A 110032-nucleotide genomic window follows, 5' to 3' on the forward strand; every position below is an offset into this window, starting at 1 on the left:
GTAGCGCCTCCCTCTGACCGAATAACTCCTGCTCCCTCTGAACCAATAGCCCCCGTAACATGGTGGACTACTCTCCTAACCTGCAGATCCGCCCTTTAACAGCCTCATGCTGCCTCGTCGTCCACACCGTGTGCCCCCAAAAAAAATGTTCTTGGGGTTGCCTCTCGGGTCTCCGTTGTCGGCACTGTTGGCGCCGTTTCTCCTCTCCTACCTGGGCATCCTCCTTCATCGCCTTCCGATAACGGACGGCCTCCTCCTCCGTAATTCTCCCCCAACCGAGGAGGACATCTACTAATGTAACCTCCTGTTGAGTCCCAGGCGTTTGCTCCTTTTCGGCACGCTGCTTGGTCCTCGTTTGGTGGGATCTTCTGTCACGTTCGTTGAATGACGGGACAGACCAAGGTGCAGCGTGATATGCGTACATGTTTATTTTTCTATTAAACACAACGACAAAACAACCAACGAAACGAAACGTGAAGTCCAAGGTAGACGACACAACATACCTTAAACGGAACAAGATCCCACAACCCACTAGTGCCAATAGGCTGCCTAAGTATGGTCCCCAATCAGAGACAACGAACGACAGCTGCCTCTGATTGGGAACCACACCGGCCAACATAGAACCATACATACTAGATCGACAAACAATGACCAAACACAACAAGGAATATACACACCCTGACTCAACATATAAGCGTCCCCTGAGTCAGGGCGTGACAGCTGACCAACTGACAAGTGTCTTCACTGACATTTTCAACCTCTCCCTGTCTGAGTCTGTATTACCAACATGTTTCAAGCAGACCACCATTGTCCCTGTGCCCAAGAATACTAAGGTAACCTGCCTAAATGACTACCGACCCGTAGCACTCACGTCTGTAGCCATGAAGTGCTTTGAAAGGCTGGTCATGGCTCACATCAACACCATTATTCCAGAAACCCTAAACCCACTCCAATTTGCATATCGCCCCAATAGATCCACAGATGATGCAATCTCTATTGCGCTCCACACTGCCCTTTCACACCTGGACAAAAGGAACACCTACAGTGAGGGAAAGAAGTATTTGATCCCCTGCTGATTTTGTACGTTTGCCCACTGACAAAGACATGATCAGTCTATAATTTTAATGGTAGGTTTATTTGAACAGTGAGAGACAGAATAACAACAAAAAAATCCAGAAAAACGCATGTCAAAAATGTTATAAATTGATTTGCATTTTAATGAGGGAAATAAGTATTTGACCCCTCTGCAAAACATGACTTAGTACTTGGTGGCAAAACCCTTGTTGGCAATCACAGAGGTCAGACGTTTCTTGTAGTTGGCCACCAGGTTTGCACACATCTCAGGAGGGATTTTGTTCCACTCCTCTTTGCAGATCTTCTCCATGTCATTAAGGTTTTGAGGCTGACATTTGGCAACTCCAACCATTATCTCCCTCCGCAGATTTTCTATGGGATTAAGGTCTGGAGACTGGCTAGGCCACTCCAGGACCTTAATGTGCTTCTTCTTGAGCCACTCCTTTGTTGCCTTGGCCGTGTGTTTTGGGTCATTGTCATGCTGGAATACCCATCCACGACCCATTTTCAATGCCCTGGCTGAGGGAAGGAGGTTCTCACCCAAGATTTGATGGTACATGGCCCCGTCCATCGTCCCTTTGATGCGGTGAAGTTGTCCTGTCCCCTTAGCAGAAAAACACTCCAAAATTATAATGTTTCCACCTCCATATTTGACGGTGGGGATGGTGTTCTTGGGGTCATAGGCAGCTTTCCTCCTCCTCCAAACACGGCGAGTTGAGTTGATGCCAAAGAGCTCAATTTTGGTCTCATCTGACCACAACACTTTCACCCAGTTCTCCTCTGACTCATTCAGATGTTCATTGGCAAACTTCAGACGGCCCTGTATATGTGCTTTCTTTAGCAGGGGGACCTTGCGGGCGCTGCATGATTTCAGTCCTTCACGGCGTAGTGTGTTACCAATTGTTTTCTTCGTGACTATGGTCCCAGCTACCTTGAGATCATTGACAAGATCCTCCCGTGTAGTTCTGGGCTGATTCCTCACCGTTCTCATGATCATTGCAACTCCACGAGATGAGATCTTGCATGGAGCCCCAGGCCGAGGGAGATTGACAGTTATTTTGTGCTTCTTCCATTTGCGAATAATCGCACCAACTGTTGTCACCTTCTCACCAAGCTGCTTGGCGATGGTCTTGTAGCCCATTCCAGCCTTGTGTAGGTCTACAATCTTGACCCTGACATCCTTGGAGATCTCTTTGGTCTTGGCCATGGTGGAGAGTTTGGAATCTGATTGATTGATTGCTTCTGTGGACAGGTGTCTTTTATACAGGTAACAAGCTGAGATTAGGAGCACTCCCTTTAAGAGTGTGCTCCTAATCTCAGCTCGTTACCTGAATAAAAGACACCTGGGAGCCAGAAATCTTTCTGATTGAGAGGGGGTCAAATACTTATTTCCCTCATTAAAATGCAAATCAATTTATAACATTTTTGACATGCGTTTTTCTGGATTCTTTTGTTGTTATTCTGTCTCTCACTGTTCAAATAAACCTACCATTAAAATTATAGACTGATCATTTCTTTGTCAGTGGGCAAACGTACAAAATCAGCAGGGGATCAAATACTTTTTTCCCTCACTGTATGTGAGAATGCTATTCATTGACTACAGCTCAGCGTTCAACACCATAGTGCCCTCAAAGCTCATCACTAAGCTAAAGACCCTGTGACTAAACACCTCCCTCTACAACTGGATCATGGACTTCCTGATGGGCCACCCCCAGGTGGTATGGGTAGGTAACAACACATCCGCCACGCTGATCCTCAACACGGGGGCCCCTCAGGGGTGCATGCTCAGTACCCTCCTGTATTCCCTGTTCACTCATGATTGCATGGCCAGGCACGACTCTAACACCATCATTAAGTTTGCCGATGACAGTGGTAGGCCTGATCACCGACAACGACGAGACAGCCTATAGGGAGTAGGTCAGAGACCTGGCCGTGTGGTGCCAGGACAACAACCTCTCCCTCAACGTGATCAAGACAAAGGAGATGATTGTGGACTACAGGAAAAAGAAGAGGACCGAGCACGCCCCCATTCTCATCAACGGGGCTGTAGTGGAGCAGGTTGAGAGCTTCAAGTTCCTTGGTGTCCACATCACCAACAAACTAACATGGTCCAAGCACACCAAGACAGTCGTGAAGAGGGCACGACAAAACCTACTCCCCCTAAGGAGACTGAAAAGATTTGGCATGGGTCCTCTGATCCTCAAAAGGTTCTACAACTGCACCATCGAGAGCATCATGACTGGTTGCATCACTGCCTGGTATGGCAACTGCTCGGCCTCCGACCGCAAGGCACTACAGAGGGTAGCGCGTACAACCCAGTACATCACTGGGGCTAAGCTTCCTGCCATCCAGGACCTCTATACCAGGCGGTGTCAGAGGAAGGCCCTAAAAATTGTCAAAGACTCCAGCCACCCTAGTCATAGACTGTTCTCTCTGCAACGGCAAGCGGTACCGGAGCGCCAAGTCTAGGTCCAAGAGGCTTCTAAACAGCTTCTACCCCCAAGCCATAAGACTCCTGAACATCTAATCAAATGGCTACCCAGACTATTTGCACCCCTCTTTTATGCTGCTGCTACTCTCTGTTTATTATCTATGCATAGTCACTTTAATAACTCTACCTACATGTACATATTACCTCAATTACCTTGACTAACCGGTGCCCCCGCACATTGACTCGGTACTGGTACCCCCTGTATATAGCCTCACTATTGTTATTTTTACTGCTGCTCTTTAATTTAATATTTGTTACTTTTATTTTATATTATTTTTATAATTTTTTGATATTCTTTCTTAAAACTGCATTGTAGGTTAAGGGCTTGTAAGTAAGCATTTCATTAAGGTCTACACCTGTTGTATTCGGGACACATGTGACAAATACAATTTTATTTTATTTTATTTGATTCCAACATACAATTTTACTATCAACCTTGAAACAAGGTCAAATAACATACTGTATGTCTAATCAAATGTGAAATTCAACTCAACCACACAATATACAGTATATTGAATATAGGATTAAAAAGATTTTGAACCGTTCTACGTGGAATTTTCTACGCAATTTCAACGTATACATACATTACATGACCAAAAGTATGTGGACAACTGCTCATCGAACATCTCATTCCAAAATCATGGGCATTAATATGGAGTTGGTCCCCCCTTTGCTGCTATAACAGCCTCCACCGTTCCTCCGGACCGTACCCCTCCCACTCCACGAGATACTGCAGGCCCCCCACCCGACGCCTCAAATCCAAGATGGAACAGACCGAGTACGCCGGTGCCCCCTCGATGTCCAGTGGGGGCGGAGGAACCTCCCGTACCTCAGACTCCTGGAGTGGACCAGCTATTACCGGCCTGAGGAGAGACACATGGAACGAGGGGTTAATACGGTAATTAAGAGAAAGCTGTAACCTATAACAAACCTTGTTCAATCTCCTCAGGACTTTAAATGGCCCCACAAACCGCTGACCCAGCTTCCGGCAGGGCAGGCGAAGGGGCAGGTTTCGGGTCGAGAGCCAGACCCGGTCCCCCGGTGTATGCCTCAGTGCGGTGGCGATCGGCGCTCGCCTTTTGTCGCCTGATGGCCCGCTGCAGGTGTACATGAGCAGCGTTCCAGGTCTCTTCCGAGCGCCGAAACCACTCATCCACCGCAGGAGCCTCGATTTGGCTCTGATGCCAAGGTGCCAGGACCGGCTGATAACCTAACACACACTGGAAAGTAGTAAGGTTAGTAGAGGAGTGGCGGAGTGAGTTTTGGGCCATCTCTGCCCAGGGGATAAAACCCGACCACTCCCCCTGCCGGTCCTGGCAATAGGACCGCAGAAACCTACCCACATCCTGGTTAACTCTTTCCACCTGCCCATTACTCTCGGGGTGAAAACCTGAGGTAAGGCTAATCGAGACCCCCAGACGTTCCATGAACGCCCTCCTGACCCTTGAGGTGAACTGGGGACCCCGATCCGACACAATATCCTCAGGTACCCCGTAGTGCCGGAAGACGTGTGTAAACAGGGCCTCAGCAGTTTGTAGGGCTGTAGGGAGACCTGGCATAGGAATGAGACGGCAGGACTTGGAAAACCGATCCACAACGACCAGGATCGTGGTGTTCCCTTGTGAGGGGGGAAGGTCCGTCACAAAATCCACCGATAGGTGGGACCATGGCCGTTGTGGAACGGGTAGGGGTTGTAATTTCCCTCTGGGCAGGTGTCTAGGTGCCTTATACTGGGCGCACACCGAGCAGGAGGAAACATAAACCCTCACGTCCTTGGCTAAAGTGGGCCACCAGTACTTCCCACTAAGACAGTGCACTGTTCGACCGATGCCAGGATGACCAGAGGAGGGTGACGTGTGAACCCAATAGATCAATCGATCACGAACCTCGAGCGGCACGTACATCCGACCCTCTGGACACTGGGGGGGGAGTGGGCTCGGTACGTAACGCCCGCTCGATGTCCGCGTCAACCTCCCACACTACTGGTGCCACCAGACACGACGCCGGAAGTATGGGAGTGGGCTCAATGGACCTCTCCTCTGTGTCATATAGTCGGGACAGGGCGTCTGCCTTAGCGTTCTGGGAACCTGGTCTGTAAGTGAGAGTAAACACAAAACGAGTGAAGAACATGGCCCACCTTGCCTGGCGAAGGGTTCAACCTCCTCGCCGCCCGGATGTACTCCAGATTACGATGGTCAGTCAAAATGAGAAAAGGATGTTTAGCCCCCTCAAGCCAATGCCTCCACACTTTCAGAGCTTTAACCACAGCTAACAGCTCCCGGTCCCCCACATCATAGTTGCGCTCCACCGGACTGAGCTTCTTAGAAAAGAAAGCACAGGGGCGGAGTTTTGGTGGCGTACCCGAGCGCTGAGACAGTACAGCTCCAATCCCAGCCTCGGACGCGTCCACCTCAACCTGGAATGCCAAGGAAGGATCCGGATGAGCCAGCACCGGAGCCGAAGGAAACAGGTCCTTGAGATGGCCAAAAGCCCTGTCCGCCTCAGCTGACCACTGTAGACGCACCGTTCCTCCCTTTAGCAAGGAGGTAATGGGAGCCGCTACCTGACCAAAGCCCCGGATAAACCTCCGGTAGTAGTTGGCAAAACCCAAGAATCACTGCACCTCCTTCACCGTGGTTGGAGTCGGCCAATTACGCACGGCCAAAATGCGGTCAATCTCCATCTCCACACCTGACGCGGACAGGCGGTGTCCTAGGAAGGAGATGGACTCTCGGAAGAACAGACATTTCTCCGCCTTCACATACAGGTCATGCTCCAACAGTCGACCAAGCACCTGCCGCACCAGGGACACATGCTCGGCCCGGGTAGCGGAGTATATGAGAATGTCATCAATATACACCACTACACCCTGTCCGTGCAGGTCCCTGAAAATCTCATCAACAAAAGATTGGAAGACTGAAGGACATTCATCAAACCGTATGGCATGACGATGTACTCATAGTGCCCAGAGGTGGTACTAAATGCTGTCTTCCACTCATCTCCCTCCCGGATACGCACCAGGTTGTACGCGCTCCTGAGATCCAATTTTGTGAAGAAGCGCACCCCGTGCAATGACTCCGTCATACTCGCAATCAGAGGTAGTGGATAGCTGTATTTTACAGTGATCTGATTAAGACCATGGTAGTCAATGCACGGGCGTAAGCCACCATACTTCTTCTTCACAAAAAAGAAACCCACAGGGGAAGTGGACGGCCGAATGTATCCTTGTCTCAGAGATTCAGTGACATATGTTTCCATAGCCGCTGTCTCTTCCTGTGACAGAGGATACACGTGACTCCGGGGAAGCGCAGCTGTCATGGGCCTCTCACTCCACCGGGTTACCACCTTAATTTTCTTCCACTCTGCTCACCACTCTCTCTACTCAGCCTAACTAGCTCCACCTGTCCCTGCTCTGCTCTGCTCTAATTACTCTGCCAGCTGCGCTGCATTACCCACTACCTCTCCCAGTATTTAAGGCCCTGTCTTTCAGCTCTCCGGTGTCAGATCGTCTGCAAAGCTCACACCCGGAACCTGTTTGCTCGCGCTTCTGGCTCACCCTGGTTTTGTGACCCCGGACCTGCCTGTTTTTTGGATACTCTTCTGCCTCAGGAGATCCAGACCTGCTTCTGCCATTACGACTCCTGACTACTCTTCAATCCCGGTAACTCTGACCAGCCTTCTGCCTTGCTACTACGTATTTTGGATTTCCCTTGAACTGTACTGCTGCCTTGTTTTCATTCCGCCCTGTTGTGTCTGTGTCTCCCCCCCCCCAGGACTTCTGGACCACCCACCACCGGCTTCATAGGACGCATCGCTGCCACTGGGGGGGGCACAGACCCAGCACATTGGACGGGATCCCTGTTACCCCTGGAGCCTTCATTCACTCCCTACTTCCCTTTTCCCTTAAGTTTAATAAACTTTCTGGTGTGACGCAATTGTGGTCCTCTGGTCGTCTGTCTGAACCGTGACAGTACGATCTGACCATTATGGACTCAGCGCACACTTTCCCCGACATGGAAACCGATGAGCATGAGCAGCAGTTCCAGCAGCAGCAACAACAACTCGCCATGATCATTCAACTCCTCACCAACCTTACCCCAGCCAGTCTGCCCACCAGCCCTGCCCCCGAGTTACCTGCCCCGGTCATTGCAGCCGCTGCTCCGGAACCCAAGATTGGAAACCCCGAACGGTTCAACGGCGATTCAACCCAGGTCCGGCCATTCCTGACTAGCTGCCGACTTCAGTTCTCCTTGCAGCCAAGGACCTTCGCCACGGAGGGGGCTAAAGTTGGGTATGCCATCACTCACCTGACGGGCCGAGCTCGACTCTGGGGAACAGCAGAGTTCGAACGTCAAACCCCCGCATGTGCAACCTTCGACCTGTTTGCTGAGGAGATGCTGAAGGTGTTTGACCTGGATTCACCCACCGCAGAGGCGTCTCGTGAACTGTTCAGTATTCGACAAGGCAGACGTACAGTCGCAGACCATTCCATCGACTTCCGAACCCTGGCTAGACGAAGTTCTTGGAACACACCATCGTTGGTGGACGCGTTCTTCCATAGTTTGGCTGACTATATCAAGGACGAGTTGGTCTCCCATGAACTGCCTTCCACTCTTGATGAAGCCATCGCACTGACTGTCAGGATCGACAGAAGAATACAGACCCGTCGTCGTGAGAGGGGGCGCCAAGGTCCACCTACTACCGGCATTCGGAGAGATCCGACTGGGCTCCTGTCATCTACTGCCACTCACCCAGGTCAGCTTGATCAGTCTGAGCCTATGGAGATTGGGCGAGCCTCTCTCACTCCTGCAGAGCGCCAGCGCCGCTTCACCTCAAACCTCTGCCTCTATTGTGGAGGTGATGGACATCGTGTGGTAACCTGCCCTTTAAAGGGCCGAAGCTCACCGGGCATAGGGGGAGTCCGGTTGAGTTCAATGACCATCCAGTCCTCCGACCGCAAACCCCTGCTGCAAGTTCACCTCCGCCTCTCTGACTCAACTCACACCCTGGCTGCTCTGGTGGATTCTGGCGCCGAAGCCAACATAATGGACATCAAGCTGGCACGCCAACTGGGACTGGAGAACCTCCGTTTGACACCTCCTATTCCTGCCCGGGCACTGGACGGACACTTACTCGGATCGGTCACTCATGTCACGGCCCCGGTCTCGATGGGTCTGTCCGGAAACCATCAAGAAACTATCCAGTTTCACCTGCTCCCCTCTCCAGGCCAACCCCTCATCCTGGGTTACCCATGGCTCCGCCGGCACAACCCTCAGCTCGACTGGGTGACCGGGGTGATCAGGGAGTGGGGAGAGGACTGCCACCGAACCTGCCTGCTTGCTGCCGCACTACCCCCTCGGCCAGTACCTACTAACTCCGCTCCTGACCTCTCCAATGTCCCAGAATGCTACCATGGTCTCAGAGAGGTGTTTAACAAAGCAAGAGCCACATCTCTGCCCCCTCACCGACCGTACGACTGTGCCATCGACCTCCTCCCTGGAACAGCTCCTCCAAAGGGTCGTCTTTATTCGTTGTCTGCTCCTGAAAGAAAGTCCATGGAGGACTACATCAATGGCTCTCTGTCCGCAGGATTAATCCGTTCATCTTCATCTCCTGCTGGTGCTGGCTTCTTCTTTGTGGGGAAGAAGGACGGATCTCTTCGCCCCTGCATCGACTACAGGGGACTCAACGACATCACAGTGAAAAACCGTTACCCTCTGCCTCTGCTCACCTCTGCTTTTGAGTTGCTCCAGGGAGCCACTGTTTTTACCAAGTTGGATCTCAGAAACGCTTACCACCTAGTGCGGATCCGGGAGGGAGATGAATGGAAAACCGCATTCAATACACCAACAGGCCACTACGAGTATCTGGTTATGCCTTTTGGCCTCACCAATGCTCCTGCTGTGTTCCAGGCTCTAGTGAATGATGTACTGCGGGACATGTTAAACAAGTTTGTCTTCGTTTACCTGGATGACATCTTAATCTACTCCAGAAACCTGTCTGAACACACCCGCCATGTCCAGCAAGTCCTTCATCGTCTTCTGGAGAATTCCCTCTACGCCAAGGCAGAGAAATGTGAGTTTCACGTCAAGACAGTGGCCTTCCTGGGGTACATAGTGGCAGAGGGAAGTATCCAAATGGATCCTGCCAAAGTATCAGCAGTCACTTCATGGCCAGTTCCGGAGAACAGAAAGAAGCTGCAACAGTTTCTGGGGTTTGCTAACTTCTATAGGAAGTTTATCCGGAACTACAGTACCGTTGCTGCCCCTCTCACTGCTCTAACCAGCACCAAGCAACCCTTCACCTGGACCCCAGCAGCCGACAAAGCCTTCAGTACCCTCAAGGTGAGGTTCACCTCCGCTCCCATCCTCCAGATGCCTGATGTGGACCGGCAATTCATTGTGGAGGTGGACGCCTCGGATGTGGGAGTTGGTGCTGTGATTTCTCAGTGGGCTGCGGAGGATAGGAAGCTCCATCCCTGTGCCTTTTTCTCACGTCGGTTGTCCCCCTCTGAGTGCAATTACGACATAGGGAACCGTGAGCTGCTGGCTGTGAAGCTTGCCTTGGAGGAGTGGCGTCACTGGCTGGAGGGGTCCACCATTCCATTTCTCGTTTGGACCGATCATAAGAACTTGGAGTACATCCGCACGGCCAAACGGTTGAACTCCAGGCAGTCCCGCTGGGCCCTGTTCTTCACCAGGTTTAATTTCACTCTGTCATACCGGCCTGGATCACGCAACACCAAGCCAGACGCCCTCTCCCGTCAATTCCAGAAGGATGACACCCCCTCCAAGGACCCTGTGTCGATTCTGCCAAGTCCCTGCATCGTTGCAGCTCTGACCTGGGCTGTTGAGGAACAGGTGCTGGAGGCTCTCCGTAACCAGCCAGGTCCCAGCACTTGCCCAGCTGACCGCCTTTTTGTCCCCGAAGACCTGAGGTCCCAGGTCGTTCAGTGGGGACATGACTCCCGCCTAGCTTGTCACCCTGGCTCCACCCGCACTTACAACCTGCTCGCCCAGAGGTTCTGGTGGCCCTCTCTGAGGAAGGATGTACGGGAATTCGTCCAAGCCTGCCCCATCTGCAACCAACACAAGTCGTCCTGCCAGCCCCCAGCCGGATTGCTGCAGCCCCTGCCTGTGCCCAGACGTCCCTGGTCTCACATCGCCCTTGACTTTGTCACGGGGCTGCCCCCTTCAAGTGGCATGACCGTCATTCTCACCATCGTTGACCGTTTCAGCAAGATGGCACACTTCATTCCCCTCCCCAAGCTCCCAACCGCCAAGGAGACCGCCCAGGTGGTCCTGGAACACGTCTTCCGGATCCACGGACTGCCAAAGGATGTAGTTTCTGACCGTGGTCCACAATTCTCCTCCGCTTTTTGGAAGGAGTTCTGTCACCTGCTGGGAGCCACAGTCAGTCTGACTTCCGGATTCCATCCCCAATCCAATGGGCAGTCAGAGCGGGCTAATCAGGAGCTCGAGAAGGCACTGCGATGCATGACTTCACGCAACCCCCACTCCTGGTCGCAGCAATTGACATGGGTGGAGTACGCACACAATTCTCTGACCTGCTCTGCCATCGGTATGTCCCCTTTCCAATGTGTTTATGGATACCAGCCTCCTCTATTTGCCAGCCAGGAAGAGGAGGTTACTTGCCCATCTGCACTTGCTTTTGCCCGTCGATGTCGCCGCACCTGGTCACAAGCCCGAGCCACACTCCTCAGATCCGTTGCCAGCTACACTACCGGGGCCAACCGTCGGAGAATTCCTGCTCCCACCTACCATGTTGGTCAAAGGGTGTGGTTGTCATCGAAGAACCTGCCACTCAGGGTGGAGTCGCAGAAGCTGGCACCTCGGTTCATTGGCCCATTCCCTATCATAAGAGTGATTAGCCCAACTGCTGTCCGGCTCCAACTGCCTAATTCCCTGAGGGTGCACCCCACTTTCCATGTGTCTAAGATTAAGCCCATCCATGAGAGTCCGCTGGTCCCTGCTGCGCCTGGTCCTCCTCCTCCACGGCTCGTCGATGGTGGTCTGGTTTACACCGTCCGCCGCCTGCTTCGGTCCAGACGGAGGGGTAGGGGTCTCCAGTACCTCATTGACTGGGAGGGCTATGGACCTGAGGAAAGGACCTGGGTGCCAGCTAGTCGGATTGTGGATAGGACTCTCATCACCGCTTTCCACCAACGGCATCCTGATCAACCTGCAATCCGTAGGGGCCGCCCCAGAGGGGTCCCTAACCGTCCGGCCCGCTCGGCTTCCTGTCCTGTGCCTGATCCTGTCTCGGGACCTGTCCCATCTCCCGACCACGGCCCTCCGGCTTCCTCCGAGGATGAGGACGTTCACTCGGACCGTTCGGAGGAGTTCTAGCCCTCCTCCGGCTCCCCTCCTCCCGCCCGGCGTGGTGTTGCTCTTGGGACTTCTGGGGCCGTCCCTTGGGGGGGGGGTTCTGTCATGGGCCTCTCACTCCACCGGGTTACCACCTTAATTTTCTTCCACTCTGCTCACCACTCTCTCTACTCAGCCTAACTAGCTCCACCTGTCCCTGCTCTGCTCTGCTCTAATTACTCTGCCAGCTGCGCTGCATTACCCACTACCTCTCCCAGTATTTAAGGCCCTGTCTTTCAGCTCTCCGGTGTCAGATCGTCTGCAAAGCTCACACCCGGAACCTGTTTGCTCGCGCTTCTGGCTCACCCTGGTTTTGTGACCCCGGACCTGCCTGTTTTTTGGATACTCTTCTGCCTCAGGAGATCCAGACCTGCTTCTGCCATTACGACTCCTGACTACTCTTCAATCCCGGTAACTCTGACCAGCCTTCTGCCTTGCTACTACGTATTTTGGATTTCCCTTGAACTGTACTGCTGCCTTGTTTTCATTCCGCCCTGTTGTGTCTGTGTCTCCCCCCCCCAGGACTTCTGGACCACCCACCACCGGCTTCATAGGACGCATCGCTGCCACTGGGGGGGGCACAGACCCAGCACATTGGACGGGATCCCTGTTACCCCTGGAGCCTTCATTCACTCCCTACTTCCCTTTTCCCTTAAGTTTAATAAACTTTCTGGTGTGACGCAATTGTGGTCCTCTGGTCGTCTGTCTGAACCGTGACAGCAGCGCCTACCTGGAGGTTTATCGCACAATCCCCCTGTCGATGGGGTGGTAATTGAGTCGCCTTCTTTTTACAGAAGGCGAGAGCCAAATCGGCATATTCAGGCTGAATGTGCATGGTGGGAACCTGGTTTGGACTTTCCACCGTAGTTGCCCCTATGGAAACACCTCCACACCTCCACAAGCACTGACTTGACCATCCCTTGAGACCCCTCTGTTGCCATGAAATAGTGGGGTCATGAGAAGTTAACCAGGGAAGCCCCAACACCACTGGAAACGCAGGAGAATCAGTCAGATATAGACTAATTGTTTCCTCATGCCCCTCCTGCGTCTTCATCCAGAGTGGCGCTGTGACCTCCCCAATCAGACCTGACCGTAAAGGGCGACTATCTAGGGCATGTATAGGGAAGGGCACAACAACTGGCACAATAGGAATCCCTAACCTACGGGTAAACTGACGATCAATAAAGTTCCCAGCTGCGCCTGAATCTACTAGTGCCTTATGCTGGGAATGAGAAGAAAACTTGGGAAATACAACATCTATACACATATGCGCAACAGGGAGCTCTGGGTGAGTTGGGTGCCTACTCACCTGAAACGGTCCACCAGTGCTCTGCCTACTGCCTCGACTCCTTGAAGGCCCTCCCCTCATAGCAGCACCTCTGAGCTCCATAGGGGTAGTGTCGGAGGTGTTGGGGGATGGAATGGACGGCCCCTGATCCGGACATCCGCGGGTGGCCAACAGGTTATCCAGTCGGATTGACATATCCACCAGTTGGTCCAGGTTTAGGTTGGTGTCCCTGCAGGCCAGTTCCCGACGAACGTCCTCCCTTAAGCTGCAACGGTAGTGGTCGATGAGGGCCCTCTCATTCCATCCTGCGCTGGCAGCCAGAGTCCGAAAGTCCAGTGCAAACTCCTGCGCGCTCCTCTTCCCCTGTCTGAGGTGGAATAGACGCTCACCCGCCGCTCTCCCCTCTGGTGGATGATCGAATACCGCCCTAAAGCGGCGGGTAAACTCAGCATAGCTTACAGCTGCGGCGTCTATACCCCCCCACTCGGCGTTGGCCCACTCCAGCGCTTTACCGGACAGACAGGAGATGAGAGCGGACACGCTCTCGTCTCCCGAGGGACCCGGGTGGATGGTTGCCAGGTAGAGCTCTACCTGGAGCAGAAAACCCTGACACCCGGCGGCTGTACCATCATATGCCCTCAGGAGCGAGAGCCGAATCCCACTGGACCCAGATGGTGAAGAGGTGGACAGCGGTGTTGGTGGTGGTGTAATTGGAGGAGGTATAGGGATACCTCCTCTCTCCCATCGCTCCATGGTATTAGTCACTCGTTCCATCGCGGTGTCCCGAGAGCCTGGATCATGGCCGCTTGTTGTTGGACGCGTTCCTCCATCGATCCGGCTGGCATTGCTGTACCTGCTGACTCCATGTTAAGGTGCGTGTTTCTGTCAAAGCGTCAGTGTAATGCGGTAGGCGAAGTCAGGCGCAGGACACAGAGCTAATCAAAAGGCGTACTTTACTCGTAGGTAAAATAATGAACAACAACCTCCACGCAGGGAGGGAACAAATCCGCACACTAACGACAACCAAAACATGAACAAACACGCACAACACACAGTGTGAGACAGAGGGTTGAATGGGGAAGACATAACTACATGATGGGAAACAGGTGTGACCAATTAAGACAAAACAAGTCGAACATAGATACATGGATCGGTAGTAGCTAGTACTCCGGTGACGACGAACGCCGAAGCCTTCCCGAGCAAGGAGGAGGGGCAGCCTCGGCTGAATCCGTGACATTGAAGTCAGGGTTCTGTGCAGGCAAGTCAAGTTCTTCCACACCGATCTCGACAAACCATTTCTGTATGGACCTCGCTTTGTGCACAGAGGCATTGTCATGCTGAAACAGGAGGGCCTGCCCCAAACTGTTGCCACAAAGTTGGAAGCACAGAATCGTCTAGAATGTCATTGTATGCTGTAGCGTTAAGATTTCCCTTCACTGGAACTAAGGGGCCTAGCCCGAACCATGAAAAACAACCCCAGACCATTATTCCTCCTCCACCAAACTTTACAGTTGGCACAATGCATTGGGGCAGGTAGCGTTCTCCTGGTATCTGCCAAACCCTGATTTGTTCTTCGGACTGCCAGATGGAGAAGCATGATTCACCACTCCAGAGAACGCATTTCCACTGCTCCAGAGTCCAATGGCAGCGAGCTTTACACCACTCAAGCTGATGCTTGGCATTGCGCATGATGATCTTAGGCTTGTGTCCGGCTGCTCAGCCATGGAAATCCATTTCATGAAGTTCCCGACAAACAGTTATTGTGCTGACCTTGCTTCCAGAGGCAGTTTGGAACTCGGTAGTGAGTGTTGCAACTGAGGACAGATTATTTTTATGCGCTACGCGCTTCAGCACTCGGCGGTCCCGTTCTGTGAGCTTGTGTGGCCTACCACTTCGTGGTTGAGCCGTTGTTGCTCCTAGACGTTTCCACTTCAAAATAACAGCACTTACAGTTGAGCGGGGCAGCTCTAGCAGGGCAGAAATTTGACAAACTTACTTGTTGATAAGGTGGCATCCTATGACGGTGCCACATTGAAAGTCACTGAGCTCTTCAGTAAGCCCATTCTACCACCAATATTTGTCTATGGAGATTGCATGGCCATGTGCTCGATTTTATACACCTGTCAGTAACGGGTGTGGCTGAAATAGCCAAATCCACTAATTTGAAGGGTGTCCACACACTTTTGTATATATAATGTAGTTCTGGGACCAGTTTTTCAAAAGTTTTCTATCTGGATTTTGCCTATCGAATACAATAGGTGGAGTATGCATTCTGTGTTTGGCCAAAGTCTTTTGTTGAGGTGGTAGCTTCCCGAGGAGGTCGATGATGGCATTCATGAATCGTTCATCCTCGTTGTCAGCAACATTCTCTCCCTGTTGATCCTCTCTGGCCTCCTCCCCTGGACTTATATGCTTCTTCCTTTTTGCAGGTCTATCTGCCTCAGGTCTCACAGGTTTTGTGGTGTTAGTAGTAGCTCAGGACAAAGGTGACAGAACAATTCAAAAATGGGAATCTGCTGTTTCATTTGGTGGTGTGGTTACTAAATTGGTTGACAATCAAGTAGCTCCATATAAGATAATGAGGATTGTACTTACATACAGATGGTGGAAAGGCTGCTGCAGGTGCTGGCTGGTGAGTGATGGGTTGCTTGTTGAGGTTGGGGTGATTGTCACAAGAGAACCAGGTTCGATCAGGTCGTTGTCTGTGACGATGTCATTATACAGGTCTTCTGTGGTGTCCATCTCCTCTGTCTGGAAATACAACCTTTAAGGTCCAATCATTTGAAAAAACGTAGCAGTATTTAGTAAGGTAACAGTGAGTAATCCACTGCCAATTTTTTGAAGGTGCATGTTCGAGCTGCGTGTCCACAGTAGGTATCCACTGATGACGATAGGGGGCGATGAAAAAACAGAAGCCATTAATTTTCCATGCAGGGAAGCGAAGTGGGCAGGGGACCGTTGGGCAATGTGAGCATGGGCGAGGGAACGTGAACAGGGCGGGATACTCTGCAATATGGTGGCGTGATTGACTAATCGAAGTTCACTATAGCTTCCAGCCCCTGCTGGATTCGGTGTTGATACCTAGCATGCTGTCGGTTTGCTAGCAACCACTTGGCTAGCAACCACATATTGAGCCACTCTGGGCAAAGCTAGCGTGGTTAGACAAATTATCGCTGAAAGTGGATCACATCTGTCAGCTAAGTCACAATGGGACACCGGACTATCACGTGTCTGTGGACTCTGAATTACGCTTATGCTGTGTTCAAGACAACTTGAATTTGCATACGTTTTTTTGCATAGAGCTTCCTATTGGTTGATTCTGATCATTTCCAAGTGGGAAACTCGGACCTCATCTCTCTACAACTAGTTTACTAGTCTCAAATTCCCGAATTCCAAGTTGTCTTGAACACGGTATTAATGTTGTTCCTCAAGTAATGTGTGGTTTACCCCGCAACTCTTATGCCACGTTCAAATGTAGGAGTTTCCGTGTTCCTAATGGTCTTGAACGTGGCATGAGAACGTTCATAGCCATTTTATCATTTGTTGTTTTTTGTTTACATATTTCTAAAATATCATATGAATAAATGCATCACACAATGATTTACTAGAAACTATTGATCTCTTTCCTTCTTGAGGACCGCTTGTTTAATATATTTCCTTTAAACGATTTTTAAAAAATGACCTCTGCTTGTTCCTTTGATTATTATTAGCTAGTCGTGGCTAATGTTAGCTAAAGATTTTAGTAGATGTTCAAAGACAACCGAACCATTGATTATAGTTTTTCCCATAGACTACTTTCAGGGTGAGGAACCATTTAACATGAAGTTGTGAAACACTGAACTGTTTTACTGTATTCGAACATCTGGATGAAAAAAAAAATGTTTGGTTAGGCCTATTTAATTATATATTTTTTATAACTAGGTTATAAATCAAATCAACACATTTTATGTATTTGCTATGTAGGCTAGTCGAAAGCAAGTGTACATTCAAATTAATAAAAGGGGGATTTATTTATCTATATATGACCAATGATGTATCTATGGAAATAATGCATTTGGATTTGTTATTCATACGGTCAGTCAGTGCCACAGACACACAGCCTCTCTGCAGCCACGCCCGAAAACAGCCAATACATGACGACATCATTAAAAACTTTCGCTGTGGATGCTGGGAGATCAATATCCATGGAAGACATTTTGGATTTAAAATGAGCTCGGTCAGTGATTGAAGAAAATAAGCTCAGTTGGAAACACCATTTATCATTGCGGTCGCCCTGATATTTACTTAGAATGTACCGTCAAAGGGTTTGTTTGTCAGTCGTGCGCGATGAAATGGCGTCGTTGTAGTGAAAATTTCCACGCATTTATCCCAAACCATATTGTCGCGCTCATCTGGGAATTCTGTTGGGATAGGTTTGCTGCTGTTGCTGTCTCAGCTGTGTGTGTGTACATCGAGAAGGCTCCTATAGTTCCTGGCTGTCCTACGAGGAATTAACCAATTTAGGTATGTAACCACATACATATAGCAGCATCTGTGTTTTTGTCTCGGCTCACAGAATGTAACACTTTGCATAAGAACGAACACAGAGAGGCAGTGTGATTGTTATTGCTCTATTGAAAACAGTCCGTGTAAAAGCCTATTTTATTTAAACTGAACAAAAATATAAACACAACATGCAACAATTTCAACAATTGTACTGAGTTACAGTTCATATAAGGAAATCAGTAAATTGAAATAAATTGATTAGGCCCTAATCTATGGATTTCACATGACTGGGCAGAGGCGCAGCCATGGGTGGGCCTGGGAAGGAATAGGCCCACCCACTTGGGAGCCAGGCACACCCACTGGGGAGCCAGGCCCAGCCAATCTGAATTAGTTTTTCTCCACAAAAGGGCTTTATTACAGACATAAATACTCCTCAGTTTCATCAGCTGTCCGGGTGGCTGGTCTCAAACAATCCCGCAGGTGAAGAAGCCTGATGTGGAGGTCCTGGGCTGGCGTGGTTACATGTGGTCTGCGGTTGTGAGGCTTGTTAGACGTACTGCCAAATTCTCTAAAACAATGTTGGAGGTGACTTATGTAGAGAAATTAACATTACATTCTCTGGCAAAAGCTCTGGTGGACATTCCTGCAGTCAGCATGCCAATTGCACGCTCCCTCAACTTGAGACATCTGTGGCATTGTGTTGACAAAACTGCACATTTTAGTGGCCTTTTATTGACCCCAGCACAAGGTGCACCTGTGTAATGATCATGCTGTTTAATCAGCTTCTTGATATGCCACACCTGTCAGGTGGATGGATTATCTTGGCAAAGGAGAAATGCTCACTAACAGGGATGTAAACAAATTTGTGCTGAATTTGAGAGAGAGAAGCTTTTTTTGCGTATGGAAAATGTTGGGGATCTTTTATTTCAGCTCATGAAACATGGGACCAACACTTTACATGTTGCATTTTATATTTTTGTTCAGTATAATATTAAAAGGGGCATTGATTTGATGTTCTATATCTTGACAGACTTGTCTGTGTGTATTGTTTCTGTATTTAGTGTGTGTGTTAATGTGTTGTTACTGTATTTAGTGTGTGTAAGAGCAGCCCCCACAGGGCTCTAAAGTGCGACTAATTTGGTCGCATATGAGACAAAAGATTTAGCTGTGGGACCCAATAGTGTGTGATGACCCTCGTCGAGCATCCCATTTGGTTCTTGCACGAACCCTACCAAATGGGCAAAAGAAGCCTATGGCGATATCTGCACCTACTTGGTGGAATCTCCAGTTTAGCATATACTAGTGTCCTAGCTAACTAGCTACCATTGTCACTCCCGCCTCTTCTTCTTTGGGGTTTATCAGCGGTTGGCATCCAACGTAATGGTGCATTACCGCCACTTACTGTACGGGAGCGCCCCCCGCTTCCCGGTACACAGGTGCAGGAATGCCCGCAATTGCGGGCCGCAATTGCACCCTTCTCGTGCGACCAGGAGTTTTATTTTGGGAGCACTGTGCGACTATGAAAAAAAAATCTCCCAGATAATAATTACTGTAATGATAAGGCTTCGCTGTACCGTTGTTTCCAAGTGCCCTAGAGAAACAAACGAGTGCGTTACGGTTTCACCATTACTGCAGCGAAAACTGCTTGCTTGTAGCCCAACCAGGTCTACTTATAGCGTATCGACTGGACTGTATTTTACATTAATAAACCATGTCGTGTGCTGTTCTAAAACTACTCGCCCATCGACGTCAATAACCATTTGTTTACACTTTCTTCAGTCATGTTACCTCATTGGCTAACAACCTGGCAAATTTACCAGTATACCCAAACATTTGGGGGCACAGAAAGAAAGGAAAAGGGATAGCTTCTTCAGGAGATCGATGATCATCGCAATGAATGAATCACAATTATTTTTTCTTCTATGTAATGCATCTCAACAGGGAAATAGTGCTTTTACACAATGTAGAAACTTAATATTCCACAAATGAATTTTGTAATTTCAATGACAGGTATTCTTATCAAGCTTTCATAATAAACTAATGTATTTACAGAATTCCATATTAGTTTCTAGGGCACAACATGTGCTTCAAAAGTAGCTCGAATTTAAGTTGGGAGCACCCCCAGCCCGGTGTTTCCTAATGACAGTCATCAAACGATTTGAGCAGAGATGCTTGTCCAGTCCACTTTGCCTTTATTTACTGGAGTGGAGAAGGTAAATCGAGGCCAGTGAAGAAATTAAGTGACCTTTGGACTGCAGACCTCTCATAACAACAGCAGTCAGATATGTAACTGGATCTGAAAGAGAGTGAGATAAAAGGAAGAAATTGGTCCCCTAGTTACAGTTTTACCAGACAGGTGCTCAAATGCACACACCCAGAAGACATACAGTACTGTATGAAAGCTTTTGTTCCTCTGTAATTCTTTTCATAGTAGTTTGCAGTGAAGTTTCCTTTCAACGTGCTCTGTCAAATAAATGTATGCTCTGGTGGGGAAACCTCAAAGCAGGCTGACACAAAGAGTAATAGGCCTATAATTGACACCCGTGATGCTGTAAAATGTGACTTTTGAAATCACGTTGGGCCATTACCCCCTTGATGTCAGTCAAAAATGTACATACAAAGAGGCCTACAAAACAGACAAAATCTGAAACATTCATAGCTGCTACACTTTGAAGAGAACATCTCCATTGACTATTTCTTCAATTTCCAATGTATTCCTATCATTACCCGTTTCACGTAACAATTTTACCAGTGCAAGGAATTTAAGCATGAATAAGGTTTGCTTTTATCTCCAGTTGAATGGTTGGCAACACTCAGGGGAAATACTTTCCATTGTCTCTGAATGTCATCTAAAGGGTCAGACACACCGAGAAATCTGACTGCCGATAGGTACTTAGCACCTCTGCCCAGAGTGTCGGCAGTTAACCTTTTGTTGTTCACATAGCCCAATTTAACCACCGTAGATACTCCACACCACAAGGTGGCAGTAGATTGTTTGGGTTGTGCCTGCTGAATATTGCTAATGTTAGCTAGCTAACTAGCAAGCGGTGCTAATGTTGTTAGCTAGCTAGCAACATTTATAAATAAATCACAATGGATTCATTTTAGAATGAAGCAGCTGCCTGTAAGCTGCCGAGATTCAGTGGAGAAGCTAGCTATGCTGTGCTACTGACAAATGGCGATACTAACCGTTAAGCTAACATTAGCTAGCAAGGGAACTGGCACTGGCAGTATGGGATAATGGATAGTGAATTTAATTATTTCCTCATCTTGCTAGATAGCTCGCTTGGTAAATCATTTTGTGTTGTGTGCATTGTGCAGCACTTACCACCCCATTCGTTTCATATGAAGTGTGTGACAGCCTTGCTCAGTTGGCAAGCTAACATTAGCTAGCTAACTAATGAGCTGGTGCATATCAAACCTAACAAAAAAAATCCTTCAAGCACAAAATTCCTTAGCTAGATGTAAAGACTTGCTCTAGAAAAAAATATGTATTTTGCAGCTTTATTTTTTTAGAAAAGAGGATGGATTACACTGGAAAGTGTCCTGTTTCTTTCCTTTTTCTTCTCACTCCTGTCAGCTCCCCCACGTGGAGGTTCATGCTCTGATTGCCATTGCCGAGCATTGCGATTCTACAAGTAGAAACGGCAGGTTCGACAGTACCAGGTCTAGCAAGAGAAGGAACGGCCTCGTACTGTGCTGAGTATCTATCGTCCATCAGATTTCTCGTGTGTCTGACCTATTAGAGGAAGGAGAAAATTAATGAATCGGAGAGAAATGCTGTAAAATCATAAAACCTTCCCCATTTACTGCAATAGCCTATACATATAAGAAAAGGTACTAGCCTATGCTAACCTTGCACAAATAGGGAATCATTTACATTTTAGTCATTTAGCAGACGCTCTTATCCAGAGCGACTTACAGTTAGTGAGTGCATACATTTTCATACTGTAATATAATACATAATATTTTCATAATCATATTCCCCAGGATTGAATTTAGCTCTCATGTTGAATCAATACAGGTTCAGGGCCATATTGATTTGGAGTTCTTTTGCCTATTTGCTAATGTCTTAATGTAGCTAGATTGTGAATTGTACAGAGAAAAAAAAAGTGCATTGCAAAGCTCAAGCTTGTTTTTCCATAAAATACAGTGCATTCGGAAGGTATTCAGACCCCTTGACTTTTTCCACATTCTGTTACGTTACAGCCTTATTCTAAAATTGATAAAATCTACACACAATACCCCATAATTACAAAGCAAAAACAGGTTTTTAGAAATGTTTGCACATATATCAAAATGAAATATCACATTTACATAAGTATACAGACCCTTTACTGAGTACTTTGTTGAAGCACCTTTGGCAGCGATGAAGCTTGGTACACCTGTATTTGGGGAGTTTCTCCCATTTTTTAATTTTCTGCAGATCCTCTCAAGCTCTGTCAGGTTGGATGGGGAGCGTCGCTGCACAGCTATTTTCCAGTCTCTCCAGAGATGTTTGATCGGGTTCAAGTCCGTGCTCTGGCTGGGCCACTCAACGACATTCAGAGACTTGTACCAAAGCCACTCCTGCGTTGTCTTGGCTATGTGCTTAGGGTTGTTGTCCTGTTGGAAGGTGAACCTTCGCCCCAGTCTGAGGTCCTGAGCACTCTGGAACAGGTTTTCATCAAGGATCTCTCTGTACTTTGCTCTGTTAATCTTTCCCTCGATTCTGACTAGTCTCCCAGTCCCTGCCGCTGAAAAACATCCCCACAGCATGATGCTGCCACCACCATGCTTTACCGTAGGGATGGTGCCAGGTTTCCTCCAGACGTGACGCTTGGCATTCAGGCCAAAGAGTTCAATCTTGGTTTCATCAGACCAGTGAATCTTGTTTCTCATGGTCAGAGTCCTTTAGGTGCCTTTTGGCGGGCTGTCGTGCTTTTTACTGAGGATTGGCTTCCGTCTGGCCACTCTACCATAAAGGCCTGATTGGTGGAGTGCTGCATAGGTGGTTGTCCTTCTGGAAGGTTCTCCCATCTCCACAGAAGAACTCTGGAGCTCTGTCAGAGTGACCATCGGGTTTTTGGTCACCTCCCTGACCATGGCCCTTCTCCCACGATTGCTCAGTTTAGCCGGGCGGCCAGCTCTAGGAAGAGTCTTGGTGGTTCCAAACTTCTTTCATTTAAGAATTATGGAGGCCACTGTGGTCTTGGGGACCTACAATGCTGCAGACAGTTTTTTTTTTTTTTTTTTTTTTTCACCTTTCCCGAGATCTGTGCCTCGACACCAATCCTGTCTCGGAGTTCTACGGACAATACCTTCAGCCTCATGGCTTGGTTTTTGCTCTGACATGCACTGTCAACTGTGGGACTTTATATAGACAGGTGTGTGCCTTTCTAAATCATGTCCAATCAATTAAATTTACCACAGGTGGACTCCAATCCAGTTGTAGAAACATCTCAAGGATGATCAATGGAAACAGGATGCACCTGAGCTCAATTTCAAGTCTCATAGCAAAAATTTATAAATTTGCACAACATTTATAAAAATCTGTTTTCACTTTGTCATTATGGGGTATTGTGTGTAGATTGAGGAACATTTTTTATTTAATCAATTTTAGAATAAGGCTGTAATGTAACAACATGTAGAAAAATAGAAGCTGTCTGAATACTTTCCGAATGGACTGCACATCCTATTGATACCACTGTCTGATTTACTGCTCTCAAACCAGACAGGCTGGAATTTCCATTCCCTCTTCAGCAGACATTTGTGTAGCCCATCTATTTGTAATGCCAGACATAACAAGACATTCATTTTGCTGGCAAAGCTGCAAGTAAAGCCAAGAGACTGAAGAGACAATTATCTCTACTTGTGCTAGTTATTCGCTCTCCCTCTCTCTCTCTCTCGCACTCTCTCTCGCTCCTTCTGCCCCTGAAAGGGGTAACGTGGCATTTGGACCAGCATCAATGATTCATTGCCATGACTCACCATTGTCAGATTGGTTAGAAAATGTCAGCTTGAAGAGACATCAGACCAGCTGTTTATAAAAGCCGGTTTATAAAAGTATCTTTAGCCTTGGGGCGTCCCATCAAGGAGACAACCTCCCTCTCCCCTTTAACGACTCAGCAGGGCTTTTCATTCAATCTCTGTAACTGGTTGTTCAAAACAACATTTGTTTTGTGCTGGAATACACCGGAAGAACATTGCTTTTGACTTTTCTCGGAAACTTACTGGGTTTGATAGAATGGAGATCTAAGGGCCCTATCCTAACTTTAAATATGTGTGTGTAAATTGGACATGCATTGATTTCAAAAGGAGATTTCTGCGAAATGTGAAGTTATATGCGTGGATCTCAAGTCAGGATGCGTCCATTATCGTCTAAAGGCCTTCAGTCTCTCTAAGCAAGAAGAATTATGTGAGCATCAATGAATCCCATTTTTTAAAGCAATTCTGTGTTCTTCTGAATCTATAGGCCAGGGTTCTTCTATTCTGGTCCTGGAGGGCCGAAACACCTCTGTTTTTCATCCTCTCCTTCTAATCAGGGGCTAATTCAGACCTGGGACACCAGGTGAGTGCAATTAACTACCAGGTAGAAATAAAAAACAGAAGTGTTACGGCCCTCCAGGACCGGAATTGAAGAACCCTGCTATAGGCTTTCGCTGGATAGTCAACCTATTTTTAGAAGGCTTGCTGTGTGTTTTTAATATGAAAGGAATGTCATGCAAGCTAGTAGCCTACTGTACTACTCTGTTAGGCTGTGTGTGCGTGCTTGTTTGCATTCGCACAGTGTGCATCCAGGTGAAACGATACGTAGGCACAGTGCAGGACTATTTCTCATTTTATGATTGGCTCTTGGTGCTCTTTCTGTCAGTCTGTTACCATGGATCTAAACAGACCTTTTAATTTTACTTGGATATTTCAATTTAAATGCAAAAATCACCTCGGAGTTAGAGGTTATCTGCCTGTTTTATGTTTTGTAATAAGAATACCAATACGAGTGACTTAAGCTGAATTCTTCCACAATGGAAATGCACATTAAGCTGGCTACAACAGCTTACTCATAATTATCTACAAGCGCTTTGATGGTGAACTCAGGGCTAAATGCTCGGGGGTTAGCCTAATTTTCTGTTGGCTATGCCCACACCAAGCATAATCACGTGAACGTCTTGTGAAGGCAGTGTTTTATTCCTCTGGCTTTGTCGAGTCCAGGGAGTGTAGAGATTGCGGGCTAGATTGGACTCCTACCCTTTCATTTTGTATCCAAAGGCTTCCATTTTCTCGTACATCTCTATCCAGTTTAATTCAAAACATGTAGCGTGGATTGTAAACGGAGCAACCTCAATGAAGGTTTGCTTGAGCTGTGCTTTTTTACTGCTGATAATGGCAGTGGAAGTCTCAAGATGTTGGAATTTCATAGAACTACGCATAGCTACTACTTTGACTGTTCTATAGCCTATAGAAGATTTGTCATTTTATGTTTTGTAAATTATTAACAGGAGCATCACTCTTACTTGTCTTGGAGCATTACTAAACTTCCTGTTGACAATCTTTATGTGTAGCTCGTAACGAGACCAGACAATTTAGGTGTGAATTCCACTACTTGACCCTAAAGCAGTTTCCCAAATGGAGGGTAGTAGTGGCTAGTCCCTCCTGTGTCACTAAAAACCAGCGTGTGAAAATAAGTAGGCTATTGTTTTTGTTCTGATAGGTCCAAAGAAAATCCCCAAAAGTGAGGTCATGGCATTAAAAGGAACCACTGCCGTAAGCGTGACCTAACCTCCACCTTCCTTTTCTTCCACTTCCCTCCCTCCACCAGCCTCTAAGTGTATTAGGTCCACCAGGCAATGTCAATCATGGTGTGCCCCAGGGAGGACCGACTGGAGAAGCTGTCCCAGGAGGAGATCATCTCCAACACCAAGCTGGTGATCCAGGGCCTGGAGGCGCTGAAGAGCGAGCACAACTCCATCTTGCACAGCCTGCTGGAGACCATCCGCTGCCTGAAGAAGGACGAGGAGGCCAACCTGGTGCACGAGAAGTCCAGCCTGCTGCGCAAGTCGGTAGAGATGATCGAGCTGGGGCTGGGCGAGGCGCAGGTAAGACTTGCACCCGGGGATGGGTCAAGGGTTGAGGGTCCCTGGGCGATATGAAGAGAGTAAGCCATATGGGAGCGACTTGGGGTGGTTATAGCACTGTTTCGCAATCCATTCATGGGGGATCCCACCCAACGGGTGTTAATATTGCATGCGTCAGAGTTTCATGTTTGGAAATTAACTAATCTTTCTATGGCTTATGTAGCCTGCCTTTCTCTGGCCACAGGAATCCACAGCTGCCACACATGTTTACCTTCATTCTGAATCAATCAATCAATCAAATGTAGTTATAAACCACTTTTTACATCAGCAGATGTCACAAAGTGCTTATACAGAAACCCATCCTAAAATCTCAAAGGACAAGCAATGCAGATGTAGAAGCACGGTGGATACGAAAAACTTCCTTGAAAGGCAGGAACCTAAGAAGAAATCTAGAGAGGAACTAGACTCTGAGGGGTGGCCAGTCATCTTCTGGCTGTGCTGGGTGGAGATTATAAGAGTACATGGCCATTAAGGCCAGATCGTTCTTCGAGATGTTCAAACGTTCATAGATTACCAGCAGGGTCAAATCATAATCACAGTGGTTGTAGAGGGGCAACAGGTCAGCACATCAGGAGTAAGGGTCAGTTGGCTTTTCATAGCCGAGCATTGAGATGTCAAAACAGCAGGTGCGGTAGAAAGGGAGAGCGAGCGAGGGAGAGAGAGGAGGTCCGGGACAAGGTAGCACACCCGGTGAACAGGTCAGGGTTCCGTAGCCGCAGGCAGAACAGTTGAAACTGGAGCAGCAGCACGTCAGGTGAACAGGTCAGGGTTCCATAGCCACAGGCAGAACAGCAGAAACTGGATCAACAGCACGGCCAGGTGGACTGGGGATGGGGACAGCCAGGAGTCGTCAGGCCAGGTAGTCCTGAGGCATGGTCCTATGGCTGAATCACATACTTACTACTTCAATATACAGTATATCAATCAATCATTCATTCATTTGTACATGTCATCACACGGCATACAAGTCATCCATGTCTTTAAATACAGAACTAAAATGAAATAACAAAGGGAACCTTGAATAATTAAACAATTAATAAACCACAACATGTTGGCTAAAGCGATTTGAATTTACCAATGCATTTGACTGTTTTTAATATTAGCTGTACTAGAGACTTTAAAACCTTTTTTTGTTAGAACAGACTATATGGGATTGATTATCATTTGTTTGTAAATTATTATTGTATTTGTTGTGCTGTTTATACTGTTAGAAACTTAGCTTAGTTAAATTGATTAATATTATGGTGTTTCTATTACAAGAAAAACAAAAATGTATTTTACAGTAGCCTATGTAGGCCTCAGGGTTTCCGTGAGGAAAATATGGCGCTGTACAACATGACCGGTCGGGAGTAGGCCTAGGCTACTAAGTGACTGCGAGTGAAGAGCAAAATTATCCTAACATTTCCACACCCTAATTGTAGGCTAACCAATACCCAAACGGAGATTCAGTGAAAATTCTGATTGATTTATCAAGACCAGTCCCCATGCTTGTCTCAAAGCAGCGCGAAATGGTGCTGAAATAGTTGACCCCATGGGGGCTATTGCTTCAAATCCTATTATAACAATTAGATGACTTTTGGTGTTTCAGTAAGCAGCAATTTGATGCCTTCAATTGCATTAGCTTACTTTATTCCAATATTTTTGTCATTCAGTGATATTTATTCCCATAGTAATTTATTATGGATCCATCCAGATGTGGTTAGAAAACAGTGCATGTGGTGGGCTATGCGAAGAGATGGGTGAAGTGACATGCCTCGCAAACATCCATTAATACATTTAAAGTCCCTAAACTCGGCAAGAGTCTATTGTCCTGCTGATAGCCCATCAAGGGTGGATGGCTTCTCTTGTATTCCAATTTATTGGAAAGGGTGCTAAAACATTTTCACCTTGCCCACAGCGTTGTTGCGTACTTACAGTGCACTTTCACTCCAGTCTCTGCCTTACTCTCTACCAATGCCACCAGATTATTCTTTCTATTGTTGTTATCTATTCGTTAACATTCCACAAGTAAATGTAATAAATAAAACGCCTACATTAAATAACTCTTTAACATGCAGTCTCTCCTCTCGCTACAGCTAATTTCGTTTGAATTATGATGTGGAATATTAATAAATTTGTAGGGGTTGATGCAATTTTCGTTAGGGAAAAACTGGTCTGTGATATTGAGTTAGAAATGTAAAACTTTAGAATACTTAAGCATCGAATACATTGCAAGTTTGCAATTTTTTGGCCATTAGGCTACACTTTACAATAGGACTCAACTCTGACTGACCGCAGCATCTATCGGTATTCTAAACTGTGGCACAAATTGGGGGATTTTTCACACCTAGCCAAGCTATTAGACTATCCTTTTGTAAATTAGTTGGGGTGTGAATGTTTCAGTCGGTCTCTCTCCTATCGCCCTCGAGTCCTGCATCCGGCAAAAAAAATCAGCTGGCAGGTGGTCCCGGAGTTGAGAGAGAACTTGGGTAAATACAATGGCTCAATTACACTTGACAATCGAAAAATAGGATACTTGTGCCTTACAGCCCATTACATAAACGAAGAGTGGATGTTATCTACCACAGAATGGGACAGTGAAGCTCAAAACTGCAGATAACAACAAATGGCCAGCTATTGTGAAAGAATACTTGTGGATCTTGTTGATTTCCTCTATTGCTTCAAGAGGCCTACTGTCCACCTGGTAATTGTGTGGTTCCAAAGGATAAAGCAGCACCTACAGATGGATTTGTGGATTCAGAGAGAAGCCAGCTGCGAGCCTGCAACCAGGCACGGTGGATGACATCCTTTTCCTGCACAGCAATTTGAAGAAATCCAGTGATGAATGTACTGTTTTTGAAGTTATTGTTTTAGTATATTTATTTGTTGTCTAATATTAGAAGGCTCTTTAAAGCAATTTGAGTTGTCAAAAAAATATATACACTACCGTTCAAAAGTTTGGGGTCACTTAGAAATGTCCTTGTTTTCGAAAGAAAAGCATTTTTTTGTCCATTAAAATAGCATTAAATTGATCAGAAATACAGTGTAAACATTGTTAATGTTGTAAATGGCTATTGTAGCTGGAAACTGCAGATTTTTAATGGAATATCTACATAGGAGTACAGAGGCCCATTATCAGCAACCATCAGTCCTGTGTTCCAATGGCACATTGTGTTTGCTAATCCAAGTTGATCATTTTAAAAGGCTAATTGCTCATTAGAAAACCCTTTTGCAATTATGTTAGCACAGCTGAAAACTGTTGTGCTGATTTTAAAGAAGCAATAAAACTGGCCTTCTTGAGACCAGTTGAGTATCTGGAGCATTAGCAATTGTGGGTTTGATTACAGTCTCAAAATGGCCAGAAACAATGAACTTTCTTCTGAAACTCGTCAGTCTATTCTTGTTCTGAGAAATGAAGGCTATTCCATGCGAGACATTGCCCAGAAACTGAAGATCTCGTACAACGCTGTGTACTACTCCCTTCACAGAACAGCGCAAACTGGCTCTAACCAGAATAGAAAGAGGAGTGGGAGGCCCCGGTGCACAACTGAGCAAGAGGACAAATACATTAGTGTCTAGTTTGAGAAACAGATGCTGCACAGGTCCTCAACTGGCAGCTTCATTAAATGGTACCCGCAAAACACCTGTCTCAACGTCAACAGTGAAGAGGCGACTCCGGGATGCTGACCTTCTAGGCAGAGTTGCAAAGAAAAAGTCCAGTGTCTGTGTTCTTTTGCCCATCTTAATCTTTTATTTTTATTTGGCCAGTCTGAGATATGGCTTTTTCTTTGCAACTCTGCCTAGAAGGTTAGCATCCCGGAGTCGCCTCTTCACTGTTGACGTTGCGACTGGTGTTTTGAGGGTACTATTTAATGAAGCTGCCAGTTGAGGACCTGTGAGGCATCTGTTTCTCAAACTAGACACTAATGTATTTCTCCTCTTGCTCAGTTGTGCCTCCCACTCCTTTCTATTCTGGTTAGAGCCGGTTTGCGCTGTTCTGTGAAGGTAGTAGTACACAGCATTGTACGAGATCTTCAGTTTCTTGGCAATTTCTCGCATGGAATAGCCTTCATTTCTCAGAACAAGAATAGACTGACGAGTTTCAGAAGAAAGTTCTTTGTTTCTGGCTATTTCCAGCCTGTAGTCTCAAGAAGGCCAGTTTCATTGCTTCTTTAATCAGCACAACAGTTTTCAGCTGTGCTAACATAATTGTAAATGGGTTTTCTATTGATCAATTAGCCTTTTAAAATGATAAACTTGGATTAGCAAACACAATGTGCCATTGGAACACAGGGCTGATGGTTGCTGATAATGGGCCTCTATACGTCTATGTAGATATTCCATTAAATATCAGCCGTTTCCAGCTACAATAGCCATTTACAACATTTAACAATGTCTACACTGTATTTCTGATCAATTTGATGTTATTTTAATGAACAAAAAAATTTGCTTTTCTTTAGAAAACAAGGACATTTCGAAGTTACCCCAAACTTTTGAACGGTAGTGTATATTTTCTTAATGGCATGGTTTCTTTTTATGTTGAATAGACATGCAGACAAATTAATTAATGAAGGAAACCATTAGGCTAAATAAATTGATATTATTTTGTTGGGTAAAGGATCGGCTCTCGGAACACATTGAGGCGGCTTCTATCTTCAATATAATCTTCCCATAAGTCTTAGGCCTGCAGTAAATTCAATTAGATTAGCAGGTTCATTTTTCATCAGGTTTTAATAATCCATGCCTTCTGGGAATGTGATAAAGTCCAAAAGTTATGGGTGGAGTTAGAAATTTGGCTGTCAAGTATTACAATGGAAATCAACTTTTAATCCGTCTGTCTGCATATTTCAAGACATGGCATGTAAGGGTGCAGTGAGATACACAATAGGTTGGACGATACCTTTCTCGTCAATCATCTTGAAAAAAATGTATACTTCAACCAATGTCACCCTTTATATGCTTTATTATCCAAATGTTGAAAGTGCATGTGGGCAACGGAGAGAAACAAAATGGTGCAGTTTGAGGCCATGTGGCGGAGAGTGATGCTGGAGATGGGGGTGTGAGCAGGTGGGTCTAGGCAGGTGTGATGCAGTTGTTGTTTTATGTGTATGTTTTGTCTAAAAATATAAAATAAAATCGTACAAAAACAATTAATAAGGAAAAAGGACAAGCTTGCAAAATGCATCTGATTATTCATTATGAATAGGATTTATTTGATTTATTTCATTTACATTCTTCATTGTAACCACAATGTCACAAATAATTGAACACATACACAACATGAGCATATTAACTTGGTCAAAACATTTATTTATTAAAGACTATCAGAAAGAATGTTGGTACTTTATTTATTTTGATCCAAAGCCACGATTGAGTGAGTCAGTCGGCTTTAAGCTGACAAATATAGCTTTATGCTGTGAAATAACCTACTAAATAGGCCAAGCCTAAACACATATATTAAATTGCCTAAAGAAACTAGTACATTTCATAAATAAATGAAATAGCTCAGGTCTTGAAAATATGGGTATCCTTTTCCCCTCCCTGTCCTCGCTGGACTCTTTCATTCCGTTTCTTCTTCACATCAGCAAAGAAGGACTCCGTGTTTCAGAAATCACTTTATATAGAGGGGCTATCACTCTTTCCCACTGTGGTAAATTAAGCCAGTTTGTTATTTAGAATTATTTATGATTTAGTTTTTAGAGGGAGAGAAACCAAAAGCCCACGTGCCTATTTTTCGAAAATCGTCAGTCCACATGTCAAGTGTAATTGCGCCATTGTATTTACCAAAGTTCTTTCTCAACTCCAGGACCAGCCGCCAGCTATAATTATTTTTGCCTGATGCAGAACTCTAGTGCCAGAGAAGAGACTCTCGGACTGAAACATTCACACCTCCATTAATTTACGAAAAGATAGACAATTTGTGCCACAGTGTAGACTACTGATAGATCACCATTCTAACTCCCCCTTGTGATAGTGTGGTGCAATGACAGAATGACGCAATTTACCACAATCTACCACATAAGCTCAAAACATTTAATTGAGGAACCACTGTACAATGACACATCATTAATTGATCCCTCTGTATGTATGTATGCACCTTTCTCTATCAGGTGATGATGGCCCTGTCTGCCCACCTGAACGCTGTGGAGTCGGAGAAGCAGAAGCTGCGTGCCCAGGTACGTCGGCTGTGCCAGGAGAACCAGTGGCTGCGGGACGAGCTGGCCAACACCCAGCAGAAGCTGCAGAAGAGCGAGCAGAACGTGGCCCAGCTGGAGGAGGAGAAGAAGCACCTGGAGTTCATGAACCAGCTCAAGAAGTACGACGAGGATGTGTCCCCTATTGTGAGTTGTTATGCACTCCCATACACCCATACTTGAATGCACAACACGATTGCTTGCGCGCAAGCACAAAAGCAAGTAATCAGGCATTGCATAAGCCTCAGCTGATGAAGCCGCTGCTGGGGTTTGCAACTGTGACCTATCGATAATACTTGACCTCTTCTCTCCTGCCTGTAGTCTACATTCTCAACCAGGATTTGAATGTCTTTATGTGCAAGATATAATTTTGTGAGCGAATTGATGGCTATGGAATTCTCCCTACGAGATGAAACGAGTTGTCTTTTGTAAAGCGTAGCAGCCTATTAGTTAACTAGACAGACAAGCGCCATATTCTGTCATAAAAGCCATTTTGCTCCTCTTGTACTCTTCTTTATTCTTCCCTCTCTCTTTCTCCCTTTCCATGAGCAATGTAGGTTGCCAAGGTAAATGAATTGGTCTCACTCACTCTCTTTTTATAATACCTTATTCGCCCCAACCATTAAGAACTGGTTAAAGTTTATGGTGGGCGGAAGTCATCTGTCACTTGGCTGCTGGTAAGGCAATTAATTTAGTCATTAACATTTATACACTTTGAAGAGAGCTCGTTAATATGTACCAAATGTAGTCCAGACTGGAATTTAGCACTGTTCAAATGATGTCGGCTGTTGAATATTTATAATTGTAGTACGTGTTTGAGAATGCAAGGACAGGGGATATGAATGTGGTAGGTGGGGTGAGGTATTTCTAGTTCAGCCTGAAGGGAACCGTGATGAGTCTCCATGAGAGCCCTGGGGCATGGATGTTCATATGCTGTCTGTCAAACATTTACTCTCAATTCGATGGAAACTTCTTGTGGCCATCTGGGATTTAAAGGCACAAAATGTACTTTAATTTCTAGTCAAAAGCGCTGCCCCGGCTGTTTGTAAACTGTGGGGTGGATCTTGGCAAATGTAACTGCCACTGAGTGTAGAGTTAGAATTCCACTCCTTAAACCAAAGACACGTGCCTTTAATTTCCAAGATGGCCTGAAAAAAGGATTAAAGTGCCAATAAGCGACGGATTGTTTTTTGATCGTTTTTCTCCAGGAGGAGAAAGATGGAGAGCCTCCTAAAGATACACTGGATGACCTCTTCCCCAATGATGAGGAGGAAAACAGTCAAGGAAGTAAGCGGTCTGTCTACCTACAAGCATATCCTGTGTCGTCATACAGTATCGGCTTAGTATAGATTATTTCCTTTAATTTAATGTTCATTGCTTTGGTGCATAACGTCAGACAACAAAACCTGCTGCGTCATCTTATTTTTTTCTTTTTATTTAAGGTCCCATGTTTGAACTTGTGTTGCTCTAATATTGAGCTGAGGACCTTCAAATCTGATAATTTTATCAGCACAGAACTGGCATTTTACTGGTCTTCAACTCTTTATCTTCTTTGGATTGTATGCAAATGAGAGAATTCCAAATCCACATTATACGAACATAAAACTCTGCAGCAGCTGCCTAAACCTTCTACCTATGAACAAACAGCATATGTCCCTCCCCTGTCTCTCTCCTTCAGTGCCGCACCAGCATAACAGCGCAGCAGTGGCCGCAGCCCAGCAGGGTGGCTATGAGATCCCGGCCCGCCTGAGGACCCTCCACAACCTGGTGATCCAGTATGCCTCCCAGGGCCGCTACGAGGTGGCCGTGCCCCTCTGCAAACAGGCCCTGGAGGACCTGGAGAAGACATCCGGACACGACCACCCTGACGTGGCCACCATGCTCAACATCCTGGCCCTGGTCTACAGGTGTGTGTGTGTGTGTGTGGGGTGTGGTTGAGTGTGTGCTTTTGCGTTGGTCGTTGTTTTGTAGCCACCATATTAACCCTTCTCCTGCTGGAGCCGAGTTATCACACTATTGTGTGCTGCTATCCTTTACCCTTTATAATGTAACACCTCTATAACCACCCATTTTCACCACCAATGCCACTTATCTACGCACTGCTTCTCTCTTCTGTACCGAGTTTATTCAGGATATTTTTCTTTTAGACTTGTGTATGTATTTTCCTTATTTTTTTCAGGGACCAGAACAAATACAAGGAGGCAGCTCACCTGCTCAACGATGCACTGTCTATCCGGGAGAAAACCCTTGGGAAAGACCACCCTGCGGTGAGCTAGTATACCGGATGGAGCAATCTCTTCTCACTAGACGAAAGGGACTTTTCTGATTTTTTTTTGGTTCATCTTAAGTTGGATATTAGGATTTGCAAGGACATGGGTTTGAGCAGGTCAGGTTGAAACTGCCATCAACTGCTCCAAAGGCTGGCTAATCCTAAAGCATGTGGGCCATTAATACATTACAGGAATGTACTATTTAGCACGTTCCTAATGGCAAATCTAGTTGTCAGCACTTGGGCAGGCATCTAGCCAGAGAGAAGTTAGTTAATATGCATTTGTACGCATCCACATTACAGGCTCCTGGAAAGTACATGGGCATAATAGGAATGCAAAGGGTGCTTTCACACTCTAGTGTTAATGCTCCCAAAGGTGATATGTCAATATGACTATTGTCAATTAAATTAATGTCAATATGTAGTGGTGTTAGAGGTCTATAAGACGACACATTTGTAGTTGCACTTTTGGGAGCACAGAGCAGCTACATAACATAATGAAAGCTGCTCACTAATCCTTCTCTGTTTCTCAGGTGGCTGCGACGCTGAACAATCTGGCAGTGTTGTATGGCAAGAGGGGGAAGTACAAGGAAGCTGAGCCCCTTTGCAAGAGGGCTCTGGAGATCAGGGAGAAGGTAGGTCCAGTGCAGTACATGACCAGTGTAGACATACTTGGTACAATGATACAATGTCAGTTAATTTGTACTGTGCTACATTCAATTAGCAATATTACTAATGAATATACTTAACAATTGCAAATGTCGCAATCTGGAATTGAAAAGTAACTTTACATACAGTGGGGGAAAAAAGTATTTAGTCAGCCACCAATTGTGCACGTTCTCCCACTTAAAAAGATGAGAGAGGCCTGTAATTTTCATCATAGGTACACGTCAACTATGACAGACAAATTGAGAAAAGAAAATCCAGAAAATCACATTGTAGGATTTTTTATGAATTTATTTGCAAATTATGGTGGAAAATAAGTATTTGGTCACCTACAAACAAGCAAGATTTCTGGCTCTCACAGACCTGTAACTTCTTCTTTAAGAGGCTCCTCTGTCCTCCACTCGTTACCTGTATTAATGGCACCTGTTTGAACTTGTTATCAGTATAAAAGACACCTGTCCACAACCTCAAACAGTCACACTCCAAACTCCACTATGGCCAAGACCAAAGAGCTGTCAAAGGACACCAGAAACAAAATTGTAGACCTGCACCAGGCTGGGAAGACTGAATCTGCAATAGGTAAGCAGCTTGGTTTGAAGAAATCAACAGTGGGAGCAATTATTAGGAAATGGAAGACATACAAGACCACTGATAATCTCCCTCGATCTGGGGCTGATGATCACAAGAACGGTGAGCAAAAAACGGTGAGCAAAAATCCCAGAACCACACGGGGGGACCTAGTGAATGACCTGCAGAGAGCTGGGACCAAAGTAACAAAGCCTACCATCAGTAACACACTACGCCGCCAGGGACTCAAATCCTGCAGTGCCAGACGTGTCCCCCTGCTTAAGCCAGTACATGTCCAGGCCCGTCTGAAGTTTGCTAGAGTGCATTTGGATGATCCAGAAGAGGATTGGGAGAATGTCATATGGTCAGATGAAACCAAAATATAACTTTTTGGTAAAAACTCAACTCGTCGTGTTTGGAGGACAAAGAATGCTGAGTTGCATCCAAAGCTACCATACCTACTGTGAAGCATGGGGGTGGAAACATCATGCTTTGGGGCTGTTTTTCTGCAAAGGGACCAGGACGACTGATCCGTGTAAAGGAAAGAATGAATGGGGCCATGTATCGTGAGATTTTGAGTGAAAACCTCCTTCCATCAGCAAGGGCATTGAAGATGAAACGTGGCTGGGTCTTTCAGCATGACAATGATCCCGAACACACCGCCCGGGCAACAAAGGAGTGGCTTCGTAAGAAGCATTTCAAGGTCCTGGAGTGGCCTAGCCAGTCTCCAGATCTCAACCCCATAGAAAATCTTTGGAGGGAGTTGAAAGTCCGTGTTGCCCAGCGACAGCCCCAAAACATCACTGCTCTAGAGGAGATCTGCATGGAGGAATGGGCCAAAATACCAGCAACAGTGTGTGAAAACCTTGTGAAGACTTACAGAAAACGTTTGACCTGTGTCTCATTTTGTCTGTCATAGTTGACGTGTACCTATGATGAAAATTACAGGCCTCTCTCATCTTTTTAAGTGGGAGAACTTGCACAATTGGTGGCTGACTAAATACTTTTCCCCCCCACTGTAGGTGGTGCTTATAACCGAAGTTCATCACTGGTTCATCACCAGCTCATTATTATCATTTTTAACATGGCGAGACGTTGATATGAGGTCATATTACATGATAATGCATTTTTTGTAGCTTTGATGATAGTTGAGGTTCGTAAAAAATTATGCCATCACTGTCCCATAACAATTCTAATGGTTTCATGGCAGCCATAAAACATCAATGTTTTATCATAAATATAAATAAAAGTCTATCTTTCAAATGAGTTGCGCTGCCGTCTCCAGAAATGTTCCAATTATTATTTGGCTGCTCCACAACTCGTGTAGGTTGATGCTTCTGTCCTCTTGCCTCCTATATAGGTGCTGGGCAAGGACCATCCTGATGTGGCCAAGCAGCTGAACAACCTGGCCCTGCTGTGCCAGAATCAGGGCAAGTACGAGGAGGTGGAGTACTACTACTGCCGGGCCCTGGAGATCTACGAGCGCAGGCTGGGCCCTGACGACCCCAACGTGGCCAAGACCAAGAACAACCTGGTGAGGGGGCTGCCTGGCTTGACTGCCGTGCTTGACTCTACTGCTGCTCAGGGGTGAACAACTCTGTGTCTGCTGGTTTTCTCTTTCATCTGACACTAATTGTACACAAGTGCCCACACCTGGTTTCCCTGGTCTAAATCAGACGCCGGTTTCAAATTAAGAACAAAAACCAGCAGACACTAAGGCCCTACGACACAGGTGTCAAACTAATTCCACGGAGGGGCCAAGTGTCTGCGGGATTTCGCTCCTCTCTTGCGCTTGATTGATTAATTAACTCCCCACATCTGGTTGTCTAGGGCTTAATACAAATATTTTAAAAAGACACTAGGCCCTCCATGGAATGAGTTTGACATGGATGAGAATGAACTTGGTTTTCCTTTAAAGATCAATAACTTTGATGGTTGTTGCTTTGTATAGATAGCACCTGGTTCAGTGATTTGCTTTGTGCATACTTGTAGTTCAAAGGTGAAATGTCTGAACTGTACCTGAACTGTCTGAACCTTTTCTCTTGTCTCCCAGGCTTCGTGTTACTTGAAGCAGGGGAAATACAAGGAGGCGGAAATCCTTTACAAAGAGATCCTCACCCAAGCTCACGAGAAGGAATTTGGATCTGTGGATGGTGAGCAAACTAGTCCAAAACTCGAAAGGGCCACAACAAACACTTGGGGATAGGAGTCACTTTGCATCCTTATTTGCTAACTTTTTCAAAACGTTCTAGTGTTGCTTTCACATGAAATGGCTGTTCAGTCAATCGAGATCAATGTGAGTCATTTACATAAACCCTTATGTGAATTCAAAGTCTTACATTTCTAGAAGGAACAATAGAGCACTTGACTGTACTGACCATAGACATACAATAAGTCTGTGGTTCTGACATTGTAAAACACCGTTATTTCACACATAGCTAGTTTGCCAGCAGAAAATGCTAACTGTGATTTGTCAAATTTTGCCATCAATTGTTAGGATGGGTTATTATGACACACAGTTAATGACAACATAGATGACAAGTCAACTTGAAGTGTAGGGGTTCATTGCTAATGAGAACATAATCAATATTCGACTTGAAGTGTATGGTTCAACCACCTCTTACAGAATAGTGCAGGCTAGAGCAGACTGATTTAAGAGCTGTTAAAGAAATACTTCAAAATCATTTTTGACTTTCTAGATTATAAAGGGTAGTTTAGTCTTGTTTTTGTTTTTTTTGATGTAAAGATGTTGAATATTATTTAAGGGCTAGCTGGCTAACTAACCAATTCTGTTTTGTTAAATTCCCCCATTGGAAGAAGTATTTTGATACCAAGAAGAAGAAAAAATTTGACTTCTTCCCATATTGAATGTATTGGGATCTTGGCCATTTTCCTATTTTCTAGCATTTGCAAGCTGTTTTTGATGTGCAATGAATGAGAGTTTTAATTTGAGGTGTTATGGATGATCAAAGTGCCATAAAAGGTCTTCTTGAACTTTCACTCTAAATGCCATGTCACATTGTAGGATAATCACTGGGCTTGTGCATATGATACACAGCAATGAAGGTGAGTGGAAACATTGATGGGTTTTTCCCGGAGTGGAATATGCACATATCTGAAACAAGAACAAAATCCAACTTGGTTTACATAGGTGGTGCTTATTATATTGTCCACCATTTAATTCTTTATTACCAATTGCGATATAAAGAATGTGAACAAAGATATTTAAGTCTTGGTTTTTGTGTGTCTTCATGCATGAGGGCATGGAATTGTCTGGACTTTGTTTGTTTCGTGTTGCTTGTTTTTGTCTTATGTAAAATTCCATACTTTGTTATATACTTTTCATACTTTTTAAAATAGTGGCACATTTTATGTTTGATTGTATTTTTTGGTTCTTCTGTCATGAAGTCGTCTCTTATTTCACGAACTTTTCTTTGGAAATCCCTTCTTGAAGTAGTCTGACACAATGCCTTCGTAACACTGTTGTAGGATCACATAACATACATGACCACCTACAGCCAACATTTTCTTATAACTACTAGCATAATACTTATGATGTCGCTGTAAAGAAAACAAAGGTTGGTTATCATACTGTCCAACATTCTTTTTTTTCTTCTTTTTTTTTTTGCATAAGCATGTCTTCATTACGATAGTGTTTTTCACGCTTAACATGCCAAGATATTTCAAGTAAGCTACTACATCCTCTTTACATTTCTCATGTATTTTTCTTTACTGTCCTTCCATTGTCTTTCGCAAATCATATGTTGTGTTCTCGTTATGTTGAGTTTGTATTGAATGTTTTTGACGTTGATTTTATTTTGAATGATTTATTATATTTTATGAAATATATGAGATATGCTTCATTTATTTGTTATTTTTGATCCATAATCTAATGAAATGCTTTCATCAACGTTGTTATCTCTCCTCAAGATTTAACATGTGAAACGATGGGTTGACTTTGATTTGAGGTTTAAGTATTTTCACGTATTTCCATATTCTCAATAAATTTGAGGCAGAATTGTGACCTTGTCTCTCTCTTGAGTTTCTTACCATTTCAATATAATGCACGGTTAATTAACAAATAGGTCTCAATTGATTCCGTGAGGGGGTGGGGATGAATTTTGGAGGGATTATCAGAACTCTGGTCTCTGTTTAAACGCTGTTTCAACGTATCTCAAACGATTACTGAGATTGAGAGGTTGCGATAGGATCTTGTCACACGAAGGACAGGAACAAAGTTGAACTAATGTTGCCTACATGTCAGCAAGGTGCAGGTGTCTACGTCTGTATCCTACCATTTGTTCAACGTCTGTCTGTTACTCGTTGGGGATGTTTTTGCCAGCACACAGCACACCTTTCTCTTTCTCCTCTGTCTCTGCAGCTGAGAACAAGCCCATCTGGATGCATGCCGAGGAGCGGGAGGAGTGCAAGGTGAGTGCCGTGTGTGTGTGTGTGTGTGTGTGTGTGTGTGTGTGTGAGAGCGCGGGCATGAACGGGCATGTGGCAGGGGTGCCCATTTTTATAAGGAGCGCCTATTTGTTTACTTGTCAATTCTGGTAGGTCCAGTGTTCTGTCTGGTCCCGTGTTGCTCAGTTGTTAGAGCATGGCGCTTGTAACGCCAGGGTTGTGGGTTTGATTCCCACGGGGGACCAGTAAGAAAACCTAAATGTATGCACTCACTGCTGTAAATCGCTTTGGATAAGAGCGTCTGCTAAATGACATTTTTTTTGGAAAAATGCTTATTTTGGGTAGACTCAGCGATATGACATCATACACATCAAGGGAGCAACTTCCTGCTAACTGAAATCCACAACAACAAAAAGCTCTTCCCAAGCATGCCTCAAGGGAAGGTGCACATTGCTAACAGTCAGTGGTGGTCTGGACAGATTTGAATTCTGTTGTAGATTTCTTTTAGCAGGATGTTGCCCTGCTGTGTTTGTCAAATAGCTGAGTCAATTGGAGGGACATTTTGGAGAATGTGAGGGGTTTCCCTTTTTGTGATGTCTTTTTGTGCTCCTCTATCCCCCTCCTCTGTCCTTCTATCATCAGAGCAAAGATGACTATGGAGATTATGGCGGCTGGTATAAAAACTGCAAGGTGAACAGGTAAGAAAATAAGTCCACTTAAAGACTTGTAAGCATTACCGAATCAAAGGAATGGTACTGATTAGCATCTCTGTAGTCACTGCAGTGATTTTGAAGTGACCTTGGTGTGTGTGTGTGTGTCCCTCAGCCCCACTGTCAACACCACGCTGCGTAATCTGGGAGCTCTGTACCGCCGGCAAGGCAAGATGGAGGCCGCTGAGACCCTGGAGGAGTGTGCCTTGAGGTCCCGAAAACAGGTCAGCTTCTCTCGCTCACACACACGCCTAATCCCTCACATTTATAAAAACACACACACAAGTTCAAGCTTAAATCCACACTATGAAATCCAAACGTGTGTATATTCAGTTATGGGAATGCTTGAACTGAATATAGATATCCACAGAGACTTGAAGATCTATTGTTGCATATTGAGTATTAGGATTTCCCTATTTCTTGCTTGCCTTTGATCTCAGGCACATCAGTATATTCATGGACTTTTTTGCTTGAGTGTGTGTTTTAGTGACTGCATGGTTTACTGATTTACCAATCAGTTGCACCAATTACTTTCAATAATAATGTAAGAACAAATGGTGAAATGATATAGCAATATTGAAAGGATTTGTGTGTGTTGTTCAGGGTGTGGTGGAGCTGCAGAGAGACGGAGACAGGAGGAGGAGCAGGGAGAGTCTGAGCAGCGTCAAATATGAGAGCGCCTCCGAAGCAGGGGAGGACGGCAGCGTGGACTGGAATGGGGTGAGTGCACTGCACAGACAGACACACCTAAGCCTTCATATATTATTTAGGAAGGCATTGAGTGCAAATGTAGTGTAAAATATACACTATATATACAAAAGTATGTGGACACCCCTTCAAATTAGTGGATTCAGCTATTTCAGCTACACCCGTTGCTGACAGGTGTATAAAATCAAGCAAACAGTCATGTTATCTCCATTGACAAACATTGGCAGTAGAATGGCCTTACTGAAGAGCTCAGTGACTTTCAACGTGGCACCGTCATAGGATGCCACCTTTCCAACAAGTCAGTTTGTCAAATTTTTACCCTGCTAGAGCTGCCCCGCTCAACTGTAAGTGCTGTTATTGTGAAGTGGAAACCTCTAGGAGCAACAATGGCTCAGCCGCGAAGTGGTAGGCAACACAAGCTCACAGAACGGGACCGCCAAGTGCTGAAGCGTCTGTCCTCGGTTGCAACACTCACTATCTTAACGCTACAGCATACAATGACATTCTAGACGATTCTGTGCTTCCAACTTTGTGGCAAAAGTTTGGGGAAGGCCCTTTCCTGTTTCAGCATGACAATTCCCAATGCACAAAGGGAGGTCCATACAGAAATGGTTTGTCGAGATCGGTGTGGAAGAACTTGAATGGCCTGCACAGGGCTCTGACCTCAACCCCATCGAACACCTTTGGGATGAATTGGAACGCCGACTGCGAGCCAGGCCTAATCGCCCAACATCAGTGCCGACCTCACTAATGCTCTTGTGGCTGAATGGAAGCAAGTCCCCGCGGCAATGTTCCAACATCTAGTCGAAAGCCTTCCCAGAAGAGTGGAGGCTGTTATAGCAGCAAAGGGGGGACCAACTCCATATTAATGCCCATGATTTTGGAATGAGATGTTTGACGAGTAGGTGTCCACATACTTTTGTTCATGTAGTGTATTTCTAACATAGATTTGGTTCTTTGTCAGCAACTTGTCAATCCAGAAGACATTTTATTAATAAATAACGAATATCCTCTAATCACGTCTCTGTATGTTATACTTGGTTTAATATACACTAAGTATACATGACAGACTGACTAGGTGAATCGAGGTGAAATCTATAATCCCTTATTGATGTCACTTGTTAAATCGACTTCAATCAGTGTCGATAAAGGGGAGGAGGCGGGTTGAAGAGGGATTTTTAAGCCTTGAGACAATTGAGGCATGTATTGTGTCATTCAGAGGGTGAATGGGCAAGACAAAAAATGTAAGTGCCTTTTGAACGGGGTATGGTAGTAGGTGCCAGGCGCACAGGTTGTGTCAAGAACTGCAATGCTGCTGGGTTTTTCACGCTCAACATTTTCCTGTGTGTATCCAAGAATAGTCCACCATCCAAAGGACATCCAGCCAACTTGACACAACTGTGGGAAGCATTGGAGTCAACATGGGCCAGCATTCCTCTGGAACGCTTTCGACACCTTGTAGAGTCCATACCCCGACGAATTGAGGCTGTTCAATATTAGGTGTTCCTAGTGTTTGGTATACTCAGTGTATAATGGTTTCTAACCAGTTTTAAAGCAGATTCTCCACAGACCTGGTCCCTACTGTAGATGGCTAGGTGCATACTGCATTGCAGGGTGAGCAGACTGCCAAGGTGCCCCTCGAGTCCCACTGCGGCTCACACTGATGATGTCATTAGCTGACTCATCGATGATGCGTTCAGTGCAGCCTAGTGAATACTACAAAAGCTTTGTCTTCTCTAAACCTTTTCAAATGATTACTGTGATATAATTGTAAATAATTTGTGGCCCTACACTGTCTGTCTTCTACATTTTAATTCACTATGACAAGTGCAAATGTACAGTCATGTTTGATACTGATTTATTAATATTGGTAATAAATTAATGTTCTAAGCTTTGATATTTTAATCTTGCTTTATTCTTCTCTAGAAGGGTGTGTTAACCTCATGTTTTTCTACCTGTGTGTGTCTCTTCTTTCTCTTTCTTGCTGCATCTTTCACTTTCTCCTCATTCTGGTTCTCACTCTCCTCAATCTCTTTTTTTTTCTGTCGCTTTCTCTCTACTTTTCTTCTTGTTCTCCTTCTCTTCTCTTTCTCTCCTTCATTAGGCCTAAATCAGCGGGATGACCTTCCTCCGCCACTCTCCTCAACCAATCAAATCAAGCCAACCAATCAAATCACGCCAATCGAATCAAAATGGATGCCGCTTGTCATTTCCTCTGTGTGAAGCCTCTTCTAATCTCTCATGGAGGACACCTCCTTCATCCCCACTCCAAATTCTGGCCCAAAACGGATTATCCCTTTCACCTCCCCCTCTTTCTCTCTCACACACTTTCTCTCTCTCTCTCTCTCTCTCTCTCTCTCTCTCTCTCTCTCTCACATGTTCTCTATCTTCCTGCATTTTCCACACTCTGCCCTGCTTCTCCTCATCTCTTACCCTCTTCCTCTTGCATTTTCTCTCGCTCTCTCTCTCTCTCTCTCTCGCGCTATATTGCTATTTCGTTCATGCCCTCTCATTTCTCTCATCATGCTGCATCACATCATCTTTCTCTTCCTCTATCCATCTCTCCCCCTCTTTGTCTCTCCCTTTTCCATTGCTGTGTCATCACTTGTACTATGTATGATATTCTAACCAATAAGAGATGGTGGACAGTGGCACCAGAGGCCAATTGAACACTGGAAACTTAACTATCAAAGCTTTTGGATTGGTTGTTTGATTTTCCCTCTCTTCTGTTCTCCTTGTATGCAAATATGATTGCTTTTCAATTGATCTTCATATTTCCACCAAGCACAGTCACACAGTTGTAATGGCATCAATTATTAGTCCACTACCAAATGAGACCAGTCAGAATTTTTATCCTGTTTTGTTACAGCTATAACAGTATTGGCCACTGCAGAGCAGCTAGCTACAGTACTGTTGTTTTATTTTGCTGCAGCCAGCTTTTTGTCCTGACATTTGACCAGGATTGAACTACCTAGGTGCCTTTTATTTTCACTTATTTTGTTAACTTGCAACTTGTTTTAAGTGTGACCATGACCCTTGTAAAATATTTATGCGTACTAATATGTTATATGGGAGCAGATGTAAGAAAATAAAAAATATTGTCACGTCCAAGTCACGTCGCCACTTACAAGCACCTTTTGAGTTTACACATTGATTACTTATTTGTTTTATTGAGATTAGTGTATCTATGTCTCCTGTTTTATTGTTTTTATTTTGTTTACTTTTTTGTTTTAATATTTTCTTAAATAGCATAGTGTTAACATAATGCTTATTTATCTTTGCATTGACCCTCTAAGCAATTGCTTAATATTTTAAGCCATTATTATTATTATTATTATTATTATTATATAGCCATAGGATCAGGAATGATGGTGGTGTCAGTGCCTGATTATGGTATTGACTTTTAAAGAGGAACAGCTTGCTAAATGTAGGTTCAAACAAAGTATTTGAATTGAATGGCATTGTGCAAATTGCTTTTCCAAAGCCATGGCTTGAAAAATGTGATTTTCTCTGTAATTATGCTCCAAGCAAGAGATAATCTTGTTTCATATATTGAAGTAGCCATTGAAAAGGGACACACACCAGAGACACAGAAACACACAAATTAATCTACACAGCCGCACAGTCGTTGTATTTGACTTTGTATTTTGAGTGAAATTTCGTGAGGTCCATTATTTGGTTTTAGCTTGATGGTCCTCTTGTTGTTCCTCACACAGCTCTCTCTCTTTTGTTATCCTCATCTTAAAAGCCTACTTTACCCTGTCATGACGTAAGGCAGTCATAACAGCTTATGTTAGTTTATGACACCTCTATGAATAGCCATGGCACACATGAAACGACAAATGTTAGCTACCTTGTCAGCCAACAACTTAGTTACCTTGAACACAGTGACATGTGACCTGGCTGGCTGCTCATAAGCTATACGTTATAAATTGACATCAGATTTTAGGATTGCTCCTGATGACATTGTCATGCTTATAGCAGCTTAAAGATCTGCTTTAGATTGGGTATTTTAAGTTAGTTGTAAGATTTTTCAAACAACACTGTAGCTTGAAATGTACTCACGGATGTCCACTACTTAATAACTGCTCCAGTTTCTTTTCTATTTCCCATGTTTCAGTCTCTTTAGTTTAGTTAGTATAAAGAGAGAACGAGGGGAACGATGTATTTTAGTCTGAATACGTGTAGTACTAGTAACTAACCCTCCAGCTAGCCAGTCGTTTCAGCATTAGCCAACACCACCAAATTGAAGTTGCCTGTATGCCGTGTAGTTATTACTCTATAAGCACTTTAACTATTATATAAGAACTGTTTCACAATCAGTGCAGGTATATACTCAATTATAGTACATTTACAGATAATTGTTTAAAAGAAAGTGCATGTGCTTTACCAAAACTGATGCGGTACTATGAGCCTATTAGTTAAAATAGTTAATGTGTAGTTAAAAGTAATTACACTATTGTTACCATATGAAAATGCAATTCCATGTAACTGTGGCATTTTGGTATCTCAGTGTAAAGAGACTGCTCTAATGTCGCTAACCGATTCTGAAAAGCAGTAATAGTAGAGCCAAAGCAGTAATAGTGGAGCTAGCCAATTCTGAAACACACTGGCTGTCGGGCTGGTAGGCCTATGTAGTGGAGCAATCTAGCTATGTCACACTTTTTTTTTCATCGGTCTGTCTGTAGAACGTTGTGCTCTCCATTACTGATACTCCTGTCTTGGCATTATGTAGGCCTACGTACACCCTTGCTTTGTTGCATTGTGATGAATGTGTCAATTAACTTTGTTTGACATCGACTGAAAATAAAGACTTTCATTTTGGGCTTTTCTTTGGCTGGATGCTTGTGTAAACCAACCTGAGGGAGAACCGCACATCCAATATGCTCTCGCTCTCTCCCACACACTTTTTCTCTCCCCCCTCTGGAGTCCATTGACCTAGTTTCACTACCCGGATGCTCTGGCGCATGATAGCTTCACTGTCATACTAAAATGTAGTACGCAACAGTAGGCTGCAGATTAATCCAATTACATTTCACCCCCTTCTACCTGAAGTGTGCACTTGTACATTCTCCTTCGAAGTGTGCGCTTAGTGTCAGTTTAAGTCCCTAAGGACTGAAGGTTTGCTTCAGTGGTGGTAGGGCATCAAAGACTAGTTTCTCAAAGCAAAGCATTTCAACAGCTTCATCCTATTCATGCATTTTTGTGTTTGAAATGTATTATCGTCGACACACTGTCAATTCTTATCTCTCCTGCCCCCTACTGGAGAAGTACTGATTTTGAAATAATTCCCTTGACTGCCTTAGCGAGGGCAGGGTTAGGTAGCTTCTTCTCATCTGCCGCCTTCATTTGCACTGGTCTGAAAAATACTGAACAGTAAAAACCATAGGGTGGATAACAATTTGTGAACTTGATTTTAATCGTCCAGTACTAACCCTAACCCATCAGTACAGATGAAGGAAAGGAGACAAGGTGAGTATGAGTAAGCCACCTACTAGTTGAGATACACCCCTGGAGAGCCACAAGGTCTGCAGGCTTTTGTTCTAGGCCAGCACAAAAAACACAATGGGTATTGTAAAGGAAGTTTATTGCTGATGCTCTTTGGAGACAATTTGTCAAAGCAATCAGGTATGTTTGGGCTGGACTGGAATAAAAATGTGTACACCCCCTGGGGTCTTTCAGGAATGGCTTGGGAGACGTGAGTTTACAGGACTGCCTGACCCTGGTGTTTTTTCAGGATGGCAGTGGGGTCCTGAGGAGAGCAGGATCGATGGGGAGGCTCCGGGACGTCCTACGGCGAAGCAGCGAGATGCTGGTGAAGAAACTACAGGGGAACGGTCCCATCGACCCACGCAACCCCCAGTAAGAGTTATAAACATGCACAAACACACAGTGCCTAGTGAGTCCTCACACCCCATTATGTAAGAATGTTTCATTCAGATAGCTCTAAATGGCCATAATAAAGTTGCAAGGATCAGAGAATAAAATGCTTTGAAGATTACATGATAACCTCAGACCCCAGTGTTGCCTCTGGTAGCTGCTGGAATAACAGTTTTTGGGTACGATTTGGCGGGAAAATTTGGCCTGTGCTCCCACGTAAGAGGCGTAGCCACTTACCTTTCGAAGGACCCAAGACCCATCTGACAATAGCAGCGCCGGGAGTTTGCGAAACGGCATTGGCACTTGGATCGGAACCTGTGCTATGGTCAGATGGCATGAAAATAGAGCTCTTTGGCCACGCACAGCACTGGTGGGTTTGGCGTCGAAAAACGGATGCATATGCAGAGAAGAACCTCATACCTACTGTAAAATATGGTGGTGGATCTTTTATGTTATGGGGTTATTTTGCCTCCACTGGTCCTGGGGCCCTTGTTAAGGTCAACGGTGGCTTCAAAGCCTCTCATTGGCCAAGACATAGCATCAGCAACCCAGGGTTTGTGTACATCATTGGTTGAACCCTCACTGTAGGAACAATAAATCATAGAGGAAGCTCATTTCCATGCTCAATGTTTGCAGTGTGAAAATGTAGGTAAAGAATAATACGAAATGCTCAGAGACCAGGTTGGGTTAGGCGCAGGGATGGTAAATGCCAGAGCGCCTGTTTACATGCCGAATTAGCCAACTAATGTACGCTGCGCCACACGAAAGATAAAGCCCCTAGTGCGTCTTCTTTGCATTATGTTGTCATGGAAAATATTTGTTATTTCCAACAACCAATCAGTAACTGAATGTTGTTATGGCATTGGTCGACTGACAGTTCACCTCAATGCATTCCGCTGATGAAGATTTATTCTACAGTGCATTATAGTGGCTGGAAATACAATTACGTTTCTAAAGTAAGCAAATAGTTTGACAAAATCAGAATTACTTTAGATGTAGTATAATGTTGGCTAGCTAAGATTGAATGAAAACCGCTATATTTTAGTTAGCTAACGTTAGAATTGCTAGGTTTCTATGACGATAGTTGCTAGCTAATGTGGCAACACAGCCATCTGTCTAAAGTAAATATGAAGCCATTATAATGATGATGAAGTGGTTTCCTACTAATTATTTGCCAACTTTAGTTATGTGTTCATACTACCAAGCCATTATAGTTAATTGATTATTGACATTAAAGTGCAGTGCTATAGTTGAGTGGTGACACTCCTGGCATAAGTCACATGTACAAATCTCCCCACTGGAGACCAGGGTTCAATCCCCATGTTCACCTATCCCAATGTGTCTCCCACCTGCCTGTATCCCCATCTGATTTCCATGCTGTCTCAATAGTGTCAAAATACCCTGGCCTAAAAAATATATATTTAGATTATGGACATTAAAACAATATTCACACATTGTAAATTATTTTAACCAAGTACCTCAAAAAAATGTTATCCCCTCTCCACTACAATTTTCCCTATCTTAAAATTGTGTTTCTGCAACTACAGCAGATAGTCTGACACTGCATTTTTGGTTAAGGATAATGCTGCAGTGTTTTTTATTTTATTTTAGCTATTGGGTTGGTGGTCCTACTTTATTAGGATCACCAACCCAACATTTCTGTATAAGATTCAATTGAATATAAATAACAAGAAAATTGTCTTAAATTTACAGTTATAATAATGATTAATCTCACATGGAGCAATGCTGGAGCTATGCTATTCTGAGCAGATATTCAGTAACGGTGTTACTAAATCATAATCAAACAAAATAAAATGTGTAAACAAATTAAAATGTTGTGACATTCGTTTGACAAACAAATTCACACAACATGATACAACTCCTTTATTCATGCTAGGTCCAGTACCCTTCAGTGGCCTCACACACACAAAGACACACACACACTCGCCAAAGCATAAGACATTTAATGTAAATGTGTTTTTCCTTTGCAGTATGAAACGAGCTGCCTCTCTGAACTACTTGAACAAGAGCAGTGATGACGATGACTCCTTTCAGGTAACTCGTCCCCTAGTGGATATACCGGTATTCATACTTCTTGCTTAGTTTGCATTATGGCCTTGTAGCAATTTATCAGCTGCCTGCTGGATAGTTCACCTTAGACATTTTACATTTACATTTTAGTCTATCTCTTCAGAAACAAATTTAGCGATAAAGCATGACCTTGTATTTTTATGTTTTTTTAAAATCTGTATTTCTTTCATTTTCTCTCTGTGTCTCCTTCTCTCCCTCCTCCTGTCTCTCTGTCTCTCTCTTTCTCTCTACAGAGTCCAGCAGGTGGCAGGAGGCTAAGGCAGAGCAGGAACCTGAGTTCCAGTACTGTTGAGCTCTACAGTGGAACTGGAAACTGAACACACACACACACACACTCCCAACAGTTTTTCCAAATATGATGTTGTTTAATTTTCACTTGTGCCATTCTAAACCTAAATTCTGTAGTTTCCATTCCTACATTTAAACACTGTTTAATGTTATTGCTGCTTTCTAGACATTGTATTAATTGTGTAGACTTTCTGTAGAATACAAAAAATATATTGTACAAATGTGCTTGGTTTTAATGTAATTGATATATTGTGAGATCAGACAGCGAAAATCCTTACTGCTTGGCCTAGTTTGATACAAATCCCCTTAAGGTGCACTGTGCAATCAGACACTCAGGGCAGTGTATTGTGGACAATAGTGTTTCGCGTTTCCCATGGAGACCAAGCCTGGATCTATTATTCACTATATCTGCAGCTTCCGAAAGCATGGTGGGGCAGTACTCTTCCCAAATCAGAGAGGATTATTATTTTCAAGAGCTGTCCAATTTAGCCGTTACACTTCTTTTTACAGTGTTTTCTCCCACTTTCCATAACCATGAAGATACTCGGTACTGTTGTTAAATAGTAATTAAGTCATGAAGATGGTAATCATTAATATATCTGAGATTTAAAGGGGTACTTCACCTAATAAAAATGTATGTGAAGAAAATAGTTGATGGAACCAGAGATTTCTTGTTTATATAGCTACTACAGCTTAGCCTTTAGCATTGTTGAGTGTAAAACAATTAAAGTGGTGCTAGGACCCCTGTTAACTTGTTCCAAATTACTTCTTTTTTGACCATGTTCATTAATTAGGGTGTTCCTCAGAGATTTTCAAGTAAAGGAGCAATATGAGCACCAATAACTCTGGGGGAAAGTGCAGCTACTGAAATTAACCTTAATCTAAGTACTTACTCAGTAAAGGACAAATGTCATGATGTAATTATCATTTTAGGTTAGATGGTAACCACATACTGACCAGGTTATTTTGTTTCTTCAGGCACTGTATAAGAACCTAATACAGTAATTATTTATCTCAGGGTCAGGGATCTAATGTTTCTGAAAGCTATACTTTCCAATGCTGTATCTTAGTTCCAATTCATGCAATACACTCGTAGAAAAAAAGGTTCCTAAAGGGTTCTTCAGGTGTCCCCATAGAATAACCCTGTTTGGTTCCTGGTATAACTATTTTGGGTTCCATGTAGAACCCTCTGTGTAAAGGGTTTTACATGGAACTCAAAAGGGTTCTACTTGGAACCAAAAAGGGTTCTTGAAAGGTTTCTCCTATCGGGACAGCCAAAGAACCCTTTTAAGTTCTAGATAGCCCCTTTTTTTCTAAGAGTGTAGCTAAGCCATATCTAGCCTGGTCTCTGATCTGTTTGTGCTCATGACCACTCCATTGCTCATTATCAAGACAACAGTCTAGCCTCACAGCAAAATTGTCATGTTTGGCATGATAATAAGTCACAAGCTAAGTTGGCATTATAGAACAAACAGACAGGCACAGGCTAAGGCTAACTTTGTATGGATGTCAAAATGTTCCAATGTTGAAAAGTGAATGCTAATTTTCTCTATGGCTTTTCCTCCCTAAGAACGTTGCTGGAGAGATACCAAAAGTAAGACAATTGTTTTCATTCAGCCATGAAAGATCTATTTACCAGTTGTAGCACATATATTACATTATATATTGAAAAATGATTCTGCATAAATATAATGATTGGTAACATTTTATTGAGTTTGTATTAATCCATCATATGAATATAGTATTGAGCTAACAATATAATTAAGCTTGAATTGTGAATGTTTTTTAATATGATTAATATATAATTGTAAGATTTAAAATGTATCACTCCGGTGCTATATATGTGTTGATATACAGTGCCCTCCACAATTATCGGCACCCCTGTTTAAGATGTGGTCGAGGACTTCCAAAAATTTTCCTTTTTTTTTTAAACAACATAGAACCCAAATGCAAAAAAAGAGAAAAATCCAACCTTTTATTTAAGTACATTACTTTGGTGTAAAAAAAAAAAAATCACACATTTAAATTTTTTTAAAACTTGAAATCATGTGTCCCACAATTATTGGCACCCCTGATGTTAATACTTTGTACAACCCCCTTTTGCCAACAAGACAGCACTTAATCTCCTCCTATAACATTTCACAACATTGGAGAACACAGAGAGAGGGATCTTTGACCATTCTTCTTTGCACAATCTTTCTAGATCATCCAGTGTCCTGGGTCCTCTCTTATGCACTCTCCTCTTTAGCTCGCCCCACAGGTTTTCGATTGGGTTGAGGTCTGGGGACTGAGATGGCCATGGGAGGACCTTGAGTTTGTGACTGCTGAACAATTTTTGTGTAGATTTTGCCACATGTTTTGGATCATTATCCTGCTGAAAGACCCAATGACGACCCATCTTCAGCTTTCTGGCAGAGGCCATCAGGTTTTTATTTAAAATGTCCTGGTAGTTCAAAGCGTTCATAATGCCATGCACCCTAACAAGGTTCCCAGGGCCTTTGGAAGAGAAACAGGCCCACAGCATCACAGATCCTCCACCATACTTCACGGTGGGCATGAGGTGCTTTTCGGCATACTCATCTTTTGTTTTACGCCAGACCCACTTAGAGTGTTTGTTGCCAAAAAGCTCAATCTTAGTCTCATCTGACCAAAGCACACGATCCCAGTTGAAGTCCCAGTGCCGCTTAGCAAACTCCAGACATTTACGTTTGTGAGTGTTAGTGAGAAAAGGCTTTTTCCTTGCATGCCTCCCAAACAGCTTGTTGGCATGTAGAGAGCGTCTGATGGTTGTTTTGGAGACTTTGTGACCCCAAGATGCCACTCTTTGATGCAATTCTGTGACAGTGAGCTTAGGACTTTTTTTTACTTCTCTTACCATCCTCCTCACTGTGCGTTGTGGCAAGATAAACTTGGGACCTCTTCCAGCCTTGTTTGTCACTGTTCCAGTTGTTTTAAACTTCTTAATGATTCCTCTGACTGTAGATACGGGCAAGTTAAGGCGAGTGGCTATTTTCTTGTAGCCATTGCCTGACTTATGAAGGTCGACACAAATCTGCCTTACTTGAATGGTGTGTTCTCTTGTCTTTGCCATGTTGACAAATGGGTAAGAGAATTAGGCCTCTGTGTCACGTCATATTTATACCCCAGGGAAACAGGAAGTCATGAATTACTAATTAAAAGTTCCTAGATACCCTGACCAACTTTAGCAACTACAGAAAAATATATTTTTAAAAAAATCAATTAAAATTTTCAGCGGAATTCTTAGGGGTGCCAATAATTGTGGGACACATGATTTCAAGTTTTTTTTTTCTTCTAAATGTGTGATTATTTTTTTTTACCACCAAAGTAATGTACTTAAATAAAAGGTTGGATTTTTCTCTTTTTTTGCATTTGGGTTCTATGTTGTTTAAAAAAAAAGGAGAATTTTTGGAAGTCCTCGACCACATCTTAAACAGGGGTGCCAATAATAGTGGAGGGCACTGTATATCTGTAGATCAGAAGGTTTTTCATAGTCATATTACTTCACATTTAAAGGGTCTCTTAGTGGTGTGAAATTGTTTACCATTCTCAGGTTATGATATTATTCATCTCAAGCAATCATTTTCAGTCAGAATTCCTTCATTGAATGTAAATTAATATCATGTCCTGGTATTGATTGTTTTTACTAACCTTTTGATAGTCTTTGATGACTGTGGACATAATGTAGGCACAACGCTGTATGCCTATGCATAACTGCAACAACAAACAGTCATGTCACTGCTGGGTAATCATAGCAAGTCATCAGCAGTTGTCTTGAGAAAATTGATCAAACTATTTAACTTATCAAGGGTTATTGCTTTTCTAATAATGGAAATGGAATGGAACAGAATAGAATAGAATGGAATGAACAAAATAGAATCTGAGGAGGAGCAACCAAGCCTTAATGATAAAGTATAATTTTAAGAGTCAAGTATAGTCAACGGTGAGCATCGTTTCATGGAACATTGGTGGCTGATATACAAATGATGTATATAAACCCAATATATAAAATTAATTGTCATACACACCGTCGTCGGTTTGATGTATCACTTTTTTTGTTTTCCAAGGACATCCACACGTGACACCCCAGCTTCCTATCGTGCAGCGGCATTGCGTACCGTTCTCATAGCAGCAGGATATTATGCTGGCAGCATGATTTTTTTTCTTTTTTTTATATAAGAGTCCCCCTGCAAATCGATTTTTTTTTAGCACTTGTGCAGTACAACTGTTTTTCACAACATTGCAACCACCTTTGAAAAAATACATGGATAATGTGACATACCTTTTACTCTTATATTGTATTATTTATACCAGCATTTCTTTAAAAAGTTTACACCAAATACTGGTATGTTGAAAGCTATTGTGCAGGGACGGCTATATTTAAAGGGGAACTGCACCCGCTAATTTAGATTTATTTTTTGGCATGCTCCTCAAGAAATGCTGGTGGGCATGACAGAAGCAAAACTTCAGTTGGCTTGGGGCTGTCCTTGCCACCATCAAGACACACCCATCTGTCAGAACCTTGCCCGCAGCTGTTTCACCCCACCAGTGTTGCCAATTTAGCGACTTTGTCGCTATATTTAGCGAGTTTTCAGACCCCTCTAGCGACACATTTTCAAAAAAGCGACTAGCGACAAATCTAGCTACTTTTTCTGGTGTTATTGGAGACTTTTGGAGACTGACGTGAAAGCACGTATCGTTCTTACTCTTCTCAACAAGCAGGGGGTGCTTTGTTACCCCCGTCCCAAAGCACTCACAGGCGGTCCAGTCCTCGCGCAGCAGTCCCTCCCAGCTGCAGTCAGAGCAGGATATGTTCACCCCTCCGTGTCCAGACTGCAAATGAATCGCGCATGCGGGAAGCCGCCGCTGGCTGATCCCGCCCTGGCTTACATTCAGGGCGGGATGTAAATGTAGGGTGTTTTTTACTCTCCCACAACGTTATTCCTCTCTCCTACAGCGTCCATCACAATTATGCAAATTACGTGATGACGTCATTTAGCAACTTTTAGGACAGCCACTAGCTACTTTCCTTACTGAGGAGTTGGCAACACCGCACCCCACTCAATCAACAAACCTCCTGCAGGTTGAGTTCAATGACTAAAGCAGATAGATGTGTGGTGAGATGCCGGAGGAAGCTTTAAATAGGTCAGTAGGCTACAGAGTAATATGAGAAGAATGCAATTGCTGATTTTATGTAGATATTCTACAGTGTTTTGATAACTTTCAAATGTAGTAACAGGTTGATGTAGAATAAGCAACCCTTTACATAATTAACATAGAAGCAGTGTTCTGCTAATATAACAACGTGCACCTTTCACCTTTCATTGTCATTCTCAGCCGATACAGATACTGTGCCTATCATAATTTTGTCGGGTGGTAATGGGGCTACCTTGGCAAACATGTCAGAGTGGTCATACCTTCCTGTGTGGTTTCCCGTATACAACAGGAGTTCCCTGATCCTGGTGCAGAATAGATAGGGTTACTCCCTCCCCATGTTGACTGATAACATTAAATTCCATTTTTAAAAAGACAATACAAGTAAAAGTTGTCTAGTAAAAATGTTATGCTGAGTGCCAGGTCTCTCTCAATTTAGAGACATTAGTATAAAGCCTGTCTGTCAGCCTGGACTTCATCACATCATCTTGCAAGTCTCCATGTGCTGGCTCCATACATGTTTCTGCGAATACATACACACACAGTCACTGTTCTATTACCAATGGCAGTTAGGATAGGTGATATCTGACAAACAAACATATACTATGTTGAAGTTTGAACAAGTCAGACTAAACCTACCTAATCGACGACCGTTGGTGAGCGGGAAAGAGGTGAGGCTGGAGGTAAGGTCTTTGCCAGCGCCCCATTGATGAGCATGGCAGCGTAGATCAGCCCCTGGCCCCTCATCAAAGATATTGGACAGTCACACACAAACACACACCCGTAGCACTGATTACATTATCAATGGTAGTTATGATTAGCATGGTGGAACAACCTGATCGATGCATTCACCTTTCTATTTCACAGTTGAATGGGAGGGCCTGTGACAGGGTGATACAATAGACAGCCAAGTGGTAAATTGCATTTTGTTATAAAGAAAGGACAAAGCTTTTTGATAATGCATTTCAACCAAAACACACATTACAGTTGTTGATGAAGCTGTCTGTGTCATCAGGGCAGTAACTCGGGTCAAGCTAATTATATTCTATGCTTTACAGATGTAGACTGACTGTAGCTCCAGATTGGATGAGATTCAGGCCAGTGACGCCATTATGGTTTGTTGCTCCTAGTTCACTGTATTAGTCAGATTCAGACATGAGTTAGCTGCATCCATTATTTCTTTTTGCCATAGACAATACAGAATACACTTGTATGAGCACTTTAGCGAACATTAGCTAGCCTGTAGCTAGCTAGCTTGCATTATCAAATGCTAACATTATATAACCAGCAGTATCTAGAAAATACACAAATTGGTATGAGCTATGATGACCTAGCTAAGTTGTAATAAGGTAGCTAGCTAGCTAATTATTTAGTTAGCTAGCCTGCCTCATTTTATCAAAAGATAGCTACCTATATAACCAGCAATAACGTTATCTAACGTCGTTAGTGTTACAGGCTTTGGCTTTTCCATTTATGTTTTGATGTTGGACTTTAGCTTGTTAGCACGTAGGGCGCACCAATTGGTGTTGCCTCGTTAGTCAGTATGTGTTACACCTGTGCTGGTTGCCATCTCGTTAGTGGGAAGGGGTTTCACCTGCGCTGCGCTGGCCAAGGTGCTATTTAAGAGTGGCTGGCCCAGTGCTCCAGTTGCCTTGATAGATGCAGAGGGTTAACACCTTTAGTTGGCTCTCCCTATGTTGAGTTCTAGACAAACAATCCTTTATTTTATTTCCCAGATTTTGTTTTGCTCCACCTTTTTGGTTTCCTTCCTGTCTTTAAGTTTGGTGTGGGTTTTTCTTTTGTTTGACTCTTGTGCAAATTTAGTGGGTGCACATGGCGGGTGTCATTTAGGTTCCAGTTGTTGCTAGTCAACTTTCAGTGGACACCCGCATGACCGTCTTTCAGAACCCCTCCTACAATCCCACCTGCTTTGTTTTGGTTGTTGTCAGTGACTCTTTGTTAGTGCTCCCTTCTGTTTGAGTGACATTATTTGGTTTTCTTGCTGGGGAATGTAATTTTAGCTAAGACTGCAAAGCCAGAGGTCATTATATTCCAGCATCTCTGGTTATACTCACCACCGCTGGTCGTTGCACACCAAGCTAGCGTTACTGGTGCAGACTTGGGGACCGACAAACTCCAACCACCTATTCTGCATACTAGGGTCCTTCAGCAGGGCATGCATTGCAAGACATAGAACTTTGGCTGTGGAGGCATGGTCAATCCGTATAGGGCTTTTCAGTCTGCTGTCCTTTGAATGCGTTGGGGACGATAAAACAATGGAGCCCCATTCAATGAAGGAATGCAAAGTGGGCAGAGGGGCGATTTGCCCGTGGAGCTAGGCAAAAGGGGCATAATTTGTTAACATAATTCTAATCCAATCTATTTACTCGTTGTGATGCACTGAGTTTCCAAACTATTCTTTTTGTAAGATTTAATTTATACCGATCAGAATATAAACGTAACATGCAACAACTTCAAAGATTTTACTGAGTTACAGTTCAAATAAGGAAATCTGTCAATTGAAATAAATTCAATAGGCTCTAATCTATGGATTTCACATGACTGGGAATATAGATATGCATCTGTTGGTCACAGATACAGTGAGGGGAAAAAAGTATTTGATCCCCTGCTGATTTTGTACGTTTGCCCACTGACAAAGACATGATCAGTCTATAATTTTAATGGTAGGTTTATTTGAACAGTGAGAGACAGAATAACAACAAAATCCAGAAAAACGCATGTCAAAAATATTATAAATTGATTTGCATTTTAATGAGGGAAATAAGTATTTGACCCCCTCTCAATCAGAAAGATTTCTGGCTCCCAGGTGTCTTTTATACAGGTAACGAGCTGAGATTAGGAGCACACTCTTAAAGGGAGTGTTCCTAATATCAGCTTGTTACCTGTATAAAAGACACCTGTCCACAGAAGCAATCAATCAATCAGATTCCAAACTCTCCACCATGGCCAAGACCAAAGAGCTCTCCAAGGATGTCAGGGACAAGATTGTAGACCTACACAAGGCTGGAATGGGCTACAAGACCATCGCCAAGCAGCTTGGTGAGAAGGTGACAACAGTTGGTGATTATTCGCAAATGGAAGAAACACAAAAGCACTGTCAATCTCCCTCAGCCTGGGGCTCCATGCAAGATCTCACCTCGTGGAGTTACAATGATCATGAGAACGGTGAGGAATCAGCCCAGAACTACATGGGAGGATCTTGTCAATGATCTCAAGGCAGCTGGGACCATAGTCACCAAGAAAACAATTGGTAACACACTAGGCCGTGAAGGACTGAAATCCTGCAGCGCCCGCAAGGTCCCCCTGCTCAAGAAAGCACATATACAGGCCCGTCTGAAGTTTGCCAATGAACATCTGAATGATTCAGAGGAGAACTGGGTGAAGGTGTTGTGGTCAGATGAGAGCAAAATCGAGCTCTTTGGCATCAACTCAACTCGCCGTGTTTGGAGGAGGAGGAATGCTGCCTATGACCCCAAGAACACCATCCCCACCGTCAAACATGGAGGTGGAAACATTATGCTTTGGGGGTGTTTTTCTGCTAAGGGGACATGACAACTTCACCGCATCAAAGGGACAATGGACGGGGCCATGTACCATCAAATCTTGGGTGAGAACCTCCTTCCCTCAGCCAGGGCATTGAAAATGGGTCGTGGATGGGTATTCCAGCATGACAATGACCCAAAACACACGGCCAAAGCAACAAAGGAGTGGCTCAAGAAGAAGCACATTAAGGTCCTGGAGTGGCCTAGCCAGTCTCCAGACCTTAATCCCATAGAAAATCTGTGGAGGGAGCTGAAGGTTTGAGTTGCCAAACGTCAGCCTCGAAACCTTAATGACTTGGAGAAGATCTGCAAAGAGGAGTGGAACAAAATCCCTCCTGAGATGTGTGCAAACCTGGTGGCCAACTACAAGAAACATCTGACCTCTGTGATTGCCAACAAGGGTTTGGCACCAAGTACTAAGTCATGTTTTGCAGAGGGGTCAAATACTTATTTCCCTCATTAAAATGTAAATCAATTTATAACATTTTTGACATGCATTTTTGACATGCATGCATCTGACCACAACACTTTCACCCAGTTCTCCTCTGAATCATTCAGATGTTCATTGGCAAACTTCAGATGGCCCTGTATATGTGCTTTCTTGAGCAGGGGGACCTTGCGGGCGCTGCAGGATTTCTGTCCTTCACGGCCTAGTGTGTTACCAATTGTTTTCTTGGTGACTATGGTCCCAGCTGCCTTGAGATCATTGACAAGATCCTCCCATGTAGTTCTGGGCTGATTCCTCACCGTTCTCATGATCATTGTAACTCCACGAGGTGAGATCTTGCATGGAGCCCCAGGCTGAGGGAGATTGACAGTGCTTTTGTGTTTCTTCCATTTGCGAATAATCACCAACTGTTGTCACCTTCTCACCAAGCTGCTTGGCGATGGTCTTGTAGCCCATTCCAGCCTTGTGTAGGTCTACAATCTTGTCCCTGACATCCTTGGAGAGCTCTTTGGTCTTGGCCATGGTGGAGAGTTTGGAATCTGATTGATTGATTGCTTCTGTGGACAGGTGTCTTTTATACAGGTAACAAGCTGATATTAGGAACACTCCCTTTAAGAGTGTGCTCCTAATCTCAGCTCGTTACCTGTATAAAAGACACCTGGGAGCCAGAAATCTTTCTGATTGAGAGGGGGTCAAATACTTATTTCCCTCATTAAAATGCAAATCAATTTATAATATTTTTGACATGCGTTTTTCTGGATTTTGTTGTTATTCTGTCTCTCACTGTTCAAATAAACCTACCATTAAAATTATAGACTGATCATGTCTTTGTCAGTGGGCAAACGTACAAAATCAGCAGGGGATCAAATATATTTTCCCTCACTGTACCTTAAAAAAAAAAAAGTAGGGGTGTGGATCAGAAAACGAGTCAGTATCTAGTGTGCCCATTTGCCTCATGCAGCGCGACATATCTCCTTCGCATAGAGTTGATCAGGCTGTTGATTGTGGCCTGTGGAATGTTGTCCCACTCTTCTTCAATGGCTGTGCGAAGTTGCTGGATATTGGCTGGAACTGGAACTGTCGTACATGCTCAATGGGTGACATGTCTGGTGAGAATGTTGGCCATGGAAGAACTGGGACATTTTCAGCTTCCAGGAATTGTGTACAGATCCTTGCGACGTTTCAGAATTAACATGCTGAAACATGAGGCGATGGCGAAGGATGAATGGCACGACAATGGGCCTCAGGATCTCATCACGGTATCTCCGTATTCAAATTGCCATCGATAAAATGCAATTGTGTTCATTGTCCGTAGCTTATGCCTGCCCATACCATAACCCCACCATAGGGCACTCTGTTCACAACGTTGACATCAGCAAACAGCTCGCCCACAGAACGCCATGCATGTGGTTTGCGGTTGTGAGGCTGGTTGGAAATACTGCCAAATTCTCTACAACGACGTTGGAGGCGGCTTATGGTAGAGAAATGAACATTCAATTCTCTGGCAACAGCTCTGATGGACATTCCTGCAGTCAGCATGCCAATTGCACACTCCCTCAAACCTTAAGACATCTGTGGCATTGTGTTGTGACAAAACTGAAAATGTGTGGCCTTTTATTGTCCCCAGCACAAGGTGCACCTGTGTAATGATCATGCTGTTTAATCTGCTTCTTGATATGCCACACCTGTCAGGTGGTTGGATTATCTTGGCAAAGGAGAAATGCTCACTAATAGGGATGTAAACAAATGTATGCAAAAACGGAGCGAAATAAGGTTTTTGTGCTTATGGAACATTTCTGGGATCTTTTATTTCAGCTCATGTTACATGTTTATATTTTTGTTCAGTGTAGTTTTTCCATAATTAATTAAACATTTACACATACATAGATCCACAAAACTCGACATGACTAGGACGTGTTGCTCAACAGACAAACCAGAAAAAATTACATTAAACTATTTTAGACAAGACTGACTTCATGAAAAAGTTATCATATTTAAACTTTGTAATCAATTTTGACACAAGAATACATTTTTTCGACTCATATCGAAGCCGTTTAAGGGATTAGTTGCTTTTTAGAGGCAGTCACTCTTTAAATAAATACACTTTTATTAAAATACAATATGTAATCGGAATTACTCAATATAGAGTCTGCAAAACTTGAATTGGTCTCTTGTGCTGGGCAGTGGGTTTAATACAGAGTGTTGGTGACTCATTACTCCACCCACTCCATTCATTGCAGTGACATACAGTGCATTTGGAAAGTATTCAGACCCCTAAACTTTTTCCAAATTTTGTTACGTTACAGCCTTATTCTAAAATTTATAAAAAATAAACAAACTGGAATATCACATTTACATAACTATTCAGACCCTTTACTCAGTACTTTGTTGAAGCTCCTTTGGCAGCGATTACGTCCTCAAGTCTTCTTGGGTATGACGCTACAAGCTTGGCATGCCTGTATTTGGGGAGTTTCTCCCATTCTTCTCTGCAGATCCTCTCAAGCTCTGTCAGGTTGGATGGGGAGCATCGCTGCACAGCTATTTTCAGGTCTTTCCAGAGATGTTCGATCGGGTTCAAGTCTGGGCTCTGGCTGGGCCATTCAAGGACTTGTCCCGAAGCCACTGTATTGTCTTGGCTGTGTGCTTAGGGTCGTTGTCCTGTTGGAAGGTGAACCTTCTCCCCAGTCTGAGGTCCTGAGCAGGTTTTCATCAAGGATCTCTCTGTACTTTGCTCCATTCATCTTTCCCTCGATCCTGACTAGTCTCCCAGTCCCTGCCGCTGAAAATCAGCATGATGCTGCCACCACCATGCTTCACCGTAGGGAGTGCTGCAGAGATGGTTGTCCTTCTGGAAGGTTCTCCCATCTCCACAGAGGAGCTCTGTCAGAGTGACCATCGGGTTCTTGGTCACCTCCCTGAACAAGGCCCTTCTTCCCCGTTTGCTCAGTTTGGCCAGGCGGCCAGCTCGAGGAAGAGGCTTGGTGGTTCCAAACTTTTTCCATTTAAGAATGATGGAGGCCACTGTGTTCTTGGGGACCTTCAATGCTGCAGAATGTTTTGGTACCCTTCCCCAGATCTGTGCCTTGACACAATCCTGTCTCGGAGCTCTACGGACAATTCCTTCGACCACATGGCTAGGTTTTTGCTCTGACATGCACTGTCAACTGTGGGACCTTATATAGACAGGTGTGTGCCTTTCCAAATCATGTCCAATCAACTGAATTTACTACAGGTGGACTCCAATCAAGTTGCAGAAACATCTCAATGATGATCAATGGAAACAGGATGCATCTGAGCTCAATTTCGAGTCTCATAGCAAAGGGTCTGAATACTTATGTAAATAAGGTATTTCTGGGTTTTAAAAAAAAAGTTGCTAAAATCAGCAAAAACCTGTTTTCGCTTTGTCGTGGGGTATTGTGTGTAGATTGATGAAGGAAAAAAACAATTTCATCCATTTTAGAATAAGGCTGTAACGTAACAAAATGTGGAAAAATTCAAGGTGTCTGAATACTTTCCGAATGCACTGTGTGTGGGCTTATAGAGAAAAAAAATATTCTATATGCCGACGTAAAAGTGGGTTGGGAATACTCAGTAGGATCTGTAGGTAGAAAGTGCTGCTGGGTATTTAGGCTTCAGTCCCCCAAGAAATAACACCATATATAGATTCTACAGACCCCATTCCCAACCTCACTTTTGACTCAGCACATTGTTTTTTTTCTACAGCCCAATGTTGTGAACATACCGATCTGAACATTGTATTTTTTTATAGTAGTCTTACAAAATGTTTTTAGAAGCATATTTGTAATTGTTTCCACAAAGTCCTTCATGCATTTGCTTTTAAGCACATTAAAAAATGGGACATTGATTCAAATGTAATACTGTATCTTTTGAATGAGTTATCCATATTGCAATGTTTTGAAATGCGGGCTTTTATTTTGAAGGAATTCTTATTACCATACGAAAGTAACGTCATCGTTTGTGTTGCTGGCAGAATACAAGTGCAGCATTGCACTTATATACTTATGTCTCCTGTTTTGATTGTTGGTCAGAAGAAGTACTGCGCTACTACGATCCTGTACTTTGTTGACCAGGTAAGAACGCCGACTTGATCACTAAACGTTACATTCGGGTAAACGATTTGGTCTGAACTAGTGTTCAGGGAAGCATATAACAAATGAATAGCTAAATGGCCACAAAACCTACATTAATAATAACCGATTGTGGTTTAACCAATATAAATGATTGTTAAAAAACGATGAGTTGACAATCTTAAAGCCTATTATCTTCATGGCATGCATTCTAGCAATCGCGTTCTAGCAACCCTTTGTGAAAATTTTGCTGCGTTATTGGGTGTGTTGGTTCCCTATGGTTGACCTACTTTTGCTGTCATGCATTGCAGTCAGTGTGCTGGTTCGAAATTGCAGGTGACTGCCGACTGACTGATCTACAAATTACCTTGCATCATAAATAACTACTCATTATTATTTGTAGATCAGCCAGTGTCACCAGTTACCCACAATGCATCATGGATTTGACGCTCTCGAACACAGCCAGTGAGTTCACAGCCCATTTTAATAGTCTCGCCAGCGATGATTAATCGGATTTTGTATGAAAATCCTTAATGAAGGCTGTGCTGTTGTACTCCTTTTAGTGGTGGTGTTAGCGCGCGCTGGTAAAGTGTTTTTGTGTTTAGTAATGTGCAGCCTGGCTGCCGCAGTAAACAAAGTTTAATGACGTCAAGTAAAAGCCGATTTATGGTCAATCCGAAATCTGCAGCGGCAGTACAGCATTTACTGAGATGCGACCTCTGCAGTTGTCAAAGCATTCATACCTTTTGCGCTTTGGGGAGCAGTCATACGCATCCAATAAATTGGTCTGCACCGCACCACTCGTAGTGATAGCCAGTCAGCTAATTACGAACAACTGATTAAAGGAAAAGACAAGACCTTACCTCATGAGATGTTGGAGTAGGAACTCAGTCAATTATAGCATGAAGTAAAAATGCTGCACTGTTTTCCCACCTGCATCCCGAATCTCCCCATTGCCCCCCAGCAAAATTAGGCTACATTTAGGCTATTGTTTGTTTCTATGTTGAGGTAAACATAATGCTTGTATGGATGTCAATCCCAATACATGTTCATGTCATCGTCATCAATCAACTGCATTACAGTTAAAAACGACTGAATACCACCACCGATTTCTGTATGCTAGCTATGCTACCAGCTTATACGAACAGGAGCATAGCAGTCACTTCTTCTAAACCTGAAAAGGGACAACATCAAAATGTTATGCAGCGAAAAAAGCCTAATATATCAAAATCGGATTTTAGTAACCACATTGTGGGCCTGTTACAATACATCAATCATGTCAGATTTGACAAATATCCACTTTGTTTGATCAGATTTGTTGAATGTGTGCAAATCCATCTATCCTCATTACCTCCCTGATCTCTTTCCAGGAGTTCAAACTCCTTTTCGTGTCTTTGAAATCCGTACACGAGGTATCATAAATATGTATTTTATTTATGAACTTGTTCTGATAGACTTTTATCAAAGTTATCCATGTTTGTTGTAAAGGAAGTGAGTTTGTGTTTATACAGGATGTACCACCCCCAAATACTGTCAACCAATAATGTCAATGCGGAGCTATACAGAGCCATGCGGAGTCCTGATTGACTCGAGTCATGATTAGTTTTTTTGAGTTACTCGTTCATGTTGTCATTCGTTTGACCTGCTGGTCGCAATGACTACAGCAGGATTAGTCTTGTGTTGCCATGTACCTCCAAAATCAAGTAGTTGTCACGCCTCCCTTAGAGTATGGAAGCCTGGTTCACGACGAGGCTACTGTAGGGAGATGTGCTCCGACCAACAATTGTAAAATAGTTCATGCTGCAGGCAGCAAGACATGTTTAGAACTGGTTGAATTGATGTAAGAATTAATGCAATTAATTTATTATTGAATGTTATTATAGACAGCTTTGTAGAACCAAAACATCTATACACAGTCATTGCTAAAAAAAACTCAAAAAACGAATCATTTGGGGGTGCTGCAGTTTGAACGATATTGTGCTTATGACCCTCACGGCAGTCAAGCAATTCATTCTGCCAAATCGTTAACAATCTAGTCCGGTTGCGGCCACAACTAGACCTCGTTTCAAATGCATCAATAAATAATCTTATTTGTATGCCTAGCAATCAACAAATGTACATTGTTTAAAGCACACTTTTACAAGTCTTAGTCACATGACAGCGCCAATAAGCCCCTTTTATGGTGAACGACATTTGAACGAGAGGCTTGTAGAATCATGACTTGAGTTTTCAGTTCACCGGTAGAGGGTCCTGCGTGCTTTGGGCATTACTGACTCAAATGAACAAAATGAGTCGAAAGTTTCTTAATTTTTTTTTAACGAGACAAAACAGGGGCATCAGTTGGGTATGGCAGTCGCCATACCCTAGCTCAATGTAAAAGTATGCTACAAAAAAGTTGACTCATAATTCCAATACCAATTTTAAAACGCAATGGCCGTTTAAAATGCAATGGCCGTTTAGATGGCTGGCTTTAGGATCATGCAGAGCATCGATTGGAGAGAAGTTGCCAGCCTTCGAGCCTTTCTCTCAGCATACAGTCGTGGTCAAAAGTTTTGAGAATGACATAAGTATTGGTCTTCACAAAGTTTGCTGTTTCAGTGTTTTTAGATATTTTTGTCAGATGTTACTATGGTATACTGAAGTATAATTACATGCATTCCATAAGTGTCAAAGGCTTTTATTGACAATTACATTAAGTTTATGCAAAGAGTCAATATTTGCAGTGTTGACCCTTCTTTTTCAAGACCTCTGCAATCCGCCCTGGCATGCTGTCAATTAACTTCTGGGCCACATCCTGACTGAAGGCAGCCCATTCTTGCATAATCAATGCTTGGAGTTTGTCAGAATTTGTGGGGTTTTGTTTGTCCACCCGCCTCTTGAGGATTGACCACAAATTCTCAATGGGATTAAGGTCTGGGGCGTTTCCTGGCCATGGACCCCAAAATGTCGATGTTTTGTTCCCCGAGCCACTTAGTTATCACCTTTGCCTTATGGCAAGGTGCTCCGTCATGCTGGAAAAGGCATTGTTCGTCACCAAACTGTTCTTGGATGATTGGGAGAAGTTGCTCTCGGAGGATGTGTTGGTACCATTCTTTATTCATGGCTGTGTTCTTAGGCACAATTGTGAGTGAGCCCACTCCCTTGGCTGAGAAGCAACCCCACACATGAATGGTCTCAGGATGCTTTACTGTTGGCATGAAACAGGACTGATGGTAGCGGTCACCTTGTCTTCTCCGGACAAGCTTTTTTCCGAATGCCCCAAACAATCAGAAAGAGAATTCATCAGAGAAAATGACTTTACACCAGTCCTCAGCAGTCCAATCCCTGTGCCTTTTTGCATAATATCAGTCTCTCCCTGATGTTTACCCTGGAGAGAAGTGGCTTCCTCGCTGCCCTTCTTTACACCAGGCCATCCTCCAAAAGTATTCGCCTCACTGTGCGTGCAGATGCACTCACACCTGCCTGCTGCCATTCCTGAGAAAGCTCTGCACTGGTGGTGCCCCGATCCCGCAGCTGAATCAACTTTAGGAGACGGTCCTGGCGCTTGCTGGACTTTCTTGGGCACCCTGAAGCCTTCTTCACAACAATTGAACCTCTCTCCTTGAAGTTCTCTCCTTGAAGTTCGCTTGCCTTTGAAGCCCTTTTTGTGCAAAGCAATGATGACGGCACGTGTTTCCTTGCAGGTAACCATGGTTAACAGAAGAAGAACAATGATTTCAAGCACCACCCTCCTTTTAAAGCTTCCAGTCTGTTATTCTAACTCAATCAGCATGACAGAGTGATCTCCATTGCCTCGTCAACACTCTCACCTGTGTTAACGAGAGAATCACTGACATGATGTCAGCTGGTCCTTTTGTGGCAGGGCTGAAATGCAATGGAAATGTTTTTCTGGGATTAAGTTCATTTTCATGGAAAAGAGGGACTTTGCAATTAATTGCAATTAATCTGATCTCTCTTCATAACATTCTGGAGTATATGCAAATTGCCATCATAAAAACTGAGGCAGCAGACTTTGTGAAAATTAATATTTGTGTCATTCTCAAAACTTGGGACCACGACTGTAGAGCAGAGACCTGGCCAGGCAGTTTTGCTTTGCCTGTCAGCCGTTTAAGCAGTGCGCCGATTGCTTTGAATTTGATATCGGCATTTAAACTCAGCCTTGTAAGCCTCGCGGCCAGCTGTTTTATGCACCGGTTACTTGTCTTTCACATTGATGTTGGCATAATTTGTCCAATAGGCTAGGGGAACGTAAGCTTAAATAAATTGAATTAAATTTGACAAAATTAGCTATATAGTTACTCGTACCTATACAGAAATAAATAAAATCATTCAAAATACTACACCAGAGAGCATGATTTGGGCACAGTGGATGAATTCACTTCTTTTAAAAATGAGCTGTGGATTGCTTTAAGCACACAGTTTGGGCAGCATGTGTGGCAAATAGCCTACCAAATAGCTGATTGTTGAGTTGCAGCAGTCAGTGAAAAGCAGTTAAGTAAGCCTATAGCAATATTTCAAAATGCAATCGAAGGAAAAACAAAGTTTAGAAAGCACATGGCCATTGCTGTAAAGACAGGACAAAGAAAAGTCTAAAGCCTTGTTCACACTGCAGGTCTTAAAGAAAAACTCCACCAGAAAACGATCCTTTGGTATTTGTTTCATTAGTCCATTGTTGATATAGTCCCCAAATGTTTTGCATGTCAGCAGTCAAGTTTCCAAGATATATAACTTTCAAAATACAGAAATAAAGCCAGTATTATATATCTTGGAAACCTGATTGCTGACATGCAAAACATTTGGGGACTAATGAAACAATTACCAAAATATAGTTTTTGTGTGGAGATTTCCTTTAATGCGCAAATCAGTTTGTTTTTCAAATCAGTTTTGGAATGCTGACGGTCCAAACAGCAAGTTACATGTGACCAAATCGGATTTGTGTGTGTTCAGACAGCAGTCATTTGCTGACATGGCTACTCTAGTTTTCATAGTAAGGGCGGGTGTGTGCGCAGTGGTGTAGACTGATTGGTGGAGGTTCTCGTGCTTCCTATCATTTAGAAATGATGCAGTAATCTAAGGTGACAATATTGCCTGCCATGGACATTTCCCAGTTGCTTTGAATGTTCAAAATCATAAGGTAACAATACTTTTAAAGCCTCAAAGGATAAGATCATCCAACTTTCAAAACGAGTCCTTTTTGGCTAGCCACAGTAGTCAACTAGCTAGCTAGGTAGTTGTTTCGCTTTCTTGCACATTCACTAATTTATTTGTAAACAATTAACAAGCTGGTTACATACCACATGTTCTTGTCAAAACTTTCAAAAGAGTAGCTAGCGAGGAACAAGATATGCCAAATAACAGTCTAAAAACCACTTGAGGGCAAATAAATCAGATTTCACCATTCTGACACAAGTCGCATGGTCAGGAATCAGATTTCAAACCACCTACGAAGGTTGCACTGTATGCACCGTTCCACAAGTAAATGAGTCATTTTATGATGAGGTTAAGTAGTGGTTGACAATGTATATGCCGTTCCACAGACCTTTAAATCTAATATTGTGGTGATCATTTTATGTCTGGCTTCATTTTTGTTTGATTTTGCTGTTGTCCAAATAGCATTATAGAGTTTTTAACTTGTGTAGGAAAGCAGTAATTGAGCTTCAACTTCCCAAAAAATAATTGGGAATCATTGTCTACCATATGGTGCCCTTTTTGGTCGTTTGCAGAGATAGGCTAAGCCTACTACCACAGGCATCAATCCCCTTTAAGCTTCTTTGAAAAGGTCTGACAAGCAGGTTTGATATGATCCAGTGTGACTGTGATTTAAATAGTTAAGTCTGTGTCAAAATAGCTTCATGTACCTACATGGCATAACATTAGCCTGTCCATAATACTGTACAGATCATAATATCCTGTGTAGCCTACATTCAACAAGTGAATAAATGACTGAATAATATAAAGTGGGTCTATTTTTTTACTGGTAATAGTAAGGTAGCACATTATTTTATGGTACTGTTTTCACCTGGTATTTAATGGGACATTTTAACAATACATACTTTTGGTACTTACTATAAATAATGAATTGGTTATTACTGGTTGTTACAGTGTAATGTACATTGTTACAGTTTGTCCTTGTCTTTTTTTTTTGGATAAGGGATTTTCTGATTTTATTGAACAAATAATGAAGGAGGGTAACAGTGGGGAAAGACAGAGACAGGTTGTGTCAAAGGGCAGTAGGCCCAATTCGAACCAATGACAACACTGTAGAACTGTGCCGGAGGCTGCGACATCAACACTAGACCAGCCAGGCCACAACCAAGTCATTTCTTAGTAGGCCTAAATACCTAGTCATTTCCAGGTAAACTGGAAATGGACATTAACAATGGGCCTATTTCTAGGAAAAGTAACACATTTGTCTTCTTGGTCTTGTATTTGCAGATCTACCCGGCGTGTGGACAAAAGAATGGCACTAATCTCCCTCGAGGATCTCGACGGATTGGAGGACGAAGAGCTGGACGATGACATCACCGACAACCCCGAGCCAATGGAGGACGACGAGCAGCAGAGGCTGTATACCCATTGGCAGGCGATCGCCAGCACACACCAGGTGTCCATCCCCCGAGGTAAGTGAGATAGGCAGTGGAGTAAAATAGCCCCATTCGAGGTAGTTGCTTGGCAGCAGTGTATTTGGAGACAATCAATCTGAGAAATCAATCTCGTTTCAACAGGACATGGTTTCTTCCAACAGTTGAAATAAAATCTCAGATTCTAGTTGCTACATCTTGTCCATAAGCAAAGACTGCTAAACAAAGTCCCAGAAAATGATGACTACATTTCAACAATATTGTTTCCTTGTTTTACGGCACATTGTTTTATCTTCCACATTCCAAAACGTTTGCAATACAGCAGTATGACTTGATTGCTGTAGTGTGTGTATTGAGGTCTCTATCATGGCTTACTCAAATGGGTATCAGTTCGAGGTCTGCTGAGAAGCTTATAGATATTAGAGCAGGCCCATTTTCCTAGAGACTTGAATACTTGACGTTAGCCCTGGGTTCCTTTTTATGAAGCATAAGCCAATGGCGAATTGGCTTATGCATCATAAAAGGAAACCAGGGTTCCGGTGAGGTTTTTGCCAGTGCTCTCTGTTATCTTTTTAAAGAAATTAAGAGGCCCCCTGTGTTGTTTTATAGAAATGACAGGACCAATTCAAGAGCTGACGCGACGGAACCAAGCCCAAGAGAGAGAGCAGGTCCCCTTTACCTCCATCTCTCAGCATGAGAAGGTACAGTATGTCTCCCTCCCACTTGTTAGCAATCTCAGGTCAGGGTGACAATGGCAGATATGTTGGCTGGATGTTCCATTTTCTGGGTCATCTATCCATCATGTAATGGCAGGAAGTGAAGGGAAGTCTGTAGTAAAGGCTAAATGAAGCCATTTTCTTGTCTTTATTTTGAGTGTCTGGCACATGCACTTTTGAGTGTTTGAATAATAAATAAATAAATAAATAAATAATGAAAGCTGTGTGTGTGTTCACACGGATTTGTGTAAATGCCTGAGCGCAATGTGGTGTGTAAAATCTGTGTGTGTGTTGCCTTATGACCATCCATGCATTTGCCTGAGTACAATTTATGTTGTGTGTGTTTGTTTCAGCTTGAGCATCCATGCCATTGCTCAAGTGCAAAGTGAAGTGAAAGATCTCTTATATTCCCTGGATAATGAAGTGTGTGTGTGTGTGTGTTTGTGTGTGTGTCTATTTCTGCAGCTGGGCGAGGTGCTGTTTGAGGAGAGGGTGTACCCTGCAGGGAAGTGGGCGTGCATCACTAAAGGGGAGAAGCTGTACGAGCAGAGTATCTCCATGGGCTTCATGAAACTCATGAAATTCATCTGCAAGGAGAACTCCGTCGGTAAGGCCTTAGTGTTCATGTTACTGTGTAATTATTGATGTAAGTACAGTGCAACATCTATTCACTCATTGTTACAACTATTGTAATCACTCATTGTTACAACTATATTGTAATCACTCATTGTTACAACTATATTGTAATCACTAATTGTTACAACTATATTGTAATCACTCATTGTTACAACTATATTGTAATAAATAAATATAAATAAATATGCCATTTAGCAGATCACTCATTGTTACAACTATATTGTAATCACTCATTGTTACAACTATATTGTAATAAATAAATATAAATAAATATGCCATTTAGCAGATCACTCATTGTTACAACTATATTGTAATCACTCATTGTTACAACTATATTGTAATCACTCATTGTTACAACTATATTGTAATCACTCATTGTTACAACTATATTGTAATAAATAAATATAAATAAATATGCCATTTAGCAGATCACTCATTGTTACAACTATATTGTAATCACTCATTGTTACAACTATATTGTAATCACTCATTGTTACAACTATATTGTAATCACTCATTGTTACAACTATATTGTAATAAATAAATATGCCATTTAGCAGATCACTCATTGTTACAACTATATTGTAATCACTTATTGTTCCACTGTACTTACAGCAGTAACCCTAACCCTTATCATAACCGTAAGTATAGTGTATAGTAAGAACAGTGTAACAATGAGTAATTATAATAGCACACTCTTGTATTGCCAGGACGCTATTTGGGAATGACTGTACCCATTGTGAACAGTCTCCAAATGCTGGAGGACGGCAATGGCTTTCAGAAGGACATCTTGACAGCATACTACCTGCCTGCTGAGTTCCAAGCCAACCCGCCTCAGCCAACTGACCCAGACATCACCATACTCCAAAGGGAGGCTTTACGAGTCATCACCCGGTAAGGACACTCCCACCTCTGGCTGACTTCGATACTCAAGCCCCAGGCTTCATTTGAAGCCTATTCTACTTCCCCTGTGGTTTTGAGACATATTTTGACCTATTTAAATATCTACATGAAAAAATAGGCATTGGATTTAAATAGACAATGTCTAGCCAAAATGGGTGGAAATAATTAGTTCGATTAGTGATAATAACTGCAGAATTTATTTTTTATTTTTTACTATATTGGCTGGTTTCCCGGACACAGATTAAGCCTAGTCCTGAATTAAAAAGCACTTTCAATGGAGTCTACATTGAGCTTTTTTTTTGGTCCAGTACTAGGCTTAATCTGTGTGTGGGGAATCAGCCCAAACATTATTAATAATGCTAACTTCTATAGATAATGGATACATACTAGCTAGACTCACACACTACTTTGCATTGGTAAGATGTCTGGCTAAAATACTGTAGGTAAAAAATAATCAGTTAATAGTAGTAATGACAGTATTTATCTAAACACAAATAACAAATGTAGTCTTCTGTAGGACGTTCTTCGGCACCACCACGGAGGAGACAATCATGCCTCAGATCAACCTGCTGTGGGAGATGCTGGGCCCCAGCGAGGAGATGCATCGCAACTCCTACATGGTGGCCGTCTACGAGAACCCTGGGGTCTCCTGCCGCAGAAACGAGATCTGGTTCATCCGACGAGACCCCTAAATCTCTTATAACATCCCCCTGTCCCCTCTTGTATCATCCCAACACCCCCCTATCCCACCCCCCTTCTGTGCCACTAGGGTCGCGTTCATTGGGCGATAAAAGGAATAAAAGAGACAAACAGGGAGGGACTACCTAGACTTGGTCAAATAAGCAATGCTCATTTTGTAAAATGTTTTTTAAAACGTTTGTTTTTGTTTTTGCGTGCCCTAATGAACACAACCCCCAGATGATTCCTGTAATGGGGATATAGTATGGATTAAAATGGGAGGAATGGCTCTTGGGTTGGTTTTAGCTGTAGAGATGACAAGATGACTTTAAAGATAGTATTAGGTATACAGTATGGAAGAAATACTTATTTATCATTCACTGAGATTGTATGTTTTTTATGCACTAGGGGAGCACAAGAAAATTCTAACTTCAGTGGCATTTATACCATATACACAACCAAATATGGTATTTAAAATAAAAGTATATTGTATCTCGGTGAAAAACTGGCTGGGCATTACAAGAGTTAAACTCTGTTATATTTCCATCATGTTTTATCTATATTTTATTTTTCTTGCTTTTTGTATAACAAATTTGGGATTATCTAATCATCTAATCATTGCAAACTAGTGGCACATAAAATGTGTGAACCCGCTATTTTAGAAATGGACTGAAATTAATTTACATTTGACATTTTAGTAATTTAGCAGACACTCTTATCCAGAGCAACTTACAGTAGTGAGTGCATACATTTAAAAAATTTTTTCGTAATGATGTTGATACCATAACGTTTTTCTAAACTATAATGGTTATGTCTTATAGGACTGTAACCTACTACTAAAATGTTGTATTTGCAGTTGACTCGAGTAGGCATCCAGGTTTAACCTATTGTTATCCATATCCATAGGTAATTCTGACACAACTTTATCATTCAAAGTTACTTGCTATGATATGTGGTTGCCTTCTTACTCTTAACTGCACTGTCATTGAATTTTATCCTGCTAGTGAATTATTTTGCCCACACTCTGCTACATTACCTACATTTGAGGCTGGATTTTGGGTATAGGTGTCCGAATAAGTAAACAGCTGTTCTCAAACAACTATCCCCCTTCCCCCAGCCTCAAAATGATAGACAGATTTGTCATTCGTAACCTTCAGTTGCCACTAGGTGGCAACCAAACAGTAATGTTTGTATTATATTTTTTTTGTCTATTGGTGAATAGCGAATATCTCACAAATGAATAGATTGGTTTTGGTGAGGTTAGTTGTAAATGGAGCTTTCTGAGACTGGGACCAGGCACTTTAGATTTTGATGAAGGTTCAAGCTTTTTAAAGATCCATAATTATAGTTAATGATGGTTGAGGAATGGAAGTTTAATTATAGTGACTTATGAATCTGTTCAGCATGGCCAAATGATGTGCTCTTACTGTGCTTGCCTCTTTTTTATATATATGCAATTTTCCCAGAATAAGTGTATTCGGTGTATTTGTTTGTATTTTCCAATAATTAGTACGGTATACTTTTGATATGTTAAACTTTAACCTGGCCTCTCTTTTGTGACCTTGTATTTCTATGCTGTTTTCAACTGTTTCAAAGCATACATTTTAAAATTGCAGTGTGAATTGTAGTGGGTTGCTTCAATTTAAAGCTGCAATATGTAACTTTTTGGGCGATGACGAAATTCACATAGAAATGCGAGGAGTTATAGATCTTTAATTCTCATTGAAAGCAAGTCTAAGACGTGGTAGATCTGTTCTATGTGCACTATTTCTATGCTTCCCGTTCTTAAGTTTTGTTTTTGCCTCTTTTACTTTCGGCTTTGTACACCAGCTTCAAACAGCTGAAAATACAATATTTTTGGTTATGGAAAATATATTTCACAGCGGTTTAGATGGTACAATGATTCTCTACACTATAGTTGCTTGTTTTGTCACATAAACAGAAATTAGGCAAACTATTTGAATTCAAGCAACCAGGAAATGGCAGAGAGATTTCTGCATAGCGCATCTTTAAACTACTTAAAAGATTGCCAGAGTAAATTAATGGAGATTTGATATACATTTATACTTAAAAACGTACAGTGCCTTCAGAAAGTATTCACACCCCTTTACTTTTTCCACATTTAAAACGTACAGCGCCTTCAGAAAGTATTCACACCCCTTTACTTTTTCCACATTTTGTTGTGTTACAGCCTGATTTTTTTATAATGGATTAAGTTGAGATTTTGTGTCACACACAATACAGCATAATGTCAAAGTGGCATTATATTTTTATATTTTTTTTACAATTCTTTACAAATTAATTAAAAATGAAAAGCTGAAATGTCTAGCATCAATAAGTATTCAACCACTTTGTTATGGCAAGCCTGAATACATTCAGGAGTAAAAATTTGCTTAACAAATCATGTAAGTTGCATGGACTCATTTTGTGTTCAATAATAGTGGTAAACATTACTTTTGAATGATTACCCTGTCTCTGTACCCCATACAATTATATGTAAGGTCCCTCAATCGAGTAATGAATTTCAAGTATAGATTCAACCACAAAGATCAGGGAGGTTTTCCAATGCCTTGCAAAGAAGGGCACCAATTGGGAGATGTGAAAAAAAAGAGCAAGGTGAAGTTATTAATTAGGCTTTGTTGGTGACTACAAAGATACAGGCATCCTTCCTAAGTCATTTGCCAGAGAGGAAGGAAACCGCTCAGTAATTTAAAACCGTTACAGAGTTTAATGGTTTTGATGTGAGAACTGAGGATGGATCAACAACATTGTAGTTACTCCACAATACTAACCTAAATGACAGAGTGAAAAGAAGGAAGCCTGTACACAATAAAAAATATTCCAAAACATGCACTTAAGTAATACTGCAACAGATGTGGCAAATATTATTTTTTTGCCTGAATACAAAGCATTATGTTTGCGGCAAATCCAACACAACACATCACTGAGTACCACTCGTCATATTTTCAAGCATGGTGCTGGCTGCATCATGTTATGGGTATGCTTGTCATCGGCAAGGACTAGGGAGTTTTTTGGGATAAAAATAAATAGAATAAAGCCAAGCACAGCAAAATCCTATAGGAAAACCTGGTTCAGTCTACTTTCCAACAGACACTGGGAGACAAATTCACCTTTCAGCAGGACAATAACCTAAATCACAAGCCCAAATCTACACTGGAGTTGCTAACCAAGATGACATAGAATGTTCCTGAGTGGCCTAGTTACAGTTTTGACTTAAATCTGCTTAAAAATCTATGGCAACACTTGATAATGGCTGACTAGCAAATATCTGTAACCAACTTGATAGAGCTTGAACATTTTTAAAAGAATAATGGAAAAATATTGTACAATTCAGGTGTGCAAAGCTCTGAGACTTACCCCAAAAGACTCACAGCTGTATTCGCTGCCAAAGCTGTTTCTAACTTTATTGACTCAGGGGGTTGAATACTTATCTAATCTAGATAATATATTAGCTTTTTATTTTTCATCTTTTTTTATACAGTATGTAGATCGATGACAAAAAATTACAATTAAAACCATTTGAATCCCACTTTAACACAACAAAATGTGGAAAAAGTAAAGGGGTGTGAATACTTACTGATGACACTGTGTACAATGACAGCTTTTATCATGTTTGCACTGTACGATTTGCATTTGTATGTAAAATGCAAATAAATAAAACATTTGTTTTGTGGCTTGGTGTGAAGGAGATGATTGATTCCACTCAGAATAACTCAAAATGTTTTTTTTCACATACCTATCAATTGCCATTTGATATATTTTAGGTTATTTGGCTAGGTCATAGTGTGTCTTATCAGTATACCGCCTCTGTCCAAAAATCTTACACAAATAAAATTACAATTACAGCCTGAAAGATTTTCTGCAAAAGTAGCCTTGGCCTACAATCAAATAAATCAACTAATCAAAATAAGTTGTATGTGCTTAGGCCTACAGAAAAATGTGTAGTTGTTATGTATGCATAGAAAAAGTGCAAAATTGGTACGTCTGACCTACTAAGACTACCTTCTTTTTAAAATCTTTAGTGCCCCCTCCCTCTATTCTCCAAACACCGGAAGCTTCTCATCCAAAGTGGGAGCTAAGGAGAGAGAGAGATAGAGAAAAAGTGAAAGGTTACTTTCATTCAATAGTTTCGAAGGAATGTCATGTAGACACATTTCTTCTTTGCATTTTCTTGTCATTATTTGAAATAATGGAATAGGGCCCAAGTCTTCACATTTACGAATTGCTCGTGCAACAGTCGTATCATCATCCGACGACCACTAGACAAAGCAGTCATTTATCGTTGTTCTTGTCGGAGTATTTTTTAGAGGTCTTGTGAAACGCTAATAGTTCAGGTTTTCGCGCTGACTGCCTTTGGTTTGCGGTCTCGTTTTCTTGTGCGAATGATTTAACATAGTTGTGGCTTACTTTGCTGGAGTTCTATCATGGAGTTACCGTCCACAGAAAATAAATGTTTCACAGAGAGTAACCTGAACTCGGCGAATAGGCGTAGACAAGGAGTCATGCCGAAAATACACACCACCACTCTGTTTCTTCTTTTCACCAAAGGTAAGAAGACACGAAGTAGCCACAAGCCCTTCGGCACTTTAGTGTTATAAATGTATCTGCTTAATGAACGTTTACTTATCACCCGGTACAATGTTCTATACTATAGACCACTTTAAACAAGCTTTATATCAGACATTTTTTGTTGACTTGAAGACGCTACTGAGGAGCCCATCTTGGTTATCAAATAGCCCAAGTTGTAAGTGCCCACTAACAAAGTTGAAACAACAACGTTGTCTTGGCGTTTGAAATGTAAACCTTTAGTCTACAAAAGCCTAGGCCAGTGTAACAGTTAACGGCAGTAAACTCGTCATCACCCCCTCCCAAAAAACTCCATGTGCCAAAAACATAGTAAAGTGAAAACCATGTTGTTGCCCATTGTATTTTTATTGTCCACCTGGTTAATTTGCATTCTGTCATGACCCATATTCTATCCCCTTGAACCTTGGTCTTTGAATTGACAGCATTGCAGGGCACACAAATAACTGTCTTCCAATGCCACACATTGTAATACTGCAATTTCCATAATATTTCCCTAACAATGTGCATTTTACAGTATGTCATTTGTGCTTAGCAGTGGTCATAACATGACCAGGAATGAAAACTGTTTTTGGACAAGCTACAGAGGCAGAATAATGATCTATATTGGTTGTCTGCAACATTCATGTTGGCATGGCCTGACTTTAGAAGGTTCCCTACTGCTCAACTTGATTCAACAGGCTCTTTCATAGAATATGGCCAGCCCTGGGCTGAAGAGAGTGTGGGAAGTAACTGTACAAGGTGTCGAAAGCGTTCGACAGGGATGCTGGCCCATGTTGACTCCAATGCTTCCCACAGTTGGCTGGATGTCCTTTGGGTGGTGGACCATTCTTGATACACACAGGAACATGTAGTGTGAAAAACCCAGCAACATTTCAGTTCTTGAGACAAACCGGTGTGCCTGGTACCTACTACCATACCCCGTTAAAAGGCACTTTTGTATTGCCCTTTCACCATCTGAATGGCACACATACACAATCCATGTCTCAATTGTCTCCAGGCTTAAAAATCCTTATTTAACTTGTCTCTACCCCTTTATCGACACTGATTGAAGTGGATTTAACAAGTGACATCAATAAGGAATCATAGCTTTCACCTGGATTCACATGGTCAGTCTGTCATGGAAAGAGCAGGTGTTCTTAATGATCCAACCTTTTCCAATTATCTTTGAGCTCCAATTCTAATTGGGCTGCACAGGCTGATTGTTAGAGCTTGTCAGGAATGATATGTGCATAGAGATCCTATAACTGAATTATAGGATTCCTATGGATATGTTGATAAGGCACATACTGTAGTACAGCGTGCAGAAGGGTCATTTATCTATGCTGCAGGCTAAAGCCGCTTGTAAAAGTTTAAGGTAAGCTTGTGCAAAGTAGTGATATGGCTCAAGCTCAATGCTTTTGCATTGGTCCTTCTTCTCCAATGTCCCAATGTATGACTACTGGATTTTTTAATTATTTTGTTTAAAATCTTGTAGGGAAGTGGGAGTGTAGAGAAACAGTCAGAGAATGGATTTGTATCTTTTTGGAGACATGGAGAAAAAGTGTGTAGGGGGGTTGTCTTTGGCCTCAGGGTCTCTGGAGGAAATGGCACTACATTTGCATGGAAACCCAAGAGATAAAAGCAGCCAGACCAGAGACTTCACAGGTAGTTTAGGGGCCTGCTTGATCTTTAGAACTCGAAGGGGGACCATCTCCTTCCATTGTTATGGAAATCAGGATTGGTCTGGGAAAAATACTTTAGAAGCACTCACTGTAGTTGCAAAGACAGAGGTAGTATCATTTCACTTGAAAAGTCCCTTTGCTCTGAATTGGGCTCACAATTTTTTGTTTATTCTAAACTAAGATGACTGAGAAGCATGCTCGCTGTAATATGGTTTTGATACTAAGATTAAGTGGAAAAGAGCCCCCAGTCTTATTGGACTGTTTTAAATGCAAGGCTCCATGTATTGTTTGAAATATCAACATTTTGCCTTCTGGGACTTCAGAGAGGGGGGGAAAAATGTATTCAGATAGTTTTTCATCAAAACCATATTGTGAGCCCTTTTCCCCTGACAAGATGGTCCTGTGTCGTGATTAAGACCTACAGTGTATAATGTGAAACATCCTATGCCTCGAAGTACTGGAATATGGCCTGCGTCCAAGGAGGTTTCAGTTAAAGGAATAGTTCACATTGATTGCAAATGAAACTTGTCTTATGGCTATTTGGAGAGTGGTCTATGTACCTGGAGAGCCGGCGATCTAATATTTGGGTTTGTTTACTTTGCTATACAGCCCGTTTTTGGGCAGCTGACACTAGTATAGATTATTTTCTTGGTAATTTTACCCTTAACATGAGGTACATTTGTAAATTGAGTGAACTATCTCTGAAACCGACGGTGCCCACACAGGACATAGGTGATGCTACAGCAGGCTATATCACACAGGACATAGGCGATGCTACAGCAGGCTATATCACACAGGACATAGGCGATGCTACAGCAGGCTATATCACACAGGACATAGGTGATGCTACAGCAGGCTATATCACACAGGACATAGGCGATGCTACAGCAGGCTATATCACACAGGACATAGGTGATGCTACAGCAGGCTATATCACACAGGACATAGGCGATGCTACAGCAGGCTATATCACACAGGACATAGGTGATGCTACAGCAGGCTATATCACACAGGACATAGGTGATGCTACAGCAGGCTATATCACACAGGACATAGGTGATGCTACAGCAGGCTATATCACACAGGACATAGGCGATGCTACAGCAGGCTATATCACACAGGACATAGGTGATGCTACAGCAGGCTATATCACACAGGACATAGGTGATGCTACAGCAGGCTATATCACACAGGACATAGGTGATGCTACAGCAGGCTATATCACACAGGACATAGGCGATGCTACAGCAGGCTATATCACACAGGACATAGGTGATGCTACAGCAGGCTATATCACACAGGACATAGGCGATGCTACAGCAGGCTATATCACACAGGACATAGGCGATGCTACAGCAGGCTATATCACACAGGACATAGGCGATGCTACAGCAGGCTATATCACACAGGACATAGGTGATGCTACAGCAGGCTATATCACACAGGACATAGGCGATGCTACAGCAGGCTATATCACACAGGACATAGGTGATGCTACAGCAGGCTATATCACACAGGACATAGGCGATGCTACAGCAGGCTATATCACACAGGACATAGGCGATGCTACAGCAGGCTATATCACACAGGACATAGGCGATGCTACAGCAGGCTATATCACACAGGACATAGGTGATGCTACAGCAGGCTATATCGCAGAGATGAGGAAGTGATGATAACTTATCATTATTTTAGTATTTGTTTGGTTAACTTGGTTTCCAATAAGATCAATCATTACCATTTGCAGCAGTGGCACTACATTATTTGCTGAAACATTGAATTATGCCTATAGTATTCTAATCTTATTTCCAACATTCAATTTGTGTAGTACTTTCAGAGCTTGTACAAATTTGCTGGTTTGATCAAAACCCAGTCCTTATTTCCTATACTGCCATCTGTCCCTGCTGTGTGTCTTGTTAAAACAATGTCAACTACTCGTATGAAAGAGAGGGCCACTCTGTTCTATGACATATGTGATGATGGAGGAGAAGCAGCTGAAATGTCTTGAAACACGTTCTGGATTAGACGTGATGGCACGTTCTTCCCTCTGGTCTAACTCCTCAGAGGGTCTCATAGGTCTTTGGGACTGTGCAGTTAAATGTCGGGGGCAACCATCACTGTTCTCTATTGGCACAGCTCTGGCAGCTGCAGTTTGATCAGACATACAAGAGTGTTTGTTTATTACAGCTGAACTTAAAGAATATTGTTTTGAAGGAGTTTTTTGTGTGAAAAATAATCAATCTCACCACTATAGCCCTTTAGTCAACCAAACCAAATGGTGTTAGCAGTCTGTGGGCAATGGGCAGACCTGATATAGGGCATTTATTTGAGAGGGGGTTGATGTATAAAGATTTGTCATACTATAATTAGAACTGTAAAAATAAGGCCCCAAAACCTCTATGCAACATCACACACATAAATACAATATGCACAATTCAAATGTACCGATGGAGATTCACAATTTAGATGAGTAACTGTTAACCGCTGCACAGTATTTGAAGCAATACAACAGTGACACTGTATTTACACTGTCAAAATATCACACAAGGTTTCAGAATTACGGGGCGGGGAGGGAATGTAAAGGTAACATCTATAATTGAGAGTCCTCTGATATGGTAGATGCTCCTCATAGGATGATTGATGCCACTATATTTGCTTGTTGAGTAATTCTACCCTGGGTAAACCCAGCCGGGGTCATGCCAAAGCATGTTGTAACCGAGGTGCTTGTGATTAGTTTCCACAATGCCCTCCATATTTGGCGCCCAACCCTGTGCAGAAAGACGATGCCAGCGGCTGACATAACTGATGTTTGATCTGATTAGCCCTTAATGAGCTCCTAAAATGACAACCTGGCAGATGTTTGAAATGAATGCCTGTGTAAACCATGCCGCCCGTCGTGAGATTGCTCGCCGGCAGACAAATAGCAGGGCCTTGGCAAGGAGGAAGAGTCTGCTCATAAGTCGTCTGATATGGAGTGTCAGCCAGGAATGGCCTGTACAAAATGGTGGAAAACTGGTCTGTTTTTAAATGTCTAATGATGAACTGTTCAACAACCAGCTCAGCGCTATTTGGTCTCCAGACTCATGGTAGTATGTGTTTTAAACATTTAAAAGCATTTTATATAACTATTGTGTTTTTCCTGCTAAATGGGGCATTCTTTAGAACCAATTTAAGAAACTACATTTATTGTTATCCCCTTTTCACTCTTTGAAGGAAATGGCTTTGTTGGTAAAAAAAAAAGAAGCTATATTTAGCTTTGAACTTGAAGTAGGCTCCTTTGCTTATTTTCAGGAGGATCTGTTTCTGAAAACGGCTCCAATTTCTTTTGTGTGGCCAGGAAACGTTGTGTTGAAAGCAACAGCCAAGTCACTGGTTGCAACAAGGATTAAAAACTGAAAATCGTGTGGAAGATGCACAATCTTTGGGATTTGAGTCATCAGTTGCAGAATGACTTTGATGACCCCGATTGTTGAAGGATTCCATTATTGTCGTAACTTGTTACCTTCATCCCTCCATTAACATAGTCTTTTGTATGGTCTGTTGGGCGTGAGGTCAAAAGCGAACATTTTTGGCGTTGCACATACTTCACTGCCACTTTATAGATTGATCAAAAATGTCACCCTTTTTAGGTCATGCCTTTCTGCCAAAGCTAGGACATAGGCTTGTCTTTCAGCCACAGATGAGCCATTGGCACCATATCAGTCAAGGAGCATAGCCCTGTAACCCTGGCAAACCTCAGTGCTGCTGACTGGGATAGGACTGTTTCCATGTTGTAAAGTACAGTAGGAAAGCCGGGCAGATGTCATTCACATTTACATTTTACATTTACGTCATTTAGCAGACGCTCTTATCCAGAGCGACTTACAAATAGGTGCATTCACCTTATAGCCAGTGGGATCACCACTTTACAATGTTTTTTATCCACATCGATATTTGACAGCCTTTCTTTCCCATTTTTAGAGAGGGGATTTCACTGTTAGTCTACACCTGTTGTTTATGAAGCATGTGACACATATTGAATTTATTTCATATATTGAAGACTGATGTATGAATATCTTCCAGACAAATTATGGCTTTTTGATAAGACTATTTGCAGATAAAATAAAGTGACAAAAGCATGTCATCAAAATACATAAACCCTGAACAACACACTCCCAGAACTACTTGTGTTTTGTGCGAATGCTAAGTAATGAAATGAGAGTAATCGCTCACACAGTGTATAAACTATCCACAAAGTAGTGGTCTACTGTCTTTGTCCGCGTCATCCCTTTATGCTCCTCTAAAATGACGATAGCATGTGAAATGGACAACAAAACCTCCAGATGAAAAGAACCCTGTCTGACAGAGCCAATCACAAATATGCATGGCTCTCGTTGAACATGATGAGGTAAACCAAAGGCTGCTGAAATGCCACAGGCCACAATCATCAAGGGAAATCCACACAGACTGATTCCAGGGCAGAGAGGTCACGAGCAGGGGAGAAGAGATGATTTTACACTTCGCCACCCAAGAACAAGGTCAGTCGGAACTGTTTGAAGAACTAGGGACATGAGTGATGGTACCTTTGAGTCCCTCTGTGGTAAAACAATATTTATTGCTAGATGTTTTGCCAGATTTTTGCCCTTTGTTGCATATGAAGCCTTTCCTCTCAAGGGCTGTCTGGAGAGACTTGTTTTAGGGACGATTTTAGTCTGTTGGCCTGCCTGGAACCAATGTGAAGCTGCCTGGTGAAACTCCTGAGCGCTCTGCAGAGAGAACAAGTGGTTCTTGTTATGAGATCAGAATTTGTGTAATTAAATTGAAGTCCATATGCTTTTCATTAGGCTCAATCTCTTTCCAGAGCCAAATTTAGAAATCCCACAACATTCCCCGAGCACCAAAGGCTTTTTAGATTTTATGTAATATAAAGAGAAGCTTGTGGAATTTACTGTGGAGGATAGACTGAACTTCAGTACTACATACATTTCCCCTTCCCGCCAATTTAGTTTGTGAGAAGAAATAGTCTTGGCATATTAACCAAGTAATTATCAACATATGAGGTCTGAAAAACTGCCGGGTTGCACGACTGTGAACGTCCCAAGCCTCGCCTTCTAAACATTTTTCTGACTTTCAACATCCTCTGGTGTTGGCCTCCCTTAATGTTTATTGTATTTTGTCCCTCCTTGTGTGCTGTAGGGGTATTGTTTGTTTGTCGGAGGCCCCACGCTTTCTGCGGTACGCAGCAGTCGCTTGCACTTCTCGCAGCATGAGGTCAACACTACCAACTGGCAGGCGCGAAGGGGGTGAAGCAGGGGGTGTAGAGGAGAATGAATTCCCCCCCCCATGGGGGACAGCTAATTGCATCGCATTCTAAATCTCACAGCGAAAACACATACTCTGGATGGACTTCCATGTCTGAGCTGCCTGCGGCAGATGCCATACCACGAAGGGGGTGGGCATAGTTGAGATGGGTTGTAACCTGGCTTTGGTGGTGCATCAATTGTTATTTCCCTCCGAAAACAGAGAGTAGGCTACTTTATCACCTTCAAGCCAGTTCAGCCAACAGTAAAATGAAAGCCATAAGGCTGGACCCCTGAGTTCTCCAGGGCCGTAAACTTGCCTCTGGACTCTAACGATGGAGGTACACAGAAAAGCTTTTTTCTTCTTCTCCAGGAGCATATCAAGTTAGGCATAAGTTAAGGCTTTAATTTCTGGATCAGATGGAAAAGGTGTCTTACAAAACTTTAAAGACTTTTCCCTTGTAGATGTTATCAGAAATGAATCAAAACCCTGCCAACTAATATCAACACTTATATTTCGTTTTGGAGAAATTGTTTACCTTCTGTAAGTTTAAGAAATATTGCCTTGTGCCTCCTTAATTCCGTAACCAAAAACCCACATGTCTTTAAGATATTTTAAAATGTCTCTCCCTCATGAGGAGGGAGGATAATGAAAGTTCACAGAAGGAACAAGTAATGGTAGACCTACCAATTAGTTATAGTGATTTTACTGATATCAATTTTATTTATTAATTATTAAGTGAATAAAACTCATAATTCCAATACCAAATTGGTAACTGAATTACCCCCAAAATCAGTAATGGAATTACTGCAACTGAATTGGCTACAATGGGAAATCATAATAGTCACAAATCACAGTTGGGTCACCTGCTACTGTCCTCCCTTCCGCTGTCATACTGTTATGTTCAGCTCAAAACTGTTTTCTTTCTCTTTCTGTTGTCTGGTGGTGAAACCAAGAGTGTTAAAACAATCTGAGTCTGGACAACTCCTCCCTGTCTCTCTCCCTTTCTCTCTCTCTCACTGTCCAGTTCATGTCACCTCTCCCAGCTCTTAATGACACCAACCCATGAGCCCCCTGTAACCAGCATCCTAACGCACTGACCGACGTCAGACGGACCGGACTGGACCAAATCGGAACCTATCATAGACATATGTTTCACAAGTTTGGATAGCACAGTACAGTGAGTAGAGCATAGTGGAGTATAACTACAGATTTCAGCACCCAAAGAATAGCCTGCTTTTACACAGGACAATTCATGTGTAAATGCTGCAGTCCGCCCACACACTAGTTGCCACTCAACTCCATCATAAATCGTTGAGTTTAGTCTGCTAAATAGAGTACGGTACAATGTAGTACAGTACAGAGAAATGTGTTATAGTACAGTATATTGTACTGAACTATACTCTACTGTACTGACCTCTACTATAATGTAATTTACTCTACTACAATGTATTGAACTGTGCTGCGCTGTGCTGTCCAAACTTGTGAAACAGAGAAAGACATTCATAATTATGCATTTCTGTGTAGTACAGATCAGGGACCCATGATGTAATTCCATTACCGGGTGTAAATCCACTTCACTTACTGTAGTTCAGTAACCAAAATATATGTTTTGAAGGTGCTATGTCATAGCTGACACCCCATTCTTTCTGCAGACATCTTTGAATCTTAATTCAGAGCAGATATTTAAGAGTTTTTGGGAAACGTGGTCGCATAAAAACCTGAGGGAGATTTTACCGTAATTCTGTTAAAAAAAGTTTGCATCTGCACAGTTTTTACACTAAATTAGTTTAGGAAACATTTTCTGTGGAAATTGTTAAAGTAGTCCTTGTGCACAGAGTTGTACTTAGAAATGGTATTATTCCGTGACCGTGGAATTGCCCCTGCAAATCCATAATGTTCTCCAATGGCTCAAAAGTGTTGAAATTCTGTGAGTGTCGTTGACCTTTTTTAGGTTAAGAAAATGAATGCCCCCCTCCCTTGTGAATGGTTGGAGCCATGCTTAATGGGGAGTCGTAAAGTAAACCACTGGGTATGTTCCACTCAGTGGCAATTGGGGGGGGGTGAAGCGTTGGTGGTTTAATTTTGTTTTATGTTACAGATCAAATTCATTAGACTTTTCTCTAGTATTTGTGTCTTAGTCGTGTCATGTAATTTAAATACTTTTTTACATTCATAATCTCCACCAAGAAAATGACCATGTATGGCCATAGCACGCTCCCACTCATCTCTGCGCCCACCCCCCTCCAGCTGTTTTGTCCCTTGTATGTGCAGTGAAGGGGCAGGGGATTCTCATATAAATGTTTTGGCCACAGATGGGTATCCATCTCACAGCTGGGCCCCTGTGTTAAATGAAAGGAACGGTTCACTGAGGGTTTAAAGCCTCATCGGCTCCGATACAATCTCATGCCATGCTCTCTTTGATGACAGGACAGAAGAGAACCGCTGCAATGCAAACTCAAAGAACAGTTCCATCCTAGGGCTGGGCACTATATCGAATTAATTCCAAATGCCTGTATCGCAAGAATCCATTTATTTTGAATTTTTCGTTTTTATGAGCGTTTATGTCCGCTTGTTCTCATGTTGTCTTTTTGGTCTCGTCTTCTTCGCGGAAAGGCAGACGACAAGCTTAGGTCCAAAATAAGCCCATAGAAACACATTGGGATTTTTGGTAAGAGTGAAACCTCTCGCTTTGCCTTTTTCCTCTCTGTTTACATTTACACACACACACACACCAAGCCCCTCCCCCTGCCACACCAACAAAGTTGAGAGATCACTTCTTCCCTTCTGACAAGCGGTTTCAACTCGCTATTTGAGGTTTGGTCCAACAGAATCTGTCAAATGGACACTGAAACACATTGAGACATTATTTTACTGTAATAAAGAAGTTTCCTTTCTAATGATACCCTTTTTATGTTTCAACTACTCAAATTGCGCACAGAGCAGACACTACTTAAACAGGAGTATCAACGAACATTGATTCTGGAAAACGTATGCTCAGTTTGTCGCGCGCGGCATTGCGGTACCATGTACCGCTATCAACATTTTAGCTAAAGACTGTTATACTAGCTGTCTAGTCTGTTTTATTTTTTTATTTTTATTATAAATGTGCAATACGCATTCAAACACAATTATATAATGAACTGGCAACTCGTTTTCATTCTGAGAAATAAGGTAGGCCACTTGATTTCAACTCAACATCTGAACAAAGTGGACAGGCTAGCATGCTTTTACATTTACATTTGAGTCATTTAGCAGACGCTCTTATCCAGAGCAACTTACAGTTAGTGAATGTATACATTATTATTAATTTTTTCATACTGACCCCCCGTAGGAATCGAACCCACAACCCTGGCGTTGCAAACGCCATGCTCTACCAACTGAGCTACATCCCTGCCGGCCATTCCCTCCCCTACCCTGGACGACGCTGGGCCAATTGTGCGCCGCCCAATGGGTCTCCCGGTAGTGGCACAGCTAGCACTGCGATGCAGTGCCTTAGACCACTGCGCCACTCGGGAGCCCTGTTCAAACAGTTGAGACGGACAGAAGGGTGTGTTCATAACAATTCAACTGTTCTGCCTTGTTAGATTGCAAATAGATTCAAGTTAGCTAAACTTGAAATATAAACATTAGCTGGCTACTCACTAGCACGTTCTTCTGCTTGAGAGATTGTTTATGAGACTTGTGTTCATTTTCTATACAGTAATACCTGCTACAAGAAGTTAGTCATTATTAGTGAATGTGCATTATGCATTGTTCTGGTAAAATGTTTTAACAAAAAGGGCATGTTCATAGACAGACTTAAAAGCCAGATCAGTGATTATTGCAACAACAAAAAAAAGCAGGTTAAACTAGTTTGATAAAATAAATACATTATTAGTGGGGCTTATTTAGCCTAATTTCACATGCCGTGAATTCATTAGATTATTGCTGACTGTTTGAAATGCGGTTTATTTTACATTTTTTGAATGGCGGATGCTCAATATTCAAATTTGAATATGAGTTCCACGTCCTACAAGAAGACCGGTTGAGGGACGCACGTCGCGGAGGAGTGACGCCATCTGACGTGAGACATTGTGTGCCACTGACTGACCAAGGTTCTGCATGTTCTAATGTTCTGCCAGCAACCAATTCACTGGCATCCTGCACCTCTGCATCATGGCCCTTATCAGAGTGTATTTCCCGCCAGCCCCTCCAGGTCTCCCCTTTTGCCTGTTGTCTGTCAATCTGGACTGTGTGTTATTAAATGAAGGGTGACTTGCTCCTACTGCACTGTCCCAATGGACCGCAGTCCCCCACTGGTTAATCTCAGTATCTGCGGGCATTTCAGAGCGGGCACCTGTTTAGCCATGTCCAGCCTGACACTGTGTCCCTCGACGTGGGAGCAGCTGCACAAACACCCAACTTCCTGCTCTCCCCGGGCCCTCCGCTTGGCCTTGTGAACCCCCACCTACCCCCTTCGACTGCAACCCCCCCCCACACCCCTTAAATGGCTGTTTGTTTGAGGAGTCCAGGCCCAGTGTGATACCGCAGGCCCAACTGCCTTGCCTGACTATTAGGCCGTTCTGGGCTATTAGGTTACCCCAGGGAAATCAGCAGCTGAAAGTGATAAGTGCTCTAATATGTTGCCTTCTCGCCCTCGACAGCCACGGAGCTCGATGACTTAATTTGTTTTTCGCATGCTCCCATGGCGCAGTCTCAAGTGGATGAGATGAGGACAATGGGAGATTCAGTTTCTACTGTTGTGTATTTGCATAACGATGCTCTTCAGCCTTGCGAACCGTGGGTATGGTGAAACATACCTCAGTAATAATTGTGGCAAGCTCAAATTTCCGTACAAGGCTGTTGTGTCATTTATGGACCCCCCCCCCCCCCCCCCCCCCCCCCCGCTACTCAGTGTCCGGTGGGTCAAACCACTCTGGTCATATTTCACAGGGTGGGTTTGTTTTAACCATGGCTCAATTTAATGCTTGGCTCCTTTAGTGGACAGGTGGTCCAAAGCAACTCTACACCATTGTTAAATATGAGTCTGCTCACATCCATGCATCCATGGAGTCCTCCTTACCCCTGGTATATAGCATCGAAATAGGTCAGTTTGAAGTTACAACAGAGGAAGCCCACAATGTAAGGTAACATTCTCATTTTTATTCTACAATTTGCCATTGTGGTCTCTCCCAGTCGTCTTCACATTCCACAGCCTTCTGTCTGTTGTGAATTAAACCTCAAATGTTTCTGTGCCCATCTTTCCTGCCTACAGTCAATAGCGCTTGGTGGGAGGTCCCTGCATCCGCAACGAAGCCTTGTAGGTATCTCAAATGGAACCAGTCACAGACCCAGTATCTTTACACCAGAGGGTCATTGACCGCTGTGCATCAAAGGCCTCCTTTGTGAGAGAGAGCGAGAGGGAGGGAGAAACCACAGGAGCTTTTTGGCACTAACAGAGCCAAGTTGAGCTTTGAGACTAGTAGGGTACCACTATACGAGCTGGAAGAGAAAGCTCTAAAGCTCAGAGTGCATAACTTATACCGACTGGACGAGTTTACAACTTGACCAATCCAACGCATGTAACGTCGTATCGATTGACACCTCAACTTATTTGCTTCCCTGTTTGGTGCATGATTTGCATCTTCAGGTTCACATATTGATTTAGCGCAATCTTGGGAGGTAGGTTATGTTTGTTGATCAGATCCCAGTTGTGATGTAATGTGCAGCGTTTTATGCAGCAACAGGTTCCATTTGTGGTTCATGTTTCAGCCAATCATGTTTGCTTACACTCGGTTAGTATAGTTCCACTGCTCCAGCAACCATGAATGCCACCTTTGTCACTTCAAACTCTAAATTCCTGCCCTGGAATCCAGGAAGAGGTTTGGGAATGTTCCAGCGAAAGGCATTTCTGCAGAGGGTCCTCACCTAGACACTGATTTTGTAGACACTTTAAATGTGCAAGACCCTTGCCATTCCTGATATCTCAGAGAATCTCATGATTTCAAATTCTATAGAAAATAAAGCATACTGGACTCCAATGGTCCAACATGATGTTCTGGTAAATGCAGGAAATGTTAGATTTCTCTGTGGTGGCTAGTTCACCACTGCTTAGGATAAAAGTAGGCATCACCATTCTTTTGTTTTCTGAGAGAACGTCCGAATGAACCCCATCTTTAAATAGAATACGTCATTTATTGAATAGCCTAGATTTAGCTTTGTTTATCAATTGCAATGACTCTTGAATGACACCATCAACAGGCTCTGTTTTTACACTTGTTGTGACTAGTAGTTTTGAATAATGGAGGTCTGAGTAGACAGAATAGCTATAGCCTCCCTATTCTCTAGTCTGTTCAGTTCTTCTGGGTCTTGGTACCCTCTTAAGAGTACTCCCTGAGAGGATCCTGTCTCCATGGCAGCAACAGGAACAGATAATGGCTTGTCCTGCCACTCTGGCTGCGCTAAGTTTGGAATGTGGCCTCCTCTGTAGAGGAGAGAGCTAGACAGAGAGTGTATGTATATATATATATATATATATATAGATAGATAGATAGATAGATAGTGGACCACAGGACATGGGAGAGCTAGTACAGAGCCAGAGAGATGAGTCCTGGGTCATTGTTATTGGGCACCAGGGGCTACTCTCCTTCCTGTTGTCTCAATTAGACCCTCACTAGGTACTTCCAATGAGAGAACCACTCTGGAAGCAGTGAGAACACAGCGTGTTGTGTACTTCCAGTGTGTAATTGACTGGAGTTGTGTAGCTAGCAAGGCTGTGAGCTTTTAATTTGGTATGGAAAGAGGGGGAGCTTGATATCCCACCAGAACGAAGAAGTCATTGGACAGGTCATCATTGTAAATAAGATTTGCTCTTAATTGACTTATTATTTTGTATAAATACAGGCAACTAAAATACATGCATGTTCAGACACTTTTACTCTGTGTCACATTTGCTGGGTAACCCAGGAGTCCCATTCATCCAAGGCTGAGGGGTAAGAATTAATACCTCAACCTCTTGAAGCCGGGTAGATGCCACTCCGCATTCCATCCCCTTCGCCGGTATGCGCTCTCGACCTGCGATGTGTTGACATTGTGTCCGTGTGTATTAAAAAGAGACAGAACCAGGTGCAGCCGCATTGGGCACAGTTGAACTGTTTTGGTTGAACTGTTCAGGATAAGTCTTGTTTAGTTGTTCTTTCAACCAGTCTCTCGAGTCCACACATGGATTTGTATTTCATACTATCACACTGCAGTACATTTATTGTTGATAGACTTATGAAACAGAACATAATATGAATATAACTATGACGAATTCGGTACTCAAAAATGCAAATATAGTATCAGTCGTAGACAGTTATTGTACCCCCCACCCCTTTCTATAACACAGCAATCTCCACACCAACAGAGGCCAAATGCCAAAGTAAGGTGGTATGCATGCCATGGTGGAGTGAGGGGGGTCAACTGAGTGATGGCACAGTGCCCGCCTACCTACGACAACATTAGGGAAAACACTGATATCAGCTCAGTTGATGAGTGCCAGTCATTCATCCTCTCTGCTCATTAAAAGTGTAGCCTGCTTGTGCCATTTTCCCCCTTCCTCTCCATGGGAAAGCAGAGGCTTTATTTCCCACACCCACTGCAGACTGGTCTGCTCCCAGCATGGGCCTTCGCTCGGCCTGGGCCCCAGTAACCAGTCACTGGAGCGAGACAGACTGCCGTCTCGGTCTCAGGCAGTCATCTGTCTGGATGAATGGGCAGCTCTGAGTTCCAGACAAGCCCTGCCAATCACTGAGGATCAGTGGTACTCTATTCAACGTCTGGGACATTGGGAGAAAAACAAATCCTTCATTGAAATTCATACTTGGTATTACCAGCATTTATTCATTTGAAGGTACACCCTTATTATTCTAGTAGTTTGACTTGATCCGCTTGTGTACATTTTTGCTCACTTCTCCTGTTGACGTCAATTAATGAGTTGCACGAAAGTGTGATTTGCTTGCGCCAATTTGGAATCTGAACATTTAAATGCCTCTTAAACAATCCGAAAGGACAACCTAGTATTGTTTTAATGTAATTAATGGCAATATGTGTCCTATAGGGTGTTCTAATGGCTTATACTGCACCCTTAAAGGGATAGTTCACTTTTCTGAAGTTTTTGCTTATTTACAGCTAGGGTGTTGTTGTGTCATCCAAACCACTTTGAAGTTCGTTGGCCGGTTGTTTAGCAACATCCAAAATCTCCTGACCAGCATTTTTTGTGCATGTAGCAATGGAAGTGGAAACTGATGGTCTTGCAGGAGACGTGGTTATTATTTGGGATGACAGAGTACATACCTGGCATGTCACTCAGCAAGAGGAGGGAGGCCAAGGAGTTATGAACCATGCCCAGAGAAGCTGGGGGCCATGGTCTGTCTGCAGCACACCTGGGTGTCTGTCTTTGTCTGTTTGTCTTACTGCAGCACACCTGGGAGTCTGTCTCTCTACTCCCAGCTGCCAGTGGACAAAAGAGCCAAGGGCGTAAAGGGGAGAAGGTGGAAGGGGAAAAAGCATTGTCCTCTTTCCTTTAAATGATCTCTTGAGTTGATGTGCGGATGGCTGAAAGTAGTCTTTTTGACTTGATCTTTTCAAGGAAGAAAAATAAGTTTAATTTGTTTGTGCATCAAATGCAGGGTCTGTTGTGAACTGAATCATTTTTGGTTTAGCGTAACACGTAAGAGCAAAACAATTAATTCCTCCCTCTCTCTCTCTCTCTCTCTTTTTTTTTTCATCCTCCAGTTCTCACCGTTCACGCCGCCTCCTTCCACTTCACCAAGGAGCCCAAGTCCCAGGATGCCTTGCACGGCCGGAGCGCCATGTTACGCTGCGAGGTCAGCGACGTGGAGGGCGTGAGTTACAGCTGGCTGCAAAACGGCGATGCGGTGAACGACACGGAGCGCCGCTTTCGGGAGGGCGGCAACCTCAAGTTCACCACTGTGGACCGGGTGCTGGACGCCGGGACCTTCCAGTGCCTGGCCGCAAACAACGCCACGGGAGAAGAGGAGCGCTCCACGGAGGCGTCCTTCAACATCAAATGTGAGTTTACTTAAATACTACTTACTTTTACTTACATACTTCTCATCAGTGTAAGCCCTTCCCTTAAATCATAGTGTTTTGAGTTATCATAACCAAAATACTGTAAATAGAGGTGCAATTGTTAAATCCATACACATATTTCCGATATTGATATGACTCAATCTAGCACTCAAAGTAAGCATGGGTGGCAGTGTAATAGCAAATAATAGGCATAATTATGTGTATGTTACTGCAATAATTTTGCCAAATGCATTGAATTGGCTGCACAGCAATTAACACCATCTTAGACCTTATGAGGACCTACGTGTTTAGAATATTGACAGTTGCCTTGCAGTCATAGATTTGAACTTATTGAGTATTTATTCCTCCCATGTGTGTCTGCAACCTCCATCTATATAACAGGCATCAAACACATCTCCTCAAGCACTAAGAAAACGCTGCCTCATACTTATAAAGACTCTGAGAGCCAGCCAGTGCTTTTCTTTTCTTTTTTCCTAACTTTTATTTCCGCTGGACCAAAAACGAAATCACGCCCGCGTGAGAGGTTATTTTGAGTGCGGGGCGGACAAAGCTGTCCTTTATTTCCTCTGCCAAGATGGACCGCTTGTGAAGTTGCAGTGTCCGTCTGGTCTGGCTGGCTGTGTCACAGAACCAGGAAGGTCAGCTGAAAGGGAAGGGTGCTGTTTTGGTAGCCGGTGCTAAGTTAGCCGGCCAGGTGTGAATGGCTGGTTTGTGTTAATGAGCAGCGGGAGGGGGGGGGGGGGGGGGGGTTTGACAGCTTTTTTTTAAATTTTTCACTCCTTTTTTTAACCCTCCATCTCTCTCTTCCTCTGTGCTCGCTCTCTACCTTCTGTCTTTTAACACTCACTCTACCTACCTCTCTATGTACATTCCCTCGCTCTTACAACTTTCCACTCTTTCTACTCCTTTCTGCCCTCTTCTCTCTCTCTCTCTCTCTCTCTCTCTCTCTCTCTCTCTCTCTCTCTCTCTCTCTCTCTCTCGTCACACAGGGCTAGAGAGTGGTGGGGTGACCCTGAAAGATCCTGCATCAGAGCAGGACATCGAGAGCTCTGCCCCTGTGACGTTCAGGTGCAACATTGATGGACACCCACGGTGAGAAACACAACCACAGCCTTAAGGTGTCCGCATGCTTCCCAGCCGAAACTGTTCGGAAGAGTTTGTGCATATCAAAATGGACAAATGCTACTATTGGCGCTTTTTCAAGCGAAAATATTTTAAGGGAGTATGCGAGCATACTCGTTTGGTTCAGCTAGCCAAACTGAAGCATGCTGATGCCTTTACAAGGCCCCACGTTGCCTTATGAGTCCCCACTTTACCTTGTGTTTTCACTGGACTCATTGCGTTATGAAGAAGGACGCCAACTTGATTTTGTATCCATGATAAGTAAATATACTGGTGACCAATGAGCACTGATTTAACCACTATAGCGTTCATCAGTCTCTCCACTTGTTCGTATGTGCCAACTCCCTCATGCATATTAAGTAGTCATGTCTTCCTCCCCCAGACCAACATGCCACTGGTACAGAGACGGCGTGCGCCTGCCGGAGAAGAGCCATCAGATCAACAACAAGGAGCGAACTCTGACCCTGCCCAGTGCCAGCCCAGACAACAATGGCCTCTACTATTGCTGTGCCAAAAATCCAGCCGGGCACGTGTGCAGCAATGCCAACTTCACCCTCAATATTATAGGTGTGTATATGGACAAAGATTCAATAAAGAAGAGGTGAGGAGGGATTGCAGTTTTCCCCCATAGTTTAATTGCAAAGCAACACCCAGCCCTATTGGCATCAACATTGTGAATAGAAGCCAGAGCTGAAGAGAGCCATTTGACCACTCTCTTTCCTTTCTTATGTACTCTTTGTACTGTATACCTCTTTCTCAGTCTCTTCATACCACACTATCTCCCCCCCCCTCCCTTACTCTCTCTCATCCCTTCCTCTGTATAGATAAGAGCTTCCCTCATCCTGTGGTGGTTCCTGAGGACCTGGTGGTGATGAGGAACGAGGAGGCCCTCCTTAACTGCCTGTTCACCGCCGAGCCCCCTCCCACCCAAGAGTGGTACCACCAGGATGAGCTCATCACCAACAAGTCCCGGTAAGACTGGATTTATATACAGTACCAGTCAAAAGATTGGACACACCTACTCATTGAAGGTTGTATTTTTATTTTTTTACAATTTTCTACGTTGTAGAATAATAGTCAAGACATTAAAACTATGAAATAACACATATGGAATCATGTAGTAACCAAAAAATGTATTAAACAAATCAAAATATATTTTATATTTGAGATTCTTCAAAGTAGCCACCCTTTGCCTTGGTGACAGCTTTGCACACTCTTGGCATTCTCACAACCAGCTTCATGAGGTAGTCACCTGGAATGCATTTCAATTCACAGGTGTGCCTTGTTAAAAGTGAATTTAATGCATTTGAGCCAATCAATTGTGTTGTGACAAGCTAGGGTTGGTATATAGAAGATAGCCCTATTTGGTAAAAGACCAAGTCCATATTATGGCAAGAACAGCTCAAAAAGCAAAGAGAATCGACAGTCCATCATTACTTTAAGACATGAAGGTCAGTCAATCCGGAAAATGTCATGAAGTTTCTTCAAGTGCAGTCACAAAAACCATCAAGCGCTATGATGAAACTGGCTCTCATGAGGACCACCACAGGAAAGGAAGACCCAGAGTTACCTCTGCTGCAGAGGATAAGTTCATTAGAGTTCCCTGCCTCAGATTGCAGCCCAAATAAATGCTTCGCAGAGTTCAAGTAAAAGACACATCTCAACAACAACTGTTCAGAGGAGACTGCGTGAATCAGGCCTTCATGGTCGAATTGCTGCAAAGAAACCACTACTAAAGGACACCAATAAGAAGAAGAGACTTGCTTGGGCCAAGAAACACGAGCAATGGCCATTATACCTGTGGAAATCTGTCCTTTGATCTGATGAGTCCAAATTTGAAATGTTTGGTTCCAACCGCCGTGTCTTTGAGATGCAGAGTAGGTGAACAGATGATCTCCGCATGTGTTGTTCCCACCGTGAATCATGGAGGAGGTGTGATGGTGTGGGGGTGCTTTGCTGGTGACACTGTCTGTGATTTATTTAGAATTCAAGGCACACTTAACCAGCATGGCTACCACAGCATTCTGCAGCGATACGCCATCCCATCTGGTTTGCGCTTAGTGGGACTATCATTTGTTTTTCAACAGGACAATGACCCAACACACCTCCAGGCTGTGTAAGGGCTATTTTACCAAGAAGGAGAGTGATGGAGTGCTGCATCAGATGACCTGGCCTCCACAATCACCCGACCTCAACCCAATTGAGATGGTTTGGGATGAGTTGGACCGCAGAGTGAAGGAAAAGCAGCCAACAAGTGCTCAGCATATGTGGGAACTCCTTCAAGACTGTTGGAAAAGCATTCCAGGTGAAGCTGGTTGAGAGAATGCCAAGAGTGTGCAAAGCTGCCATCAAGGCAAAGGGTGGCTACTTTGAAGAATCTCAAATATAAAATATAGTTTTATTTGTTTAATAAAATGTTTGGTTACTACATGATTCCATATGTGTTATTTCATAGTTTTAATGTGTTGACTATTATTCTACAACGTAGAAAATTGTAAAAAAATAAAAATAAAACCTTCAATGAGTAGGTGTGTCCAAACCTTTGACTGGTACTATATATACCAGATGCGTGACGACTAAGTACCGTCTCCTAGATGTGAATGACAGTTTGAAGCCGTCTCCACTATATAAATGTGCGTGCAGGCAGGCATGTGCATGTTGTGTACCTGTGTTTATGAATATACGTTTTGGATGCATGTCGACATTTTGTGAATTCTGCAAACCGCTAATGTTTGTTTATTAGTATCTCTTCCAAGAGTCCTTTTAAAATGTACAAATATACAGAAAATGTTCAACAAACAACAAGTCCTCTTTTCTGAGTTGGCCAACTTTCCAGAAAATATTCGGAAATAAGTCTGTATTTTGTTGTGACATTCTTTCTGTCTCTCCCTCCCTAGGTTGGTGATGTTGAACAATGGCTCCCTGCTCATCACCCAGGTGAAGCCCAGAAACACTGGGCTCTACAAATGTGTGGCCAAAGGGCCCCGCGGACTCCCTGTCACTCTGGAGGCCACCGTGAACCTAGCAGGTAAGGGACACGCACAGCTTTGGCAGATTTGACACACTGCCTCGACAGATGTTTGAATCCATCAGTTTGTGTCTAACTCACTGAACCCTGTCACAGTTTAACTCCATTAATACATTTGATCCCTCGCTAATCTGCACTATCTTTAGCTGGATTGGCACGGCAGGGTCAACAGTTCCACTCTACAGTTGAGTGGTATACTGCATTGCCTTCATGATTAGGACACAATATATTTGCTTTGCAGTCTTAATTCATGGTTTTTGTCTTCTATTACTGATGTCATGATGGACTATCACTTCAAATACTTCCTCCCACCCCTTACAGAGATCGAGGAGATGGGCCCCAGCCAGAGCCAGGTCTTCTCGGCCAACTCCCTGGAGCGGGTGTCCTGCCGCCCTCCTCGCGGCCACCCGGAGCCAGATGTGTGGTGGGAGCGGGGCGGGGAACGCGTCCCCTCAGAGGGCAGGGTCTACCAGGACGGACTGGAGCTGGTCTTCAGCCCCACCCAGGGGGAAGACTCGGGACTGTATACCTGCTTGGGCCAGAACAAGGCCGGTACCAGGAGGCAGGAGCTGACCGTCACCGTGGCCAGTGAGTATAGACCTCAAGCCTGACCAAGACCCTAAAGGCTTTTCACACTACTGAGCCAAGCCAAACCAAGCTGGTCTGGTTACACATCCACAATTGTCTCTGGAACCTTGCTAAAAAGCACAATGTGAAATGAAAATATCAGAGCCAGCACAGTTTGGATCAGGTCAGCAAGATGGTGTGAAAAGGGTATTTGTGGTCGAAATGGAAGAAAACGGTCTAAAATCGAGGGAAGCAGGGAGGTAGTATGTTAACTTGTCCAATAAGAAACGCTCATTTCCATTTTCCGTTGTGTAACATTTTGCTACAGTGTGCCCTAATGAACATGACCCAGGTGTTTCACTGCTGAGGCAGGAGTTGGACAAAACTCTGAAGGACTGTGGCTCTCCAGGAGTGTGGCATTTGTTGTAACCTGCACCCGCTGAAATGTATTTGGTGTAGACATGCTACATGTGTGTATCCCCTAGCCCCTCCGGAGTGGGTGACGAAGCCAGAGGACAGCCAGCTGGAGGAGGGCCTCCCTGGGTACCTGCATTGCCACACCCACGCCACCCCCCAGCCCGAGGTTACCTGGTACCGCAACTTCATCCCCATCACCGCCGAGGTCAGTCCTGTGGTCCGAACTGTGTGTCCTGGTCATTCTAAAAAGAAGGGGGAATATACACTAAGAACTACTACACACCGAGTGTACAAAACATTAGGACCACCTGCTCTTTCCATGACATAGATTGACCAGGTAAATCTAGGTGAAAGCTATGATCCCATATTGATGTCACTTGTTAAATTCACTTCAGTCAGTGTAGATGAAGGGGAAGAGACAGGTTAAAGAAGGACCTTTTAAGCCTTGAGACATAGATTGTGTATGTGTTCCATTCAGAGGGTAAATGGGCAAGACAAAAGATTTAAAAGGACATCCAGCCAATTTGACACAACTGTGGGAAGCATGCATTGGAGTCAACATGGGCCAGCATCCCAGTGGAATGCTTTCGACACCTTGTAGTCAAAGCCCTGATGAATTGAGACTGTTCTGAGGGAAACGGGTGCAACGCAATATGTCATGTTTTGTACACTCCGTGTATATACTTATATTTACCTACAGTTCTGGACATCGTTAATGTGACATTCTCTCGCAGTGTCACGTAAGGGCCAAGGGTCAAGTTCATTAAGAATCATCTAACAATAATCCATGTAATGAAATACATTTCTCAAATATGCCCCTGACGGTGCATTTATATTCACTTTGAAGGCAATGTTTTTTTACTGTGCTGCAATACAGATTAACTTTTTAATGTCCAGAACTGTAAATATGCATAAAGGTGTAATCTGTAACTTTCATTTCCATTAACCTATTGTTAACCCATTGTTATCGTTTGACTGTAGGACTTTCGCTTTAAGCTGTACCCCAACGGGACCCTGAGGATCAACAGTGTGGAGGTGTATGATAACCACTTGTACATGTGTCGGAGCCAGACGGAAGCCGGGAGGGTGGAGGGCCGGGCCAGGGTCTTCGTACTTGGTGAGTGAGTGTGTGTGTGTGTGTGTGTGTGCGTGCACATGCGTAGGTGTGAGTTTGTAAGCGAGCAAGACCACATGCAGGTATGTGGTAGTGCCATGATGTGTGTGTGCTTCTGTGTGTGTGTGTGTGTGTGTGAGCATGTGTTTGAGAGAGAGAGCGTGTGTATGAGCTAGAGCGAGAGAACATAAATGAAATGCCGATAAATAAAATTGTAGCCGGCCAAAGTGTCGGAGGCTGCCCTGCTGAGGAGAAAGAGAGCGAGAGAGGAGCCTTGGCCTAGGCTACTGTTGATTACGACGATTGAGGCCTTTTTCATTGAAGTAAAAGGAAAGACCGGGCTCGAGACTGCGACCATTTAGTCACATTTTGCTGGCCTTTGACTTGGCTGTGCAAGTAATACATTTATTGGTTGCATCGGTGCGAGCTGCACATTCATTCACCTCACTCAAAACGTCCTATTTTCTAGGGGGCTGAAACAAAGTAAAGTGCATTATCCTCATGATTCCTGTTATGAAAGTGTCTACCTACCTGTACCGGTTTCGCTGGAGCCTGCTGCTGTGTCGAACGAGCCACGCTTTCCTTTCCCTACTGAAAAAATTATCCAGGAGAAAGAAAAGTGTTCTGATTGTAGCGTGTGAAATGCGCATTGGTCATTGCGAGTGAATAGGCCTCATTGGGCGGTAGGCTACAACTGCAACGTTTTTTGGGGACATTAAATGTACTGTTAGCTTGATACATGGCTACTAGCAGTGGGTATTCAATTTAGAACTAGTGATCTAGCCAATGTGTTTGAGTTTCCACTTACTCAGGTGGTGAATTGGCTCCAAATAAATTAGCCTATGATATTAGAGCACATAAAGATGCAGGCAAAGTCATCTCTATTGAACCAAAAAAAATAATAATATCTGAATCCCTATTTTAACAATAAAATATAACAATAGTATGATTTTCTACCCAAAATGCATTTTGAATCACATGAAAAGATGATGAAACGACTTACTTCAATACCATCTCAGTAGTCTAATACACTTTTTAATAAAGCACTGAATTACTTTATAAGATGATAGGCCTACTCCTTTTTTCTATTGCGTGATGACGTGAACATTTTGGGTGTGACCAAATCATGGGCTGGTGCCACCAACTGAAAAACGTAGTTGCACCAGTGCCACCATGGGAAAATGTTAGTCTGGATCCCTGCTACAAGGGGAATGGACAAGTTCTAATATTGTAGTGGACAAAGATGAGATGAATGTTGGCGCGGCCAAATGCAGGATGCAACTCGCTATTCAGGTAGGATGCAATTTTGGAACATTATTATAAAAACATTTTTTATAATAATATGTTATTGTAGACCTATTTATTAATCTAAACCAGTTCTTTAAATATGTAAAATGTGTTTTTTTTCATTCTGTTGAGACATTTTTGTTGGCTAAAAATTTTTTAATCTGTCTTTTTAATTGTGTGCTCCGTATTTAGTTTAAGATGTGTTTTAAGTAGGCCTGTTGTAAAATAAATATAATTAGCCTATTGCTGTCATTTGTTGGGTACGGTAGGCACTAGCCTTTCTTGGTAATTGCTGAAATATAGCCTGTTCAAAACTTTTGTGAATGTTTAAACCAGTTCACAGGTTTTGTTTCATTCTGTTGAGCCATTTTCTTTTACTTACTTTTGATATTACCCTAATAAAGTTTAGAAGCTTTTGTGAAGGTTTGGTGTAGCCATTATACTGCAGGCCTATGATATGAAGGCAGTGCGCACCGGCACTCCAACTGACTTCGACAGTTGAACTTGTGGTCCTCTGTAGCTCAGCTGGTAGAGCACGGCGCTTGTAACGCCAAGGTAGTGGGTTCGATCCCCGGGACCACCCATACACAAAATGTATGCACGCATGACTGTAAGTCGCTTTGGATAAAAGCGTCTGCTAAATGGCATATTATTATTATTTAACTTGAGGTGAGGAAGACTGTTTCAGGCCTACCAGAGTTATAATATAATAATAATATAATATGCCATTTAGCAGACGCTTTTATCCAAAGCGACTTAGTCATGTGTGCATACATTTTTACGTATGGGTGGTCCCGGGGATCGAACCCACTACCATGGCGTTACAAGCGCCATGCTCTACCAATTGAGCTACAGAGGAGTTACTCCTATACTCTTACAATATAATGCTTATCTTTATAAAAAATATTCTGATTGAAAATTAACGAATTAGTCCCCTGCTGAACGCCTATATCTGTATAGCAGACCCAGTAGCCTATCTGACAAGTATAAAGAAATTCAGTTTTGCATATGCAGCACATCGAAAGACAAGGAATAGTATTTTGTAATTAATTATAGGCTGTTTTTAAGGACATGTCTCTTTTGGCCAATATCCCTCATTTATTGATGCCGCTGGCTGCGTGGGTGGAAGACCTAATGGGTTATGCACCCAATGCATATGGATGACCGGTAAATGTATCAAATGTCCGATAAATGTACGTCTTCCTGGTCACTTGTCCGGCGGAAACCCTGGTGTGTGTGTATGCTTGGATATGTGTATGCTTGGATATGTGTATGCTTGGATATGTGTATGCTTGGATATGTGTATGCTTGGATATGTGTATGCTTGTGTCTTTGTCTGCATGTGTGTGTGTCTCTACTCCACCTCTACTCTGTGCTCTAACGTCTCCAACACGGTTGTCTCCTTCGTCCAGAGAAGCTGAAGTTCACCCCCACCCCCCAGCCCTCCCAGTGTCTGGAGTTGGACAAGGAGAGCACTGTGCAGTGCTCCGCCAAGGGCCGCGAGACCCCCACCATCCAGTGGACCAAAGCAGGTGGGTGTTCGCGGACCTCCTTGCCTGCCTTTGTACGTGTGTGTGTCTGAGTCCTATGTTGCTCAATCCAATCCAAAATCTACTCTTAGCCCCTAACCCTTGTACCTAGACACTTCTAGTAGATCTCAAAGGATAGCGGGGGTGTAAGCAATATGGTAATAACTGCCTAGCTTATTGGCATAGTCAGATTTTCTGCCATATTTTTTACACCCATTTCAGATGTATGTGTTTAGGGGTAGGGTCGTCAATCCCAGACACACGAAGGTTAGAATGAAATCTAGAAGAGAATTTGGCCCTCCAGGAATGGAATTTAATAGGCCTAGGCTAGGGGTTGAGATTGGACTGATCTCTCTCAACTGTTACATTGTTTGTTTCCTGCTGTGTTTTCTAAATGGGTTTTGTGTATGTAATGTGTGAGCTATGCTCCACTTGTAGGACAATAAACGTGAATCTGAATCTCTAATATTCCCCCCCTACAGATGGCAGTGAGCTGTCGGAGCATGTAGTCCAGACCGGCGGCGTACTCACCTTCGCAAAGGTGACGAGGGACGACGCGGGCAACTACACCTGCCTGGCATCCAACAGCCTGCAGGGCCAGATCACAGCCTCCGTGCAGCTCACCGTAGCAGGTATCCCTCCACTAACACTAGTGGCACTAATGCCAACCACACCAATGCAGGTCACAGACACACCACAAAGCTTCCACCTATACAACCAGACACCACATAGACCAAGGTTCCTCCGGTTGTCGTCCTCTACTTTTAACCAGAGATTGATTTCTACCTGTGAAAAATGTGTATGTATGCTCCAGCCAACCTGTGACAGTAATTGATTAAGTTCCAGAATTAGGTTTAGAAACAAAAACAATTAAGATGGCAGTACTCAAGATGGCAGAACGTAAACAAACACCAATAATGTTTCTCTATTTTCTTTACCAATGATTTTACCAACTGTGCTAATGCCACCATCACCAAAGCTGCCTCCAACGCAACTAAAACCAACTTCTCTTCCACTATTTTGTTCTTTCCTTCTCCTCTCTTTCTCTCTCCCAGTGTATATAACATTTAATATGGAGCCGGAGCACACCACTGTTTACCAGGGCCACACAGCCATTCTGCACTGCCAGGCCACCGGCGACCCCCAGCCCTTTATCCAGTGGAAGAAGAAAGACAAGTTCCTGGAGCCTCGCAAGAGCAGGTAGAGAACCACAACTGTCTGTTTTGTTAAGGCCCAAAGTCATTTTGTAGTATTTGGGTTCTCATGTGGTTGTTCATTCTGAACACCATGCTAAATGGCATGTTTGGATAGTGCGTTTTGCTAGTGACATCTTCCATACCATAATAAGAAACCATCTAGCCTTTGCCATATTGCTATCAGCCAGTCCCAATTCTCTTCCTACACCTTCCCTTAGGGCTAACCCTTCATTGTTTGCGGTTCTCTAAGGTAAATGCAATATGGTGGAAGCTCCTCCACTACACTGCTTAAACCGCGAGACCCCTCAGATATTGAAGGGTTAAGGCCAAGGGGAAGGGGTAGGGAGTGAAATAGGACTGGATCAACCGTGAATAGGAGTAAACGAGGGAAAGGAATTGAATGCAGCCACGGCCTCACCCCTGTCCCCTCCTGCTGTTTGCTCTCCAGGTTTCAGAAGATGGCCAATGGTTCTCTGGTCATCCAAGATGTGAGCGTGGAGGATACGGGAAGCTACACATGCATCGCTGGCAACAGCTGCAATATCGGCCACACATCGGCAGAGCTCTACGTTGTAGGTAAGACACCAGGGGAAAAATAAAAAAAGTAACGTTTCTGGAGAAACTTTGTGTGCCTGCTGCAGCTGTCTAAAGTATTTTTTATGGTTGTGGTAGGTGGAGGAAATAAAACAGAGCACCAAACTGTAAATACCTATTTTGGTGCTTGAATGTGTAATGACGGTAACAGGGTCAAGACAAATGAAACACATTTCGGCACTGCAATGTCTCATTTAGAAAGGATGAAATTAAGTGGCGCCGTCTTGAGGTGTCCACTTGACATCTGATGCTGAGATGGTGATTCAATAGAGACTTCAATAGAAGACTTTAATTCAATAGAGAAGCACATCATGTTACCTGACTCTTTTGTGTGTCTGCGTCTGTGTGCCTACAGAGAAGCCTGTGCACCACTCGTTGGAGGAGGACGAAAAGGCGCCCTATAAGATGATCCAGACAATCGGCCTATCGGTGGGCGCCGCCGTGGCCTACATCATCATCGTCCTGGGTCTGATGTTCTACTGCAAGAAGAGACGGAACGCCAAGCGACTCAAGGGCCCCGAAGGAGAGGAGACTGAGACTGAGCGCCTCAACGGTCAGTGTTCAGTCGATTTGATTCACTTGGTTGAGTAAAGTTGAGTAGCAACCCCAATAGACTCAACAAGGGGCGCTGAGGGAGAGGAGCCCAAAACAGAGCACCTCAACGGTCAGCGTTCACAGTCGATTCCATTCAGTTAAATTCAATCGTTTCTGGTTTTCCTGTTAGTATGAGGCAAATTGAGTTTACCTTTTGTTGAAAACATTACAAATATGTATAGTAGTTGCACTGTATGTACATGTATTCCTAGTGATGGGTACCGATATGTAAAGTGGAGTATGTACAAACAATCCGCATGTTTAGTTACCGGTATTGAAGGATGCCATTTTGTCCTGGCACTACAGGGGGCACGGTGCAGACCAATGGACAGGCCACTGCTGAGATCCAGGAGGAGGTGGCACTGACCAACATGGGCACCACGGCCAGCAGTGCCAACAACAAGCGCCATAGCAGCCACGACAAAGGGCACTACCCCCGCGCCAACCTGACCACCATCAGCACTCTGGGTATGGCGCAACACATAACGTCATTGTAAATAAGAATTTGGAAAGGTCGTCATTGTAAATATGAATTTGTTCTTAGTTGACTTACCTGTATAAATAAAGGGTATATAAAATTATACTGATTCCCCTATCCTCCACAGGGAAAGGTGAGTTTGGCGAGGTGTTCCTGGCCAAAGCCAAGGGCCTCATGTCGGCAGGAGGAAGAGACAGTGAGGATGAGGAGGAGACAGTGGTGCTGGTGAAGAGTCTGCAGACGCGGGACGAGACGCTACAGCTGGAGTTCCGTCGCGAGGTCGAGATGTTCGGCAAGCTGGGCCACCCCAACCTGGCGCGCCTACTGGGCATGTGCAGGGAAGCCGAGCCCCACTACCTCATACTGGAGTACGCTGAAATGGTAAGGGGGGAGCTACCTGCTTACGCTCCGGGGTAAAGTTTCCCCGAGGTACAGATCTAGGATCAGCTTCCGCTCCCCCAAACCTTAGCCATTAGTGGGGGAAATGCTAAACTGACCCAAGATCAGTGTCTAGGGGCAACTTAACTTCACCCTACACACACACACTTTATTTATGTATCCTACATGGCAGTCAATTGCATCATTGACATAAATGGGTATTAAGATAAAATGCATTGATGAAATACATACGATTTAAAATATGAGCTACGTACGCACACACTGACCTCAGTGCAGTGAAAAACGTGTGCGGGTGTCCTTTTTTTAAGTCATCCATGATTTAGCATCGACCCCAGACCTGTGTATATGTTCCTAGGGGGACCTGAAGCAATACCTCAAGATGTCCAAGAACAAGGAGGAGAAACCCAAGTCCCATCACCTCAGCACCAAGCAGAAGGTCAGTTTATACACACACACACACACACACACACACACACACACACACACACACACACACACACACACACACACTCAAGCACACATTCAAAAGAAGGCAGACATTAGCATCTTAAACAGGTCTTGGCTTCAGTGCAGTAGGCCAGGATTTGGTAGCTGGTGCTTACAGTAAGTCTCTCCTGTTGCATCATGCCACTGGCTTTCACTGTGCCTGTTGGACCACTCAGAAGGAGAAACAGATTAACCATAAGATGTAATAAAAAAGCCATTAAAATGCTTAAACACACGCACGCTAACTCACTCACTTGAAGGCTCACATATGCTTGAAAACACACAGTGATTTAATGCTCCTATGTCCCACTCTCTCCCTCAGGTGGGGGTGTGTCTGCAGGTTGCCCGGGGGATGGAGCATCTATCCAATCAGCGCTTCGTCCACAAGGACCTAGCCACCCGCAACTGTCTGATCAGCGCGAAGAGGCAGGTCAAGGTGTCTGCACTGGGGCTCAGCAAAGATGTCTACAACGAGTAAGATTACATTTGATTCAATCTTGATTTAACCAGGAAAGATCACTTCCGGTTGAAAACCACATTTTCAAGGTTTTGATTAATTTCGATGAATCCAGTTACAGCATAATTGTATCGAATTTAGATTTCCCGAAGTAAGTCTCCATTTAAAGAGACCTGTGATATGTATAGTGATGAATTATGACAGACTAAATTAACTGTGGCGCCACCCAATGGACTGACTACCAAACAACACCCAAAGTGGAGGTTACCTTAGTCCTGGTGCTAACCTGTGTATCCTTCCTCCCCTCCAGTGAGTACTATCACTACCGGCAGGTGTGGATCCCACTGCGCTGGCTGCCCAGCGAGGCCGTGTTCGAGGACGACTACTCCACCAAGACGGACGTGTGGTCCTTCGGCGTGCTCATGTGGGAGGTGTTTAGCCTGGGAGAGCTGCCGCACGCTGCGCTCGACCACGACAAGGTCCTCGAAGGTGAGGGAAGTGCTTCATCCAAGATGGGGGTAGAGGTAGAAGACCACTGTTTCAAGGGCACATATTTTGTCATCCTCCTAATGGTTACTTTACTAACCTTTGCTCGTAGTTGTTTAAAACCACACAATGCACTCCAGATGATGTCATCAATGTCACTGGATGATGTCATCAATGTCACTGGATGATGTCATCAAAAAAGCCTTTTCTTCTGTCTTTTTGAGTAGAAAGCATAGAAACCTGCTGTTTTCACATATGTTGACATTGCGGTAATGCTGGAGATGACGAATATAAGGTTCAAAAGTGGAGGAATTCCCCTTTTTAAGGTTTATTGCGCTCTCCTGTTCTGTCCTTTCAGAGTAGTGGTCATGAGTGAAAGGATAGTGAGGTATAAATGTTATTTTGGTTCCCATCTATTTCAGAGTTTGACTCGTAACTTTCACACGTTCTTTCCCTCCATGTTTTTATTTCTCTATCCCTCCATCTTTCACCTCTCTTTCCCTGCATCTCGCTCGCTCTCACCCCATGTATGTCTTTCTCTCACGTCTTCCCCTCTACCAGAGCTGAGGGAGGGCCGGGGGAAGCTGCCCCTGCCCCAGGGCTGTCCTTCCCGGGTGTACAAGCTGATGACGCGCTGCTGGGCCTCCAGCCCCAAGGACCGTTCCTGCTTTAGCGACATCGTCTCTGCCCTCAGCGAACTGCCCTCCGAGAGCAAGGTGTAACACACACGGCCCAGGTGCACAGTGTGTGTGTGTGTGTGTGTGTAAGGGTATGAATGTGTTAGGAATGGGGGGGAGGTGACAAGTGTGTGAGTGTGTCTGTGTGTGAGAGCGGTTGTGTACAAATGGGATTACATTTGGGAGGATGAAGTGATTAAGTCCATACACACACAAACCTGTGGATCAGTGTGCATGTGAAGGATGTATACAGGTGTTGGTGTATATGAGTGTGTGTGTGTGCGAGCATGCATGTATTGGCCTTTTGAGTTTGTGTGTCTCGCACTCCAGGACTATCCTACTCTGCCTTGTTGGCGTCTGTAGTTAGCGTCTGCAAGAGCAGAAAGAGACTCTTAACAACAAGGAATGCATATTTCTTACTTTGGTCCCAAATGAGAGAAGAGATCAACATCCAATGAGCTTCTCCTTCACGTCTCTATGGATTAAAGTGACAATTTTTTACAATGAGGACTTATAATTGTGCCTTAGCAGGTCGAATGGCGTCTATAACATTTCATCTAGAAACTAATGGCAGTTAACGTTGGCACGGTTTTCACCCCAATTGGATCTTTTCTGTTACTCATGTTTGTGAATGGACAAGACAAAATTGACATTTTCTGCCCAGAACCAAAGTGAACATTAAGGTACAACCTCTTCAGGAGTAAAAATCTAATGTGTCTCACCCTGTTAGATATTATCAGAATAAGGTAAAGGGCCAGCGGTGGCATTATTGAACTTTACTTTGAAGTTTAGCTGGAGTGTGGACAGAATCAACACTCACAACACTAGTTTTCCTTGCCGTGAAGGTAAATCTTTGGTTGATGTAAAGTATAGTCGTGACAGTATATGGACCATGAATTAGCTTCAACATGCTATTTTGGAGTTAAGGTAACTGAGCATCTAAGCTGTAGCATTATAGGCTAGCTATTTTACAAAGGCCACCCATGAACAGTTTTGTACTCCTATCAAAGATGTCTGAATGTTACTGCTCCATTTGCCTATCAATCATCCAATCCTATCGTCTGATTCTATTGCAACCTGAGCTTTTCCAATCAGAGTGGGAGAAACCTTTCTTTGTAGACCTTCGTCGAATAGTGCTTTGTATACATGCTTAATACATGCACTGATCACAACTATATCTTTTTGTATTCTAGAAGGATTGTTTCGGAGACCTGTTAACTTATTTTCAAGGTCCTGTTTTGTATGTTTTTAATGTATAGAAAGGTACTAAGCTTCTTTGATATAATTTGTTTATGTGCAAGGCATTTTATGATGTGTGGAATAATTCATTTAAGTCATTTATTGAACCCCCAAAAAATGGAATTAAGGTTCTCTCCTGAATTTTTGAAAAAAAAATGTGTAAGTGCCTGACAAATGAAGGACTTTGCATCAGATTGCTGTCTTGCTATTGTTTTAATATTTACTTTTTTTACTTGAACATTTTTATACATTGCAGTTTTTTTTGTTTTTATGTACAAAATCCATCTTTCATCTGAACTGTAGCAATTTGTGTATTGGTTCTATTTTAAGTATGTTTAAAAAAAAAACACATAATAGCCATGGCATATACATGGTGCTGGTCCAATAAAATATTTTTTTGTTGTAAATGTGCCTTTTCTGTTTGTACGCCGTATGGGAAATATTGTGCGTACAGCATTATTAACAAATATAAGATCTCGCTGGTAACTTGTAGAGTTTGGCTTGAGTAAAAGAGTACACCTTAAAAAATATATCTATCTCAACAGTTTAACAAAAAATAACCCTCTGCAAGGATATTCATGCTTTGTCCAAAGTTAATATAGGTATCATCAAACTCAGCAAGTCTGTATTGTTTTTTTTGTCTTTGAGGGTCAGTCCAACTTGCAGAGAGTGATGTTGGATGAAGTACTGTGAATCCTAAATCCAGACTGATCTCGACTGATGAGCGCAGGCCAGCTCCACCATTTCTGCTTATCGTGGTCAAAGAAGTAACCGCGTTAGAAATCTCAAGATGAAGGATAGGACTTGATCCCACAGGCTTTGCATTTTGCTCCATGTACTCCCTCCCTTACTCCTCCTTCTGGTTGAGTCTGTTTGGATATCACCCCCACTGATATGGCTCTGGGTTTCTCTCCCCCAGTCCACTCTGCCTCCCAGTAGCAGCGGCCCGATAGCTGCTCTTGACATAACAACCCGAAGGGATTCTGAGGCTCAACGGGAGATGTCGGCTTCCTGGCTCATCCTCCTGGTTTCCTCTGTCCTACAGTGTCAGCCGACAGGCATCCGAGGGACAGAGATTTCTCTATCAGACTGCTAATATCATTTGTTATAGCTAGGCCTAAGACAGGTAGTCCCTATTATCTGTAACTATACATAATATAACCATGCTGTGAAAATGATTATGCTAATTAATTGAACCGTTTTCCCCCAGCTATATTAGAACAAAGTTTGAACTTCTTGTAGTTCTGCCCGAACTCACATTTCATAAGCCTTGGTTTGTTCCGACACACTAATGGTCCACAACGTGGAAAAATGTTGACCATTACGGAGTTGCACAATTCTCCACAATGGTTCTA

General features: G+C 43.4%; 3 protein-coding genes across 4 annotated transcripts; all 3 read left to right on the plus strand.

The window, feature by feature from the left end:
* The first annotated feature begins 17413 nt into the window (after window positions 1–17413).
* Window positions 17414–50347, plus strand: LOC311131279 (kinesin light chain 1-like). Of its 2 annotated transcripts, XM_084164166.1 has the most exons (16): window positions 17508–17743; window positions 25524–25800; window positions 31929–32159; window positions 33221–33299; window positions 33691–33919; window positions 34192–34279; window positions 34815–34916; window positions 36875–37048; window positions 37568–37667; window positions 39896–39945; window positions 40564–40619; window positions 40747–40855; window positions 41235–41351; window positions 47077–47201; window positions 49211–49274; window positions 49544–50347. In XM_084164166.1, the coding sequence occupies exons 2-16, from the start codon at window positions 25552–25554 to the stop codon at window positions 49625–49627; spliced, it is 1857 nt and encodes a 618-aa protein (XP_084020292.1). In that variant the 5' UTR covers window positions 17508–17743; window positions 25524–25551; the 3' UTR covers window positions 49628–50347. The 2 variants fall into 2 exon arrangements, with proteins under 2 accessions (XP_084020293.1, XP_084020292.1); XM_084164167.1 differs by lacking the exons at window positions 47077–47201; window positions 49211–49274; window positions 49544–50347 and adding an exon at window positions 43444–44471 and having other exon boundaries at window positions 17414–17743.
* Window positions 50348–62761: 12414 nt separating this feature from the next.
* On the plus strand, window positions 62762–73935 carry LOC311131505 (heme-binding protein 1-like). The gene is made up of 6 exons (XM_084164535.1): window positions 62762–62872; window positions 69305–69489; window positions 70060–70151; window positions 70632–70773; window positions 71513–71696; window positions 72223–73935. The coding sequence occupies exons 2-6, from the start codon at window positions 69330–69332 to the stop codon at window positions 72395–72397; spliced, it is 753 nt and encodes a 250-aa protein (XP_084020661.1). The 5' UTR covers window positions 62762–62872; window positions 69305–69329; the 3' UTR covers window positions 72398–73935.
* Window positions 73936–76828: 2893 nt separating this feature from the next.
* On the plus strand, window positions 76829–109081 carry LOC311130800 (inactive tyrosine-protein kinase 7-like; the record flags this gene model as incomplete). Its single annotated transcript, XM_084163598.1, has 20 exons — window positions 76829–76952; window positions 92690–92986; window positions 93997–94099; window positions 94512–94696; window positions 94954–95101; window positions 97027–97157; window positions 97479–97745; window positions 98210–98346; window positions 99123–99258; window positions 101955–102074; window positions 102554–102703; window positions 103127–103271; window positions 103716–103843; window positions 104217–104414; window positions 104762–104923; window positions 105061–105314; window positions 105688–105768; window positions 106141–106292; window positions 106586–106764; window positions 107323–109081. 20 exons carry the CDS (start codon window positions 76829–76831, stop codon window positions 107481–107483), a joined length of 3258 nt encoding a protein of 1085 aa, XP_084019724.1. The 3' UTR covers window positions 107484–109081.
* Between the last annotated feature and the right edge of the window lie 951 nt (window positions 109082–110032).

This window comes from Coregonus lavaretus (genome assembly GCF_964263955.1).
Source record: "Coregonus lavaretus genome assembly, chromosome: 6".
NCBI classification, from domain to species: domain Eukaryota; kingdom Metazoa; phylum Chordata; class Actinopteri; order Salmoniformes; family Salmonidae; genus Coregonus; species Coregonus lavaretus.

What these genes read in the sequence shown, in the direction of transcription:
- LOC311131505 (XM_084164535.1), top strand. Translation starts at nt 69,330, where the DNA reads ATGGCACTAATCTCCCTCGAGGATCTCGACGGATTGGAGGACGAAGAG. An exon ending in CCAGGTGTCCATCCCCCGAG is followed by an intron (nt 69,490 to 70,059) that starts GTAAGTGAGATA and finishes GTTGTTTTATAG; the next exon opens with AAATGACAGGACCAATTCAA. An exon ending in CTGCAAGGAGAACTCCGTCG is followed by an intron (nt 70,774 to 71,512) that starts GTAAGGCCTTAG and finishes TTGTATTGCCAG; the next exon opens with GACGCTATTTGGGAATGACT.
- LOC311131279 (XM_084164166.1), top strand. Translation starts at nt 25,552, where the DNA reads ATGTCAATCATGGTGTGCCCCAGGGAGGACCGACTGGAGAAGCTGTCC. An exon ending in TTGGGAAAGACCACCCTGCG is followed by an intron (nt 34,280 to 34,814) that starts GTGAGCTAGTAT and finishes TCTGTTTCTCAG; the next exon opens with GTGGCTGCGACGCTGAACAA. An exon ending in CCTTGAGGTCCCGAAAACAG is followed by an intron (nt 40,856 to 41,234) that starts GTCAGCTTCTCT and finishes TGTGTTGTTCAG; the next exon opens with GGTGTGGTGGAGCTGCAGAG.